This window comes from Adiantum capillus-veneris, chromosome 3 (genome assembly GCF_014529385.1).
Source record: "Adiantum capillus-veneris isolate H3 chromosome 3, ASM1452938v2, whole genome shotgun sequence".
NCBI classification, from domain to species: Eukaryota; Viridiplantae; Streptophyta; class Polypodiopsida; order Polypodiales; family Pteridaceae; genus Adiantum; species Adiantum capillus-veneris.
In genome coordinates, this window is record NC_140933.1 from 73,108,707 (window position 1) to 73,252,885 (window position 144,179).

The 144,179-nt window shown below is 43.3% G+C and overlaps 1 protein-coding gene and 1 non-coding gene across 4 annotated transcripts; one reads left to right on the top strand and one right to left on the bottom strand.

The window, feature by feature from the left end:
• The first annotated feature begins 2,333 nt into the window (after positions 1-2,333).
• ALG3 (asparagine-linked glycosylation 3) lies at positions 2,334-98,670 on the top strand. 3 transcript variants are annotated; one of them, XM_086508724.1, is made up of 14 exons: positions 2,338-2,761; positions 2,856-2,890; positions 2,967-3,104; positions 80,897-80,965; positions 81,918-82,075; positions 82,198-82,264; positions 82,368-82,421; positions 95,105-95,193; positions 95,783-95,899; positions 96,384-96,508; positions 96,584-96,662; positions 96,734-96,790; positions 97,928-98,117; positions 98,206-98,670. In XM_086508724.1, the coding sequence occupies exons 1-13, from the start codon at positions 2,614-2,616 to the stop codon at positions 98,088-98,090; spliced, it is 1,299 nt and encodes a 432-aa protein (XP_086364850.1). In that variant the 5' UTR covers positions 2,338-2,613; the 3' UTR covers positions 98,091-98,117; positions 98,206-98,670. The 3 variants fall into 3 exon arrangements, with proteins under 3 accessions (XP_086364852.1, XP_086364853.1, XP_086364850.1); XM_086508726.1 differs by lacking the exon at positions 98,206-98,670 and having other exon boundaries at positions 2,334-2,761; positions 97,861-98,116; XM_086508727.1 differs by lacking the exons at positions 97,928-98,117; positions 98,206-98,670 and adding an exon at positions 96,891-97,836 and having other exon boundaries at positions 2,334-2,761.
• A 33,542-nt stretch (positions 98,671-132,212) lies between these two features.
• On the bottom strand, positions 132,213-132,313 carry LOC147461102 (U6 spliceosomal RNA). The gene has a single exon (XR_015187709.1). It is a non-coding gene; the product is annotated as a U6 spliceosomal RNA (small nuclear RNA).
• Between the last annotated feature and the right edge of the window lie 11,866 nt (positions 132,314-144,179).

Sequence of the window (144,179 nt, forward strand, 5' to 3'; positions counted from 1 at the left end):
TTTTTTTTAAAGGAACCTATTTTAGGTGCCAAGTATTTGAGTCCCTTGTTTACACTTTAGTCCATGAGTGGTGGCTATCCCTTCTTGCATGACCCTTTATAGGGTGAGTTCTAACTAGATACATACAATAAAATCATATTGGCAAAATAAATTAAAACATCGTGAAAATATAAATGTTCAAGAGATATTATTTGGCGCCTTCTCCTCAGTTTCCAAAATTCCAATCTATATAGCATCAATCTCATTATTAGTAAAAATAAAAAGACATCATCGCAATTAACCATTACATGCCAGCTATCGCAATTGTAATGCTAAATACATAGAACAGGAGGGTGCCCAAACTCGTCACATCCCTCCTACTAGAGATAGCAATTGTCCTCAGTTTCTCAATAGAGAATCAACTGGACTATGATTGATGAAAAGTGTGGAGAAGACCTGGAAACTTTTTAAAAAAAAATTCAGGCATCCATTTAGCATCTTCTCTAGGATGGCCTTTAAAAGTCAAAAGGTAGTGGTTATAAACCTTGCAAGTTCCTGTGGTGGTGGTCTCGTGATGATCAACTATTTGGTAAGGGATGAGTTGCTCTTCTTGATTTACAAGTAAAGGTGGATCCTCAAACATGTGATATGTAGGTAGGGGTCCTTGAAAGGGTCATAATAGACTAATGTGAAATGCATTGTGAATATGCTAGTATGAAATTAATTCTAAACGAAATGAAACATCATTTATTATAGAAAAAATCTTGAATGGACCAAAAAAACGAGGAGCATGCTTTACAAATATATTTGTATCAATACTTTTGATTCTTCTTTTTTCAATTCGAAGCATAATATAATCACCTTCCTTAAACTCATATGCCTTGCATTGCTTAATAGAATGCTTAGTGTAAAGTTCTTATGAATGCTTAATAGCAGAATCTATACTTGCATAAATGTCATGAAAATTTCCATTAAAAGTATCTGCAACAAACACATTGCTAGAAAAACATGAATGAGTAGGAAGAGAGTGACCATACACAATCTCAAATGTAGATTTACCCGTAGTAGAGTGAGTGGTATTGTTATAAGACCTACATCACCTTCTGCTCCTAATCATGTTCTGTTGTTCTGGACCTTGCCTTCTTACGGCCTTGTGCATAGATTTTTAGCCATTTGATTCAATCAATAGTGCTGACTTTGGTCTCTCTAGCTTCAAGAAACCACGGTCTCAAGGCAAGTTCAAGATCAGTAGTGTCTCAAGACTTCGAGTAATTGTGGGAGATCAAGACAATAACATGAATTAAGTTTGAGGTGACAACAAATCAAGAAGTGACATGTGGCGATGCCAGGCTGGGCCGCTACCTGCCATCGTGGGCTTTCTCAAACAAAGAAGCCTCTCAGATGAAGCTCATCTTCTTTCACTTGCGGTTCTCTTTCTCTACATACTGGACTAAAATGGGTTTTGTTGACTTTTGCTATAGATTTCAATTTGCAGTCGAGGCTACAAACGCTGCTCTTAACTCATGCAATCTCGACTGTTATTGCAAAATGCTTTTAAAATTATGGCAAGCTGTAGGGAATTAAAAACTGCAAGGAATGTTCTCATTTGAATTTGCAATGGGTTAAGGAGTTGCTATGAAGGCGCCTTTGGTGGACATGAGTGCTTAAGAGCTGCAAGCCTTTCCTTTTGACTTTTAGTTAGCTGATTTTAGTTCTTGTATATATTTTTTTCATCATCTTAGCACTCTTTCTAGCATTACCTTTGTTCGACATAAACAATGATCACACCAAGCCCCTTATTGGAGATAGATGTTCATCACAAAAAGATGGTGTCCCTTGCTGTTATGACGCAACCCCTACAACTTGTCCCTCGCCTTGTTCATTCAAATTGGGATAGCGACATAGTGTCGATGCGTGAGCGAGCTTTGTTCCATGGCTTGAAGTCGTGTGTGCAAGTAAAAGTAATCATCCCACTCCTGCTACATCCAGGTTTAGCATGACAATGTTCTCTCTTGTCAAGTTTAGTCCCCTTCTCACTCTCGAATTCTAAAGCCATTGTAAGACCTTCCCCCCACATGAGGTGTTGGAAGTGTCATGTTGAAATTGTTGTGTGTCTCAAGACCATTAGAAACCTATATAAAAATGTCCATCTTTTTCCCTCCTAAGGAGGGAGGTGTGTTGCGTAGATGATGATGTAGGATAATTAGAGGTGCCCACTTGTGGAGTGGGACACACTCATTTTCCCCTAAGGGGGGAGGGGTGTGACCCCACCCAGACATGCTATGATGATGTAGGATAAATAGAGGTGCCCACTCGTGGAGTGGGACACACTCATTCTTGGTCTCTATCTGTGCACCTGTGCACACCACAACATCAATCTTGTTTGTGAGTTACATCTGCAAAGAAATGATACTACAAAGTTCTGTATATATCTTTTAGAGAAAATTTTCCAACGCAGTCATTGAGATCACGACCTCCTCGACGTCCTGGAAGGAGAAGTGCGCGCGAATTGCATTACGAGCGGCTGTTTCTTCGAAGTCGGATTCCAGACTACGGTCTGATTAAACGCAGGATCGGAAGCTGGCAATTGCAGATAGTGGGATTGGGGTATTTGATGTATCGTTGATTACATCCATGGCGCGACTTCGTCCTTCAGCTAAGCCATCATTGGGTGCAAAGCTTCATGCTACATTTGGGCCGGAGCTCATTACCATCATCACCATAAGTGTGCTGCTTCTCGTTGACTCACTCCTTACCGCACTCATTGTCTACAGAGTGCCATGTATATGTCTCGCATTCTTATAACTGCCATCTTTCTGGCATTTCTTCTCACCTGTATTATTTCTTACTTGGGTGAGCTTGATGTGATAATGCAGATACCAAAATCGACTGGGATGCCTACATGTCTCAGGTAACTTCATTTTCTATCACATATTTGACACTTGACTTGCCTACACAGGCTGTAATATTGTACATCTGAATATTAGGTGGATGGTTTTTTAGGAGGAGAGCGGAATTATAGCAACCTTCGAGGAGACACTGGTCCGTTGGTTTACCCTGCTGGGTTTCTCTATGTCTACACTGCTATCCAGTACATCACTGGTGGTATCGTATCAAATGCTCAGGTAGGCTCTGTTGTTTTTGAGGTCAATCGTCTCTGGTGGTCATTGCACATACATACACGCACATGCCCCTAAACATGGGAAATTTGCATTTTACATATGAAAGAAAGTGCTAAATTCTAATGCAAACTAGTGTCAGCCAGTAACTTCCTGGACCAAATCATTAAATGGTAGACAGTCATTCCTTGTGACAAGGATAGAGTTTTGATGGAAGAATTGGAGCAGTGTCCCCTTCTTGGCTGGGTGTGAAACAAAAGCTTGCTATCTATGCCAAAATTGAAGCCTGTGCTTAGATACATTGAGCTTATGGACAGATCATTACGGGGGACCGAGGGTTCTTTTTTGAGTCTGAAAACCTTGTTTGTTGCTTAGTTTGTAAGGTGACTTGAACCAGGTCATGGACCTCTCTGGCTTTGGAGAGAATGTCACAAAGCTACAAAAGAGTGGTTTCTTGAGTTTGCGGCACATGCACTTTAGATTGAGACAAATCTTGGACATCTGTTGGCAGCTAACATTATGGTCATGTCCAAAGCTGACCACATTATTGTGCCAAGCCTAGAATTTGTCATTGTTGTCCAATCCTCTAGTTATAGTCCTCTTTCAGATATACATAGACGAAACTTTGCTCCATGGGTATTCTTTATTGTTCCACCGTTTTCGTTTGTGGTTAGAGAGGTTGCCTAGCAACTTTCCTTAGAAGAGGGTATCCGCGGGTCCGAGTAAGGCAGCAGCTGAGTAGGTACAGATGGTTTGTGACGGGACTTGGAATCAATCTTCAAGTACAATTCTCACTCTACTAGTGGCAAAGCTCCCTTTGACATCATTGAGGGAGCTCACAAAATTGTATCTGTTCTTGTAAAAGGCAGATTTTTTAGGCCACTTTGGATATTTGCTCATCCCGAAGTCAAGGAGGCTTCACAAAAGTTAGGACAAGCAAAAAGGCATTGTAGACAAACATCAACAACAGATCGATATCAACATTGGAGGTTGGATTTTTCTTCATTTTGAGAAAGCAAGACTATAGAAGATGAAAGAAAGAAATGACTTTAGCTGAAGCTGAGCAACTGCTTCTCTTGTTAGAATTTCATGTCCTGTCTGGTGGTGGCTTTGATATCTCCTAGGAGTAGATCAGGGAGTGAGGGTTGTTTTGTGGCTAAGCCCCATTGTATGCGTGTCACAAACGGTAGCTCACGAACGTGACCGAGAATAAGAAGGGAGAAGATCGACACAGTGTTGGGGACTACAAGATGGGCTGGTCCCCCCCCACCCCTCCTTAAAGAGAATCTTGTTACAAGCACAAGATCTCTAGGAGTAGAGAGGGGGCCCCTTCGGAGGGGGTTTAGGACCCCATTTGGTGTTAGTCTTCTTCCTCTCTCTCTCTCTCTCTCTCTCTCTCTCACACACACACACACACACACACACTCACAAAACCTTCACTCACAATATCTCTCTCTCCTTTCTCTCTTTGTCTATTGCACAATCCTTAGAACTAAAAGGAACGTTGTATATGTACTGAGCACTCATCTTGAGTTTTCACCATATATTACTTCAATTGCACATTACAATTTCAGCATAGAGATAGAGAAAATTGAAATGCACATGAGTACAAGTATGCCCATTAAGAAATGCTTTTCAAGACAATTCTTCTCCGCTCAAGTTAAGAATTATGAGGACAAAATAGTTTGTCGTTAGTTATAGACTCCTTGACATAATTCATTTACGCAAAAATAGAATTCTTTGTTTACTTATGAAAAGTTTATTTAGATACAACTGCAAATTCTATTACCGACTTTGTTCCAGGCGAACCTCCTCCTCGAGGAGGAGAAGACCATAGGATTGTGCTTTTTTTTTTGGAATCTCTCCTCCTAACAAACCACCTCACCAAGTCTTTTATGCACAATAAGAAGAGATCATGACACAAGTCAATGAATTATTGGATAAGGATATGATTAGGTCAAGTTCATCTCCTTTTTGTTATTCGGTGCTTTTACTGCAAAAGAAGGATTGTTCATATCGAACGTGTGCAGACTATCTTGCAATAAACAAAGTCATTGTGAAAAATGGATGTTCAGTTCCAAAGGTTGAGATTTTGTTTGATAAACTACAAGGCTTATCCCACTTTAGTAGGATTGCCTTGCCATTCAAAGTGGTTATCAACAAATTGGTAAGTGTGTGGCTCTTCGACTTGTAAATCTGACTTGGATCTGACGGGTGCGGGGCGCCTAGCTAAGGGTGCAATGCTTCTGAGAGTGGAACTCCGCCACTCCATGTCTCTTGTCTAATGTGTGGTGTTCTCTCTCTTTCAAGTTCAAGTCTTTGTTGTTTCTTGATATCGTTGTAAGATTTACCGCCTTGCTAGGGGCTTGCCGGCTATAGGACCTCTCAACTTAAAGACTCTCTCCCACACACATGGGTTGGATAAGGAGCAAGACATCATTGTATAAAAATGTTGAAGGAAATGAAATTTTTATCTTTTTCTTTGTTTATTGTCTTTATTTTGTACAATGACATTAGTATGCATACACCATTTACACGCCCGCGGCAAGTTCATACTTCTTAAGCATCGAACATTTATGTCAGGTGCAGCGGAAGTGTTTAAGGATTTAGCTCGGATCTAGTACTCCGCACAAACACAAGGGTTACTTAACTTGAAAGAATTGAACTGAATTGAACAGAGAGAGAGAGAGAGAGAGAGAGAGAGAGAGAGAGAGAGAGAGAGAGACGACACGGCATGTCGGGTCTCAACCACCCTCAAGGGCCCCTTTGCTCTATTGCCAAAGCAAGTACTTGCTTTATTACTTGCACAATGTTGATACAATGAATGCTAAATGCTGAGATGCTAATGGGTACTGGGTGCTTGATACTGCAGGTATTGAAGGTTCTTAGTGCTGCGGTGCTCTCTAATGGGGGTGCTCCTCAGTGCAATATGGTGAGACCTCTCCCCAATAGAAAGTAAAACACCACATAGCAGTGGAACAACAACTCAAAGCACAACAACGGACTCGGAACTCGATGGAACTTGACAAACTCATAGAACCATACAAATTCTGGCTGGCAGCACACTCAGCTCCAAGCCCAGGTTCACAGGTATAATGGGGTTGCTGAGGCTTCAATGTGGAGGAAGGGTGCGGATGTGCGGTGCAGTGTGCTAGACCCAAGACTCAAGACTCCAGACGCTAGACCATAGAAAGTAGATGATGTCCACGACGACTAGAACGGTATAACCAACCACACATATATACAATTATAAATAGCCACTAACGGCTAGCAAAATATCCCAGTCCAGCTACGTCTATCTCCAAACTGTGGTGATGGTTATCTGGCCATGGGGTCCACTAGACCACAACCCTGCTGAGGTGCTAATGGGTACTGCTGGAGATGCTTGGGGCGATGATGACGATGATGACGACAAGGCTGTGGGCTGATCTGCTATCTCCAAGGACAACGATGGCTGAAAGTTGAAAGCGCACAAGATATAAGGCTGAAAACTGAAAACACTGATGGAGTTGCGGCGAGGACTACGACCGCGACGAGGCTAGGGCTGTATGTTGAAAATGCTGAGGTAGGTGGCTGAAAACGCTGAGGCTGATGGCTGAAAAACGCCAGGGCTGCTTGGTACTGCTGAGAAGAGGCCGCTGCGGGTACTGCTTCTTACTCTACCTCTTCTGACTTCTCTAGCGCCCAAAGGGCTGCTTTAGCCTTTTATAGGTCTTTTAGCCATTTTCCCTACCTACTTCTAATAAATGTCATGTCAAAGTCACTATTAATAAATGACTTAAGTGACTGTTCATATGCCTATATGCTTAAATGACTTAATTGTGCAAGCGAGGGTATGCAACTATGAATTGCTTGATCATGCACGTCCTTCTAGAGGCTCACAAAGTGCCAGGCTAGGTCCTATGCTAGACTACGACTTACGCTAGACTTTAACAAAAGCTTCTCGACGTGGCGCAAGTGAAGTGCGCACGTGACAATTTAACATGCTATGGCGATATTGGGTAGGGCTACTACATGTTTCATAACACGTTGGAGGCAGAATAATTCTCTCCAACGCCAGTTAATATAGCCGATTATTTTAAAATGGTGTTTCGTGCAATCTAGTTAGACTTACTATGTGGTGCTTCACATAGGTCTACAACATACTTGTACGGCTAGTGTGCCTTTGGATTGGCCACCCTTTGCATATGCATATAGGCTACATTGTCCGGCCACCCACTTCTGGGCTGGCCGCTTGCCTTTTGTCCAGGCGCCGTGCACATACTTTTTTATGCTGGGTCATGGAGCATCCTCTTGCACTGCTCGACCTCCCCCTTGGGCATCTATATATGGGGCCAGGGGGGGTACCCACTTCATAGTCATAGATCACATACGATTGTACTGGTCTCTTGTTTTGGTAGTCATGGGGGGCTGATTGCCCCCTCTTCCGTATACCAGCGTTCTCTCTCTCTCTCTCTCTCTCTCTCTCTCTCTCTCTCTCTCTCTCTCGCTTTTGCACACGTTGTCAGGCATTTTTTGGATGAGTACAAAAGCAATAAATGATGCCAAAAAAATTTGCTAACCACCCTCATGTATATATGTGCATAGTGCTTTCAGCTTTGAGAGTGTCCGTGTAAAAAAACCCTGTACAAAGGCTTGTTGGTTTTGGTCAAGCGGTTGGTTGAGTTTTGGGTTGGTCGAGCTTTCAAAAAATAGTTTTCAATGAGCATTTCTAGTCGTGCTTGATAGCTTGCAAATCGGACTCCGACATTGTGAGTTACATGCACTCGAAGTGGAGGTTGTTTCACTTAAAAAGTGGCGACGGATGCACGTGGGAAGACGGCAAGTGGGCCGACTTGATGGTTTTTTTTAGCAATGGCATGTTTAAAAATTTCTGGAGTTAGTCGAGGTAATAAGTTCCAAGCCGTGCTTTACTGCGTTATATTTGAAGGTCGGGGTCACCCGCTACGCCTCCGAGAAAATGGCTCAGTTTGGGGGAAAAACAGAAAATTCAGGTTTGGGCATGGGGAAGATGGGGAAGTTGGGGAGAGCATGCCATGTGGCAATGGACTAAACCCACATGTGGGGGGTTGAGGGGAAAGTGGAGGGTATATATACTACAGGAGGACTAGTCTATGGTGTACCAAATGGTAAAGGAATGCACTCAAGGCCTTGCAAGGGGGGCTCGTGGGCATTTTGGGGAGCTTGGGGCGCCATCTTGAGTTCCCACCAGCCTGGCCAGGCGCCTGGACAAAATTTTTGGTCCCCTGGACACTTTCCCCACCTCCCCCCTGTTCAAAATCACCGACATGGAGCTTTCCTTTCCCAAAAAAGGCCAAAAATAGCCCAATTAAAAGGGGAAATGAGAGAGAAAGATGACGGCTGAGAAAAGGAAGAAGACTCCACTTCAATAAAGTGGAAAATGCCCCCATTATTTTAGCTGTATTTTCCTGCACGTCCCTTTTTGCTTACAGAGACTTGTTTTTTGGAGCTTTTGAGAGACCTTCCATCTTCAAAAGCTTGTAGCTCTGTCGTCGGTTATCAGAATCAAGCATATGGATGCTCTACGGAGATCCTCATGACACAAGCTTCGTCTTCATGGTCTCGGTTTTCTTAAATTTTAGCCTTGGTTTGAGTTAGAGCTGTTTCTCGCCCATCTTCATCGGTGTTCGACTTTGGTGTTTTTTACCGTCATACAGGTTTTCTTTCCAACGGTGTGACTCGTGCAGAGCTATTGAGGCACTTGTTTTCCTTGTCGTTTGCACGCTAACAACGTGCACTCAGCTTTCCATGGTCTCGAGACCAGGCGCTTCTTCTGCATCAGGTTCTCCCTCCCAAGAACAAGATCAGCTAGCGTTTTGCAGCAGCCAGGCAAGCGAGATGGGATATGCTGAGTTTTCGTCGCGGAGAAACCCTTCTCAACCTGTGTTTTACTCTTCCACATGGCGATCAACCTCCTGGCAGCCAGCGCCAGCCTCTTCAGGCATTTTTGTCGCCGGAAAACCCTCTCTACCACCTGCATTTTCAGCCAGCATTTGCATTATGGGCAGACCTGCGTTTTCAGGGCTGAAATGCTTGCGTTTTTGGACAGCAGGGCTGCGTTTTCAGAGAGGGGGCAGCGCTAGCCACACCCACTTGGTCTTGCGGCTTGCCTTCACATCACCGATTTGGCATCAGGTGCCTTACCGGCCCCTAATCCTCTCCATATACCACTGTTTACAGCCATACTTCCCTGCTGTTTTCTCTGTTTTCAGCCTATCAGAGGCTGACATTGATCAACCACCCTCCCTACACCCTCTTTACCTCTCCGGTCCATTCCGGGAGCGTATGAGTGTAACAAACTGCTGACGAGTCAAAGCCCTGAAGAAGGGGGCCAACTTGCAGATGTTGGCCAAGGGGCCTAAACCCTAAGAAGAACAAGTAAAAGAAGAAGAAGTCCTACCAACTTATGGAGACCCCGTCCGATGGGGCCCCAAGTGACATAAAGGATTAAAATAAAGCAGGACCCGCACACACACAAAAACTGATGACATGGCAAATTTCGAAAATCACGCTGGCTGATGACGTGGCATGCTGTATGTATTTCCATGTTTTGCGTTGGTTGATGACGTGGCAGGCTGTACGGATTTCCGTGATTTACGCTGACAGCTTTTGGCATTGCTTTTTGGACCAGAAGCTTTTGAGTTTGAAGGCTTTTATGTGAACTGCTTTTCACGCCAAGGGCCTTTAAATATGAGGTTAGGGCTCATTCTTTGGCATGCTTCCTGGAGAAGGTGCAGAGTCTGGAGTACCGGCTTGTACAAGGTTTGGGGCCAATACTCTCTAGGGTGGAATTCCGTCACTCCGTGTTGCGTGTCGTCTCTCTTTCAGTTCAGTTGTTATTGAAGTGCTAAAAGTCTGTTCAGTCTGTTCTTTTATATTGGCACGTGGTGCTCGTCTTGTGACAGTGGTATCAGAGCATCAAGCGTGTGCTGTTCTGAAAGCACACTGGTCCTACAAAAGAGCAGACAGAGCTGTTGGAATTTTATTCGAGGTATCTTCGCCCTCCAATCCGGACTTATTAGCCACTCCCACCCTTACTACATCGCGCATCGGGCGCGCTCCCGTCTTCACCGCTCATGTCTTACAGGGCATAAGCCATTAAGATCACTTGCAAGAGAAGGATCCAAGATTTGTTTCGAGCTGCTGTTTTTCTCAGAGACAGTACCACGCAGATGTCTATAGCTACCAAGACACACACTTCCAAGGACTTGGCAAGCTTTCAAGAAAATTTTTTGCCCGAAGTTACATGGTTTCTGACATCTTTCTTCGGAGTACAACTTCTAGCAGAGTGGGGTGTCCTAAAATGCTTGCCATGGAAACCCTAGCAAATTATAACTTGAAATTTCTCAACATCTCTCAGTAGATGTCTCTTCACGATCAGATGACCTTGGAGGTCCAGTGCGATTGCTATCTTGGGACTACCATCGCTGCCAAAGAAACACTGTTTCTCCAAGAGCTGATGGACCATGCTGTGCTCGGCTACGACCCTATGGAATGAACCTAACCCAAATTTTTGGTGCAGGTTTCAGGATGGAAAGTCAGTCGAATTTTCGAGCTCGACTGATGTCGAGATTGCTTTTTAAGTTTGAAATCTGTTTGAGAACTTGTTTGGTGATCCTGTTTGAAATTTGTTTGAAATGGATGGTATCTGTTTTGAACCCGTTTTGGTGCCAATTTGAAACGTTTGACTCTGGTTTTAATACTGGTTTTGTTGCTAATTGGACTATTTTCTTATTTTTAATGATTAATTTCTTTTTTAGGATATTTTATTATGTGCACTAAGAACTGTTAAAAGATTGTAGCTACATGAACTGCCATCAGGAACGGACAACTTTGATGTGTCATTTGATGGGTGATGGTAAACATCGCGAAGGAGTTTCCGTATGTTCGGTGGAAAGGGCCGGGTTACGAGTGCCCCTGATGCGTCACATGATGGGTGACGGGTGCATCAGTAAGGGGGCATCCCGTAGGCTAAGGAGGAAATCCGAACTGAGTTAGAAAATACGCGTAAGAACGTAAGCACAAGAATAAAGATGGGTTCAATGAAGCTTTTTACGAAAAGCAGGAACAATCGTGGGGAGGCAGACGCTTTCCCGCGAGGAATCTATGTTTGCATTACATTCGTGCATGTGGTTGCATCCAGGGACGCCTGGGAAGTGTTGTTAAATGCATTGGTTTTAACTTATAAGGTTTTATTGAGTTTTTGGGCAGGTTCAGACCAATTTTAAAATATGCCGGTCGCCCACTTAATAAGTGGGCAGCCACTTAGAACATAAAGCAACAAAACCAGCCAGCGAATTCTCTCTCCCTATTTCGGGTAGAACAGCGCAAAAAAAAAAAAAAAAAAAAAACCAGCCGCAATCTCTACGCGAGCAGTTATTCGTGCCGTGGCCAGGGAGCTATAAAAGCACCACATGTCCTCACTCAGGGGAGGTACCAACATCAGCAAGAGAAGACTCTGCTGCAAGAGATCGCGAGACTACGAAGCACGGAAGTCGCTTTTCCCGCGCAAGAACGACAGGTATCTATTGTGGATTCGCCATACGAATTGTTGTCGCGTGTTTGTGTGGTTTGTTTTGCAGGAATCTCCCGTCTTACGGGAAGGCCCTTCACGGGAAGTACGGCTTCACGCCTAAGTCCCTTACGGGAAAGTATGGCTTCGCGCCTAAGTCCCTTACGGGAAGGAACGGCCTTGTGTCCAAGCCCTTTACGGGAAAGCACTACCTTCGGGTCTAAGATTACAGAACTGAGGGGTTTGCTCGGGTTCTCGTGCTTGTATACGAATTCTCCCTGAATAAAAGAATACTCTTAACGGGGGGGGGGGACCAGCCCATCTTCTGGTCCCCAATACTGTGTCGATCTTCTCCCTTCTCTCACATTTGCAAAGTATTTTAATTTTCAGATTTTCAAGTGCTCGTGTACGCTCCCGTTTTGTGACAGGTTTCATTGATCGGTGATTTTACTCCCGGGTAGAGTAGTGAGAAATGATGTTTGAGAATGCTTTCATACTCATGGCCCGGACCCTTGTGGTTATTTGCGGGGGGAGTATTGAATGATTGAAAAGTGTTGTTTTAACTCATGGCCTGGACCCTTGTGGTTATTTGCGGGGGGGGGGTGGGGGGGGGGGTATTGAATGATTGAAAAGTGTTGTTTTTTTACTCATGGCCTGGACCTTTGTGGCTATTTACGGGGGGCGTATTGTTGTTGTGACTCCCGGTCCGGACCTGGATGGTTATTCGGGAGGAGTATTAAGAAGTCTGAGTAGTGGTTACTCTCAGCACCTCCAAACGACGCAGGCTACAGTCTGGGGGACGTTTGGTTGTAAAAGGCCTCTATATCTCCCGGCCCGGACCTTTTTAGGTTATGCGGGAGGAGTGATGAGGAAGTCGTTGAATATCTCTCGGCTTGGACCTTGTTAGGTTATGCGGGAGGAGTGTTCATCGGCGACTTTATGTTTCTATGTCTTGTAACATGCATATGTAAGCATTTGTGTTGCATTGTGATGTGCCAATTACTGAATATTCCTAATTGGATGAGATTGCCTGGATATGTAATTTTAATGCATCAAGACACCCGTGGAAGATCAGTACGGTTTGGGTGTGATGGCTAATTTTACTACGCCGGAATATCAAGAGTTCCGATCTGGAAGAAAGGAGAAGCTAACTCCTTGATCAAAACAGTCGAAAGGAGAAGCTAACTCCTTGATCGAAAGAGCAGAAAGGAGAAGCTAACTCCGTAATAAAAAGAGCAAACTGATTGTCCCTCGGAAATTTTTGAGCTAATTTGAGTTGTTTTGCAGATGTAATCGTGGACGATTACTCTCTTTCAAGAAGGGGAGGTGTAACAAACTGCTGACGTGTCAAAGCCCTGAAGAAGGGGGCCAACTTGCAGATGTTGGCCGAGGGGCCTAAACCCTAAGAAGAACAAGTAACAGAAGAAGAAGTCCTACCAACTTATGGAGACCTCGTTTGATGGGGCCTCAAGTGACATAAAGGATTAATATAAAGCAGGACCCGCACACACACAAAAACTAATGACGTGGTAGATTTTCGAAAATCACGCTGGCTGATGACGTGGCATGGTGTACGGATTTCCGCGTTTTGCGTTGGATGATGACATGGCAGGTTGTACGGATTTCCGTGATTTACGTTGGCAGCTTTTGGCATTGCTTTTTGGACCAGAAGCTTTTGAGTTTGAATGCTTTTCATGTAAACTGCTTTTCAGGCCAAGGGCCTTTATATATGAGGTTAGGGCTCATTCTCTGGCATGCTTCCTAGAGAAGGTGCAGAGTCTGGAGTACTGGCTTGTACTGTGTTGATGCAATATAAAGAAATACCGAAAGGGGCACCAAGGTTTGGGGCCAATACTCTCTGGGGTGGAATTCCGCCACTCCGTGTTGCGTGTCGTCTCTCTTTCAGTTAAGTTGTTATTGAAGTGCTAAAAGTCTGTTCAGTCTGTTCTTTTATATTGGCACGTGGTGCCCGTCTTGTGACAACGAGCACGCTGAAACTCGTTGGACAGCAGCGTTTTCATCACCTCGTAGTTGTGTTTTTGGGTGGACAGCAGCCTCTTGGTTTGTGTTTTTCATGGATGATGGAGTTACCTCCTGCTAGGACACCATCCGGTGGTGGTCCATGCGGTCTCTTAGTGACTGCTGCAGTACACGGTATCTTCTACATCGGCTTGATCATCTACGAGCATACAATCCTTGGGAGATCCATTCATTTCATCCATCGTTCAGCGGCTGTGCACTCCAGAGGGGGTGGTGACTTGTGGTTTTCTATGGACACACCTATGCACTCATCAGAGGAGTTCACACGAGATATGGCCATACGCATGGCATATGGGATTCCGACTTTCCCAGAAAAGACACCGCCATCTTGGGTGGACACACTTACCACTTGACCTCGACACGTCTCACTTGCTTATACAGGAGCATCTACATGGACTCAGGGAGAGGATCTTGGATCTCTTCTTGGACAGGTTCATTGCTTGGATCTCCAGACTGGAGTAGGACTTCAGTGCTTTGGACTCTCTTGGAGAGTTTACCCGCGAGATGTGGGAGATCAAGCATCATAACGCGACTACATCAGGAGTCACCCAAAGCTTGGCTTGGATGGTAGTGCAGTTGCTCTTCTACACTCTTGATCATTTGGATTGCTACCTTCGGAGTTGCTTACACTCACCCTCAGTAACCTTACAACAGACTTATCCCCCGACCTGGGCAATAGGCCACTCCCAGCTCATTCACATTGAGAGCCACACCGACGGGGGTTTGGTGGCGTTGTTGGCAGACACATCTCAGAGGTTCTTCACAGCGCAGACTTCTCAGTCTAGCTTCCCTACTTTATACAGGATGATTACATTGCAGATAGCTTGGTCTGGCCACACCTCTTCTCAGAGGCCCTTCACAACGCAGACTGTTGAGTCTGGCTTTCCCCTCATCTTGGATTACTCTACCTATTGACAGGACACCATCCGGTGGTGGTCCGTGCGGTATCTCGGTGACTATTGCAGCTTACGGAAGCTTTTATAGTGCAGACTGTTTAGTCTGGCTTTCCTTGTTTTGGAGGACGATTACGCGGCATATTGCTACATCTGGCCTTCCTGGAGTTTTACATAGCTTAGCCACCTTGCCACTTTGGGTTGCAGGTTCATGCATTGATAGGCTTCCGATCATTCTCATGACGGTTCCTGGGCTTCCCCATTTTCTCCAGACGGTTTGACTACAGACACCATTGATCCTATTGGGCAGGACACTTACAGGTCTATTGGCACTCCTTTCATGACAAGGAGTTGTTTTCACACTCAGTTCGAGACCTTCACGCAGTATCTTCACCTTGTATCGGCAGAGTACAACAATTTGCTACACTGCTCGTGACGGTACTTTACCATGGAGATCTCTCGGCGGTTGAGACACCGCAGACTGCTGCTACACTCATGGAGTATTGTCCTTCAGTGGACATTGCAGTAGACATCTTCATCATTTGCCTCACATCTTCGGCTTCATGCGGTTTGTTCAACATCAGGTGTTGAGAGGGGGTGTTACTTGTACAGCTTGTGTGCCTCTGGGCTGGCCACCCTCTACATATGCATATAGGCTACATTGTCCGGCCGCCCAACTTCTGGGCATTCCGCTTGCCTTTTGTCTTGGCGCCCTACACATACTTTTTTTATGCTGGGCCGTGGAGCATCCTCTTGCACTGCTCGACTTCTCCCTTGGGCACCTATCTATGGGGCCAGGGGGGTACCCACTTCATAGTCAGATCACATACGATTGTACCGGTCTCTTGTTCTGGTAGTCATGGAGGGCTGATGCCCCCTCTTCCCTACATCATCGTTCTCTCTCTCTCTCTCTCTCTCTCTTCTGCACACGTGTACTCTCACAAATCTGTACATTCTTTTCCTTAGTACTGTCACGTGACACATCCAACCCTATGTGTCCGTGGACAAGCTACAGCATGACCAAGGTTCAGTCAGTCAAGTCAGTCTAGAATAGAAAGTGATCTGCCACTGTTGTGAGTCTGTTCGCAGACCGTGCATGCCCAGACACTTAGATTAGATGCATATCCTCCGGTTGCACACAGCATGATCATCAGCAGATTCCATCAGGATCATTTTACAAAGCAGAAAACCTATTTTTCCTATTTTTGACACTTTTCACTTATTATTTTTAAGTGACTTTTGTTGGGAACTGGGTAGGGCAATTTTGCTAAGATAATATATAAGCAAACCTAGTGCTAGGCTTATCTGGCAGAAGGGAGGCAGGGCACAGGCAAGGAATTGCAGCAGGTATCTACCTCTCTCTCCCCCAAGCAAGACCAACCCAAGAACCCTAGAACCCTGGCGTTTTCTCTCATGAGCAAAGCCAGCGTTTTCAGCACTTAGACTCAGCGTTTTTCAGCCCCTACACTTGGCATTTTGCAGCCATGGTAACAGCGTTTCTCAACCCTGCTACCGCAGCGAATTCAGCCCCATGACCAGTGTTTTGAACAGCCATAGATCAACGTTTTGGACACCAGCAGACCTGCGTTTTTCAGCCATAGAAAACCAGCGTTTTTGACAGCAAGAAGCATCGTTTTCAGCATTCAAAGCCACAGCAACAGATAGAAGTTCGTTGTCGTCGAAGCACTCTGTTTCAGCCATAGTCTCGTCATCGTCGGCACCACCATCGGCCTCGACATAGCACCACTTAGATTTGCATCAGCATCTTGTACCAGATTGTGCAATCAATAGTAGACTACTCTCGCCATCGAGAGTGGGGCCCTTGGAGGAGGGTTTGACAACTTCCCGGTGGCGTATTCTTTTCTTTCTCTATCTCTCAGTCTCATGAACCTTCATTCACAGTGATCACCACTTTGTTTGTGTCCATTGCACCCTCTCACTAAAGGAACGGAAGGCTCTCCCTTCCGTAAGTAAAAGGAACCTTGAGCAAAGTTCGGAGCACTCATCTTGAGCAAAGTTCAACAATTCACTTCCGTTGCACCTTACATTGGTATCAGAGCTTTGGCAGTGTTCTGTATCACTCAAGGAAAGAACCACATTTTTTTTTTTGCTTGTTGCGGTCGCACGTAACCCAAGACCTCTTGGGCGTGTTGATTCCTAATCGTGTTTTGAAGAGTGACAAGAAACCCAAAAAAGAAGGGCTTGTCCAGTCTCCCCTTGTTTCTCTTTTCATTCATTGAGAGCGGACCGTGAACTTAGCGGTTGGCCAATCGACGTGAGGTGGGAAAAAGCAACCTTGGTGTGAGCGCAAGGCCACTAAGGGGTGCGCCCGCAGGAAAGAGGAGAGCTCGGGTGAAGAGAAGATCCTTCTCTAACACAGATTGCAAGCGAAAGAAGAACCTCAAGAAACTCAAGACTCAAGAACCTCAAGACCCTCAAGAACCCAAGAACCAAGACCCACAAGAACCCAAGTTCCTCGTGAACTTAAGAACCCAAGACTTCAATGGATGGTCATCACCCGAAGCGGAATGGATACTTCGCATGAAGGTGGTGAGCATGGGAGTGGCGAAGAAGAGTTTTCCCCACCAGGAGGTTTTTCCGACCCTCCCCCTTCCCCATCTACGCCAAGGATTGCACTAACTCCTATGGAGGCTTTCGACATGTAAGGTGCAACGGAATGAATGTTGTATTTTCTCAAGATGAGTGATCCATATTTGCTCAAGGTTCCTTTTAGTTCTTATGGAAGGGAGAGCTTTATGGAGAGTGCTATGATCACGAACAAAGTAAGTGGATATTGTGCGTGCAAGTGTATGAGATTGAGAGAAAGAGAGAAGAGAGATACGACACCAGAGACGTTGTAAAACCCTCCTCCGAAGGCCCCACTGTCGTTGGCGAGAGTGGTCTACGATTGATTGCACAAAGTGGTACAATGATGATGCATGGAAACTGATGCAACTTGGGACTATGTCGGTGACGACGACGGGGACGACGACGATGACTTAGGGGCTGAAATCTGCCAAAACTTTGGGGCTGTTTTGTGCGGCTGAAAACGCAGGTTTGGCTGCGTTTCAGGGCTGAAAAACACTGCTGTATTGGTCTCTGAAAACGCTGATTTGTTGCTGCGACTGAAGGCTGAAAACGCTGCTCATCTGCAGCCTTGATGGCGACAGATGAAAACTCTAGATGCTTGGTGATGTTGCGGTACAACCGAGGCTGAAAACGCAAGTTGATTTGCAGCTCTGGGGGCGATCTGGAAAACGCTAGGTGTAGGGACTGCTGCGATGAGATGCTTGTTGAAAAACGCCAAGGTGCAGGTGAGGTTGGCGCTAAGCAAAAATGCTAGGTTGTAGGAAATGATGGGCTCGCCAAGGGGCTTGGAGAGGTCTTGCTGAGAGAGGGGAGTACCTGTTGCCTGGGGCCTGTTGTGCTCCTTGCTCATCTGCCAAAGAGTGCTAGCTTTGGTTTGCTTATATATTTTCTTACCCAATTTGCCCTACCTACTTTTGTTGGAAAGTCACTTAAATTAATAAGTGAAAAATGTAAAAAATAGGGAAAATAGGCTAAATGCACTAGAAAAATTCTCTAACCGATTCTAATGGATTCTGATGGGAATACTGATGATCATGCTGTGTGCAACCAGAGGATATGCATCTATGGTAAGTGATTGGGCATGCACGATCTACGAATAGACTCACAAAAGTGCCAGATCACTTCTAATCTAGACTGACTGGACTTGACGGAAACCCTGTTATGGTGTAGCTTGTCCACGGACACATAGGGTTGGATGTGTCACGTGACATCCCCTCCTTTTTAAAGTGAGGTACTGGTACCGAGCTGCATGGCTTCCTTGTAGTCTGCCAACAACTCTGGATAATCGGTGAAGAACTCTTCGTCTACCCACACCGCTTCATGGGTTCCTCGATCCTTGAACTTCAAAAAATATTGTCGCACTTGCTTCTTCGAACCATGGTGAAACCGATGCAACAACACTTGCTCCGGCTCGATGACTTCAGCTTCATCGATGATCTCCGGTTCTTCTTCTTCCGAAATGTCCTTTGGAGGTGCTCCGTGAAACACTTTCAACCAAGAAACATGGAAAACGTTCTGCATTGACCATGAGTTAGGCAACTGCAATTTCATTGAAACCTCATTTATCTTTTTAATGACTGGAAATGGACCATACATACGAAAAGACAACTTAGGACATTTCTTTCCAACTTGCTTAAGACGTTGTTTCATGATTCGTAGATAAACCCAATCTCCTTCCTGGATTGAGACCTCCTGACGATGCTTGTTAGCCTGCCGAGAATAAGATTCCTGAGCCTTGCTTAGCCAAAGCTTCACACTCTCAGAAATCTCATCCAATGATTGACTTTCAGCATTGGCATTAGACATTTGACTGACCGATCGAGTCAAAAGTGACTGGAAAGGACGGCCAAAAGCTGCCTCATACGGAGTTTGACCAATAGCAGAAGAAAAGGAGTCATTCAAAATAGCCTGTACCAATGGAAGATAGAGCTTCCATTGAGACTGCTGATCATGCACATATGACTTTAAAACATCAAAAGCCAACTGATTGTAAATTTCTATTTGACCATCTGACTGTGGATGAAAAGCCGATGAAAAATTCAACTTAGTGCCAAAATTTTCAAAGAGTGCGCGCAAAAAATTGGACGTAAACTTAACATCCCTATCTGAAACAATTGACTTTGGCAAACCACAGAGGGGGTACCAATGCTTAATGAACAACCATGCTACATCTTGTGTAGTAACTGTGGCTTTACAAGGAATCAACATGCAAAATTTGCTGAAACGATCAACAATTGTTAAACATTGAGTGTTCCTTGAATGCAAACTTGGTGGTAGGTTAGTCACAAAATCCATAGAAATATCTTGAAAAGGTCCATCGGGAATAGGCAGCGGGAGCAAGAGGCCTTGCTGCTTACATCGAGGAGCTTTTACTTTTTGACATATAGTGCACTGTGTGACATAACGAAACACATCTTTTCGCATTTTAGGCCAATAAAAAAATCGTTCAATTTTTTCCAATGTGGTGTTCATTCCCCTGAGCCCACCCGTGAGAGAATCATGTGCATCATGCAATATGGTTGGCCTGAGAGAGGGCAACACACATAAACGTTGACGAAAAAATAACAATATATCACGAATGAGATAGTTGCTGGGCCCTTGGGAAGCAAGAGCCTGCAACCAATACATACCAAACTCGGAATCCGCATACTGATTCTTCATGCTATCAAAAGACTCACCCTGAATAGTAAATGTGGTTCTTGACTGGAGAGCCAAAATCTGTCCTTTGCGACTCAACACATCTGCAACAGGGTTAGCTTTTCCAGGCACATACTCAATCAAACCTCCAAATTGCTCAAAAAATTGTGTTGAGTGCGCGGCGGTGTGTGCAAGTGAAAGAGCACGCGAGGAAGTGCAGTGTGTGTGCAGAGAGGGGTGGCGAAAGCCAGCAGGAGAGGAAGCGCTAGCAGAAGAAGAGGGAGAGAGAGAGAGCTCACGTTTTTGGGGAAAACTCAATAAGTGAGTTTTGGGTTTTCCCACTTTTATTATAAGTGACCTTTAAAAAATGTGTCCAGATATTGAACCTAGACAAAGTATAAAAATGTACAAAAAGGGGTTATTTAGGCCTTTAACCCAACAACCTCCCACTTAAAGGCAAATGACGCCTTTAAGTTAACCAACTCCCACCAGTTGTATGCAATGCTCATGTTGAGCTTTAGCAAGACTCTTGGTGAGAACATCTGCAGGGTTATCCTGTGTGTGAATCTTAGTCAAGGTGACTAGACCATCCTCCAATACCTGTCGTATGAAGTGGTATCGCACATCAATGTGCTTTGTCCATGCATGAAACATGGCATTCTTGGCCAAATAGACAGCACTTTGGCTATCACATCCCAAGACAGGAGTACTAGCAGGCATACCAAGCTCTTTGACAAGTCTGCCCAACCATATGGCCTCTTTAGAAGCCTTAGTGGCTGAAATATATTCAGCCTCAGTAGTACTCAATGCCACAATTTTCTGTAGTCGTGAACACCAAGAGACAACACCACCAGCAATAGCAAACACATAGCCACTAGTGGACTTCCTGGTATCCAAGTCACCTGCCGTATTTGCATCACAATAGCCCTGCAACTTCAGGTCACTTTTGCCATAGCATATACACCTAGATTGTGTACCTGACAGTATCTCATAATGCATTTCACAGCTTCCCAATGTGCTTTGCCGGGATTGGACATGTATCTACTAACAACTCCCACCGCATGGGCAATGTCAGGACGAGTGGCAACCATAGCATACGTAAGAGAACCACAAGCTGATGCATAAGGGATTCCCTTCATAGCATTCACTGCCACGTCATCCTTTGGGCAATTGGCTTTGCTAAGTTTTGTGTGTGGAGGTAAAGGTACTCGAAGTGACTTAGCTTCAGCCATGTTTAACCTATCAAGTACTTTAGCAATGTACTTTTCTTGAGATAAGAAGAGCAATTTCGGCTTGCTATCTCTCTTGATTCTCATGCCCAAGATGTGCTCAGCATCACCTAAATCCTTCATTGCAAAAGCTGAATTCAGCTGACGTTTAAGAGCATCAATGGTAGACTTATGCTTCCCAGCAATCAACATATCATCTACATATAGCACAAGGATTATAGGACTTCCATCATTATCCTTCTTTGTATACAAACAATGGTCTGAATGGCTGCGTTTAAAGCCTTGAGACAGCATAAAAGTATCAAACTTTTTGTACCACTGACGTGATGACTGCGTCAAACCATACAGTGCCCTTCTTAGTTTGCATACAAGTTCCTTTCTATCAGGAACTACAAAACCCTTAGGTTGCTTCATGTAGATATCTTCATCAATGTCACCATGAAGAAAAGCTGTTTTTACATCCATTTGATTCAATTCTAAGTCAAGCACTGCAGCGAGAGCAAAAAGGACACGCAATGTCGTAAGCTTTACAACAGGAGAAAAGATCTCTTGAAAGTCAATCCCCTCTTTCTGTGCATACCCTTTGGCAACTAACCTTGCTTTATACTTGGGCTTTCCATCAACACATTTGACCTTGTAAACCCATTTGTTAGGAAGAGCCTTTCTTCCTTTAGGCAATGGCACAAGATCCCAAGTATTGTTTGCATTCAAAGATTTGATTTCCTCTTGCATCGCAAGCTCCCACTTATTGCTTAACTCACATGATTTTGCCTCTTTATATGTAAGAGGCTCTCCCTCATCTGTCAACATAACATGATGCAAAGAGGGGTCAAAGCGCTGTATCAACCTTCTGACACGAGTAGACCTGCGTACCCAATGATCTACATTCTCAGGCACAGGTTTCTACATCAGGAGGCAACTCATTTTCAGCATGCTCATGCTGCTAAAAATCATTTTCAGCCATGATAGGTGGCTGTCCATTCTCATTTGGAGCATCTAAATCATGTCCTACCTCTTCTGGCTCAAGGTTAACCGGCTGATTATCAATTTCAGCTTGCGGTAATGCATCCTGAGGCTCTTTTTCAACATCAATAGGTGGCAAGAGAGGCTGAAATTTGACCGATTTCTTGTCAATTTCAGAAGATGTAGCATTTTTCAGCAATTTAGCCTCATTGAACACTACATCTCGGCTGCGTACTACCCTCTTAAACTGAGGCAACCATATCCTGTAGCCCATTTCACCCTCTTCCCCATAACCTAGGAAGAGTCCTTGGATGGACTTGGCATCTAGCTTTGTCCTCAAGTCATTACGAACATGGACAAAAGCCTCGCAGCCAAACACTCTCAAATGATCATAAGAGGCAGGTTTGCCAGACCAAAATCTCCTCTGGAATGTCATTTTTCAGCGTACTGTTAGGAGAGCGATTGCATACATGAACTGCAGTTTTCAAAGCCTCCCCAAAACCCATGAGGGAGATTAGCCGTGGACAACATGCAACGCACGCTCTCACATAAAGTACGGTTATACCTCTCAGCCACACCATTAGAAGATGGATTATAAGGGGCTGTCAACTTCCTTTTAATCCCATATTCTTCGCAATAACGCTGAAATTCAGCAGACGTGTACTCCCCCCCATTGTCAGATCTCAAACATTTAAGCTTACTACCCTTTTGCGTGTTCACAAAAAGCATGAAACCTCTTAAATGCATTAAATGTCTCACTCTTATTCTTTAACAAATATGCCCAGCCTTTCCTAGTGCAATCATCAATGAATGTAACAAAGTATGATGCACCACCAAAAGACTTAACAGGCATTGAACATACATCGGAGTGAATTAAATCAAGAGTATTAGCTTTGCGCGAGACACCAGAATAATAAGAAGACTTCTTTTGTTTACCATACAAACAGTCATCACAAAAATCTAACTTGGTGCCCTTTACATCAACCCTCTTCAAAGAGGAGAGCACATCAAGTCCCTTCTGGCTCATATGGCCAAGTCTTTTGTGCCACAAATTCTGGCAAAGTCATCAACAAAAATATGGCTTTCAACTTGTCATCAAAAGGTTGAAGCCCAGTATCCTGTAGCTGACTCATAACACTGGTGAAAGCACTTAAGTGCTCAGAAGCCGACTTGGCTTCGTCAAGCATCATGTTCACCAGTTTGCGCATCAAATGCACTTGATTCACAGGGGTGGCATTCTCATAAGTGGCCTTCAACTTATGCCAAATTGCATGTGCACTGTCCAAGCCCTTTATGTCCACCAAAATGTCATCGGTCACAACCATTTTGATGTAGGCCTTTGTCCTCTTGTTGAGCTTGGCCCAATCCTCATCCGGCATATCCTCAGGCTTTACAGCCAAAAGGGCGTCCTCACAATCCTTGAGGAACAAAATCCTCTGCATCCTGTCCTGCCATAGGTCGAAACCTGTACCGTCAAATCGCTTGATTTCCATCAAGCTCTTGGCATCAGACGACGAGGAAGTAGAGGCCATTTGCACGGATAAAAAATGCAGCAGAAAGTGTCTACACAAAATCTGAAAATTTCCAGTGATCACAATGTACCGCACGTTGCATACAATGTGCTGAAAATTTCAGCAATTAACAAGTATCCCCAATGCGTACTTGCATAAACCCACAAAAGGCGTACATAAACCTCAATTTATGTACATAAAAACAGTCCAATTCTGATTTTTTTGCAAATTTGCTGTTTTGGCGCATCAATTTACATCAAATGGACCTGTTTTGAGTGGGAAAAGCTAGGGGCATTCTCGGGAATCGATTTAGAACACCTGCGTTTTGCTGTTTTGACCTGTAATTTTCTAGTTTTTACCTGTTTTGACCTAATTTCAGCCTGTTTTAGGCTGTTTTGGGAACCCTAATCACCCTAAGTGACACCGGAAGCAAGGGGCTTCGCGATGAAAGCGGAAATTTGACGCGAGAGAAGCCTTTTGCCTGCTGTCCAGCCACCTGCGCCGCAAAGCTTCTGAAACCCTAATCTGGTTTTGATACCAGTTGTTGAGCGGGCGGCGGTGTGTGCAAGTGAAAGAGCACGCGAGGAAGTGCAGTGTGTGTGCAGAGAGGGGTGGCGAAAGCTAGCAGGAGAGGAAGCGCTAGCAGAAGAAGAGGGAGAGAGAGAGAGCTCACGTTTTTTGAAACTCAATAAGTGAGTTTTGGGTTTTACTTTTATTATAAGTGACCTTTAAAAAATGTGTCGAGGTTCACAAAGTAAAAAAATGTACAAAAAGGGGTTATTTAGGCCTTTAACCCAACAAATTGTGACCACCGCGCTTGGCGATCACTCCAATGTGCACTAGGCATAGACTAGAGCCATTTGAGGGCTTTATGATCTATGCGGACTGTAAACTCTCTACCATACAAAAAATGCTTCCAATGCTTAAGAGAGTGAATGACAGACAAAAGTTCTTTATCATAAACTGAATAATTCTTTTCCGCACTATTGAGCTTCCGGCTAAGGAAAGCTACAAGACGACCATTCTGCTGAAGCACAACACCTATAGCAACATTGCTTGCATCCGTCCATACTTCAAAGGGATCATCCCAAGAGGCAAGGATAAGACACGGTGCTTCTGTCATCACCGCAACCTTGAGAGCTGCGAAAGCCTCAATGGCTGCCTCGGGCAAGTCTACGCGTTGACGGCGAGTCTTTACCCCTTTCAAAACATCAGTCATAGGTGCAACAATGCGTGCAAAATTCTCTATGTGCGAACTATATGCTTGACATAAACCAAGAAAAGAACGCACATCATATGTAGTTTTGGGCAAATCCCAATTACGAACCTGTTCCACCTTCGCGGAATCTAGCTTGACGCCTTCTGTAGAAATGATATAACCCGGATAAGTGACTTCAGTAAGAAAAAATTCAGACTTCTTAGCTGCAATGTACAACTGACACTCATCCAAACGAGTTAGTACCCTTTCAACATCTCTTTCATGTTGTTCCCACGATGCAAAAAAAAAGAGAATATCATCTAAAAAGATAAACACACATACACCGACCATATCGCCGAAACGACCTACCATGAGACGATTGAACGTACCCACGACACTTGTCAATCCAAAAGGCATAACAATATACTTCCATTGCCCTCGCTCGGTGCGAAAAGCGGTCTTGAAAATGTCGCCTTTGAATACCCGTACTTGATGGTATCCACTTTTGAGATCGACCTTGCTGAAAACCTTTGCCTCATTGAGCCTATAAGGATATACTCAATGCGAGGCATCGGAAACTTGTTCTTGATGGTCATCTTGTTTAATGCCCTGTAATTAACACAAACGAGACGAACCATCCTTCTTGCGAACAAACAAAATAGGGGCAGCAAAAGGACTTACACTAGGACGTATGAATCCTCTAGCCACCAACTCCGTGAGTTGTCGCTCTAACTCTTCCTCCTATGACTTGTTCAAACGGTAGGGAGCCTTACTGACAGGGTGTGCTCCCTCCATAAGCTCAATGCGATGGTCCTCCGGCCGCTCGGATGGGAGACGAGGTGGAAGATCATCCTGCAAAAAGAGATGTTTAAACTTCGTAAACAACTCTGAATACTTAGCTGAAGCCTGAATGCTCTGGGAAACTGGAGCAGCATAGATGAATGCCGTTTGTGCTCTTTGTTGTAATTCACGCTTTACCTGCACATGAGAGATGAGAGGCAAAGAATGCAAGCCCTCCTCAGCACGAATGATGAGGGGGGAATCAGTTTTGACATGTAGAGTGAGAGTGTTAGCCTCAAATCAATGAGAGCATTGAGTTCACGAAACCATCTAATGCCCAAAATCATATCACATCCTCAGAGAGGAGACACAAGAAATTTCCTACTGAAAGAAGCTTGTTGAACGGTAAATATCACATCAAGGCACTCCTTCGTGATGAGAGAGTCCATACCAGGAGCGAAGCCAGAAACCTCGAGAGGAGATTTCTGACTAACCTCAAGGCGGGCTCTCTCAACAAGAGGGGGACTAATCACATCATGCATACTGTTTGGATCAAACAATATGATAAAACGTTGCCCCTTTACATGACCATAACACTTCATGAGAGAGTCATCAATGTGTGTGTCAGAGTTAGGAGAAGATGCAGGTTGGTTTGTGATAGTGCTTATGGTTGCTGTGGGTGCCTTTTGTTCTTTAGGTGGGATTGTCTTAGGACAGGCCTTCTTAATGTGACCCTTGACGTGACATTGAAAACATCTACCTTCTTTAGCATAAATCACTTGTTCTTCAGCCGTGATGTATCCTCCTACAATTCCTTGTGAAGCTTTTTCATCAGAGGTTAGCTTAGGTTTTGCAGGTGCTTTAGCTTTACCCTTAGATTCATTGTTAGAGTTCTTTTCCGAAGAATTAAAGAAAGAAGGGCTAGAAGAATTACCATTCTGCTCATCAGCGGCCTAGCTCTTTGGTTCATCTGGCGGGCCCGTTGTTTCCGCATCTTTGAGGCTCGCCCTGTACCACCAGCAGAGACTGTTCGTGACTGTTGGCTAGAGCTGATCCATACTCTTAGAGGACAGCTTGAGGGACTACAGGGCAGCTCCGACCGCATGCGGGAGCGCCGCGAGGCTTTCCTTCGACTCTGGCGCCCTGGGCCTTTCTACACCATGGTCCAGGGGGTGCTCAGATGGTATTGCTGTCCACCTGTGTGGCTCTTCCCTCCTCCCATTTCTTGATTTAGCCCCATTGTATATATGCTGTTTTTTCATTGGGAGAGTCTCCCCATCATGCGTGTTGTAGCCCTCTCTTGCAGAGGTGGATGTAGCCCTATGGGCAGTTTTCATTAACTAATAGAAGGATCTTTTTCTTGGAAAAAAAAAAGAATTACCATTCTTACCGTTCTTACCATTCTGTGTGTTTTGAGAATTCTGCGGGGTTTCTTGAGAAGTCTTGTTTTCCTCAGGCTTTCCTTTGTTGTGCTTCATCTCGTGTGCGAGAGTAATCGCTACCGCTTTGTTGAGATCGATTGGATCTAGTACCTTGACATCATACTTGATATACTCATCCAATCCGTAAAGAAATGCCTTCTTGCGCTCCGAATCCGATTTGCGTAATTGAGTGCCGAGCTACAAAACATGATTAGAGAAAGACATAAACGGCATACCATTTTGCTTGAGAGCGCGCCAATCGTCCTTCAATCGTGCAAGGTACTGAGGTGGCATAAACCGCGCCTTGAGCTTGCCTTGGAAATCAGCCTAACTAAAAGAGAAGCGTGAATTCGTCGGCTTCCTCTAGGTGCGCGGCTAGCTGTGCCTCTTGCCATGCGTGGTACCAATTTATGGCATCACCGGCAAGGTACATAGCTGCCGTCAAAACTTTGCTATTTCCTGTTTTCTTAATTGTCGCAAAATAAGCATTAAATTGATGCAACCAAGAATGAATAACCGTAGCATCCATCTTACCGTCATACTTATTGAAAGTCAACTTCTTTGTGACCGGGTTGTTGGAGTCCGTATCGTGGCTTGCGCCACTTGATGAACTCCCATGATCCTTGGGTGGTTCGGATTTTGAGGCAAGTACCTGTCGCACCAATTCTTGAGTTCTTTGTTCTCTTTGAGCCTCTCGCTCGATCTCCAAGGCCGCGCTTTGTGCTGCCGCTTCCTCCTTTCTTAGTTCTTTTCTTTCTTTTCGTGCGTCGTGTTCGCGTTCTAAAGCAATGCGATTTTCTTCTTGTTGTGCGGCAATTCTTGCGTTTCTTTCGTCGCGCTCGCGGTCTAAAGCAATGCGATTTTCTTCCTGTTGAGCGGCAATTCTTGCGTTTCTTTCGTCGCGCTCGCAGTCCTTAGTTTCTTGTTGTGCGGCAATTCTTGTGTTTCTTTCGTCGTGCTTGCGGTCCTTTGTTAGGTGCAGCGGAATGAATGTTTGCGCTTTGCTCAAGATGAGTGCTCCGAACTGTGCTCAAGGTTTCTTTTGTTCTTATGGAAGGGAGAGCCTTCCGTTCTTAATGAGAGAGTGCTATGATCACAAACAAAGTGAATGGACACTGTGCGTGCAAGTGAATGAGACTGAGAGATAGAGAGAGAAGAGAGATACGACACCAGAGACGACGTAAAACCCTCCTCCGAAGGCCCCACTCTCGTCGGCGAGAGTGGTCTACTTATTGATTGCACAAAGTGGTACAATGACGATGCAATGGACTGATGCAACCTGGGACTATGCCGATGACGACGACGGTGATGATGAAGTCGACCCAAGGGCTGAAATCTGCAATCTTTCTTCTGCTATCCAAAATCGCTATGGCTTGAAATCTGCTAATCTTCTATCTGCTGAATTCTTACTCTATGTCGATGACGATGTCGATGACGACGATGCGACGATGACGCGCTGAAAACGCAGGTGCTGAAATATGCGTTTTCCGGGCTGAAACTGTAAACCTTGCGGAAACTGACCGTGCGGCGAGGAACCGCTGCGGGAAGGTGAGATCTGCGAGGTTCGGGACTTGATCTGCGATGTCTGACTGCTGAAAACTGAAAACGCTGATCCTAGGGCTGATTCTGCTGAATTCTTACTCTATGTCGATGACGATGTCGATGACGACGATGCGACGACGCCGCGCTGAAAACGCAGATGCTGAAATATGCGTTTTCCGGGCTGAAACTGTAAACCTTGCGGAAACTGACCGTGCGGCGAGGAACTGCTGCGGGAAGGTGAGATCTGCGAGGTTCGGGACTTGATCTGCGATGTCTGACTGCTGAAAACTGAAAACGCTGATCCTAGGGCTGATTCTGTCGCGATAGATCTGCAAAACGCTGAGGTTGCTGGTAGATGCAAAAACGCTAGGGCTGAAAATGGAGTTTCTGTCGCCGGGATTCTGCAGATGCAAAAACGCTAGGCTGATCTGCTGTGGTCTTGTCGCCGTGGCTCTACAAATGCAAAACGCTAGCTAATCTGCGGTGTCTTGTCCAAAAACGCTAGCCAAGATGCTGTGGAGCAAAAACAGTAGAAGCCTTTGGGGTCCTGCTGAGAAGGTGCCTGTTGAGCGGTGCTCCTGCTGCCTCTTCTGCGATTTAGTGCTAACTTGGGTTTGCCTATATACAAACTTAGCAAAGATGCCCTACCTACTTTTGTTGGGAAGTCACTTAAAAATAATAAGTGAAAACTGTCAAAAATAGGGAAAATAGGCTAAATGCACTGGAAAATTCCCCTAACTGATTCTAATGGATTCTGATAATCATGCTGTGTGCAACCGGAGGATATGCCTTGACACTAAGTGACTGGGTATGCACGGTCTACGAATAGACTCACAAAAGTGCCATATCACTTTTAATCTAGACTTGACTGGACTGACTGAACCCTGATCATGCTGTAGCTTGTCCACGGACACATAGGGTTGGATGCGTCACGTGACATCCCCTCCTTTTCAAAGTGAGGTACTGGTACCGAACTATATGGCGTTGAGGGAGATCGCCAATAGCATCCGGAATCTTGGAAGGGACTCTTCGTCGGCCCACTCTTATGTGTGGGTCGTGCGGTACTTGAACTTCATAAAGGTCTGCAATGCTTGCTTCTTTGGGCCGCGCCGAAAGTGACACAAAGTCTTCTGTGGCTCCTTCCTTGCTTCAACTTCGTCTAGAGACCTGCTTCTTTTGTCTTCAAGAATCTCCATGGCTGAAAATTCCTGAAACCACTTCCAACACAAAAACATGAACATACCTATTCCATGTAAAGTGAATGGAAAAAATCTTGTCTTTGCTAAAGACTGTGTATGCAATGTAGATGAACATAGAGACGGAGTGACAACCCGTTCATCAGACACATGCAAACAATGAGATCGAATCTTTCTCTTATGATCTAGAGCAATCAACTGTGGCAATTCACAACGGAAATGCCCATGCTTGGTGCTCATACTTTCATGTGCTCGTTCTACGAATGTGTCATGCCAAGGAAGAGATAGGGAATGTGACTTCCTTACATACATACTTTTCAGCTTTTCATGAAAAATCCGCATACATTCGTGCTCATCCATGAGAGAAACGTGCTCAACGTACAATATGTCATGCCTAGAGAAAGGGATCACATAAAGATGCTGACTAAAATATAGGAAACGATCACGAATGAAACACTCGAACAATGCGTGCGTATCAATCATGCGAACACATAATACTTCCTGTAATGGTCCTTTGGACCTAGGCTCGAGAGCCAAGATCGCTTCTTCTAAAGTGATCGAATCGTCCTGTGGGGGTTCTTCGGACCTCGACTCGAAAGCCAAGATCGGATCTTCGTGATTGATCGAGTCTACAACGAGGTTAGCTTCGCTAGAAAAAGCATCCAATAACACATCATCCCTGTGAACAATCACATCATCTTCATGCAACTCATCATGCTTGTGAGAAATCACATCTTGATCATGCAAATCATCATGCTCGTGAGAAATCACATCTTGATCATGCAAATCATCATGCTTAGCAATATCATTCAAATCATCATGCTTATCTTTGTCATCCAAATCATCATGCTTGTCATTCAAATCATCATGCAAATCATTGTGCTTATCATTGTCAATCAAAACATCATGCAAGTCATTGTCAATCAAATCATCATCATGCTTCACACAATCATGCAAATCTTGTGTGTCATGCTTTGGAGAAGAAGAGACTGAGAGAGTCTCCGTCTCCTGAATCTCTTGCACTGTGTCAGCATGGGAGACAAGAGTCGCAAGAACTCTTGCATGTGTCGGTCGCGCCGTTCTTGTCTTGCCTTTCTTTCGGCTTCTCTTTCTGCTTTGTCTTCTACTTGTCTGCGTTTCATTTCTGCCATTCTTTCTGCATCTCTTGCTTCGCGTTCTAAATTTTGTTAGAGAAACAATTGCTCCAAAGCCTCCATAGGAGTTAGTGCACTCCTTGACGTAGATGGGGAAAGGTCAGAAAAACCTCCTGGTGGGAAAAATTCTTCTTCGCCTCTCTCATGCTCATCACCTCCAAGCGAAGTATCCATTCCGCTTCGAGTGATGACCATTCTGAAGTCGTGGGTTCTTGTGGGTTCTTGTGGTCTTGGGTTCTTAAGTTCACGAGGAACTTGGATTCTTGCGGGTCTTGAGTTCTTGAGGTTCTTGAGGTTCTTCTTTCGCTTGCAAACCGTGTTTGAGAAGGATCTTCTCTTCACCCGAGTTCTACTCCTTTCCGCGGACGCACCCTTGGCGGCCTTGTGCTCACACCAAAGTTGCTTTTTCCCACCTCACGTCGATTGGCCGGCCGCTAAGTGCACGGTCCGCTCTCAATGAGTGAAAAGAGACACAAGGGGAGGCTGGACAAGCCCTTCTTTCCTGGGATTCCTGTCACTCTTCAAAAACACGATTAGGAATCGACACGCACAAGCGAACTTGGGTTTGTGCGACCGCAACAAGCAAAAAAAATTCTTGTGGTTCTTGTGGTTCTTTCCTTGAGTGATACAAAACACTTCCAAAGCTCTGATACCAATGTTAGGTGCAGCGGAATGAATGTTTGCGCTTTGCTCAAGATGAGTGCTTCGAACTGTGCTCAAGGTTTCTTTTGTTCTTATGGAAGGGAGAGCCTTCCGTTCTTAATGAGAGAGTGCTATGATCACAAACAAAGTGAATGGAGACTGTGCGTGCAAGTGAATGAGACTGAGAGATAGAGAGAGAAGAGAGATACGACACCAGAGACGTTGTAAAACCCTCCTCCGAAGGCCCCACTCTCGTCGGTGAGAGTGGTCTACTTATTGATTGCACAAAGTGGTGCAATGACGATGCAATGGACTGATGCAACCTGGGACTATGCCGATGACGACGACGGTGATGACGAAGTCGACCTAAGGGCTGAAATCTGCAATCTTTCTACTGCTGTCCAAAATCGCTATGGGCTGAAATCTGCTAATCTTCTATCTGCTGAATTTTGACTCTATGTCGGTGACGATGATGCGACGACGACGCGCTGAAAACGCAGATGCTGAAATCTGCGTTTTCCGGGCTGAAACTGTAAACCTTGCGGAAACTGACCGTGCGGCGAGGAACTGCTGCGGGAAGGTGAGATTTGCGAGGTTCGGGACTATGTCTGACTGCTGAAAACTGAAAACGCTGATCCTAGGGCTGATTCTGTCGCGATAGATCCGCAAAACGCTGAGGTTGCTGGCAGATGCAAAAATGCTAGGGCTGAAAATGGAGTTTCTGTCATCCGGATTCTGCAGATGCAAAAATGCTAGGCTGATCTGTTGTGGTCTTGTCGCCGTGGCTCTGCAAATGCAAAACGCTGGCTAATCTGCGGTGTCTTGTCCAAAAACGCTAGCCAAGATGCTATGGAGCAAAAACGCTAGAAGCCTTTGGGGTCCTGCTGAGAAGGTGCCTGTTGAGCGGTGCTCCTGCTGCCTCTTCTGCGATTTAGTGCTAACTTGGGTTGCTTATATACAAACTTAGCAAAATTGCCCTACCTATTTTTGTTGGGAAGTTCACTTAAAAATAATAAGTGAAAAATGTCAAAAATAGGGAAAGTAGGCTAAATGCATTGGAAAATTCCCCTAACTGATTCTAATGGATTCTGATGGGAATTCTGATGATCATGCTGTGTGCAACCGGAGGATATGCCTCTACACTAAGTGACCGGGCATGCACGGTCTACGAATAGACTCACAAAAGTGCCATATCACTTCTAATCTAGACTTGACTGGACTGACTGAACCCTGATCATGCTGTAGCTTGTCCACGGACACATAGGGTTGGATGTGTCACATGACATCCTTAGCTTCTTGTTGTTTTGCTTTGCTTGCGAGTTGTGCCAACGCAACTCGATTCGTTTCTTGTTGTTGTGCCATCATGTCCAACATCGACTTGACAATCGCCTCCATAGACGTGGGTCCAACTCGTGGCGTAGATGGCGAAGGGGGAGGGTTGGAAAAATCTCCTGGTGGGGAGAATCCTTCGTCGCCTCTCTCATGCACATCACTTGTATGCGAAGTATCCATTCCGCCTCGGGTGACGACCATGTACTATGATCTTTGGTTCTTAAGTTCACGAGGAACTTGGGTTCTTGAGGGTCTTGAGATTCTTGAGGTTCTTGAGGTTTTCTTTTGCTTGCAAGTCGCGTTTGAGAAGGATCTTCTCTTCACCCGAGTTCTACTCTTTTCCGCGGGCGCACCCCTTGGCGGCCTTGCGCTCACACCAAGGTTGCTTTTTCCTACCTTACGTCGATTGGCTAGCCGCTAAGTGCACGGTCCACTCTCAATGAGTGAAAAGAGACACAAGGGGAGGCTGGACAAGCCCTTCTTGCTTGGGATTCCTGTCACTCTTCAAAAACAGGATTAGGAATCGACACGCCCAAGCGAACTTGGGTTCTTGCGACCGCAACAAGCAGAAAAATTTCTTGTGGTTCTTTCCTTGAGTGATACAGAACACTTTCAAAGCTCTGATACCAATGTAAGGTGCAGCGGAATGAATGTTGTATTTTCTCAAGATGAGTGATCCATATTTGCTCAAGGTTCCTTTTAGTTCTTATGGAAGGGAGAGCCTTCCGTTCTTTATGGAGAGTGCTCTGATCACGAACAAAGCAAGTGGATATTGTGCGTGCAAGTGTATGAGACTGAGAGAAAGAGGGAAGAGAGATACGACACCAGAGACGTTGTAAAACCCTCCTCCGAAGGCCCCATTGTCGTTGGCGAGAGTGGTCTACGATTGATTGCACAAAGTGGTACAATGATGATGCATGGAAACTGATGCAACTTGGGACTATGTCGGTGACGACGACAATGACTTAGGGGCTGAAATCTGCCAAAACTTTGGGGCTGTTTCGTGCGGCTGAAAACGCAGGTTTGGCTGCGTTTTCAGGGCTGAAAAACACTGCTGTATTGGTCTCTGAAAACGCTGATTTGTTGCTGCGACTGAAGGCTGAAAACGCTGCTCATCTGCAGCCTTGATGGCGACAGATGAAAACGCTAGATGCTTGGTGATGTTGCGGTACAACCGAGGCTGAAAACACAAGTTGATTTGCAGCTTTGGGGGCGATTTGGAAAACGCTAGGTGTAGGGACTGCTGCGATGAGATGCTTGTTGAAAAACACCAAGGTGCAGGAGAGGTTGGCGCTAAGCAAAAACGCTAGGCTGTAGGAAATGATGGGCTCGCCAAGGGGCTTGGAGAGGTCTTGCTGAGAGAGGGGAGTACCTGTTGCCTTGCGTGGGGCCTGTTGTGCTCCTTGCTTATCTGCCAAAGAGTGCTAGCTTTGGTTTGCTTATATATTTTCTTACCCAATTTGCCCTACCTACTTTTGTTGGGAAGTCACTTAAATTAATAAGTGAAAAATGTAAAAAATAGGGAAAATAGGCTAAATGCACTGGAAAAATCCCCTAACTGATTCTAATGGATTCTGATGGGAATACTGATGATCATGGTGTGTGCAATTAGAGGGTATGCATCTATGCTAAGTGACTAGGCATGCACGGTCTACGAATAGACTCACAAAAGTGCCAGATCACTTCTAATTTAGACTGACTGGACTTGACGGAAACCCTGTTATGGTGTAGCTTGTCCACGGACACATAGGGTTGGATATGTCACGTGACACGACAAGAGGATGATGGACAGGAAGTTAGCAAGCGAAGAAAGAATATTAGCTATAGAGCGTAAGTACCAAGAAAGAATGGCAGCAATGAAACGCCGCGATGATTTGAATGATAATGACAAGCATGATGATTTGCATGAAGATGATGTGATTGTTCACAAGGAGGATGTGTTAGTTGATACTTTTTCTAGCGAAGCTAAGCTCGTTGCAGATTCGATCAATCACGAAGAATCGATCTTTGCTCTCGAGTCGAGGTCTAAAGAACCCCCACAGGAAGATTCAATTTATTATGACGAACCGATCTTGGCTCTCGCGCCTTGGTCCCAAGAACCCCCACAAGAAGTATTATGTGTTCGAATGATTAGTCAGCACATTGTTTGAGTGTTTCATTCGTGAGGCTTTCCTGTATTTTAATCACCGTCCTTATGTGATTCCTTTTCATAGGCATGCCATATTGTACATTGAGCACGATTCACTCATTAATGAGCACGTATGTATGCGGATTTCTCATGAAAAGCTGAAAAGTATGCATTCAAGGAAGTCATATTCCATGTTTCTTCCTTGGCACGACCCAGTCGTAGAAAGAGCACACGAAGGATTGAGCATCAAGCATCGGCATTTCCATTACGATTTGCCACAGTTGATTGATTTAGATCAAAAAGAAAAAATTTGATCTCATTGTTTGCATGTGTTAAATGAATGGTTTGGTACTCCGTATCTATGTTCATCTACATTGCATGCACAATCTTTAGGGAAGGCTAGCTTTTCCAATCACTTTACATGGAATGGGTATGTTCATGTTTTTGTGTTGGAAGTGGTTTCATGAATTTTCATCCTCGGAGATTCTTGAAGAAGGTAGACGCCTGACTATAGACGAAGTTGAAGCATCAAAGGAGCCACATATGACTTTGTGTCGCGTTGCGTTGCAGACCTTTATGAAGTTCAAGTACCGCATGACCCACGCATCAGTGGGCCGACGAAGAGCCCTTTCCAGGATTCCAGACGCTGTTGGCGATCTCCCTCGATGCCATACAGTTCGGTACCAGTACCTCACTTTGAAAAGGAGGGGATGTCACGTGACACATCCAACCCAATGTGTCCGTGGACAAGCTACAACACGACCAAGGTTCAGTCAGTCAAGTCAGTCTAGAATAGGAAGTGATCTGGCACTTCTGTGAGTCTGTTCGCAGACCATGCATGCCCAGACACTTAGATTAGATGCATATCCTCCGGTTGCACACATCATGATTATCAACATTCCCATCAGATTCCATCAGGATCATTTTACAGAGCAGAAAACCTATTTTCCCTATTTTTGACATTTTTTCACTTATTATTTTTAAGTGACTTTTGTTGGGAACTAGGTAGGGCAATTTTGCTAAGATAATATATAAGCAAATCTAGTGCTAGGCTCATCTGGCAGAAGGGAGGCAGGGTGAAACCGGCGTGTACTTCCAAAAGGGCGGTAGACTTTACTTCAAACCTTGATTTAGCTTTCACCCATTATTAGTCGTCTATTCTACCTGTACTTTTAAGACACAACACGGGGGAAAGGGATACACGTTGCTAGAATGCACATGTATGAGAAGACCGACACCAGATTGGCCCCTAACTTAGTCGCCCCTTTCGGTATTTATTTATTGTTTAAAAGAGGGAATAAACGCTGTGGTTCCCTACAAGCTGCCCCGCACAAACTTGGCTGAATTTCAACTGTTCCGGCCCGATTTCAGTACCATAACTGTACTAGGACCCTTCACAGTCAGTATTCCCACGCATTGAATGACCTTCCCGACGCATACGGGCACTTTGCAAAACCTGGCGAGAATCTGCAGCACGCTGAATTCTCTGTTTTCAGCCCCGAAAATGCGCTAGATCACCTGTACAGCGGTCCCCTCCGTCCTCGAACCTCCTGGGGGTATTAGGGACCGTTTAGGGCCAAAACCCTAAACCTGCAAAAATACACAGCAGGCTGTAATTCCCTGTGTTGGGCTCCGTTTTGCGTGCCGGTCGCATCTGTAGCAAGACCTCGAGCTCCCGCACCTGTAGGGCTACTTGCCCTTTTAATCGGACAAGATTTCGGGCGTGAAACCTCTCCGAATTCACTTGTACCTGCGGGGGATTAGCCGCTAGCTAATCCAGTACCTGTGCAAGAGGCTCTTGCCTCGGCAATCGCACATGAACCCACACAACTGTACATTGGTGAAATGAAAAGCCCACTAGAGGGGCATAACATACTGCCATAGGGGAGAGAGAGAGAGAGCAGTGCGTAGCGTGCAGGGCATCACTCTTGGCACCGCACTGTACATAAGAGGGAAAGGAAGCACTCCATAGCTCTTAATCTGTGACAGACTCTCAAAGAAGCATCCTCCCAGCATAAATCAAGCGCCCCCTCTTCTGCCCTTAACCTGTAATGCATCTGTGAACAAATAGATGCAAAAAGGGGAAGATTTTCATGGCTGCCAAAACCTGCGTATCGCTGAAAACGCAGCAAAACAGCCCTGTAAACACGCATCTGATGCCTTCCAATGCTGAAAATGAGCTCCTTGGTCCTAGGTAAAGTCATGGGAAGCTCAAAAATGGAGAGAAATGGCTGAAAATCACAGTTATCAGCCTCCAAAATTGCTCCAGAAAGTCAGTTACGGATTCTCCTCTCCCAAACTTGGTAAATTGACCAAAAAGTACCACTTGGCACTCATACATGCAATTTCCCCGCATTGGACTTCCTGCTTAAAAATCTCTCAATTGGTGCATCAATTGACTTTGCGGCAGAGTGATAAAATGTTCCCCTGGTCATTCCATATGTAATGACGCAGATACATTTTTAGGTCACAAGATAGCAGTTCCCTAAATTTTAGGAGATGCTGCCATTGTATCTTGCTAGGTCATCCGACCCCCTTTGTACACTGCAGCCACACCCATAACTGAAATGTAGCCTCTGTAGCAAAGGATTCCACTTTGGCTAGTCAATGACCCCACTTTGGCTAACCATAGTCCTTGTCCAACCTTAGTGCTCTCTTGCCCTCAGGCCTGGACTCCCTTTGGACAATTCCACACTAGCTATGCAATGCAGGGCAATTAGATTTCCCGAGGGGTGTTTCCAAAAAGTGAAAGTAAATAAATAATAAGAAAGAAATCAACAAAAAGGATAGATAGTAGTCACACGCTGGTGACATACCCCTCTCTTGAAATCTCAAACGTCCTCGTTTGCATCTATGTCGTACATGCTCACAGTCAACACTGATGTATTCAACACCTGTCGACACATGTACTACACATACATGCTCATTGTCAACTTCGTGTATTCAACACCTCGTCGACACATGTATTGCCTGCGTGTGAACCCTGTCCCGATGACATAGTGGTAGCTTCGCACTGTGCCATTGCTTTGAGTCACTAACTTTCCAATGACAAAATGGTAGGCACACATTTTGCCACTGTCTTATAGTACACGTTGGGCCCAGTAACACTTTCGAGCATACCCAAACCGACAGTTTAAGAATGCAGTTACACATGTACCCTTTAATAGAAGCAATTACTGTATCCTTGACAAACTGACAAGAAATACTCACTTCTATGGCACTAACCAAACTTTTGGACATTCCATAAGAGCAATTGCCAAACTGACAATCTGTACAGCTCTAACATTTATGTAATAGGTATTTCATTTGAGCTCACTTTAAATACCATGCACATCATTTGTTTCAGAAGCCATTGTCACACTGACAATCCATGTAGCTTTGAAACTCAAGGGGTCAAGGTAGGTTGCAAATCAAAGGCTTCAAGGTAAAGTGATAACACAGGTGGTGACTCTGCAAGTTCACCTTCTTCCATCCACTTAGCATCCATTGGTGGATAGTTTCTGAACTTTACCAAGTAACGCCTAGCAACCTTGCCTTTCACTTTTCTTTCTTTATGTTCCAAAATTTGTTCCGGGACCAAGATCTCGTCAAGTTTCTCGACTTCCGGCTGATCTTCAGCTAGCATATCTTCTGGCACATCACCCACATAGGGTCTGAGAAGACTCACATGAAACGCATTGTGAATCTTCCAACTGTCAGGCAATTTCAGCCTATATGCAACATCACTGATTATGTCGCACACTTGAAAAGGCCCATAGTAACGCATGCTGAGCTTTGGAAACAGTCTTTCCTTGCTCTTCATCTTCTTTAACCTTGCCTTTTCAAAGCGTAAAAGCACCCAATCACCAAGTGAATATACTACTTCACGACGGTGACGATCAGCTGCTTTCTTTTGCTTTGCCTGAGTCTTTTCCAAGGCCACTTTGACCTTCTTGTACATTTCATCCATGTCCTGAACATACTTATCTGCTTCAAATATCTTGTCCTTTGTATGCAGTATGGGAGGAACTTTCTTGCCACCTTCAACTATCTCAAAAGGTGCCTTGCCAGTTGATGAATGCACTGTATTATTGTATGCATACTCCACCAATGGCAAATACTGCTCCCACTTTCCTTTATGCTCTGACACATAGCACTTCAGCAGATCTAGGACAGTAGAATTTGCCTCTTCTGACTGCCCATCTGTTTGAGGATGAAATGACGAAGAAAATTTGAGCGTGGTGCCCATATTCTCAAACAAGCCTCTCCAGAACAAACTTGTCATGCGTGGATCACGGTCGCTAACAATCGACTGTGGCATGCCATGATACTTGAAAATATTGCTCATAAACAAGCGTGCCATCTGATCTGGCTTTATCTTCTTCCTGACAGGAATAAAATGAGCCTGCTTGCTGAATCTGCAAATGATGGTCCAAATACCATCATTTCCTGTCTGCGTTCTCGGAAGATCAAAGATAAAATCCATAGCAATACTTTCCCATGGTTTATCTGGAATAGGTAGTGTTTGCAATAACCCTGGTGCCTTTTGCCTGACAAACTTGACCTTCTGGCATATTAGGCATTCTTGCACAAAGGCATCCACATCTCTTCTCATTGTAGGCCAATAGAAGAATGTCTCAACCGCTTTAACTGTAGCATCGATACCACGATGCCCTGCATACGGTGGGACATGACTCTCTTCCATAACTTTGCGTCGCAATGGCTTTGTGACACACAATTTGCCATGCATCATCATGAACCCGTCTTTAAGAAGATAGTGTTCATGACGTTGTCCATCCATTAGCTGCTCGAAGACCCTTGCAAAATCTTCATCATTTGCATACTGTTCTCTCATATCATCAAGTTCATTATGATAAGGAATTGACACAGCTGAAATTTGTGGCTTACTTGACAAGGCATCAGCCACAACGTTCTTCTTGCCTTCCACATGCACAATCTGAAAATGGAACATGGACAAGATATTTGCCCATCGCATATGCTTCTCAGATAACTTTGTCTGTGTCAAGAAGTATCGCAAGGTCTGATGGTCGGTTTGAACAACGAAATCTGCACCTAGCAGGTAGTGTTTCCAACTTAAGAGCGCATGAATCACAACCAGTAATTCTTTCTCATAGACCTGCATGGTCATCTCTGGCCCTTGCAAAATTCTGCTCTCATAGGCTACTACCCTGCCATCTTGCATTAGCACTGCACCAATGCTACTACCACAGGCGTCACACTGGACCACAAATGACTTCCTAAGATCTGGCAACACAATGACTAGATCTGAAGTCATCTTTTCCTTTAAGAGATTAAAAGCTGAAATCTCTTTCTGTGTCCATCTAAAGGTGACTGCCTTCTTTTGAAGAGCATGTAAAGGTGAAGCAATCTCAACGAAATTTCGGATAAACCTTCTGTAATAGGAGCATAGTCCCAAGAAACTTCGGACATCGTGCACCGTCTTCAAATATGACCTCAGGACCTTCTTTTGTTCTTCCGACTTGCGAGGAAAACGTCTTTTCCATTTCTTTGCTGGTCCCTTTTCTGATTCAGCCGTAGCTTTGTCTTTCCCTGCGTTGGCTGGCTCCTGAGTCACTTTAGGAACCTCCTTGGGAACATACTTCTTCGCTGAATTTTTCTTGGCTGATCCTTCCTTGACGCCAGTATTGAATTCACAATCTTCTCCCTTGAGCAAACCATTACCAGTGTTTGCTACCTCGATGAGCTGCGTCAAAGTATTGACTTTAGTCTTCGTACAGTACTTTCTCAATCCTTTGGGTAGGCCACAACAATATTTTTTAATCTGTTCTGTCAAAGGCACAAACCTATAGGAAGTTACTGGAGGTAGAGCTTTCCAAAACTTCCGATTGTAGTCATCTAGATTCTTGCAAGTGGCAGCATTAAGCTGGTGCCATTCTGTCATGACATCTGCTTCAAAGTCATCAGATAACCATGCTGCTGCAAAAATCTGCTTGAAGTAAATCCATGTGGACGGAGCTTGCCCTTGAAGCAATAAAGTTGTCCACCATTGTCCCGCATTCCTTGTCAAGAAAGTGGCTGCCTTGCGGACCTTTGAAGCCTCTGTAAAGTTCCCCCCTGCATAGGCCTTGTCAAACTGTTGGAGGAATGAGAGAGCCTTCTTCCTGTCATCAAACCCTGTAAAGGTCGTGAATGTCACACCTTTGCCACCTTCTTTGTATGGAGTTGGCCTCTCTAGCGGCGTTAAATTGTCTTATGGAAGTGACTGAAACATGGGAACACTGTTAGGGTTCATTTGTGTTCCCTGACCGCAATTAAGTTGACCTGGAAATGCCATATTTGGCTGCTGATTTGTAATTCCAGCCATAGCAAAATTTGCTTGTGGCATCCCAAATTGGCCCTGAGTGCTTGGAAACCCTGGTAGCATGCCCGTGACACCATACATGGGGTTAGGCATCATCGTTTGAGCACCCCCGAACACTATTCCTGGCGTGCAAAACTGATTTCCAGGTGCATGATCAGCCATGCTTTGGAATACCGATCCACCTCCAAAATAGCTAGGGTGTACTGAAGGTGGTGGGAAGACCTGTTGCATAGCCTGTAGGTTGCTTCCCTGCCCATTAGAACCAGCTATAGGTTGCTGAAAGGTGGCTGGCTGAACTGGTACAACTTGAAAGACTGGCATCTCAGCCACCTGTTCTTGCACCTTAGGCACAGGTTGTGGAGATTGCATGTTCTCCTTCAAGTGTACAGGTGTTTCCATTGACTTTGCAGTATGAATCACCTGTGCTTGAGCCTTAACAGGCTTTTGAATATGATCCAGTGACCCAACTTGCTGAGACGGAACAGGAGGTTGCAGAAAGGCTAAAAACCTCGGGTTCTGCATTACTTGTGTAAACATAGCCACAGCAGTAGCCAACTGGGTCCTGAATATATCATCATCCGTCTGGGATGGTCTTGAAGACTCACCCACTTCATGTGTCTGTTGACCCTGTGAAGAGGAAACCTCTTCAGTCACATCATCTAGTTTGTTAGCCATAATTGCAATTCCTTGTGTCTGGTCTATGTTCCCTGTGTCTTCAAGCCCAAACTGACCAAGGCTCACTTCTATGGGAAAACGTGATTTAATCCCGGGGATGGAACCATGCAACCGGCCTGTTAACTTCAAAAAGGGCGGTAGACTTTACTTCAAACCTTGATTTAACTTTCACCCATTATTAGTCGTCTATTCTACCTGTACTTTCAAGACACAACACGGGGGAAAGGGATATAGGCTGCTAGAATGCACCTGTATGAGAAGACCGACACCAGATTGGCCCCTAACTTGGGCGCCCCTTTCGGTATTTATTTATTGTTTAAAAGAGGGAATAAACGCTGTGGTTCCCTACAAGCTGCCCCGCACAAACTTGTCTGAATTTCGACTGTTCCGGCCCGATTTCGGTACCATAACTGTACTAGGACCCTTCACAATCAGTATTCCCACGCATTGAATGACCTTCCCGACGCATACGGGCACTTTGCAAAACCTGGCGAGAATCTGCAGCACGCTGAATTCTCTATTTTCAGCCCCGAAAATGCGCCAGATCTCTTGTACAGCAGTCCTCTTGCGTCCCCGAACCTCCTGGGGGTATTAGGGACCGTTTAGGGCCAAAACCCTAAACCTGCAAAAATACACAACAGGCTGTAATTCCCTGTTTTGGGCTCCGTTTTGCGTGCCGGTCGCATCTGTAGCAAGACCTCGAGCTCCCGCACCTGTAGGGCTACTTGCCCTTTTAATCGGACAAGATTTCGGGCGTGAAACCTCTCCGAATTCTCCTGTACCTGCGGGGGATTAGCCGCTAGCTAATCCAGTACCTGTGCAAGAGGCTCTTGCCTCGGCAATCGCGCATGAACCCACACAACTGTACATTGGTCAAATGAAAAGCCCACTAGAGGGGCATAACATACTGCCATAGGGGAGAGAGAGAGAGAGAGCAGTGCGTAGCGTGCAGGGCATCACTCTTGGCACCGCACTGTACATAAGAGGGAAAGGAAGCACTCCATAGCTCTTAATCTGTGACAGACTCTCAAAGAAGCATCCTCCCAGCATAAATCAAGCGCCCCCTCTTTTGCCCTTAACCTGTAATGCATCTGTGAACAAATAGATGCAAAAAGAGGAAGATTTTCACAGCTGCCAAAACCTGCGTATCGCTGAAAACGCAGCAAAACAGCCCTGTAAACACGCATCTGATGCCTTCCAATGCTGCAAATGAGTTCCTTGGTCCTAGGTAAAGTCATGGGAAGCTCAAAAATGGAGAGAAATGGCTGAAAATCATAGTTATCAGCCTCCAAAATTGCTTCAAAATGTCAGTTACGGATTCTCTTCTCCCAAATTTGGTAAATTGACCAAAAAGTGCCACTTGGCACTCATACATGCAATTTCCCCGCATTGGACTTCCTGCTTAAAAATCTCTCAATTGGTGCATCAATTGACTTTGCAGCAGAGTGATAAAATGTTCCTCTGGTCATTCCGGATGTAATGACGCGGACACATTTTCAGGTCCCAAAATAGCAGTTCCCTAAATTTTAGGAGATGCTGCCATTGTATCTTGCTAGGTCATCCGACCCCCTTTGTACACTGCAGCCACACCCAGAACTGAAATGTAGCCTCTGTAGCAAAGGATTCCACTTTGGCTAGTCAATGACCCCACTTTGGCTAACCATAATCCTTGTCCAACCTTAGTGCTCTCTTGCCCTCAGGCCTGGACTCCCTCTGGACAGTTCCACACTAGCTATGCAATGCAGAGCAGTTAGATTTCCCGAGGGGTGTTTCCAAAAAGTGAAAGTAAATAAATAATAAGAAAGAAATCAACAAAAAGGATAGATAGTAGTCACACGCTGGTGACACAGGGCATAGGCAAGGAATTGTAGCAGGCATCTACCTCTCTCTCTCAAGCAAGACCAACCCAAGAACCCTGGCGTTTTCTTTCATGAGAAAAGCCAGCGTTTTCAGCACTTAGACTCAGCGTTTTTCAGCCCCTGCACTTGGCGTTTTGCAGCCATGGTAACAACGTTTCTCAGCCCTGCTACCGCAGCGAATTCAGCCCCATGACCAGTGTTTTTGGACAGCCATAGATCAGCGTTTTGGACACGAGCAGACCTGCGTTTTTCAGCAATAGAAAACCAGCGTTTTCCATCAGCAAGCAAGTGTTTTTGATAGCAAGAAGAAGCAGCGTTTTCAGCATTCAAAGCCAAAGCAACAGATAGAAGTTCGTCGTCGTCCTCTTCGAAGCACTCAGTTTCAGCCATAGTCTAGTCATCGTTGGCACCACCGTCGGCCTCGACATAGCACCACTTAGATTTGCAATAGCATCTTTACCAGATTGTGCAATCAATAGTAGACCACTCTCGCCATCGAGAGTGGGGCTCTTGGAGGAGTGTTTGACAACTTCCCTGTGGCGTATTCTTTTCTCTCTCTATCTCTCAGTCTCATGCACCTTCATTCATAGTGATCACCACTTTGTTTGTGTCCATTGCACCCTCTCAATAAAGGAACGGAAGGCTCTCCCTTCCGTAAGTAAAAGGAACCTTGAGCTCAGTTCGGAGCACTCATCTTGAGCAAAGTTCAACAATTCACTTCCGCTGCACCTTACAAGTACACTCGAAGTCGAGGAAGGAGAGATGCATGCTCATTATGAGAAAAGGTAGAGGAAGAGGGCAAAAGGAAGTAGAATTGCCAAAAAGAGATCTAGTAAGGGTATTTATATTTCACAATAAATGGCTCTATGAAAATGGTTCATGTGCTTGATCAAAAAGTTTGAAATGAATAGTTCTGTAACAGATTTGGACACTCCCAAGTCGAGAATCTACCACGACACCACAAATAATCACTTCAAACAGTTCACAGTTCACAATTGATTTGACACCGGCCCGGCAGAGTTCTCTTTCTAGAGAGACTGGCGCCCCTTTCGGTTTTTCTTTTTGTATTAATCTGTGTTCAAAGTACAAGAGTGCGGGCAGGCGCTCACACTCAGACTCTGCGTCCAGATGCTCTTAAGTTGTGAGAGGCTATAGTATTCTAAACATCAAGGCATCTGTTGACAAAGGAGCGGAGTAACTCCCCTGTTGTGCAAACGACTGTGTTACAAGACGGGCACCACGTGCCCACAGAAAAGAACAGACTGAATAGACTTTTAGCACTTCAATAACAACTGAACTAGAAGAGAGAGACGACACGCGACACGGAGTGACGGAATTCCACCCCAGAGAGTATTGGCCCCAAACCTTGGCGCCCCTTTCGGTATTTCTTTATATTGCATCAACACAGTACAAACCTTGGCGCCCCTTTCGCTATTTCTTTATATTGCATCAACACAGTACAAGCCGGTATTCGAGACTCTACACCTTCTCCAGGAAGCATGTCAGAGAATGAGCCCTAACCTCATATTTAAAGGCCCTTGGCTTGAAAAGTAGTTACAGTTGAAAGCCTTCAAACCTCAAAAGCTTCTGGTCCAAAAAGCAATGCCAAAAGCTGCCAGCGTAAATCACGGAGATCCGTACAGCTGCCACGTCATCAGCCAACGCAAAACGTGGAAATCCGTAAAGCCTGCCACGTTATCATGCCAGCGCAATTTTTGGAAATCTGCCACGTCATCAATATTTGTGTGTGTGTGGGTCCTGCTTTATTTTAATCCTTTCTGTCATTTGGGGCCCCATCGGATGGGGTCCCCATAAGTTGGGAGGACTTCTTTTGTTACTTGTTCTTCTTAGGGTTTAGGCCCCTCGGCCGGCATCTGTAAGTTGGCTCCATTCTTTAGGCTTTGACACGTCAGCAGTTTGTTACACACTGCACCAGATCTCTGGCCAAGCTCAATTCTGGGTTCCATCTGGAATAGGCTATGCTAAACCAAAAGCTTCAAGGTAAAGTTTCACAATCTGAGGAGTATCTGCTAGGTCCTCCTCCTCCATCCACTTCGCATCCAATGCAGGATAGTTCTTGAATTTAACCAAGAACCGCCTTCGTACTTTACCCTTAAATCTTTCTGTCCTTATGTGCCAAAATCTGTTCAAGAAGAAGGATCTCCTCGTTTTCCTCCACTTCGGATTGCTCACGGGCTCCCTATCTTCGGGCACATCACCTTTAAAAGGTTTCAAGAGCCTCACATGAAATGCATTGTGAATCCTCCAAGTGTCAGGCAGTTTCAGTCGGAAGGAGACATCATTGATCTTTTTCGGAGATCTGGAAAGGTCCGTAGTATCTCATACTAAGCTTTGGAAAAAGCCTCTCCTTTCCCTTCTTCTTTCTCAGGTGTGCCTTCTCAAACGTAGGAGCACCCAATCATCGTCCTTCAATATCAAATCGCGACGATGGCGATCCGTTGCCTTTTTCTGTCGTTCTTGAGATTTCTGCAAAGCCTCGTGGACCTTGGCAAAAGTCGTGTCTAAGTCGCGCGTATACTCATCAGCTTCAAAAATCTTATCTTTCGTGCTTAGGAAGGATGGAACCTTCGGAGCACCTTCAATAATCTCAAATGGCGCCTTCCCCGTGGTAGAGTGTATCGTGTTGTTGTAGGCAAATTCCACCAAAGGTAGATACTTTTCTCATTGAGTCTTTTGATCCGAGATATAAGACTTCAATAAATCTAAAACCATTGAATTGGCAATCCCAAATTGCCTGTCAGTCTGCGGATGGAAAGATGACGAGAAGTGCAATCGCGTGCCAATGTTCTCCCAAATTGCCTTCCAAATAAACTCGTAAATCTGGGGTCTCTGTCGGAGACAATCGTCTGAGGCATGCCATGTAATCTGAAAATCTAGGCCACAAACAGTCTCGCTAAGTGATTCGGCTTGACTGTTTTCTTCACTGGAATGAAATGAGCGTGCTTGCTAAATCTGTCAATAACAGTCCAGATACCATCATAAGCACTCTGCGTTCTCGGGAGATCAAAATAATGAAATCCATTGCAATACTTTCTCATGGGCGGGTGGGTATGGGCAAAGGCTATAACAATCCCTGTGCTTTATGCCTGTCAAACTTGACCTTCTGATACCAGGCAACTGCGCACAAACTCGTCCACATCCTTCTTGAGTATCGGCCAAAAGAAGTATCTCTCTACCCCTTTCATGGTGGTAGCAATGCTGCGGTGACCCGTAAAAGGTAGACAGTGGCATTCAATCATAACCTTTTTCCTCAACGGCTGTGTAACGCACAACATGGTTTTCCTCATCAAGTAGCCATCCCGAATGGAATATCGCGCTATTGTCTCCCCATCCAGTATCCGTGTGAAAACGTCTGCAAAATCCGTATCTGTGGCATATTGGTTGACCATATCCTCGAAGCTCCTATGATGTATTGCGGAAATAGTCAGAACCATGTTGGAATTAGGGTTGCAGAGAAACACACACAGCTTGGAGAAGACGAAGGAAGCTCAAGGCACACAATAGAGAGTGTGTGACTTAGTGTGCAATGGAAAGATAGATAGCCCTAGAGTGATGGGCGTATATACAATGCTCAGGGGAAAAAACCTCCTAAAGAGGGAAAAAATGCCCCGTTGGTCCTAGTGTGTTTACACACATCACTACCACATGTATATGGTAACAAATCCCCCTTGGAGTGATGCAGTGAACGAGAGCTGGCACATGAGTAAAGGGAAGTGCCATGCCCTTAGGACATGATCAATCCACAAAGGGCCGTAAGCCCAAAGCTTTGCGAAAAGCTTCAAGCTTCTCACGAGACAATTCCTTTGTGAAAAGATCTGCAAGGTTGTCCTGTGTTGGCACATAAGCCAAGCTGATCTCTCCTGCTGAGAGCCTCTCCCTGACATAGTGGTAATGCACCTCAATGTGCTTTGCGCGAGCATGAAAAACTGGGTTCCTCGCAACTGCCAATGCGCTCTGACTGTCAGTATAGATAGTGTTGGCAGTGTCCTGTATAACACCCAAATCAGCCATAAGGCGTCTGAGCCATACACACTCAACCGTAGCTGTAAAGACTGCCCTGTACTCAGCCTCACAACTCGAAGTGGACAGTAGGTTGCTTCTTGCTCAACCATGATATACATGGACTGCCAAGCATGAAACAAAAACCACTTGTGGACACTCGTGTCAAAACAACCGGCCCAATCTGAGTCCGAAAAAGCATGTAAGTCTGGTGGCAATGATTCCCCCTTGGGATAAAACAAGCCAAGATGTAAAGTGCCACTAAGGTAGCGAAAAATCCTCTTGACAGCCTGCCAATGCTTAGACCCTAGGCTATGCATAAATCTGCAGACCTGTGAGATTGCAAACTGAATATCTGGCCTCGTGTTGCATACATAAATGAGGCAGCCAACAACAGTTTGGTAAAGAGTGACATCAGCACGATCGCCAGCATCATGTAGATTCAACTTCAAACTTGTTTCCATGGGAGTGGCAATAGGTTTGCAATCCTCAAGTCCAAACTTACATAGCAATGTCTCTATGTAACTTTTCTGACACAAGGTAATACCACCATCACACTGCTTAAACTGTATGCCCACGTAATGATGCAACAGCCCCAAATCTTTCATCTTGAAAGTAGCATTCAAATCAGCCTTAAATTCAGCAATGTGTCTCTCATTTGGTCCAGTGATCAACAAATCATCGACATAAAGAACCACAATGAGAAGTACATCACTCTCACGCTTTACATACAATGTGCTTTCTGTTGGACTGTTACGAAAGCCTCCTTTGACCAAATGAGTGTCAGCTTTCTCATACGAAGCACGAGGAGATTGCTTCAACCCATACAAAGCCTTCTTACATTTGCAGACTTTGTCCTCTTGTCCTTTTATGACAAAACCGCGAGGCTGCGTTACATAAACTTCCTCAAATATGTCACCATTCAAGAAAGCAGTAACAATGTCTGATTGATGTACATCCCAACCAAAATGAGCTGCCAATGCACATAGAAAACGCACAGTAGTCATACGACAAGTGGGAGCAAAAGTCTCTTCATAATCTATGCCTTTTTGCTGTGCATAACCCTTTGCAACAAGTCGAGCCTTATGGTGATCGATCTCACCATCCGGCTTGCGTTTCAACTTGTAAACCCACTTCGTACCAATGGCCTTTTTGCCAGGAGGCAAATTCCACAAACACTACATCCCGTGAAACTAGAATACGTTTTGTTTGCGGATGATACAACCTGTAACCTTTGCTTTCAGCACTATAACCAACAAAAAGACATTTGACAGCCTTATCATCTAATTTTGTGCGCTGTGTTTGTGGCACCAAAGCATATGCCAAACAACCAAAAACACGCATTCTATGCCGTGCTTCATATGGAGTAATAGACCGCAAAGATTTCGTAGGACACCTGTTTAGTACATAAGTGGCACACATATGGCCTCAAGCCAAACAGAATGCGGCAAAGCTTGACTTTTGACCATACATCGTGCCATTTCCGTAAGTGACCTGTTTTTTCTCTCAGCAACACCATTTTGCGCAGGTGTATAAGGCACTGTACATTGGTGTTTCATCCCACGACTAGCCAGAAATGCATTAAACTCATGGACATATACTCCCCCCTCGATCGGAACAGAGGGTGCCCATAGTATATTTCGAGACATTTTCAGCCATAGCCAGAAATTGTTTGAAGCACATAAAAACTTCGGACTTCGCTTAATCGGAAATACCCATGCATGCCTGGGGTAATCATCAATGAAAGTCACGAAGTAAAGGTAATTGCCCAAGGACGGAGTTTGCATAGGCCCACAAACATCACTATACACAAGCTGCAACCTGCATGTGGCCCGAACTGAACATCCTTTGGAAACTTAGAACGCTGCATCTTACCCAAAATACAGCCTTCACAAACATGTTTGACAGATGCTTCAAGAGGCGGCAAAGAAGCAACCATATCAGATTTCTGCAAACGCAGCAAACTGGCAAAATTCAGATGACCAAAACGTGCATGCCAAAGTTTTTCCCTTGAATCTGTAACAACATTTGCAAAATTTTGTCCACACTTGTCATACAAATGTACAGTCGCAGTAGAACCATAAGAAGTGGCTGCATTGCTGTTACCACCCTTTCTTTGAGAAGCAATAAAAGCCTATTCAACTGCACGCTGTCTAGTCCTGTTTTATCTGGAAAGTGACTCTTGCAACATCAATGTGCATAATGCAATAAACTTGACAACTTCTGGATTTCCTTGGGTCATAAGTCTCCAAGTACTAGCAAAAGTCTGATAAGAATCTGGTAAGGCATCAAGAACAGTCTGCACAAGGGAACTGTCTGAAATGACTTCACCTGCAGAAATAAGTTGCTCATTGATATCCTTGATACTAGCAAGGAAAGTGTCCATATCATCTTCCTCATGCATAATCTTCGACTCCAGCTCTTTACGCAGCAAAGCAATTTTAGCCTCATTGCGGCTTGCATAAAGACCTGCTAGAATATCCCAAGCCTGTTTTGCAGATTTTGCTGAACGAATGTGAGGAACAATGGTGAGCTTCACAGACAACACAATCAATGCATGAGCCTGCGCATCCTTTACATCCCAACGAGCTTGTTCTGCCGTAGGCAAAACAACTCTAATAGCAGCAATCCTTGAAGCAAGACCTGCAACATCCTCAACATCGCCTACATTCTCAGAACTAGGACGTACATCAATGCATTGCACAATGTTCCAGACGCCCTTTGACACAAGAACATGTTGCATCATATAAGCCCACATAGGGTAGTTGTCCCCATCCAACCTGTCCTCAACAGCAAACATCTTGAACACATCTATGTTGTTGTCAGCCATGGTAAATGCTGCACCTGATGTGAAAACTGCCCGAAAATAGGAGAAACGGAGCGGGAACAACACGTGCTATATAGCACAAACCGTAGAAGACTATGAGGCACCTGTTATGCAGAAAACGGCACTGATAGAAATTCTGCACAAAATGACGCAATAGCCTGTGCAGTACTACCTGTAGTTCAAACGGAGGCCGAAATGAGCCCGAATCAAAAATCTGAGCAGACTGAGCTCTACGAGAATGCCTGAAATTTTTGTCGACCTGGGAATGCTTGCCAAAGCATAGTTACATGGGACGACGGGTCGGGGTCGGGAACGGGGTCGGGACGGCAAAAGTCAGGAAACGGGGACGGGGGTCGGAACGGCAAAAAAAAAGAGAGTTTTTTCGGCATTTTTTGACCTACACACATGCCACACACATAGAGCATCACTTTGACCATAAATTTACACTAAATAGACCAAAGAACACGAGTCATATAGGCTGAAATGTGCTAATAAAACATCGATGATCGATGGATACAAAATGAGAAGTGCATGCCACAAGGGCTCAAGAGTCAAAAAGCCTAAAGGACTTTAGGACAAGCCTGAGGCCTCAAGGATAACAAAAAGTACAAAGGGCTATGTAGTAGGTAGAGTCGTAGACTCAAGAGTCTAGACTCGAGAGTCGAGTGATCAATGATCATCAAACTCAAGAAGTGCTCGCCTGCTGAATCTCCACATCGTCGTCGTAGTCGAGGTCGTCAGCAACGTATGAGGGCTCCGGCTCGGGAGGCTCGCATTGAGGCTCGAAATCCTCCTCTAGCTCCTCCAAAAGAGTATCGGCCATAGATGGATTCTCTTGTGCCATCTCCCACTCAGTGAAAGGATCTGCCTTGTGTGTGATGCTCTTGGCAAGCATGCGCAAGTTAGCGCTCACAAACACCAAATCATTGGCCCTCTGAACGCCAAGGCGATTCCTCTTCTTAGAGGCAATGTGGCTGTACACACTCCATAGTTGCTCCAAGCAACTAGTGGTACATGCTTGGCTAAGGACACGAACAGCCAAGCGCTGCAAATGTGGGCCATCTCCTCCATAGTCCTCCCACCACAAAACCGAGCCAATCTTGTTGCGATCAAGCTGTGCATCTACACATCCATAGGAGCCCTTCTTTTGCCTGTAGTTGAGTAGCTCGTCTCTAATCTTGCGCCTAATGTCACTGCTAGGCTCAAGGCGCTCCAATGCAAGCCGCCATCCTTTGCTCACCTCCTTGTCGGTCTCTTGACGCCTTCCTTGAAACTCAGGGTCAAGCACATAAGCTGCCGCATGAAGTGGAGAGTAGTATCCATTCCACCTCGACTCACACAAGCCATGAATCTCCGCATACTGAACAGGGTCAGGCACAAGCTTCTCAAGTGCCTCTATCATCCGATCCATGGCTTCGTAGACTTTGCCAATGCATGGCTGCAAGCCATCCACCACTCGAAGTAGGTGTAGAATAGGCTTGACCATGGCGTCAAGAGTCTTCACCTCCTCCCACCAAGCGGCGTCGTCGGCCCATTCTCGGCATTTCAATCCTACTGCTGATGTAGACTCCGGCATGGCCTGGAACTCATCACTGAGAAAGAGGCCCCTTAAGGCTCCGCCACATGTAGACAAGCGGCCTAGCATAAGCCAATTGAATGCAAATCTTGTCTTTGAATATTTGAGCAAAGACAACTGGCTCCTCTTTGAGAATTCATGGCGCACTTTTTGATGGTTGAGCACAAAGGAGACAATTCGAGAGGCGTCACCAATGGTGGGTGAAATCCATGACAAGTTCCCTATGTCCTTGAGGAGGTTATTGAGGCAATGCGCCATGCAAAATGTGACATGGATGCTGGGATACATGCCCTCAATGATAGCTCCGGCTGCCCTATTTGACGCCTCTCCATCTGCAACCATACAAAGGACATTCTCCAGGCCGGTGATCTCTATGGTGCTTGTCCACTCCGCAGCAAGCATCTCGGCGGCCTTGCCACTATCGGATGCATCATGTGACTCCACAAAGTACATCTCCCCCCGAGAGTAGGCCACCACCCCGTGGATGGACCGCTTGCGGGTGTCGCTCCATCCATCTACAAGAAGAGAGACGCCATTGGTCTCCCACAAATCCTTTGTTGCTTGGGCCGCTTGCTCCACGGCAAGCTTCTCTTTGTCAAGAAGGGTGGTGCGAAGCCTCTCCGATGAAGGTGGCACATAAGAGGAGCCATATTCCCCTATTTTCGTAACCATGGTTCGAAAGTATGGAGACCTATCCACACAAAATAGAGCATGTTGCGTTAGTATGGAGAGTCCAGAAATTATAACCCATTATGAATACAAAATGGAAGATTGCAATGTGCATATGCCAAGGGAAACTCACCGCGAAGCATGGAAGGCAATGTGGTCGTGGAAGAAGAATCGGGCAACCGACCTATCTACCTCTTCCTTCAATTTAGGATTCCAATTTTCGTTGAGAGTGGTTTGGAAATGCGGAAGGGAAGAGGACGGTGTAGATCCATGGCTCTTGAAGGTTCGAGAGATGTCGTCAAGGTTGGCTTCCCTTTGCTCTCGCGGTGTCGCCGTGGCGGAGGGATCAACGGCAACAAAACGGCCCCTCTTGGCCGCTTCCGCAACCTCATACACCGTGAGTTTCTCAAGAAGATCCAACCTCTTCTCGGGAGCTACATGAGGGCAAAACTTCACCTCGTGACCGGGTTCATGAAGAAGATGGGCTCGCACTTTGTTTGAACCACCCGATCTCTTGTATGGACATAGCTTGCACGTCCATGGTCTTGCATCGCCACCTTTGCCACGCGAGCTAAAGTCGACTTCATCCCACCACGACCACGTTTGCACGGCGGGCCTCCTTCGAGAAGAAGCGGCTTGAGAAGTGGAGTTGGCTTGAGATGACATGATGGTGGAGAGACTCGAGAGAGTAGAGCTTAGAAGTTAGAAGGGTTAGAGGAGAGCTTGTGTGGAGAGAGAGTAAAGGAGAGCTTCAAAGTGGGTAGAAGAGGGAGAGGAGAGCTTCAAAGTTCAAACTTGAGCCTTGAGCTTGAGAGAAATGGAATGAGCATTGAGCATTGAGACTATGAGTATTAAGAGGCCCAAGGGAGCCTTTTATAGCCTCCCAAGGGCCAAGGCTTAAAAAATATGGCAGTTGGGGTTGCACAGAGCCGTTGCAAACGGTCAAAAACGGTCACTTTTTTGAATCCGACCCCTGCCGTCCCCGTCCGGTCCGTCCGACCCCGGTCCGGCCCCGGCTGTCCCCCCTGCGACCCGCCCGTCCGGCCCGTTTTCCGTCCGTCCCTCGGCGTTCCCAGTCGTTCCCGGCCCGATTACGGCCGTTCCCCGGCCCTAGGGCCCGTCCCCCCCGTCCCCTGTAACTATGTGCCAAAGCTCACTGAAATCGGAGAAAGTGAGTAGGAGTGTGTTGGAGCAGCTGGCGACTAAGCCCGAGAGGACGCAACCTGCTCTGATACCAATTGTTGGAATTAGGGTTGCAAAGAAACACACACAGCTTGGAGAAGACGAAGGAAGCTCAAGGCACACAATAGAGAGTGTGTTACTTAGTGTTGAATGGAAAGATAGATAGCCCTAGAGTGATGGGCATTGTCAAGAAGTGCGCAGTGCGACTAGGAAAGCGCCGGGCCTCTGACTATGAGGATTCGTAGCAAAATCAAGCAAGGCGTAGACGATTTGAAGCCAAAAACACACTAAAAAAGAACAAAACTCGAGCAATGAAAGCTCCACTTTGAAAAAGAACCAATACTAACTCAAAACTCTTGTGTGTGTGAAGATTAGGTGTAGCCTCGCTCCCGATTGCACAGATGCAGTGCTCATTCGACGTGTTAAAAACCCTAAATTTACGCTTCGATTCTTCGTCGTGACCATTTCATGGAGGCTTGAGTACTTCATTGGAGAAGCCCAAGTAGTTATTTGAGGAGGGGAAACCCTAATTGGAGGCCTCACAGCCTCAACCATGTAGTGAAAGCAGCACGGGACTGCACTAGCACCCTGTAAAGGAATGGCTGTATCTCCTTGCTCATGTGCCCAAATGAGCTCATTCTTGGCTCTAAAAATTCCCACACAACTTGAGCAACAATGGCAGCGCCGTTGATGTGGCATTTTGAGCTATTTTGAGCATTTTTAAGGATATTTTTAACCATTTTTAGCCCAAAAATGTCACTTGTTGTCTGTAAAAAGCCAAAACGAGCTGGGAAAAATCCCTAAAATTATGGAAAAATCCCATTGGGCTCAAATTTCACGTTGAACCTCATTTTCCCACTTGGTAAGCACTTTAGACACTTCTTTTACGCTAGCACACGAAACCTGCTATTTTTGGCTGAGATTGCCCGCATTGAACTTTCTTGGCAAAACGAGCGTGCCACCTCGAAACACTTGACATTTGTACATTCCTAAAGCAAATTAGGCATATATTCATGTGAAAAAGCATTCCATGGCGCCACGTGTAGGGCCTCGCCCGCCCGGCAAGGTATGTACACGACTGCAACCATGACATTCATTTTCGCATATATCACACTATATACATTGTAGCATTTGGTCCCACACATCATAAACATTAAGAGTGAGGTAGATATTTTAATTTCACATTATGAACGTGCCATGGCACGACATCCACCCCCTCTAAACCTGCACATCCTCCGGCATGTGCCACAGATATCTTTTGCAAGTTCAGTCTTCATTTAAGTCAACATACATGTCGATTTCATCATCGCTTGCAACAAAATCTAACGCATCATCCTCTTGTTCTTCATCCACATCCATACCATTTTCATCAGAGCCTTCATTCTGACCTTCCTGTGAATCAAAGGGATCTGTATCACCTCTTCTTTTGAATAACTTGATTCTTTTCCCTGCAATGGGAATCTTCATTTTTGTCCCATCTAATTCATGCAAGGTATAAGTTGCATTCCCATGTACATGCTGAACCACATAAGGACCAAATCATCTCTTTGAAAGCTTTCTTATTGTTGAATGTTGGTTGTCAAGACTGTTGTCATACACCAACACCCAATCACCTTCCGCAATAGCTTTAGGTCTGAGCCTATGCCTCTTATCAAATCTGTCCTTATTCTTTAACCTTGCATCTTTCAATCGTGCTACTGCAATCTCAATATCTTGGGGCCTTCTTTCTAGCTGTTGTATGCGCAAAGCAAGAAGGTATTCCCTACTCATTCCATCTTCCCAAGGCAATGCATTCCATGTGGGAATTACATCCTCAATTGGCATTATAGGTTTCTAAACGTACATCAACTCAAAAGGCATATAACCAGTAACTGAGCTATGAGTTGTACGATCAGTCCATAAAGCATAAGGCAATAACCTAGGCCACTCTCCCATTTTACCTTTGTAGGCCTTAGCCAAAGCTTTAATGATAGGAGGATGCCCATGCTCCGATTTACCATTTCCCTCAGGATTATATGCAGTAGTGAGAGTAAGTTTAATGCCCAACCTAGAGAAAAAATCCCTTGCTTTGTCAGCATCGAACTCACCCCTGTCCGCTGTTATTTTCCCAACACAACCATAACGGCTAATTACATCATTCAAGAGGAACTTACATACCCCTTCTGTGCTTTTTGTTCTTAGAGCACGACCTTCAACTTGGTTGGTTAAATCTTCCCGTGCAAGCACTATGTATCTCATTTGCCATAAGCCCAATGGCATTGTAACCAGATCTACTACCCATTTGTAATGCATGGCCAATGGGTAAGTAGGGTGCAACCCATCACGATGACGTACATTTGAATACATTTGACAGGTTTCACAGGACTCCCCAAAGTGAGATACATCTTTATACATACCTTTCCACCAATATCTCTCTTTCATTTTAGTAAAGGTGGCCCATACACCTCTATGTCCAACATAAATACTCTCATGAAACTTTTTCATAAGCTCATTTTGAGTGTCCTTATCATTCACGACTCTCATTGGCATTCCATTTCTTTGTTTTTGATGCCTCCATAAGTACCCATCTTTCAAAAAGTATCCATAGGCCTTTCTCCGTATTCTTTTGAACTCTTGATCAGTCCACCCTTCTTGCCTTGCCAAAGTGCTCAGATAGCGTCCAATGAGCAACCAATCACCTCGATATAGGTCCTCTGTAAATGACTCAAGTGCATTTGACAAACAAACATGATCACCCTTGGCATGAGAGATACTATAGAACTGTGTGCCTACATCATCGCCCTCGACAACCATCTCTTCTTCTTTTTCATACCTTGCTCTTGAAGCATATCTGCAACTGGATTCTCTTTCCCTGCAATATGCTTAAATTCTGGATTCAAGGACTTTATGTAGGCAATCCATCTCAACATAGCAATGTCGGGAGTTGAGCAACTTGTGATCATTCCAAGAAGGGGTAGACAATCAGTCTCCACTATTACATTTGCTCCTATAAAGTACTCTTTGTCACATTTCAAAGTTGTGACTACTCCCCATAATTCTCTTTCTACCTGTGGATAGTTGCGTTGACGAGCACTTAGGACTTTTGCTCCAAACCTCACCACATATCGCTTGCCATCATTATCATCTTGCCCAATCGCCCATCCAATTCCTGTGGGGCTAGTATCCACTGTCACAATTACATATCTTCCACATTCATAGTTTGCTTTCCTCAAAGTTGGAGACATAAGCAGCAACTTCTTTAATTTCCTCATGGCATGTGTATGCACTTCTTCCCATTGAAACTTTTGGTTCTTTCTCAAAAGCTGATACAAAGGGTCTGCTACATGTGCATAATGCAGAATCCAGATAACATAAAAAACGCATGCACCCAAGAACCTTCGAACGTCAGTGACATTTATACATTTCTCTTTCATTCTCTGGATTACATCAATCTTTGCAGGACAAGGCCTTCTACCATATGGCCCGCACATATGTCCCATAATAAGAACTTCATTCACACCAAACACTGACATTTGGCCAGACAAGGTAAGGTTCACCACTTCCAACCTTGACAAGATATTATCACAATCGTTGATATGGTTTGCCACATACTTTCGGCACCCCCTCGAGTCTAGAGCCACATCTTTATCACTTACATCACATCCTTTGATTGGCACATCATCAAGGAAAGGCATTGTAGTTTGCGGTATGAAGTCACGTAGGACTTTGTTCATACCATTCATCATGTGTGCAACTGAATTCGTTGCCCCCTGAGGTAAGGTGCACATCCTTTGTCACAAAGTGATGACGTGGCGGATAGCAAAAACCCTAATTTCTGCCAGAAACCCTAATTTTCGAAAATCGTGGAGGCTATTAAAAAAAAAATATATATTTTTGAAAATGATGAGCGACGCAAATTTTGCTTTTTCTCTACAATATGAGAAAGAGAGAGAATGCTTTTGCTTTCAAGTTTTGACTCTCTGTGAGAGAGAGAGAGAGCAATTGCTTTTGATTTGAAGCTTTTGGGGCTTTGCTTTTGGGCATCCCTTGTAACCTTTAAATTAGTGGTGAGGGCCTCACTTCTTAGAGCATTTGGATGCAGAGTCTAAGAATGAAACCCTAGCCACTCTCTTGTACTTTGAACTGATTAATATAAAAAGAAATACCGAAAGGGGCGCCAGTCTTTGGGGCCAATATCTCTAGGCACGGAACTCCACCGAGCCAGTGCAAATCTATTGTGATCTGTGAATTGTTTTGAAGTGGTTATTTGGTGCTGTCGCGATTGATTTTTGACTTGGAGTGTCCAAGTCTGTTACAGTGGTATCAGAGCACGGCTGATTTCTCTTCTACGGGAAATCCGATCCCCAAATTTTTTTTCTGCAGCACCTATGGCTTCAGGCAATGATCAGTCGACTCCCTCTGCATCTGGAGATGTGGGCAGGGATCACAACGAAGATTCCGGCACGGAGTATGGCCCGCCTAGGCCTACTCAGGCGGAGCAGCAAGAGATGGAGCGTCGTCAATTGATTGGCGATGCAACAAAGATGATGCTCAATTTTGTCAAGGACCCGAAGATGGGAAAATATATGAACCAGACCTCTTTGGAAGAGGTACAGATGGAGTGGCAGAGAACCACAACACCACTCCCAAAACCCGCTCTCAAGAAACCTTCTACTTCCAAGAAAATATACGGAGAAGGAACTGGAGAACGTGGTTGATGCACGGATTGCTCAGCTTTTTGACGCGCAAAAGAAAGCCAAAAAGCACGGCAAAAAGCAGAAGAAAAGCACTGACTTTCCAGGTTATTTGGGTCGTCAATCGACTTTTGGCAAGGCAAAGAAACAGAAGAAGCGTGTTCGATTTGAAGGAGTACCCAGTTCTTCTTCTTCTTCTTCTTCTTCTGATAGTTCTTCTAGCTCCTCGGATTCGAGCGAAGAAGACAGAAAAGGTAAAAAGCGAAGCAAGAAACAAAGCTTTGGAAAGGGCAAGAAAAAGGTAAAGAAGGCTACATCTCGCCCAGAGACTGACAGTTCTACTGAGGACTCGTCTACAGACAGCTCAGATTCCGATGACGGAAAGTTTTATGCGAACAAGAAGAATTTTTAAAAAGCCAACCAGTATGACTTTCTCGAAGATAAAAGCAAGAAAGTCCGAGAGTTTAAGGAAGGTGGCCACTCGATCAAGTTTGATACTTTTCAGGATACTCAAATGCTTCGAAAGCTTTGTCTTTTATACAGCAGTTTGACATCGCTTTCGCGGGAGGACGCTATTCAGAGCACTCCAAGATTCGGAGAGCTACCTCTTACCTTAAGGGGAATGCTCGTACTTGGTGGTCCACGCTTCTTTTAACAAGAGTGCGCCAATTAAATGGCTGAAGTTTAAGAAGATTTTTATTTCTTCTTGGTTGACGCAAGAATATGAACGAGATGTACGAGCTGCTTGGAACCATCTTCGGATGACCAAGAAAGATACAATCATTGAAGAAGATACAATTCTAGAGCTCTTTTCTACCCGCCTCTTCATTCAAGAAGATCTCGTTCAAAGAACAGATTGAGCGGTTTACCTTGGGTCTACCTATAGAGATCCGAGATCACTGCTTGGAACAAAAGTTAGCTTCTATTCAGGAGTTGATGAGTCATGCAAAGCGGGGTTTTGCCATTCACTCTGGCAGTCTGACCTACCCCACAGATGAGGCCATGACACAACGAGCCGAACAGACTTCTGGGAATGAAAGTAGAAAGAAAAAGAGCAACCCCGAGAAAAATGATGCACGACCTAAGCTTACTCCTGAGGAGAGAGCTCGCTTCATCAGAGAGGGGAAGTGCTTTGGATGCGGGGAACATGTACATATCGCCGCGAAGTGCCCTATAAAGGCACAGAAAGAACAGAATGATAAAGACGACAATAGGCCTGAGAGTTCGAGAGCAGCTGAGAAACGTGGTAGAAAAGGCAGATAGAAAAGCAGAACTGGTACCACATGGCGTGGGACCTGCACCGAATCAAATGAATGAAAGTACAAACTTTGCCGCTTTTGGGGCAAAGTGAAGGATCAGGAAGCTCTTTTGAAGGAGCCAAGCCTTCTTTTCACTTGGAATTGGCGGCTCGATTTGGAATTACGCCCGACAGATTGACGCCACAGGCAGAGGTAGTTCGACTGTCACCCGGATGGGATGTTGCCATTACACCTAGCATTGGCAAACTTTGTTTGCAATGACAGGGGTGTTGAGGGCACGCGAGTGACGTTCTACTCAGGATCCCTTGGTACCACAAGAACTACGCCGTGGTTGACTACCGGGCCGAGAAAGCGACTTTGATAAATGAAGGGCTTAGAGATTGTACTTGATGAACTTCAGTTTCTTACTCATTCTTTTGGGAGAGAACTGAATGCTGGATAAAGGTTGAATATGTTTTGACCTGATCAAAAGAACGCCAAGATTTTTCTCCACACTCATGCCGATTGCTTTTCAGAGGGCCTGAAGCTCAAACCATTGATCTGATACCTGGAAGCACGCCACCGAATCGGCCAGCTTATCGTGTGAGCCGAGTACAGAATGAAAAGATTATGAACCCAGTGAAAGACCTCTTGGAAAAGGGTCTTGTCCAGCCGAGTACTTCACCGTATTGCTCTTCAGTGTTGTTGGTTTTGAAGAAAGACGGATCTTGGAGAATGTGCATCGATTATAGCACTCTCAACGAAATCACCATCAAGAACAGATTTCTGATTCCTAGGATTGATGATTTACTCGACAGGTTACAGGGATCCTCGTGCTTTAGCAGGATTGACTTGAAGAGTGGATATCATCAGATCAGGATAGCGCTAGGAGATGTCTACAAGACAGCTTTTTGGACGACTTTTGGGTTATTTTAGTTTTTGGTGATGCCTTTTGGCTTAACCAATGCTCGTGCGACATTTAACCGGATGATGGATAGGATTTTTCGAGAGTACAGGCTATTTGTTGGCACTTTCTTTGATGACATCATTGTTTTCTCCAAGAATGAGGCAGAACACAGAGATCATCTGCTTCAAGTCTTTCACGCATTACGATATCACACGTTAGTGATTAATGCAAAGAAAGGTGAATTTTTCCTACCAGAGATACACTTTTTGGGACACATTGTGTCAGCACAGGAGGAGTGCAAATGGACCCGGCCAAGATAGAGACTATCTGTGATTGGCCCGATTTGAGGAATGTTCATGAAGTTAGAAGCTTCGTGGGACTGTGTTCGTACTACAGACGGTTCATACGAAAGTTTGCAGAGGTTGCTTCCCCTTTGCATACCTTGACACAGAAAGGAGTACCTTTTTTGTGGGGACCCACAGAGGTGATTGCCTTTCGGACATTGAAAGAGAAATTGACTACAAGACCTATTTTGACTTTGCCGGACTTGCAAAAGTCATTTGAAGTATATTGTGATGCTTGTGGTCGTAGTCTGGGTGCGGTCTTGATGCAAGAAGGCCATATCATAGCTTACGAGAGCCGTTTGTTCTCTAGGCCGGAGATGACAGCACAGATCTATGAGAAAGAGCTATTGGCGGTTATCCATGCTCTTACTGAGTGGCAGCATTACCTACTCGGAGCGGATTTTACTGTCTTTACAGACCATCAGAGTTTGCGCTACTTCTTGTCACAGAAGCAGCTTTCGGAAAAGCAGATGCGGTGGGCGAACATCTTGTCACAGTTCCACTTCCAGATTGTCCATGTGCAGGGACAAAAGAATGTGGTGGGAGATGCCTTGTCTCGGAAACCGTTGGTTCTGGCTGTTTCCGCGATACGTCATAGGAGCTTCGAGGATATGGTTGATCAGTATGCCACAGATACAGATTTTGCAGATATTTTCACACGGATACGGGATGGGGAGACAGTAGCTGGATACTCCCTTCGGGAAGGCTACATGATGAAAAAGACTATGTTGTGCGTTACACAGCCGTTGAGGGATAAGGTTATGACTGAATGCCACTGTCCACCTTTTACGGGTCACCGCGGCATTGCTACCACCATGAAAGGGGTAGAGAGATACTTCTTTTGGCCGTGACTCAAAAAGGACGTGGAAGAGTTTGTGCGCAGTTGCTTGGTATGCCAGAAGGTCAAGTTTGACAAGCATAAGGCACAGGGATTGTTACAGCCTTTATCCATACCCACCCACTCCTGGGAAAGTATTGCAATGGATTTAATTTTTATCTCCCAAGAACACAGAATGATCACGATGATTTTCCGATTACATGGCACGTCTGAGACCATTGTCTCCGACAGAGACCCCAGATTTATGAGTTTGTTTTGGAAGGCAATTTGGGAGAACATTGGCACATAGTTGCAGTTCTCGTCATCGTTCCACTTGCAGACTGACGGGCAATTTGAGATTGCCAATTCAGTGATTTTAGATTTATTGAAGTCTTGTATCTCGGATCAGAAGACTCAATGGAAAAAGAACTTACCTTTGGTGGAATTTGCCTACAATAACACGATACACTCTTCGACGGGGAAGACGCCATGTGAGATTGTTGAAAGTGCTGCGAAGGTTCCATCCTTCCTGAGCACGAAAGATTAGATATTTGAAGCGGATGAATATTCGTGAGATTTGGATACGGCTGTTGCCAAGGTTCGCGAGACTTTGCAGGAGTCTCAAGAACGACAGAAAAAGGTAGCAGATCGCCATCGTTGCAATTTGAAATTGAAGGAGAATGATTGGGTGCTCTTACGTTTTGAGAAGGCACATCTACGAAAGAAAAAAGGGAAAGGAGAGGCTTTTTCCAAAGCTTAGTATGTGATACTACGGACCTTTCCAGATCACTGACAAGATAAATGATGTCTCCTTCCGATTGAAACTGCCAGATACTTGGAGGATTCATAATGCATTGCATGTGAGTCTCTTGAACCCTGTTAAGGGTGATGTGCCTGATGATGGGGAGCCTGATGAGCAACCCGAAGTGGAAGAAAACGAGGAGATCCTTGTTCCTGAAGAGATTTTGGCACATAACGATACGAAGAAAGGTAAAGTCCGAAGGCGGTTCTTGGTTAAATTCAAGAACTTTCCTGCATTTGATGCGATGTGGATGGAGGACCTAGCAGATACTCCTCGGATTGTGAAACTTTACCTCGATGTTTTGGTTTAGCATAGTCTACTCCAAACGGAACCCAGAATTCAGCTTGGCCGGAGATCTGGTGCAGTGGGATGCACAAGAGGGGAGTCACTCCGCTCCTTTGTGAACTGATGCCTCGATTTTGATACTAAAGTCACTGATGTCTCTTTGAGCTTTAAGGATACTGAGAGCTGACAGTATTCTGCTGGATGACTTTATGAAATGGAATTCCTGATAATGATACTGATTTGTTCTTGACTTCTTGTGAGTGCAGGAACTGATAGCCGAAATGACTGCAGCATTTTGGTCTGATTGATCTCGAATAGACATGGTTGCAATAGGGGTTAGTCAATCGGACATCGATGCGGTCCCGATTGGACTTAGATGTGATTGCTAGCTACATTGCCGATAAATCATGGTCTAAGATCCGAATGAATGTTGAATGTCATGTGATGTCTGGTGATGTCCTGTGATGTCGTGTGATGTGACTGTCGATTTTGTACATGCGCTAGATGTGTGTTCCTAGTACGTAGGTACTAACAGTCAGTGTCTGCTAAGACGGTTTATGGCTTTTGTCGGTTTTGCAGGCGTAATCGCGATCGATTACAATGCTTTTAAGAGGGGGGTATGTCACAAAGTGATGACGTGGCGGATAGCAGAAACCCTAAAATTCCTGCAAACCCTAATTTTCTGCCAAAAACCCTAATTTGTGGAAATCCCAAGGCTATTTTTTTTTTTTGAAAATGATGAGCGACGCAAATTTTGCTTTTTCTCTACAATATGAGAAAGAGAGAGAGAATGCTTTTGCTTTCAAGTTTTGACTCTGTGAGAGAGAGAGAGAGCAATTGCTTTTGATTTGAAGCTTTTGGGGCTCTGCTTTTGGGCATCCCTTGTAATCTTCAAATTAGTGGTGAGGGCCTCACTTCTCAGAGCATCTGGACGCAGAGTCTGAGAGTGAAACCCTAGCCACTCTCTTGTACTTTGAACTGATTAATATAAAAAGAAATACCGAAAGGGGCGCCAGTCTTTGGGGCCAATATCTCTAGGCACGGAACTCCGCCGGGCCAGTGCAAATCTATTGTGATATGTGAATTGTTTTGAAGTGGTTATTTGGTGCTGTCGCGATTGATTTTTGACTTGGAGTGTCCAAGTCTGTTACATCCTTACTAAACCCAAGGGTGTCCTCATGGTAGTCAAGTCCCTGCTTTCCATTGCTAGTTGGAACTGACCATACCCTGAGTACAAATCTCCCATAGAATATATTGCCCTTCCTGCAAATGCCTCTGCAAACTCATCGACAATTGGCCCTATACCCACATTTCTGATTGTCACCTTATTTACAGGTTGCATATCCTAAATAAAGCGTAAAGAACCATTTTTCTTTGGAACTATGAACCACCTGTTTGAATACGGAGCACAAGAAGGCTCCAAGATACCCATCTTGATCTTTTCATTAAGCAACTCAATGAGTTTTGGCAAATGAGCCTTTGGAACAGGAATAGGTCTCAAGTTCCAAGGTACATGAGGGATAGTGAAGATCACCATAGGAGCAACAATGGATGGATCAACACACCCTATCTCATAAGGCTCAAATGCAAAAGCTTTTCCGTGTTTGGCAAGCATGTCTTCAAAGCATATCTTTTCAGCTTTTGTCAAACTATCCTCGCAACCAACCTTTAACTCTTTCAAAGAATCCTTTGTGAACTTGTGTCCAATCTTGCTTGGATTACGAAGGCTAGGTTGCAAAGCAGCTTGCTCCATCTTATTTGTGCAATCTTTTGGTAGAGGTAATGCCACTGGTTTCACTTTCTTTGCCACGGACTTATACTTAGTCTCCACTCGTACATCAACACCTTGAGCATTTTTGAAATCCTCAATGACCTTGTACATTTCTATTGAGCATACTTTCACAACCTCACTTCCCATATGCAAATTGCAATCCATTAAAGACTCCAAATCTTGCATAGTATCCACAAACGAACACTCATCAAAAACACCTGCAATGCATTCATCATCTTCTAGCAAACCATCCATCTTCAAACCTCTTTGTACACTATTTACATGTTGTTCACCCCGCTTTAAGTCCTTACACTCTGTAAAAGCAATAGATCCTAGTCTGATAATCCTACAAAACTTGTAGAAAATGTATCCTTTGCATATACATCATGCGAGAACCTTTCTTTTCTTGTACCACTACAATCCCGCTCTACAATGGTACATGGCCAAAACCCCTCATATCCCTGTAGTCCTTGAACTCTTTGTTTGTCTTTGGCAAGGGTTGCTCTCTAAGACTTTCACGGTTCCTTTCATGGTCTACATAAACAGTAAGGAACTGTACTGCACGCTTCCCATCCCTGCTCCTTATTCTTGCATAAGCTGACCCATCATCCATCACCTTGGTTTCCATGTGAGTAGCAGTGATGTATGGTTGCCCAAGGATAAGAGGATATGTAGATATCTCTTGAACAAAGAAATTTTGGTCATCTTTCACATCCCATATAGTCACCTTAACGTTTGGACAAGCTCCGTACAACTCCCCTGATGAGTTGTTTGCTGCACGAATCATCCATCCATGATTTATATCAATTAGCCATTTTCCTTTTTGATAAAGACTCTTTGACATGAGGTTAATTTCTGACCCATGATCTATCAACGCAATGTATGGCTTTTCCAAGTCTCCTACTTTTACCAGCGTCTCAATAGTTGCTCTTGCTCAGTGACTATTCAAGTAGTAGCTCTTGTGAGTGGTCTCTACTTCATCTTCATAATCCAAGAAGTGAACGTGTTTTACTCCTCCCCTAGACTTGTAGCATCCAACAATAGTTTCATCACCTTGTTTGCCATAGACCTGTACACCCTGTGCATTTAAAGCCTCTTCTTCACCCTGTACATGGATAGATTCAGTAAGCGATTGCCGCTTCCTCTTTATGATATCAATTATTTCTTCGTGGAATTCCCGCTTTGCTATACCAAGGACCTCACCCAAGGTAAATTCCACCTTACTGTTTAGAATCCTCTCTTTCAAAACCTTTTTGAGATCCGTTGCTGCCTCTATATCGGATTGGAGTTTGTAGGCCGGACCCTTTGCTTTGGATTTTGTTGCATCCTTCTTCTTGTCTTTAGAGGCTTCTTGCATAGGCACTGTTGGGAGAAGAGGGGGAGACCCACCGCTTAAAATATTCAACACAAGCTTCCAAGCAATCACCATCAACCTGTCCACCTCTTCTTCCAATTTCCAAGCACGCACACTCACTTAGACTATGACACACACACACACACACACACACACACACACACACACACAGTAAACATAGAATTGACATAGACATGCTTGTAAGAGATGTGTAAGAGATGGAGATTAGATTAGAGAGTACACAGCAAATAACCATAGCTTAAGAGAGTAGAGAAGAGAATCTGCAAGAGAAAGGCCTAAATCTAGCCCCAAACTCCACGGCACCTCTCTTGTGGAGTTGGTATTTAATATATTATTTTGAGTTTAAGGTGCCAAAAATTGAGGCCCTTCTTTTTACAACCACTTTACTTTTGCAAATGAGTGAAGCTCATTAGTTCTTGCATGACCCATAAAGGGGAGTTCCCACTACAACTATTTACAGAGCCATAGTGGCATATTGAAATGATGTTCTAAGATACTGTGCAAATATAAAATGGCCAAGAGTAATTGCCGTCGCCTCTTCATCAACTCCCCGTATTCCACTCTACAAAATCATCATCAACTCAATTAGTAAAATAAATAGACAACACATAATTAACCATTACGCCCAGCTATCCCAATTGCAGCTAACCACTACAACAGGAGGGTGCCCAGTCTCGTAACATCCCTCCCACCAAGGATAGCAACTGTCCTTAGTTGCTCAATAGAGAAATCAACTTGACCGTGAGTGATGGAAAGTGTGGAGAAGGTCGGGAAAGTTGCGAAAAAACTTTTCAGGCATCCATTTGGCATCCTCTCTAGGGTGGCCCTTGAAAGTCAAAAGGTAACGGTTATAAACCATCCCAGTGCGTGTAGTGGTGGTCTCATGGTCATCTATTTTATCAGGGATGAGTTGTTCTTCTTGGTCTATAAGTGAAGGTGGGTCTTCATAAATGTGGTGGGTAGGTAGAGGTCCTCGGAATGGGTGTAAAAGACTAATGTGAAAGGCGTTGTGAATGTGCCAATGTGCAGGTAGTTCTAAACGGAAAGAAACATCATTAATGACAGCTGAAATTTTGAAAGGTCCATAAAAACGAGGAGCAAGCTTAACAAAGACATTAGTATCAACGCTTTTGATCCTGCGTTTTTCGATGCGAAGTAAAACACGATCATCTTCTTTGAATTGGTGTGCCTTGCGGTGCTTGTTAGCATGCTTGGTGTAAAGTTCTTGTGAGTGTTGAATGGAAAAATCACACTTGCATAAATATCATGAAAGTCAGTAGTGAAATCATCAGCGGCAGGCACAACATTAGAAAGACGTGAAGCAGGAGTAGGAAGTGAGTGACCATATACAATTTCAAATGGAGACTTACTCGTGGCAGTGTGAGTGGTATTGTTGTAGGCAAATTGCAAAATATGAAGGTAGTCATCCCATTTCTTAGGTTGAGAAGAAACATAAGCCTTTAACAAGTCAATAATAGTGCGGTTGGTGACTTCGGTTTGACCATTAGATTCAGGATGAAATGCAGAAGTGAAGTCAAGTGTGGTGCCAAGATTTTCAAACACAGTAGTCCAAAAAGAACTACAAAATTTTGAGTCTCGATCAGAAATAATCACTTTAGGCAAACCATGATGTGGGAAAACAGTCTTAAGAAACAAAAGTGCAGCTTGATGTGCTGTGAGTGTTTTCTTACACGGAACAAAATACGCTTGTTTAGAGAAACAATCAATAATAGTCCATATCATGTCATGTTTGTGCATTGTGAGTGGGAAACCAGTAACAAAATCCATTGAAATATGTCTTTCAGGAATGGGGAGAGGGTGTAAAAGTCCCAATTTCTTACCTGTAGTAGCTACTTTGATTTTTTGACAAATCAAACAAGTTGAAACATATTGTTTAACATCCATTCTCGTAGTAGGCCAATAGAAATCACGACATAAATTTTGAAAAGTTGCAGTGAATCCTCTGTGTCCAACATAAGGTGGTTTGTGCAATTCTTCAATAATTAATGTACGGAAGGGTTTAGTCACACACAATTTTTGTTTGAAATAAAGGAAGTTTTCTTGAATAGTATATTCGAGAAATGTGTGTACAGAATTATCAAGCATGTGCAACCATGTCGTTTTGAAGTCATCATCATGTGAATAAGTGTCAGGCATAGTGTCAAATGAAGTTCCCGTAATGGTTGATAGATGATTAAGTGAGGGTCTTCTACTCAAAGCATTAGCTACAACGTTTTCTTTACCAGGTTGGTATTGAATGTTGGGCTGAAAACTTTGAATAAAAGCGGCCCACTTAATATGTCTATCGTCTATTAAGGGCTGAGAAAGTAAATATTTGATACTTTGTTGATCAGTTTTAATGATCAAGTCAGTACCCATTACAGAGTGTTTCCAAATTTTCAATGCATGTACCACAACAGTCAACTCTTTATCATAAGTACTGAACTTTGGTTCAGACGGTTTGAATTTACGACTTTCGAAAGCAATTGGATGGTTATCTTGTATAAGGACTGCACCGATACCTTTTCCACTAGCATCAGTGACTACCACAAAGAATGGTCTTTCAAAATCAGGCAATTGCAATACAGGTGCATTAGTCAAAGCATGTTTAAGTGCATTAAATGAGCTTTCTTGCAAATCAGTCCATTCATAAGGCGTATTTTTCTTCATCAAAAGCGTCAAATAATGTGATTTGTAAGCAAAATTACGAACAAATTTCTTGTAATAGCTACAAAGACCAATAAAAGATCGTAGCTCATGCAAGTTTTTGGGTCTAGGCCATGATTGAATGGCTTCAATTTTCTTTGGATCGACATGTATTCCCTTACCCGATACAATGTGTCCCTAATATTCAATTTCAGATTGGAAAAATGAACTCTTTTCAAGATTCAAATACAAGTGATTTTGTGCAAGTAGATCGAATACACGTGTTAAATGTTGTTTATGCTCTTCTTTAGATTTACTGAATACCAAAATGTGATAAAAAAATACAATCACAAAATTTTGATGGTCAATGAAAATTCTATTTATCATGCGTGTGAATGTAGCTGGTGCATTTGTCAAACCAAATGGCATGACAAGAAATTCATAGTGTCCAGTTTGTGTTCTGAAAGTAGTTTTGTAGACATCATATTCAAATATTTTGACTTGGTGATACTCCGATTTAAGGTCAATTTTGCTAAAGATGTTTGCCCCTTTCAGTTTGTCTAATAGATCATCCACTCTAGGAATAGGAAACCTATTCTTAATGGTGATCTTGTTTAAAGCCCTGTAGTCGATACACATACGAAAGGTTCCATTTTTCTTCTTGACAAGAAGTACTGGAGCTCCGTATGGTTAACTACTAGGTCGGATTAGGCCTTGGTCAAGTAAATCAGTGATTTGAGTTTGTATTTTCCTATGTGCGGTAGGATTTACACGATAAGGTGCTCTACAAGGAGGTTCACTACTCGGTATGATGTCAATTTTGTGGTCTTCTGGGCGTGATGGTGGAATTCCAGGTGGCAGATCATGCATGAAACAATCTTTAAACTGTGAGAGAAATTCATCATGGGTGGAGTTATGTGAAGTTTCTGTTTCTGTGGAAATTTGATTTACCAAGACTAGGTATGTTTTCCCCTGTTTTCGAATTGCTCGTTTGGCTTGAGTGTGAGAGAGGAGTGGAAATTTTTGATGTGCCAGTGTTGCTTGGATGGAGAAAATTTTATTATTATGAGTGAGAGACATTGTACGTGTTTTATAATTAATCAACGGGTCAAATTCATGACGAAATGGCATTCCCAAAATCATATCAAGACCATGCAATGGTGCTACCAAAAATGTACGTGCTTGTGTGAATTCACCAATGCAAATTTCAACAGTGACTTGAGTTTTACAATTAAAACGCTGATTATTAAAAACAGTTTTGACCTTGTGAGGTGACGAAATTTCAGAGAGTGATAGTTGCTGTGCCAATCGTGTGGAAATGAAATCATGGCTACTACCATCATCTAGCAGAATGGTGACATTTTCACCCTTAACAGTGTCTTGCACTTTAAACAAAGTGTGAGGAGATATAGGAGTACCTGAGGATGGGTTGTCATCGTTATCATAATCAGGATCATATCCCTCACCGTAGTTAACTTCCACTTCATTGTCGTCGGGTGTAGCATCTTCGATGAGGTTAAGAGTAGCTCCGTTGGGGCGGTTGTTGTTGAAGGGTTTCTGATTTGAATTCCTGTTGATTCCATTTGAATGGCCATTGGATTGACCATTGCCCTTAGCATGACCATTTGGGCACTTATCTGCATAGTGACCATACTGAAAGCATTCAAAACACTTCACCTTTTTGTTACCATTAGAATTTGGAGGAGAACGCTGGTTGGAAGGATGTTGGTTGCCTCGTTGCTGAGTGTTGTTGTTGTTGTTGCTCGTATGAGGTTGAGCAGTTGTAGGAGGATGGTCAAATCTTCGACTTTTGAAATAAGTACGGCTTTGGTGTTTGCTTCTGTCAAAGTTAGGAGAGAAAGGAGGTCTCTTGTTGCGGTTAGTGTTAGCAGGTTGATCAGTGTGAGAGGAATGTCCACCTTTTTTCTTTTCTGCGTTGAGAGCCAAATTAATGGCCTTTGACAGAGAATCTGGTTCGAACATATCTACCTCAGCACTAATTTGTAGTGCCAAGCCTGATATCAATTGAATTAGACAATTCCAAAAACGGTCAGTGTAACCGTGTACATCTTCATTTCTACCCTGTCGAATTAAATCCCATTGACGTCGTGCTTTAGCTTTGTACTGTGTGGGTAAAAATTGGGGTAAAAACACTTTTTTAAATGCATTCCAGGTGCGTGGTCTTCTTCCATGTTGTTTGGTGGTGTTCCACCACAATGCAGCGCTGCTAGTGAGATGATTGGATGCACACTTTACCATTTCACGCTCGGGAAAATCTTCATCATGAAAATAGTCATCTAGCTGACTAACCCATGCTAGAACCGTGCTAGCATCTTTAGTGCCATCAAAATCTTTGAAAGTGAAGGCTTTTCTGCTAATTTTGTTTTTCTTGGGTGCTGGTGCAGATTCGGTGCGTGCAGAATGCAATAATTTATCTTCAAGTTCTTGCCTTCGCATGTGTTCATATGTGAGTGACTGCTGCAAATTTTGAAGTTGTTCTGCAATCGTGGGTGCTTGAGGAAGGTGTGCCATGATTGCGTGATTTTTTTAAATTTTTTTTATAAAAAATAAATACTTAAATGATAATGCTGAAAAAGGCTATTTGATAATATTCACAGATGCAATATGCGGAATAAAATAAAATAAGTAACAAAAATGTAATGTACTTAGCTGAGAAATAGCGGTGGCGTCCAGTCCGGAATGGCGATGCGCTAGGAAATTGCCAGAGAGTAGACGGTTCGACGGTGTGTCACCGAGCCAGTTGAATTTTGTAGCGTCCGGTCTCCCGTAGTCCCAAAATTAATAGCAGTCAGTTGGTAATGTAAAGTAAGGTTTACCGTAGCTTGAATGAGTAGAACCGGCTTCCGTGAAAGGAAAAGCCAAAGGTCATCGAACTGTTATTTTGATTGGTACCTGTACGTCGATTGAAGAAGTCGCCCTTTTGGAATTATAACTGTGAGCGTTGAAAGGGCAAAGAGTGGGCGGACGGCCCTCAGCTTTGAGCTTGATTTAACAAGGCATTGAAGGTCTGCAGTGGGGAAGTGAAAAGCCTTTGAAGGTAAGAAAAAAAAATTTGTAGCTATAATGGGCGGTCCTGGTTATCTATTGGGTAATCAATTGCATGCATGCCCTTTACTTTAGGGGAAAAAAAAACAAAGTGTGAAAAGCTGCCCTTGGCGCTGCAGACAGCGAGGACGACAGCGCGCCGAAGAGGATGGAGACCTGCAGGCCGATGTGGTCCTCCATTGAGTATGTGCAGGAGGCAAAATCGCTCCCACAGGCAAGGCGTTCCCGTTGATGCCAATTTCGGCCGTTTTCGAGCAGGTTGACAAAGTAGCCTTTCGACTACAAGCGTTGCTTCCCACGCAGTCTCGACAGTTGCTAGAAGCCAATGAAATTTTGTTCGAAAGTTAGTCTTGCCCGCTTGCCCAACTGCCCTTCTTTCTTTCCTCCCTATGTATGCTTTACGATACCGTGCTCCATAACAACCAGATTGAATTCTTCCGACCCTTCAAGCTTTTTCTTTCTTCTTGCCGATTAACCGTCGATTCACCCGCAATTGAAAGCTGCTTGCCAATTAGTCCTTGATTCACCGCCAATTAGCGACCAAGCCAGATTTGTTTCGACAATTTGACCTACTTAGCTTTGAATTTCCACAATTCCTTGAGTCTTTGTATTGCAATTTTGATAAATTGCAATTTTCGAGATTGTCGATTCGAAAATCTGCTTTCTTCCAATTGAAATGTGTTGCCAATTACTTCGAACCTGTTGGCTCTGATACCACTGTTGGGAGAAGAGGGGGAGACCCACCGCTTAAAATATTCAACACAAGCTTCCAAGCAATCACCATCAACCTGTCCACCTCTTCTTCCAATTTCCAAGCACACACACTCACTTAGACTATGACACACACACACACACACACACACAGAGTAAACATAGAATTGACATAGACATGCTTGTAAGAGATGTGTAAGAGATGGAGACTAGATTAGAGAGTACACAGCAAATAACCATAGCTTAAGAGAGTAGAGAAGAGAATCTGCAAGAGAAAGGCCTAAATCTAGTCCCAAACTCCACGGCACCTCTCTTGTGGAGTTGGTATTTAATATATTATTTTGAGTTTAAGGTGCCAAAAATTGAGGCCCCTCTTTTTACAACCACTTTACTCTTGCAAATGAGTGAAGCTCATTAGTTCTTGCATGACCCATAAGGGGAGTTCCCACTACAACTATTTACAGAGCCATAGTGGCTTATTGAAATGATGTTCTAAGATACTGTGCAAATATAAAATGGCCAAGGGTAATTGCCGTCGCCTCTTCATCAAGTCCCCGCATTCCACTCTACAAAATCATCATCAACTCAATTAATAAAATAAATAGACAACACATAATTAACCATTACGCCCAGCTATCCCAATTGCAGCTAACCACTACAACAGGAGGGTGCCCAGTCTTGTAACAGGCACTTCGGGGACAGGCATTTGTTGCGGGGAAGGTGATCTAGGAGGCACTGTGTCATTTCTACCTCCACTCCTCGTTGCCCGCTTTGAAGGCCCTCAATCCCCATTCTCGCGCCTACGTTTCTCTTTAACAATGGCCTCATTTGCTTGACATTTGGCAATATATGCGTCCACTGACAAAGAGTCCACAGGGTCATTCCAACCTGTTTCAAGCCGAATGCAATCTCCAGCTTCATGTAAAACCTCTGTAGTCATTTTACCCTTCATAGCAGACTCTATAGCGCATGGCCATAGCTCTCCAATACCATTAGATTCCTCTTTTCCAACCTTGACTGATCCCTTTTTCTTAATAGTATCCACCTTCAACCCATAGGCGGCTGCCTCAACCATCGAGATGGCATGGCTAGTAGTCTTCTCTGGTTTGCGGTCGTTGCCCTGTAGATTGACCTAATGGTTGCCCCTTTTCTTCTAGCCTTGTAAGCTTTAACTTGAGCTCTTGCATTCCTTTGACAATATCATCTAGGATGGTTTTGTCACTCTTTGGAACCACAATCACAGGCTTTATTGGACTCTCGGAAACACTTGGGGATTGAGTAGGGTTGACTATCATCTTGTCTCTTCGTCGTTGTCGCTTAGCTAGCAGTGAAATGGCGTCTTTGACCTCATTCCAATCAGTCTTCAAACCTTGTTCCGCATCCTTATCCTCAAGTAGTAGCTCTAACTTCTCTTGAATCTCTTTACCTGCGGTTTGCAAAAAGAGCTTTGTCTTCTCCGAGTTTAGAGTAGCCTTTTCAGTTCTTGACAGTTGATCATAACGGCGTTCAAATTCCCTTAAGAGTTCGGTAGGCGAGAGCCTCTCTTTTGGCCGAACTACCCACTCTAAGAAAGTCCTCTTTGTTACCCTTTCGGAGTCCTCCATGAAATACTCTTCCTTCAAGGCTAATTTGAATGCTTCCCAAGTTGCCCCATGCTCATTTCTAATTCCCCTTACATGCTCTCTGATCTCGGGAACCACAGCAAGTTCAAAACTTTGCACCATCTTTGCTTCGGGCACTCGATGAAGCTCCATCTCCTTTACATATGCACAAAGATACTTTGTTACATCTTTACCTTTAAATTGGTCCAATTTCTTCACCACAGATTGAAGCGCTTTGGTTGAGGAGAGCTCCCGCTCCCTCCTTTCTGCAGCTTGCTGCTGCTGCTGCATAAACACTGCAAAAGCTTGAAACATTTGCATTGTGACTGGATCAAACGGAACCCCCTATTGCTCTTGCTGCTCCATAGCTTTAAACCTTTCTTTTGAGACCTTCAATGAAGCTTTTGAACCCTCACCCTAGCCTACTTCGCGTCGGGTTCACCAAAAAACGTGTCAAAAAGTGCGCAGTGCGACTAGGAAAGCGCCGGGCCTCTGACTGTGAGGATTCGTAGCAAAATCAAGCAAGGCGTAGACGATTTGAAGCCAAAAACACACTAAAAAAGAACAAAACTCGAGCCATGAAAGCTCCACTTTGAAAAAGAACCAATACTAACTCAAAACTCTTGTGTGTGTGAAGATTAGGTGTATCCTCGCTCCCGATTGCACAGATGCAGTGCCCATTCGACGTGTTAAAAACCCTAAATTTACGCTTCGATTCTTCGTCGTGACCATTTCATGGAGGCTTGAGTACTTCATTGGAGAAGCCCAAGTAGTTATTTGAGGAGGGGAAACCCTAATTGGAGGCCTCACAGCCTCAACCATGTAGTGAAAGCAGCACGGGACTGCACTAGCACCCTGTAAAGGAATGGCTGTATCTCCTTGCTCATGTGCCCAAATGAGCTCATTCTTGGCTCTAAAATTTCCCACACAACTTGAGCAACAATGGCAGCGCCGTTGATGTGGCATTTTGAGCTATTTTGAGCATTTTTAAGGATATTTTTAACCATTTTTAGCCCAAAAATGTCACTTGTTGTTCGTAAAAAGCCAAAACGAGCTGGGAAAAATCCCTAAAATTATGGAAAAATCCCATTGGGCTCAAATTTCACGTTGAACCTCATTTTCCCACTAGGTAAGCACTTTAGACACTTCTTTTACGCTAGCACACGAAACCTGCTATTTTTGGCTGAGATTGCCCGCATTGAACTTTCTTGGCAAAACGAGCGTGCCACCTCGAAACACTTGACATTTGTACATTCCTAAAGCAAATTAGGCATATATTCATGTGAAAAAGCATTCCATGGCGCCACGTGTAGGGCCTCGCCCGCCCGGCAAGGTATGTACACGATTGCAACCATGACATTCATTTTCGCATATATCACACTATGTACATTGTAGCATTTGGTCCCACACATCATAAACATTAAGAGTGAGGTAGATATTTTAATTTCACATTATGAACGTGCCATGGCACGACAGTGTATATACAATGCTCGGGGGAAAAACCTCCTAAAGAGGGAAAAAATGCCCCGGCGGTCCTAGTGTGTTCACACACATCGCTACCACATGTATATGGTAACAAACCAACGGCTTCCGAGACAAAGGATCTGCCACCAAATTCTTCTGTCCCTGCACATGGACAATCTGGAAGTGAAATTGTGACAAGATGTTCGCCCACCGCATCTTCTTTTTCGATGGCTGCTTCTGTCACAGGAAATAGCGTAAACTCCGATGGTCTGTGAAGACAGTAAAATCCGCTCCGAGTAGGTAGTGCCGCCACTGAGTAAGAGCATGGATAACTGCCAAAAGCTCTTTCTCATAAATCTGTGCTGTCAATTTCGGCCTTGAGAACAATCGGCTCTCGTAAGCAATGACATGGCCTTCTTGCATTAAGACCGCACCCAGACTACGACCACAAGTATCACAATATACTTCAAATGACTTCTGCAAGTCCGGCAAAGTCAAAACTGGTCCCGTAGTCAATTTCTCTTTCAAAGTCTGAAAGGCAGTCACCTCTGTGGATCTTTACGAGAAAGGGACTCCTTTTTGTGTCAAGATATGCAAAGGGGAAGCAACCTCTGCAAACTTTCGAATAAACCCCGCCTATAGTATGAACACAATCCCAAGAAGCTTCTAACTTCATGGACATTCTTCAAATCGGGCCAATCACGGATAGTCTCTATCTTGCCCGGATCCATCTGCACTTGTGCTGCTAACACAATGTGTCCCAAAAAGTGTATCTGGTAGGAAAAATTCACTTTTCTTTGCATTAATCACTAACTTGTGATCTCGTAATGCCTAAAAGACTTGAAGAAGATGATCTCTATGTTCTGCCTCATCCTTGGAGAAAACAATGATATCGTCAAAGAAAGTGCCAACAAATAGCCTGTACTCTCAAAAAATCCTGTCCATCATCCGGTTAAATGTCGCAGGAGCATTGGTTAGGCCAAAAGGCATCACCAAAAACTCAAATAACCCAAAAGTTGTCCGAAAGGCTGTCTTGTAGACATCTTCCGGCACAATTCGGATTTGATGATATCCACTTTTCAAGTCGATCCTGCTAAAGCACGAGGATTCCTGCAGTTTGTCAAGTATATCTTCGATTCTAGGAATCGGAAATCTGTTCTTGATGGTGATTTTGTTGAGAGCTCTATAATCGATGCACATTCTCCAAGATCCGTCTTTCTTCAAAACCAACAACATTGGAGAGCAATATGGTGAAGTACTAGGTTGGACAAGACTCTTTTCCAAGAGGTCTTTCACGCGGTTCATAATCTCTTCGTTCTCGGCTCGGCTCACACGGTAAGATGGCCGGTTCGGTGGTGTGCTTCCAGGTATCAAATCAATAGTATGATCTTTAGGACGAGCGGGTGGTAACTCGCCTGGCAGGCCTTTTGAGAAGTAATCGGCATGAGAGTGGAGAAAATCTTGGCGTTCTTTATCAAGTTTCCTATCCTCATCACTCAACTCTTTCAAAAAGATTGAGTAAACAAACAGATTCGATTTCATTAACTTTGAAATGGCCGAAGCCGATACAATAGGGACAGACTCGCCCTTAATTTTAATATCAAGTACAACCATCTTTGTGGTCAATGTTGCTTTCCTCGCCTGATAGTCGACCACGGCGTTGTTCTTGTGGTACCAGAGAATTCCCAAGAGGACATCACAACCTTCCAAAGGCATTATGTAAAAGTTCTCATGCCCCAAATACCCCTGACAGTGCAACCGAAGTTTGCCAATGACAGGTGTAATGGCTACGTCCTTGCCGGGTGCCGCTAGAACTGCCTTCGCAAGTGGTCCCATCCGATCGGGAGTGATCTCGAGCCGCGCCGCCAATTCCGGTGAAATGAAGTTGGCCTTGGCTTCTCTATCAAAGAAGATCAGGGCTTCTTGGTCTTTCACTTTGCCCCAAGCTCGGCAAAGTTCTGTACTCTCGTCCAATGTGCTGGGATCAGTACCCACGCAATCTGGAACGAGTCCTGTTTTCATCTTGCCTTTTCTTCCACGTTCCTCAGCTGCTCTCGAACTGCTCTCGTCGTCCTTGTCGTTCTATGCCTTTTTAGGGCACTTCGCAGAGATATGTCCAGTTCCTCGCATCCAAAGCACTTCCCTTCCCTGATGTAGCGAGCTCTCTCCTGAGGAGTGAGTTTGGGTAGTGCATCTTTCTTTTTTGGATTGCTCTTCCTCTTTCTACTTTCATTTATCGAAGTCTATTCGGCTCTTTGTGTCATGATCTCATCAGTGGGGTAGGTCAAACTGCAAGAGTGAATGGCAAAACCCCGTTTCGCATGACTCATCAACTCCTGAATGGAAGCTGAATTTTGTTCTAAGCAGTGATCTCGGATCTCTGTAGGAAGACCCAAGGTATACCGCTCAATCTGTTTCTTGAACGAGATCTTCTTAAATGAAGAGGCAGGTAGAAAAGAGCTCCAGAATCTCTCGCAATAAGCGTTCACTGTATCCTTCTTGGTCATCCGAAGATGGTTCCAAGTAGTTTGTATATCGCGTTCATACTCTCGAGTCAGCCATGAAGAAATAAAAAGCCTCTTGAATTTCAGCCATTTAACTGGCGCAGTCTTGTTTAATAGAAGCGTGGACCACCAAGTTCGAGCATTCCCCTTAAAGTAAGAGGCAGCTCTCTAAATCTTAGAGTGCTTTGAGTAATGCCCTCCCGCGAAAGCAATGCCAAACTGCTGTACAAAAGACAAAGCCTTCGAAGCATCTCTATAACTAGAAAATGGGTCAAATTTAATTGACTATCCACCTTTCTTAAACTCTCGGACTTTCCCTTTCCAAAGCGTTGCTTTTTGCTTCTCTTTTTGCCTTTTTTGTCTTCTTCGCTCGAGTCAAATGAGCTAGAAGAACTGTCAGAAGAAGAAGAAGAAGAACTGGGTACTCCTTCAAATTGAGCACGCTTCTTCTACTTTCTTGCCTTTTCAAAAGTAGACTGACTACCCAAATAACCCGGGAAGTCAATGCCTTTCTTTTGCTTTATGTCATGCTTTTTAACTTTGTTCTACGCGTCAAAAAGCTGAGCAATTCGTGCATCAACCACCTCTACTAATTCTTTGTCTGTATACTTCCTGAGGGTAGGAGGTTTCTTGAGAGCGGGTTCGGGGGGTGGTTTTGTGTTCTTCTGCCACTGCGTGTGCACCTCATCGAAAGAGGTCTCGCTCATATATTTTGCAAATTTTGGATCCTTCGCAAAATCGAGCATCATCTTTGTTGCGTCGCCGATCAATCGTTGACGCTCCATCTCTCGACGCTCCGCCAGAGTAGGCCGAGGCGGGCCGTACTCCTTGCCCGAATCTTTGTTGTGATCCTGTCAGCAGAGGGAGTCGACTGATCTTTGCCTAAAGTCGTAAGTGCCGCAGAAAAAAAAAGGGATCAGATTTCCCGTAGAAGAGAAATCGGCCGTGCTTTGATACCACTGTAACAGACTTGGACACTCCAAGTCGAGAATCTACCACGACACCACAAATAATCACTTCAAACAGTTCACAATTGATTCGACACCGGCCTGGCGGAGTTTCGTGCCTAGAGATATTGGCCCCAAAGATTGGCGCCCCTTCAGGTATTTCTTTTTGTATTAATCTGTGTTCAAAGTACAAGAGTGCGGGCAGGCGCTCACACTCAGACTCTGTGTGCAGATGCTCTGAGTTGTGAGAGGCCTGCTCACATATTTAGAGGGATGCTAAAAGTAGAGCCCAAAAGCTGTTTAACTTAAAAGCTTTGATAAATAAAGCCCTCATAAAATAAAGCAAAGGCTCTTTCTCTCTCAAGCTCTCTTGAGCCCCAAAATAAAGCAAACTGTTTTGCGTAGCTGAAAAGCTGCCCCAAAGCGCTGCCACGTCAGCAGTACGGACGCCCGCAATCTGTGCCGGATTTTACGAACTGCCATGTCAGCAGCAGGTTTCCGGGTTTCGCGGGTCTGCAGTGCCACGTCAGCAGGGTCCAAATTCAGCCAGTCTCATCATCATTTCCAGCTTTGTGCAGGGTGTGTGTGTACACATGGGCAGCCACGTCATCACATTTGTGACAAGTTCTTTTGTGGTCAATGTTTTTTCTTCTGAAGGCCGTAAGAGGTAAACTACTGCTTTAGAGCAAGGTAGCTGTGCTGCTCTCTCTACAGTAGTTAATCACATATTCCTTGCTCCAAAGAACAACTTGGGATCTCTATGTACTTAGTATGGTTTCTACAGACATGAGTTGCGATTATACGTATCATATATTTGTCATCATGCTATACTGCGAGGACCTTTGCTCCCTACCTACCTATGCATGCCATACTACACGTCAAGTTTGCTACCTGATGGAGCTATCTAGTCTTCTGCATATCATGGTTGTACTCCCCTACACGTGGTTTCACATCCATTAGATGTAGAGTGCCATCCCCCTCATCCCTCCTACACAGGTATAGACACCAACACCCCCTTGGTAGTCTCTTTTATTTTGTAGCATGTTTTTTTTCAATACTTTTGTCCTTTTTTTTGGATACCCAGAGGATGCACACATTTGCATCATTCTGTCTCATAGTCCGAGTTTGGCCACTAGAAGACGTTATCAACGCTTTATTTCTTTCTCGCTCTCCGAAGGCTACCCAATTTGTGTAATTGGATGTGAGGCTAGGATAGCAAGTACATTTCCGGAAAAATCGAGCTTTCAATTATGCGATTTGTTAAGTTCTAAGCCGTCACAGTTGGTAGTAATTATCAAGGAGCTCTACAAACTCAATTTCTTGATGCATGCAATCATAAGCTAAGTTATGATGAAAGATTCCTTCCGAGGGCGGCCTGGCGTCAAATCCGACCCTCTATGTTGTGTGATATACAAAGTCTCATGCTTTATGTGTATGAATTTCGATTAATTCACAGAAGTAATTAATTACAATTGTCCAAAAAGAAATTGTACATAAGTCTATTAAGGTTACAAGTCCTCTTACAATCTTTCTTGGTGTGGTTTCTTTGTCTTCTAGTGAGTCTGTGTGTCCTCTAGGCTCGCAAATATTCAGATGAGTCGTGGTCCTTAAGATTAAAAGCTGAGGAGTCCTTTTATGTTCTGATTTAGGGAAGATGTGGGTTTGTTTAATTGAAGCGCTATCATGTAGTTGTGTCTCACTGTCACAACCCTGTCAAACTTGGTTTCAGGTTGTTTTTGGCTTTTTGTATATTTTCAACTTGGTCATCGTGCTGGCAATCTATTGGCAAGCCAAAGTGGTGAGTTCTTTTGGTTTTTGTATTTTGAACTTGGGCATCAAGCTTGTTATCTGGTGTCAAGCTACAGTGGTAAAGTTTTTGTGAGAGTTATTTTCTGGTTTGTGTGTATCTGCTTTTCATCCGCAGACAGTCTTAAAGCTTCTATCAAGGTATGCAATAGTGTATTAGCAAGCTGTTTTTAATTGCATGTATGGGAGATGTAAAGTTTTTAGCGTAAAGGAAGCTAAGAGTTTAGACACTTGTCAATGGCTGGCATGGTAGGTACATCAGCCCTCTCTTTGAAGTTTGGGAATGGCACATTAGCCCTCACTCCTTGAATAGTCTTCTCAGAAAGATAAGTATTTGTGTTATTTGAGGGTAAATGTAGTATTTGTTCCCCGCTGCCTGCTAAGGATGAACGAACTATGCCTGCACTCATTCTTCAACAAAGATTCAGGCTATCATCATCATCATCATCATCATCATCATCAGAATGTAACAAGATGGTGGTAGATTCTTTGGGTGCAGTTGGGACATCAAAATTTAGTGTGATACTGTCATCTTGTCATCTTGAGGTGCTATTTGACTGTTTTTTAGTGATGTGGGCAAATTAAGCTATACTGAAGGCAACACTCGTTCATGAAGTGAGTGCCAACATATTATATCAGCATAGGCATATGAAAATTCTAGGAAATGTTTCTGGTTTCCCCAATTGCCATTGACTTAACTCTTGAGAGTGTCTTTACCACAGGCTTGCATGCTTGCATGCAGAGCCCCTCAACAAAGGCACCTGATAAGACGTGCAATATGACATGAACAGTAGAGATCTTAACCTTCGGCATAATTATTTTCTCAGTCAGTAGTCTAGAAATAATTACTTTTATCTGGACAGAGTAGTCTTAAAGCTTAAGTTGGTAAATTCCAACATTAAAATGTATGAACTGATTGCATCGCTGATGTTTGTGTGCTCCAGTTGCCATGGTGGGCTTTTTTCTTACTTTGCCTCTCAAAACGAGTTCATTCTATCTTTGTTCTGAGGTTGTTCAACGATTGCATTGCTATCACTTTGGCACACTGCTCTATTCTTCTTTTTCAGAAGAACAGATGGAAGCCTGGAATGGTTGTTTTCAGGTATTGACAATGAATTCTTAATGTCATGAAATTGTTGAAAAGTAAGAGCAGTGTTTGGTTCATTATCAAATCATTTTAGTTCTGCAATAATATGGACATTATTTATTTGCAATGGTTTGCAGTGTTGCTGTATCAGTTAAGATGAATGTGCTGCTATATGCACCGCCTCTTCTACTGCTGATGTTCAAGGTACAGATAAAATGTCTTTGTGCCACCATGAACTTCTTTAGTATTACCATGAAATTTTGTTAATGTGAAAATAAAAGTTGTCTGAACTTTTTAACTGATGTAGGGATCGAGCCTTGTAAACATTGCTGCGGCTCTTTTGATGGCAGCAATTGTACAGGTATGCTAAACAGCTTTTCTGTTTGTGCAGCTATTCGCTGATAAAATACCATTTCTACAACTTTTATGGAGGTATTCTTGGAAAACCAAGCACTATGTCCTGAGTAAAGATCACAGAGATCTATCTATTAAATAGTAATTCCCTGCTTATCCAGGAGCTCCACGAATGGAGTAATTTGTGTAGAGGGCTGTAACCGTTTGATTAAGGAAAATCTGGGAACACCTTTATTGCTCCTCGGTCCGTCCTACATAATGACTTAGTCTGCCCATTCTTAGATTCCGGGCTATTCCTCTGTTTTGTGTCTTTCTTAAGAACTTCATTAGTATCTCAATTCTCATAATGTTATACATCCCAGTCAGATGGATAGATCAACCAAGTCTGGATTTATGCAGCTTTTCTGTTGACACATCCTTGTAATACGATGTTATGCGTAACACCCCTTGCTCTGAGGGTGCCATGGGGAAGGTAGCAAACAGTCTCATGACATGTAAAGTATTTTCTGTGAAGAGATCACTCTCTGATACTCTTACAATTTCATCTTTACAACACGGTTGATTCATAAGATTGGCATAGACTCACACAAAGTCTCGGGCAATTGGAGATAGTTTGGAAACTGCTTTCCGCTAGTGCTGCTTATGTACCTTCCTTATACAAGCTCGTGTAGATTTTTTCTCTGGATGCTACTTGAAACGATCTCCCGGCTACATGGACCGCCTATGGACATGTGTCGGACGAACCACCCTACCATAGCCACCATCCGGGAGTACCCCCTTGCAAGGGCCAGCTTCGGAGGACGGAGGCGTGCACTTGTAAGACCGGGCGTTCCATACCACCCGGCCTCACCTCCTCGAGGTGACCTCTCGAACTCCTAGCCTCACGAGCTAACCACTGGTACTCTGCCATTGGGTGTCGATAATTGGAAATGAGTCCTTGGCCTCCTTTTATAAAAGTGACCGGCCACACTGGCCGGGTTCACACTGCGTCTGCTGGGACACTGGATACCCATCCCGATGGTGTCATAGATTAGATCTCCTCTCCAGTAAGCGGGACATAACATACTTGCCCCTTTAAGAACCATTGATGTATCAATGAAGTGGGGATATTGAGCTTTTAAAGCTCCAAGTTCTAACCGATTCCCAAGTAGCAAACTTTTCAGACTGACCTTTCCATTTAATTAAATACTCATCATAAGCAGATCTATGCGAATGATGGTTACGGTGATCTAAAACAGCTTGAATCTTTGGGTATCTTCAAATAGACCCATTGTCCCACATCTAGAGTCCTTGGAGATCTCTTTTTGACATAGTCACAAGGGACACATTCCGGGACGGGGGACGGGGGACGGGGCTGAAATGGATTTTTAGTGTAAAAAAGAGAGCGGGACGGAAAAGTGGGGACGGGAAGCCCGAAAAAGGGCGTCCCCTGTTACTATGCTTTTTGATAAGCATAAGTAGTAACTCGATCACGAGCTGTCTTTATACCATCTTAATTTGAGCATTTCTTACATATCATACAAGAAATCCCGAGCTTGGTGATCTTTGATATAGCAATAGGGGGATTTAGGCTCAAATCTATTACCATACATATGTGGTAGTGATGTGTGTGAACACACTTAGGACGGCCGGGGCATTTTTTCCCTTACTGGGAGTTTTTCCCCCCTGTGCAGTGTATATACACCCATCACTCTAGGGCTAACTTATCTTTTCATCGCACACTAAGTAATACTAATCTCTGTTGTGTGCCTTGTGCTTCTTCATCTTCTCCACGCTGTGTGTGTTTCCCTGTAACCTTATTTCCAACAATTGGTATTAGAGCAGGTTGCGTCCTCACAGGCATAGTCGCCAGTATCACCAGCATACGCCTGCTCACTTTCTCCGATTTGGGTGAGCTTTGGTGAGCGTCAGCAGGACGACAAATATTTTGGGAGAGCTCGTAGAATTTCCATTTGGGCTCATTTCGGCCTCCGTTTCCACTACAGGCAGTATTGCGCAGGCAATTTCGTCCTTTTGTGCAAAATTTTTGTGAGTGCCATTTTTTGCATAACAGGTGCCTTATAGTCTTCTTCGGGTTGTGCTATATAGCACGTGCTGGTCTTGCTTCGTTTCTCCTGAGTCCTCATTTCGGGCAGTTTTCACATCAGGTGCAGACACTCGCCATGGCTGACAACAACACAAATGTGTTCAAGATGTTTGCTGCTGAGGATAACTTGGATGAAGACAATTACCCAATGTGGGCTTACATGATGCAACATGTTCTTGTGTTATAGGGCGTTAGGAATGTTGTGCAGGGGATTGATGTACACCTTGGTTCTGAGGATACAGGTGATGTTGAGGATGTTGGAGGTTTTGGTAGTAGGGTTGTTGCTGCCAAAGCTGAAGACGACCCTTGGTACCTAGTAGAAGTCCATCAACCTCATCACCCATACCTCCACATACGGCATCACCCATTTCTCCAGCTCAGTGGGATGTTAGAGATGCGCTGACTCATGCATTGGTTTCCTTATTAGCGAAGTGCACCATTACTCCTCACAAAAATCTGCAAAACAGGCTTGGGATGGTCTTTATGCAAGCTGCAATGAGGCTAAAATTGCATTGTTGCGTCGTAAGGAGCTGGAATGAAGATTATGCATGAGGAAGATGAAATGGACACTTTCCTTGTTGGTATCAAGGATATCAATGAGCAACTTTTTTCTGCAGGCAAAGTCATTTCTGACAGTTCCCTTGTGTAGACTGTTCTTGATGCTTTGCTAGATTCTTACCAGACTTTTTCTTGTACTTCGAGACTTATGACCCAAGGAAATCTTGATGTTGTCAAGTTTGATACATTATGCACATAATAGCACATTGTTGTTGCAACTTGCAAGAGTCGCTTTTAAGAAAAAACAGAGCTAAGCAATGTGCAGTTGAACATGCCTTTATTGCTACTGAAAAAAAAGTGATAATAACAATGTAGCCACTTCTCATGGTTCTTCTGCGGGGGGTAAATCATCTGTTTCTAATGCTTCTGCTGTCAGCACTTCGTTTGGGAATCCTGGTGAAAAGGGCAAAAAGAAGATGCACCGTCCTTATTGTAAAGCTAATGATCACTTGATCCAGCAGTGTCCGAAATTGAAGGTAAAAGAGGCTGGTTCCACTACAAGTGCAGACATTGTAGAATCTTTTGTGAAAGGATATTGTGATACTGATGTAGACGCAAAATGGGCTTTTAGTGCAGAGTCCACTTATGATCCTTGTGTCCATGACGCATGTAAGCTGCAGCGGCAGTGAATGTTGAACTTTGCTCAAGATGAGTGCTCCAAATTGTACTCAAGGTTCCTTTTACTTACGGAAGAGAGCCTTCCGTTCCTTTAGTGAGAGAGTGCAAGTGATCACAATTAAAGTGGTAAACACTGTGAATGAAGGTGCTGAGACTGAGAGATAGAGAGAGAAGAATATGACACCAGAATGTTGTCAAACCCTCCTCCGAAGGCTCCACTCACTATGGCGAGAGCGGTCTACTATTGATTGCACAAATCTCTACAATGCTTGGACTTGCCAACGATGTCAACGACGATGAGGACAACGACGAGATGGGCTGAAATCTGCAAATCTTTATTTGTTGAATTCTAACTCTTATGTCGGTGACGATGTCGATGGCGACGATGCGACGACGACGCGCTGAAAACGCAGATGCTGAAATCTGCGTTTTCCTGGCTAAAACTGCAAACTACGCTGGATCTGACCGTGCGGCGAGGATCTGCTCCGAGAAGGTGAGATCTACGAGGTTCGGGACTCTTACTGCGGTGTCTGACTGCTGAAAACTGAAAACGCTGATGCTATTTGGGGTCTTGTCGCGATGAATCTGCAAAACACTGGTAGGTCATGCTGATGCAAAAATGTTAGGGCTGAATTTCGTCTTGATGCAAAAACGCTAGGGTGCTGGTCCTGCTATCGCTAGGCTGCTGCAATGCAAACACGCTGGCTTGGGAATGGCTGAAAAATGCTAGGTCTGCAGTGTGCAACACGCTAGGGTTTGCTGGGGGGATCTTGCTAAGAAGGTGCTTGTTGAACAAGGGTGTTCGTGCTGCCTCTTCTGCCAAAAAGTGCTAGTGTTAGGTTTCTTATGTACTTGCTTATCAAAATTGCCCTACCCAGTTCCCAACAAAAGTCACTTAAAAATAATAAGTGAAAAAATGTCAAAAATAGGGAAAATAGGTCTATGCATTGTAAAAATGCTCCTGATGGGTTCTGATGGAAATCTGATGATCATGCTGTGTGCAACAAGAGGATATGCATCTACTCGAAGTGCCTAGACATGCACGGTCTGCGAACAGACTCACAAAAGTGCTAGAACACTTCCTAAGCTAGGCTTACTGAACTGAACTGAACCGAACCCATGTCATGAAGTAGCTTGTCCACATACACACAGGGTTAGATGTGCACGTGACATCTCCTCCTTTTCAAAGTGAGGTATTGGTACCGAACTGTATGGCGTCGAGGGAGATTGCCAACAGCGGCTGGAATCCTTGAAAGGACTCTTCGCCCGCCCACTCTGAAGCGTGGGTCGTGGGATACTTGAACTTCATAAAGGTCTGCAACACTTGCTTCTTTGGGCCGCGCCGAAAGCGACAAAGTCATCTGTGGCTCCTTCAATGCTTCAACTTCGTCGATAGTCATGCGTCTACCTTCTTCAAGGATCTTCGAGGATGAAAATTCGTGAAACCACTTCCAACACAAAAACATGAACATACCCATTCCATGTAAAGTGACTGGAAAAATACTATTTCTTCGAAAAAACTGTGCATGCAATGCAGATGAACAAAGTGAAGGAGTGCCAAACCGTTCATCAAACCACACAAACAACAGGGTCGAATCTTGACTTTCTGATCTAAATCAATCAACTGTGGCAAAACACAATGGAAATGCCGATGCTTGATGCTCAATCCTTCTTGTGCTCTTTCGGAAACTGTGTCATGCAAAGGAAGAGACATAGAATCTGAATTCCTTGGGTGCAAACATTTCATCTTTTCATGAGTAATCCGCATACATCCGTGCTCATTCATGAGTGAATCGTGCTCATCGTACAATATGTCATGCCTATGAAAAGGGATCACATAAGGACGGTGACTAAAATACAAGAAAGCATTACGGATGAAACAATCGAACAATGCATGCTGACTAATCATTGGTACACATAATACTTCCTGTGGGGGTTCTTTGGACCTCGACTCGAGAGCCAAGATCCGGTTCTTCGTGATCTATCGAATCTGCAATGAGGTTAGCTTCACTAGACAAAGTATCAACTAAACCATCATCCGTGTGAACAATCACATCTTTATCATGCAAATCATCATGCTCGTGAATAATTACATCTTGATCATGCAAATCATCATGCTCGTGAATAATTACATATTGATCATCCAAATCATCATGCTTATCATTATCATGCAAATCATGTGTGTCATGCTTTAGAAAAGAAGAGACTGAGAGAGTCTCGTTCTCCGGATTCTTGTCAATCTGCGCCTGCACACTAGAAAAGAGTCGGAACAACTCTTGCATGTGTTGGGCTCTCTGTTCTTCACGCTCTTTGCGCTTGTGATCCAATTCTGCAATTCTTTCTTCAGCCGCTAAGCATGCTTGCTCGCGCTCACGCTCTATGATTGTCATTCTTTCTTTGTATTTACGCTCTATGGCTGCCATGCTTTCTGCTTGTCTTGCTTCGCACTCGCGCTCCAAGGCGCCGCGTTGCGCTTCTTGTTGTAACTTTTCCTTGTCCATCATCGTCTTGACCAAGCCTCCATAGGATTTGGTGCAATCCTTGGCGTAGATGGGGAAGGGGGAGGGTCAAGAAAACCTCCTGGTGGGGAAAATTCTTCTTCGCCACTGCCATGCTCATCACCTCCATGCGAAGTATCTATTCCGCTTCGTGTGATGACCATACAGTGAAGTCTTGGGTTCTTAAGTTCATGAGGAACTTGGGTTCTTGTGGGTCTTGGGTTCTTGGGTTCTTGAGGTTCTTGAGTTCTTGAGGTTCTTGAGGTTCTTCTTTAGCTTGCAATCTGTGCTAGAGAAGGATCTTCTCTTTACCCGAGCTCTTCTCTTTCTCGCGGGCGCACCCCTTGGCGGCCTTGCGCTCACACCAAGGTTGCTTTTTCCCACCTCACGTCGATTGGCTGGCCGCTAAGTGCACGGTCCGCTCTCAATGAGTGAAAAGAGAGACAAGGGGAGGCTGGACAAGCCCTTCTTTCTTGGGTTTCCTGTCACTCTTCAAAAACACGATTAGGAATCAGCACGCCCAAGTGGACTTGGGTTACATGCGACCGCAACAAGCAAAAAAAAATCTTGTGGTTCTTGTGGTTCTTTCCTTCAAGGATACAGAACACTACCAAAGCTCTGATACCAATGTAAGGTGCAGAGGAAGTGAATGTTGAACTTTGCTCAAGATGAGTGCTCCGAACTGTGCTCAAGGTTCCTTTTACTTACGGAAGCGAGAGCCTTCCGTTCCTTTAGTGAGAGAGTGCAAGTGATTACAAACAAAGTGGTAAACACTGTGAATGAAGGTGCTGAGACTGAGAGACAGAGAGAGAAGAATACGACACCAGAATGTTGTCAAACCCTCCTCCGAAGGCTCCACTCTCTATGGTGAGAGCGGTCTACTATTGATTGCACAAATCTCTACAATGCTTGGACTTGCCGACAACGTTGACAACCATGAGGATGATGACGAGACAGGCTGAAATCTGAAAACGCTAGTGGCTGAAATCTGCAAATCTTTATTTGCTGAATTCTGACTCTATGTCGGTGATGATGTCGATGGCGACGATGCGACGACGATGCACTGAAAATGCAGATGTTGAAATCTGCCTTTTCCTGGCTGAAACTGCAAACTACGCTAGGTCTGACCATGTGGCGAGGATCTGCTGCGGGAAGGTGAGATCTGCAAGGTTCAGGACTCTGACTGCGGTGTCTGACTGCTGAAAACTGAAAAAACTGATGATATTCGGGGTCTTATCGCGATGAATCTGCAAAACGCTGGTAGGTCATGCTGATACAAAAACGCTAGCGCTGAATTTCGTCTTGATGCAAAAACGCTAGGGGATTTGCTGGTCCTGCTGTCGCCAAGCTGCTGCATTGCAAACACGCTGGCTTGGGAATGGCTGAAAAATGCTAGGTCTGCAGTGTGCAAAACTCTAGGATTTGCTGGGCGGGATCTTGCTGAGAAGGTGCCTGTTGAACAAGGGTGTTCCTGCTGCCTCTTCTGCTAGAAAGTGCTAGCGCTAGGTTTCTTATGTACTTGCTTATCAAAATTGCCCTACCCAGTTCCCAACAAAAGTCACTTAAAAATAATAAGTGAAAAATGGCTAAAATAGGGAAAATAGGTCTATTCACTTAAAAAATGCTCTTGATGGGTTCTGATAGAAATCTGATGATCATGCTGTGTGCAACCAGAGGATATGCATCTACTCTAATTGCCTAGACATGCACGGTCTGCGAACAGACTCACAAAAATGCGAGAACAGTTCTTTAGCTAGGCTAATTGAACTGAAGTGAACTGAACCCATGTCATGAAGTAGCTTGTCCACGTACACATAGGGTTAGATATGGACGTGACAACGCATGTATGTCAGTTGCTACTGATTCTCATGTGGTACTTTGATAGTGGTGCTACAAAGCACATTACCTCTCATCGTGAGTTGTTTACCTCCTTTGAGGATGTCCTTCATGGAAATACAATCACTTGTGCCAACAATGCCTCTTATCCGGTCAAGGGAGTTGGAAAGATTGTGCCGACTGTTGCGAATGGCAGTTGTTTCACACTTGTTGATGCACTATATATACCCCAGATCAAGAAGAACCTTTTGTCTATATCTACGCTAGCTACACTTTGGTCTTGTTGTGAAATTGGTGGATGACAGATGTACAGTTCATTAAGCTCACTTTGTATGACAAGTGTATGAAGAATTTTGCAAATGCAGTTGTGGATTCAAAGTTTCTGATGCAAAGCTTTGGCATGCACGTTTTGGGTATATGAATTTTGTCAATTTGCTACCTTTGGAGAAATCTGATATGGTTGCTTCTTTGCCGCCTATTGAAGCATTTGTGAAGCATGTTTGTGAAGGCTGTATTTTGGGTAAAACGTTCGAAGTTTCCAAAGGATGGTTCAGTAAGGGCTACATACAGGTTGCAGTTTGTGCATAGTGATGTTTGTGGACCCATGCAACTCCGTCCTTGGGTAATTACCGTTTCTTCGTGACTTTCATTGATGATTACTCCAGGTATGCATGGGTGTATCCGCTTAAAGCTAAGTCCGAAGTGTTCATGTGCTTCAAGCAATTTCTAGCTATGGTTGAAAATGTCTCTAAATGTACTATGGGCACCCTCTGTTTAGACCGAGGGGGGGAGTTTATGTCTCATGAGTTTAATGCATTTCTCGCTAGTCATGGGATAAAACACCAATATACAATGCCGTATACACCTCAACAAAATTTTGTTGCTGAAAGGAAAAGCAGATCGCTTAGGGAGATGGAACGATGTATGATCAAGAGTCAAGCTTTGCCACATTCGTTTTGGCTTGAGGCCATCATGTGTGCTACATATGTATTTAATAGGTGTCCTACGACAGCTTTGCAGTCTATGACTCCATGTGAACCATGGCATGACAGAAAGCCATCTATTAATCACATGCGTGTTTGGTTGTTTGGCTTATGCGTTGGTGCCACAAACTTAGCGCAAAAAATTGGATGATAAGGCTATCAAATGCATTTTTGTTGGTTATAGTATTGCGAGCAAAGGTTACAGGTTATACCATCCACAAACGAAGCGTATCTTGGTTTCACATGATGTTGTGTTTGTGGAAGATTCTGTTCAGCCTTTGCTCTCACATAGTGGAGACAATAATGTAAGCTCACAGGACATTTATGACAGTTTGTTGCCTCTTTTCAGTGGTGGAAACTTGAATGTAAATTTCAATGTATCGGGGTTTCTGAAAACCACCCAAGTCACAGATGTGGTCACTGGCGTAGAAGCGATCTATCCGAGATAGATTCGCTCCTCCCTCTCTGCGGTCCGAGGGAGAAAAGGCCAAGTTTTCTGGGAGCCTCACAAAGCCAGAGTGCTGCCAAACATCTGAAACCGTTATACAAAGCCTCTCCCAAGCTATCAACTCAGCCCCGTGCACAGGAGCATGGCTACCTCCAATCTTGTCAGAGGGTCCTCCAGCATGTTGAAGTCACCCCCAATGCACCATTGCTCTGCATGCGGCAAAGACTCTACAATGTGAGACTAAAACTTTGCACGTGCACTTGCCACATTGGGCGCAAAGATGTTCAGGAAGCAGGCAGCCCTGAACCTGCATAGTAATCCACTGAGCCCTGCCAGGCACAATAATACCTTTGTCCACAGTGGCCTGCTGCCAAGAGTCCGCAATAGTCATACATATCCCTCCCTGGATACCACTAGGTCCAAATGCAGCTGACCAAAAGGGCTCATATCTACCACACAAAAGCTGACCACATCGTCTAATGCGGCTCTCACAAAGATGATCTTGCAACATAAGAAGATCAATCTCTCCGCCCACAAGGCATCGCTGAAGCTCCTGATGCAATCGACCCCGTTGACGCTGAAACTAGGGCCCATGCAATCCCTGCACATTCCATGAGACAATCCTCATGGAGAACAAGAAAGAACCGATGCTGCAATATCAACTAACTGCTCTATCTTCGAGGCTGGCTTCGATGGGCAATAATCCGCATCCGAGCGTCCTCGAGATAGGCGTGACTGCAAAGACTGTCTAGCCCAAGCCGAGGAAGAGCATGCAGTACGCAGGGCAACCTCCTCTGTCCAGGAGTCCTCATGTATGTATACATAGCATGGTAGGCTTTGTGTGTCAGTAAAGAAATGTACCAAAATGTGTCTACATCTTGCGGAGTCTGGAGGTGTCACTAAGAACTTGGCCAACTGCCACAAAGTCTGTATTAGGTCTGTAACCCCTAGGTCTCCCGTGTGTTGAGAGAACTTGAGAGCTTGTGCCTGCAGCCAATCCATCATTGAATCTAGAGTCCACTCAGAGTGGTCCTTGTCACATAAGGGAAAAGAAAAGCCAACCGCTGTGTCCATGGCCTCTATCCCTCTAGCTGTAAGGAAGAGTACATGAACTCTGAAACAAGCTGCTTCCAAGTGTGGTGAAGAGTCGTCGAGAAATCGTGTAAAGTCGTAGGCAAAAAAGTCCCACCTACGACGAATGTTGAAGCTCGTAGCAGTCCACGAGGAACTACTGAAAAGGGAGACGTCTGCACCAAAAGGGGGGATTGCCCAGGCCAGGAAGAGCATGCCGTACGTTGGGCAACCTCCTCTGTCCAGGAGTCCTCATGTATGTATACATAGCGTGGTAGGCTCTGTGTGTCAATAAAGAAATGTACCACAATGTGTCTACATCTTGCCGAGTCTGGAGGTGTCACTAAGAACTTGGCCAACTGCCACAAAGTCTGTATTAGGTCTGTAACCCCTAGGTCTCCTGTGTGGTGAGAGAACTTAAGGGTTTGTGCCTGCAGCCAATCCATCATTGCATCTAGAGTCCACTCAGACTGGTCCTTGCCACATAAGGGAAAAGAAAAGCCAACTGTTGTGTCCATGGCCTCTCTGTAAGGAAGAGTACATGAAATTTGAAACAAGCTGCTTCCAAGTCTGGCGAAGAGTCATCGAGAAATCATGTGAAGTCGTAGGCAAAAAAGTCCCACCTACGACGAATGTCGAAGCTCGTAGCAGTCCAGGAGGAACTGCTGAAAAGGGAGACGTCTGCACCAAAAGGGGGGATCGCAAGAAAGGCTGTCCCTCTCTCGCCAAGCGACTCTTGGCAAAAGCGTTGCCAAGAGATCTCCTAGTAGTCGAGGAAGATCTTGCCGCATGGGTCGGCAGCGGGGTAGGAGCAGGAGGAGAAGTGGAAGTAGTGGGGCTAGTGGGTGGGGAAGGAGGAGGAGGGGGGGGGGGGGGGGAGGGGGGTGTGTGCTGGTGGGATGGGAGTAGGAGGGGAGGAGGATGGAGGTGGGGGAGGGGAGGAGGGATTGTCAGTGGTGAGGCTGAGGTGGAGGGTGGAACTAGGGCCTCGTCCTGTTGAAGAGGATCAAAACGGTTCCCTATGGGAACCCACTGCTGCTGGCTTGGAGCTTGGCGACCACCTGGAGCGCCACGCTGACGTGGTGTCAGCCCTCTTGTGCCTGGACCCTAGGTTCTGAGGGTGTCAGCCCTCCGGTGCCTGGACCCTGTGTCTCTGCCTGCTAATGCTGGCCACCCTTAGGAGGCTGGGCTGAGTTTGAGGGGAAGGTCGGGGCCTCCTCCGCGGACAGGTCTTCGCAAGATGGCCCATCTGTCGACAAAGAAGCACTGATTCGGGAGGCCCGAATACTCCACACTCTGGCGGAGCCAACCACCACTCACCTGAGGTAGTAGAATGACCTTCAGGAGGGTGTGGGTGTCCCGAACCAGAACGTGTACTGAGGGTATGCCAGCTGCCTTGGCAGCTATAGAGGCTGCCGTATGAGTTGTCTCCAGGACAATCCCAATCTCTGAGCCAATCCTGCATAGAAGCGGAAGGTACTCTCCTCAGGCCGGGTAAGCAAACTGAGATGGGAAGGTCTACCTCCTCGACAAGAATATCGGTGGCTGGGTCGAAACCATGGCGCCAGTGTCGAAAATGAGTTCGAGCTGCTCGGATGGCCAGAGGGGACACCATCTCGGGGGTCTCAAACTCTATCTGGCAATAGCCACGGCCGAGAAGCTGAACGTCGAGGATCTTGCCCACCTCTGCTAAAAGGCAGGCCTGGAGGAGATCACACATCTCTCCTCTGCTAGGTCGGGTGCCGATGATCTTGCAGGTGACGGAAGTCGCCTGGAGGCGCTCCACCTCTACTGCGAGGCTCGCTTGCTCGGTCAGCGAAAGAGCAAGTCGGATGGTGGGCTCTGAGAAACTCCGGCGAGTAGAGTCCCAAAAAACACCACTGACGAGGCTAAATAGAGCGAGGCCTGAAGAGAGGGGGGGGGGCAATGGAAGGTGCACAAAGGGGGGTGGAGGGGACGGCGGGCTGAGGAGCTAAGGGGAGGCGGGCTGGGGGAAGCAGCGCTGAGGTAGGAAGCAGCGGGGCAGGGCAGCGCGGGCTGTGGGGAGGGCAGTGCGAAGAGGGTGAGGGTGGGTGAGCACAGCAGGCAGCGAGCGCTGGTTAACCAAATATCAGTTCTGTATTCCTATTTCTCACTTGTTCAAGTTTTAGTCAAGTAAGCTGCTTTAACATATTTTGCTTATGCCTTTTCTAAAAGCAATTTTAAGAGTATAATTGTTTATTTTATCTAGTTTTGTTTAGTAGCAAATAAAGTGCCTCTTTTCTTGTTTTCTTACGTCCCTTGCTTTTGTATTTTTGTGTGTGTTTTATCCCCTCTTTTAATTCACAAGTTCAGACTAATCTGACCTTCTGAAGGTATATATATAGAATATCGTGCTGAAATAGAAGTTGTTAACAAATTAAAGTGGCTGAATCGCTATTGTTTAGGATTTTTTTATGTATGCTGCAGAGAAATTCTTATGTTATCAATGTATATATATACCATTCACTATTGAGAGCAGGTCTTTAAAGGGTTTTTTGTTTTCTTATATGTTTTCTCTTGCACACTAGGCCTGTAATTTTGAACCTTGTAAGATTGTGAGAAAATTTGCAGGTACTTTTAGGAATGCCATTTTTGTGGCTTTATCCTTGGGATTACTTGTCAAAGGCATTTGATCTTGGTCGTGTCTTCATACACTTCTGGTGAGTATATTTCTCTTATGTAGCTTAATGATTGCATGAGGTATTCTATGTCTTATTGATTTTTTCTGTCTAAGTTCCCAATTAGGAAGACACAAACTCAATGATCGATGCCTAGACTTTTCTATTCAAGAAGTGTCAGGCATTGTCTTTCATCCACCTATTTTCTCAGAACAATTGTAGGCATTGCCTTTCATGTAGCTATCTTTCTGAAACATTTGTAGTGCTGGATGTTATTACTTGAATGCTTGTCCCTTGTGAAAAATCAGCAATCAAAACATCTCATGGATGTTTCGATGCTCTTGTGCGAAACCAAGCATATTTGGGGCTGCACAGACATTGTGTAAGCATGCGTTGATTTTGTTGATTCAAAAAGCTGCACTTCAAATGCCAACTTCTGCATACTTTCCTCATAAATGGATCACTATACTTTCTGGTTATTGTGAAACCAAAGGAAAATGTAATTGAATGCTGAACACACTGCACATGAATAAATTACCATTTGAAGAATGCATGCATATATATATGTATGTTATGGTGGCTATGTGAATGAAATTTGTTCAGTTGTTTTAGAAGCTGTTTTCTTATGCAGGTCTGTTAACTTCAAATTTGTTCCAGAGGCTATTTTTGTCTCGAAGGGTTTTGCTCTAGTGTTATTGGTCGTCCATTTAAGTTTGCTAGTGCTGTTTGCGCATTGCAAATGGTGCAAGTAAGTGCCTTTTACCTTCCATATTTATAATCTTTCCTAATTATGAGTGGTTTTGATAGTGAAAAGGATATGCTCTTTTTTCCGGTTGGTGCACATTTTCACCTTAGTATAGGGGCGCCTTAGTAAATGTTCTCTATTTCTTTGATTGCCACGGCACAAGCTTGTCAAATGATCTTTTGAGTGTAATCCGAGTGTAAGATGAGACAAACCTACTTTTCTTTAAGTGGTGGGGCGAGAGTCTTTATGCACTTTTCATTTGTCCTTGTTTGGCCTAGACCCACAACACCTACATGGAGGCTTTTGCTCACTGTAAACTCTACTTCTACTGTAGTGAGATAGATGAAATGTTTAATAGATTATTGTTTTCTTCAGAGCTTTTCACTGCCTGTTTGTGTCAAGCAGTGTGCATAGGTTTTGTCACCATATAGGTCTTTTTACAAGACCAAATGCTCAAGTATTTAAGCTGTGGCATGGTTGCTCCCAGACAGGAACATGGTCTCCTTCCTGCTCTTAACTTGAGGTCAAAACTCCAGCAAATTGCCGGATTATTAAGTTCTACTCCCAGAAAGCTTTTTGAAAAGGACACTGAAGTTATCTTAGAACCTAGACGTGAGTATCCTTCATTTTTACACTGTAGAAAATATTGTTAAGGATGCTGATAATCTTCTGCTAATATGGTCATAGATGTCACAACTGTTCTTTTCACGGGAAATTTTATTGGCATTTCATGTGCTCGCTCTCTCCACTATCAGTTTTATTCTTGGTAAGGTCGTGATCCCTTTTGCACTTAAATATTCTTATAAATTGTCCTTGACCTTTTCTTTTCTATGCTAGGTATTTTTACTCGCTGCCTTACCTGCTATGGAGGACACCTTTTCCAACTTTCTTCAGGTATGTCTCTGAAACGAAACGCTTTTATTAAAAACACGTTATTTAGTTGACATACTGAAGAAATCCATTTACTGAATATTGATCCTGAGAAATGCAAAAGTCGTCAGTCTACGAGACGTAAGGATTGCTCTATGATAATCACTTTGATCTTCAGTCAAAGGCTCACATGTTCTTAGGAACATTGAAACTTGAAATTCTGCTCGTTTCTCCACAAATTCGTAGAAATGTAAACAAACTTGAATGGAACATTTAATCACTATGTGTTCACTTTTTTTCGTGTGCTAATCTTCAATTAAGTAAGCTAAAAAGTGTAGAAATGTAAACAAACTTGAATGGAATATTTAATTATCAAGTGCTCCCTTTCTTTTGTGTGCTAATCTTCAATTAAGTAAGCTAATTATGTAGTGTACTTACTCATGATGAACAGAGAAGTTTTCCCTATCCTCCATAGTTGCAAATCTCTTCATGGCTATGGTCATGAGTTTTCCTCATTGACATGCTAAGGTTCCTCTATATTGTCGAGGCACAATGATGGATATTGCCATGTAACCATTGCAAATGCAACTAAAAGCAGATGTCGACTTTTTATGACGTTGTGCAGTTGCTTAGTGCAGGGCCGTTCAATGTAGAGAGTGAGATGCCAGGCTTATGTGCGGTTTACTTAAAACCTTAGTATGTAGTTAGTATGCCCACTGCTTGAAAACATCAGTAAACACTGGAGAAAATAACGGGCTGAATGATGCTTAATGACGGTTTAGCACCTCAATTTGAGCAAAGCTGCTAGCCTCTTTTTGGTCTACATCAGGCCTTAGTAAATCATGGAACACTTGGGAGTAATTGTGGACTGTTGAGATATAGGCAAGTCGATATTGGCAAACTTTCTTTCGCCCTATTTCTTATAAGAGAGGAATTGATTAAGCGTTCCCTTTTGTATATGTAGGCCATAATTGGGAGTTTTTTTTCCCTATTCTTATAAAGAGGGACATTGAGTAGTGTGTCACACGCTCTTTGTCATCCTCTTATGTAGGCCATCGTGACTTTTCACCTTGTTCATCTGTGGCTACTTGCAGTATAAAAATGTCTGATGGGCGCTTTCTATTATCCATCCTTTCTGAAGTCTTATCTTGGTATGCACAGACTGATAATATTTGCGGTCATCGAAGCCTGTTGGAACATCTTTCCATCCAATAAAACCTCATCACTTGTACTCCTTGCATGTCACCTGACACTTCTGTTGGGTCTTTGGTGGGGACCATGCGAAAACCCTCATGCGACAGCACCTGTCAAGAAGTCCGAGTAGTTTCGTTCAAAACTGCCAATAGTTCATGTAAGGTCGCCAATCAAAAGTCGAATTTTGAGTGAATTCATCCTATTTTGTACTCTTCTTATGGTGCTTCTATATTCTTACGGTGTAGTGTTGCAACAATCGAAAAGGAGTGCATGAATGCCGTGCAATAGAATCGCATTTACTTGATTCATTCTATCAGATGAGCGCAAGAGTACTTTCAAAATGCAAGGCCACGTGAGCTTCAATCTTCTCACAAGTCGAATAGCTTCGATAAAAGAGACCTCAAAGTCTCATGCAATTTATGATGGTCAAACTTGGTTTTGGCCATGGTTTCAAGCATACCATAGATGTTTAGTCTCTTGTACTAGAATATCAACACAATATGGAAGCTGCTGGCATTTTTTACAAGCATGGCTTCCTGCAAAAAGAGAGGTTTATTAACGTGTAGTTGATTCAAGCACACATGTAAATGAAAGATATTTCAAGAAAGGGTGCTTATATTGCATTAAACACGGAATGGATTTTATTCTGTGTGTGTGTGTGTGTGTGTGTGTGTGTGTGTGTGTGTGTGTGGGGATAGTTTCCTATGACGTTAAAATTCTCTCCTTCTTCTCTCTCTCTCTCTCTCTCTCTCTCTCTCTCTCTCTTCCCCATGCCATGAGTTGCCATAGTGAGGATGGTGTAGGCTCTTGCAAGAGAACCATGGTGTACCAAGAATAACGGACTTGGCTGTCCAATCAAAGATTTTACCTTTGTACTCAGAATTTGTAAATTAAAATGAAAGTGAAATGTACCATCACATTGTTAACCAAGGATAAAAGCTCTAAGTGTCTACATTGCACAAAGTTTTAAGGAGCATGTGCTAAGATTTGGAAGTAAGTCAACCCAAAGAGAATCTGTGTTGTGTTTTACAATTGTGAACATGTGATATTATTTGAATACTCAGATATTTTCCTTTGAAGAATGCGGACGGCCAAGTGGATCCCCATGTAATAGATGCTTTCATAATTTGTGAATGCTATGTTATTGTAAGGTAGTCATAATACAAGTTCAAGGATCAACTTGTATTATCTTGCATCTAAGGGAGGATGAGGGATATAAAATCCCTCAATGTGCGAGGAGCCACTACCAAGCGAAATCACTCTCCTACCTTGGGTAGCAAATTACATGGGAGGTATCTTATAATGTTCTTCTCTCATACACGTGTGTGCGCACACACACACACACACACACACACACACACACACACACACACACACACACACACACACACACTCAAACATCCTTTGATTTTACATATTCCAATGGAGCCTCGAGAGAGGGCAACAAAGCAAGTATATTATTTCTACAAACGTTGCAAACACAACAATTGGCAAAATTTAGATGACCAAAATATGTATACAAAAATTTGCATCTGAAAAAAAGAAGCCTTTGAATCAAAAACCGTGTATGCAAAATCTTCCATACATTTCTTGCTTTGAGCTTATACAAACTACAAAACTAAGTATTAAATGCTACAATATCATCACCAAAACTAAGATGATGCACAATATATTTGTCATCCACAAACTTGTCCACAAGACCAAGTTCTGGAAGTGCATATACAAACAAAAGGTTTTTCTTGATCCCAAGTACATACAAAGAGACCTAAAAGTGTGATAGAGATAACACCTACTCCAGTAAGTACAATCTCCTCAATCACCTTAACTAGAGAAGAGGCATTATTGGCACACTTGATAGTAATCCTTGTTAGAGGCAATCTCAAGAGAAACGATCGGATCACAATTTGACGTAGTTTGCTTAGTTGCACCATTGTCTAGTACTATACATGATCCACATATTCGCAATACATATATGATGAACAAATGGATTATATTGATATTAGACACTAAAAGCCCATTCTGCATCCTGCACAACATTTTCCGAATTTACATTGAAAGAAGCATCTGCAATGGCTACATTTACCTCCTATTTCCAAGCCTCTTTAGTCTTAAATTTAGGAAATTGTTTGATGAAATGATAAGAGTTTTGCCCTTTAGTAAGGAAATTTTAACTTCTTCTTGCATTTATCACTAGACTTCTCAGACATATTGTTGTTTGAAGAAGCAGAAGCTGTGGAACATGCTTGCTACCTGCAAAAGAATTGGAGGTGGCAACATTTTGGATTGGGCCTCTTGTAGCAATAGAAAGATAAGGCCATCAAACTTCCCATCATCGGGTGTACCATCTATCACAAGTCTAAAGGTGGAGACAAAAGTCTGATAATAAGAAGCTACTTTATCCCACTATTATTTATGCTAAACGAGTATGTGGAGTAATGGAACACTTAACACAAAGTGCAATCAATATATGGGCATGCACATGTTAAGCATCCACATGTCTACTTAGTAGTAGGCAAAACAACCTTAACAACACAATTGCTAGAACTTGCACCATCATTCTCAAAATCTGTATCCACAGAACTTTAGTCTTACATCATAACGTGCACAATGTTTCAAATGCCTTTTGCAACAAGGACATGTTGCGTTGTGTATGCCCAACGTAGGTAGTTGTCCCCATTCAAATTGTCCTCAATAAACGACATGTAAAAAACATCGTTGTAGTTATGGCTTGTAAATTCACGTGATGCAAAAGTTTACGTGGAGGAAAACTAATATGTGCTATTGCACAAACTATAATAGACTACAAAATGAATGTTTTGCATAATTTTGCAAAATCTATACAAAAGGATCAAATTGCATGAATAGTATTGTTGGTAGTGGAAGCAAAGGTCAAAATGAGCCTCAATCGTATCTTTGACAACCGTGTAAAATCTCACCAAAAATCACCTCAATCAGAGAGCCTGAGCTGAAAAGGTATTGGCGACTCAAAGATTTGTTTTATTCCAATTGTTTTGAATACAACTATAAGAATGCATGCAATGATTAAGAAGATGGAGGAGCTCAAGTGTATAACAGAGGAAGGAGTATTATTGAGTGTGCTAATACAAAGGTAAGGCTTGGACTAGAGTGATGGCCATATATACGGTTGGGAAAAAAAACCTCCTAATGTGAGAAAAAAGTGCCCCAATGATCCTAATACATCACTACCATAATATGGTAACATCAATTTGGGCAAGAAGATGCACTTGTTTCAAAATTTCTTCCGAATTTTGAGCATTATGCAGCAGATCTAGGGTAGAAGGCTTTATAACGCCACTTTGGATGGGTGCGCTTAGATTGATTGTTGATTTAATGGCCAGAATTTCCCATGAAAATTTGGACATTCTTTTCAAGATTGAGGTAATGAGGAGCATGGCATGCATGCAAACTTTGTCAATCTTAAAGAATTGAGGTGATTGATGAAAATTTTGATAAGTGTGCATAATTCTAAAAGCATGAAAATTCCTCTAAAAAAAATCGAAGCTCTTTACAAGGTTTGGATTTGTAAATTCAATTCATGAACACTTGTTGGTTAGCAGCACATATAAGTGTCTTAGGGCATAAAAGTGTCTTATTACAAATCTAGTGTTAAAGCTAGGAATCAATCATGTATGTTTTGGTAGGTGCCATGTTCTCTTGATAGCTAGAACTAAATTGGATGCTACTAGTTCTAAAATAGCATGTTCAAAGTTTAGGGTTGTAGCTACTAGTTCAAACTTGGTACCTTCTAGTGGTATTTCAAAAGTTATCAAAATTATCCCATAGTTGCAAACAACTAGGTTGGTAGAAACTTGTCGTAACATGTAAGATATTAGTGCTAGCTTGGTAGCTATTAGTTGTTTAGTGGTATTTTTGCGAAGATAGTTGAGTAGGGTTATCCGGTGCGGTTTACTTCAGATGTGGGTCTAAGGGGGCCTCTTTATTTGCCATGGGATTAAAAAGGAGATTATGGAAGGGGTAAATGGGTGGATGCCATGTGGACTAAAATAGTGGGTATGGTAGGGCCTAAAAGTAAGTGGTCAAACTTGTACTCTTTTATAAAATATAATGAGAAAACCTCTTATAAATTCAGAAAACTAAACTTTTCTCTAAATAGTTGAGTAAAAACCAATCGTTTCTCTAGTGGCTGCTAGTTTCTCCCCCCTTATCCTCTAAAAGGGGGTCCCTCCACAAACGTGTTGATCATTCCCTCTCTCTCTCTCTCTCTCTCTCTCTCTCTCTCTCTACTATACCATTTGTCACTTCTCTTCACTTCACCTTGCAAGTTGCTTCTCTTTCCTTCCTTTCAGTTTTCCCTCCCAAAAGCTCTGTAGTAGAAGTTTGAACTTCCTTTCCCTCCTCAAGTTACTGTATTCTTGAGGGGCATTCTCCTCAAGCTGAAGTTCTCCATTTCTCCATGGGCCTCACTAAACACCTCTAGCTAAAGCTGAAGATATGCAGCATATCCTTCTGCTAGATCATCCCTCTTTCTTTCCACAACAGGTTTTCTGCTCCTTCTCCATTGAGCTCTCTAGAGAGGATCTACATCCCTCTCAAGCTTTGCAACATTATCTTTTCCATTAAGCCAACAAGCCAATGGAGCAGTATAGCAGTAAGTGACATCCTTCACCTTTGTGTACTATCAAGAATCTTGCTCTTTATACAACTGAGAACATAGATGTGCAATATCTAATCATAAGTGTTTGTCTGCAGGTTGTGCCACTATTCCCCATGACATCATCAACAGGTACTTGACAACCTAGGAGTGTTATTGACTCCATTTCATGCAGCAATGTATAAGACAACAATGGATATTGGGTGACGATGGAGTTCAAACGAATGATGTGGGTGACAATGCAACCCAACTCAAGAGCTACACACAAGGTCTCAAGGAGACACATGGATTCTCGAGCACACCATTGGAAGGGAAGAATCATGGAGTTCAAGAAAACACAAGACGGCAAGAGGATTGCGAAGGTGCATCATGTGTATATTGCTTCACAATTGAAGCTAGAGACGACAGTGGCTCCATCCAGGTTTCCTGCAAATTGCAATTTACTCCTCTTTCAAGTTTTTCGGTCGCCTATTTGTATTTTTTCCTTGTGTGTTGCTTTTGATTCCTATAAGATTTCCATTGCTTGTTCATGTTTGCAGATGTTTTTCCATCCGATTTTGTAGAGTGGGAGCCAATAGAGTCCTTCATAGGAACTTTTGAGGCCATCCACACTGAGCTTGGCAAGTTGCTCTATGCTGGTTTTCCATCCTCTGAGCTTGCCTCACGTGACATTTTTTTTAATAATCATACTTATGTCATACCTAGGCAAAATGGGTATGGTAATCTTTCTCCGGTTCACTCGCCAACCTCAGAGAGTTTGGAATGGCCTAAGCCAGACAATGCCTTGATCGCAACAATTAAAAGGAGAATCGAGGTGGATGTGCAAGCAGCAATGAAGTGCACCTATTGTTCCCACAAAGCCACGGTAACATGGTTTATGTCTCTTCATGTGTTTGTGTTTATATTTCGACTTTAGAGTGTTCACAAAACACCAACAATGTGGACTTGCAAAAGGGGAGGTGCGATCAACGGATTCCTTGCAGTTGGATGGGAAAGTAAGGTGGTCAACCACTAGGGAGAGAATCAAGTGCTCTATAGTTGCTGACAATGTGGTGTTCAGATACCATATTGCGAAGCAAAGCTTGTCGATGGTCTTTCCCTATAGAAGATGGAAGCTGACGATGGGAGAATGGGAGGTACTAGACTCTGATGTTGCTGCTAGAGAATCATTTGACCTGCAAATACGCCTCCATGACGATGCAATGCACCACATTACAATGAATAATGACTGCACCTCAATCAGCTTCGTGAGTATCTTAATCTCAAATATTCCTTGCTCAAGCAATATCTCTTTGTAATCAATGAAAAGGTTGTTCGCTCCAAAAAAGAGAAGAGCTTTCTGTGTGAGAACGTTCGGTTTTCGTGATGTATTTTTGTAAAAGCTTGTAACTGACAAGGATTTGGCTCCCATTAATACATATAGTGTTTTGAATCTCGCTTCTGCGCATACTTGTTTATTCTCAACTTGTTCAAGTTTTCGACTGAAACATGCAATTTCCTTGATGTGGAGCACAAATGTTTTCAATGTTGGTGTCTTTCAATGCTTTGTCGTGTGATTTTGCTTAAATTTATAGTTTAAGCTATTTTGACATTAGTTTTAAGTGCTTTTTAAAAAGTGACTTTGGGTATATAAGTGACTTTCTAAGTTTTAAACTTCATTTCTCACATTCACAAAACTCTAGCTCTAAGCTCTTTTCGCATCTTCTTCGTGAACGAACCCATGGCAACGTCTACTGATGCAGTTCTCACAGAATTAGAAAAGGTAGGACTTGTAGATCAAGCACATGAACTACTTAGTGTGTTCGAGGGGACAATTGACATGCAGGCCACTGCCAACCTTCATGCAGAGGCATTCAAAAGCTTTCTTGACTACATAGCGTAGCACATGGAAGAATATGCCATAATCTTTAAGGGATCTGACACGATGTGGTTGCCAGTGGATTTCCTCAAGCATCTCTATGCGGCTGACAAAAAATTTCTCTTTCACTTGTTGAGGTTTATTAAAGGCCTCATGGAACGGGACTACAGGACGGTGGATGAAGATGATCTCATAGATTTGACCATGGGGTGTGTAGGCACCCAATTCATTTCTTGGGACATGGTTCTGGCCTTACTTGTGCTTGAGGGCATGAATAAGGGAAAATCAAAGAAGTCGACCAAAGACCACCTGTGTCCATTGTGGAGGAATCAAATGAAGTTATCAAAGAGATCGATGAGAGCATCTATGACACTCGTCCTCTTGCAAGATCCCAGCTCCACTGAGGAGGAAGATCGGATGATAGATGGAGATGAGGTGTTGGAGGAGGTCCTAGACCTCCAAATTCTCACTTTTCATGCAGTGGTGGTGGATGATCGTCACTTTATGTTCCTTGAAGACATTGCCAAAACATTAGGACTCAGAGAAGATGAGTCGCTCGCCGTGCTTGCTCTCTATGCGGGCATGAAGGATCCCAGTGGAAAGGAAGAGAAAGTCAATTTGTTAATTGACTTTGAAGACCAAGGTCTCCCAGCAAGCCTCTTTTTCCTCCCCAATGAAAACGAACAGAAGTTGGTGCAAACACTAGCAAGTACACTTGTGGAAATCAAATCATGTGCCTCTTTTTACGAACCCGTACCGAAAAGCACTTTTCATCCACACAGAATACTGATCGCGATTGGTAGAGATGATTGATCTAGCATCTATGTTACAAAGAAAAATCTTGAAGAGAAGGATGACGAAACTGAGGTAAACAAATCTTAACCTGGTAGATTGTTTGTTTTTCCTTACTAAAAGTGTTAAAAGTCATTTAAAATGCTTGCAGACGGAATACCATGTTGATAAGCGTACCAGAGGTTCACGCAACATGCCCATGAGTAGGGATAGCTCGCTTTGGCACTCCGTGAGCCACCTCGGGCCATCGATTCTTAGAGTTTCTCACGCAGAGTTCTCCAAGAATGGTTTTGCAAAGTTGCTAAAGTGCAAAGCATTAAGTGTCATGCTCGCTGAAGATTCCCTCACCCTAAATGCTCACAAATGTATATTGGTGGACCGAGAGGCAGCATTGTACGCCTTTACAGGCAAGCACCCAGGCTCAGTCCTCTCCCACTGTGCCTTGAGCCTAGGTCAAGGGTTGACAAACCCAGAGGAAATTGTAAAAGCCCTTGGCATCAAGTCAGTCATTCGCCCCATACCCACATATGTAATTTGTAGTAAAACTAATCGATTATGATGTAATATCCAAATCAATACAAAATAATTGTTTTTGTCAACGATTTCTGTCAACATTCGATACTTTTTTTTTTGATTTAAATTGTCCAATAAATTTCATTTCTGCAACACATGCACAAAACCTCGAACATGTAGCCACTCGTCGACCAAGGGGCACATCTCGGTGATTCTTTTGCGAAACGGGACAACGATAGAGGCGTACGAGGAATTCGACGTTTGATATTATATGAAAAGATTACAAATCTCATCAAGAGAGAGTACATGGGATAATTTTTTTGATAAAATCATCCTTCATTTCGTAAATTTATTGCTAAAGCTAAATTTGTATTTTTCAATGTTACATGCTTAGCATACACCATAAAGGAAACACCATCCTGAAACTACTGCACCAAAATGTTGTCAGCGACATCCTATAGGGCCAGTAAAGCTGCGTGTTGTATACATGTAATAGAGTCACTACATTCGTCCATTATCTCTCTCACCACCCGAGAGAAGGCCGCTTTGGGTATGATTGGCTCAGTGCTCTTTTGATATTTTCTAATCTCCCGCAATGCAATTGTGTCTGGTTTCCATCTGCTCTTTTTTTGTGTTGTTGGTGGTGGTGGAGGAGCCGCCTATCCCATTGAGGATCATCTTTATACTTTTTCCTCCTCTCCTCTTGGGCCTGATGTTCTTCAGGCATCACCTTGTCCTTTTTCTCTTTGCACATTGCTTAGCTCTTTGAGGTATTTTTGAAGACCTTGAGCTTCCAGCCTTTGCTTGTTGGGTGGCTTGAGCTCTATCTTCTGCCGCCTTTCTCTATGCCTCTACTCATGCTTGTAAGTTTGCCAAATGAGCTCTCTTTGCCTCGTCTCTCTGCCATTCCTCTTGCTCTCTCTGTCTTCTTTGCTCTTCTTGTACTCTTTGTGCTTTCTTCTCAGTTGCCTCTTTCTTTTCCATCTCCCTCATTCTTTTCCTCTTGGCCTCTCCTGCTTTAGAAATCGGGTCGCCTGGTATTACCTTGATTACTCTTTGTTCGATTTGCGGTGTAAATTTTCGCGGCGTGATGTTTGCGGTGACCTGAGCAACAATTGCTGTGACAGCAGGCGAGGGCTCCGGATTTTGAAGTAGACATCAATATTCTTCTTTTGTTGCTCTTGTTTCTTGCGTGGCTCTGTGTAGAGATGAGATTGGTGGAAGATTTGGCAGAGGTGTGCGGTTGGCATGGTTTAATGGTCCGAGATCTTCAAAAATTTGGATTCAATGGTTGGGGAGGCTGTTGGGTGTCTGGAGCGGGTTAGGGTGCTAGGTTATCCACTTGTGGTTGGAGATCTGGATTTAAAGCCGTAGATTTAGCATGGGGCTTTGGCTTCGGATTTTTTGTGGTGTGAGTGGCTGTGGTGGTATTGATGTGCGTAGTTCCAATCTGCTCGTGTAAATTGGCCATGTGATGCAAGATATAAGTGCGTGCACGTTCATGCTTGAGAGAATCTTCTAGACTGTGCAAACAAGAAATGAACTTCAAGTTGTGAGTTAAAAACTTAAAAACTCAATAATACTAATAAAAAATTAAAAAACTCCAAAATAGACAAAATTTGATCTATGGAACCACTGATTGGGACGTCAACAAATCACGTGGCATTACAATGCATGTTTACAATAGAAGTAGTTGGTGTAAAAAATTTATTGATTTTCCACCCAATGTCTTCCATTTTGTCGCCTTGTCTCCAACCATCGTCGGAATCGATCTTTTGCACTAGAAGCATGATATGATTGTGATCGCCTCAGGCTAACCACTTTCTCTATTCTACATTTCAAACTTCTTTGCACTCTAGTCTTCTTCTTTTCTCTCCTCGCTAAAAATCTATAGAACCAATTGAACATTTCGTGTCTAGGGCATTGCTCTTTTTTCTCCCACCTCCATGCCATGTATTTTTAAAATACACTGCTTTTGCTTGATAGTGTGAGCGCTCCATTCCTTGGCTGCTCCAGATACCCAAGGAATAGAATGTGCTGAGAGAAATTGAGCTCTGAGCAAAAAGAGTGTGCTCAAATGATAATAAAACTTTAGCTCAAACACTGATGTTTTTTTACTATAAAGACAAAGTGTCCAACCCACCATGTAATGTGTTATGTGAGTCTCCCCCCAGGCATCCACCATTGTGCGCTATGAAACTATTGATTAAACTTTAAGGTGGATATCTCAGCACAAGTTAGCTTTGCCTTTTCAAGCAAACAAAAAATATCATTTACAGACTATCACACACGAGCACGCTTAATTCCTAGGAATGCTTCGTTACCTCTATAGGTGGTAATGTCACACACCTTTTTCCACAATTGAAACTCATTGGGACTCGATCCTGTGTACTTCCAGATGCCTTCTTATCCTTTGATAACTCTACTGCACCTCGATGTAGGCTGTTAAGTATGGAGCCTGATTTACCCTTGTAATTTTCTGTGGTAAAAGCGCACATTTGTAAGGCCCCCATTATGAGGAGAAGCCATCGTGCGTGAAGGAAAATCACTCGTTGGAAACCAAAATTGTCACGGCCAAAGATCAGGGGCAACTTTAGGGGCCTCGGGGGCGGAAGCCCCCAAGACTTTTTTTTTCCTCGCCGGAATATTCCTTTTCGCGGAATATTATGGCCAGACGGTGGCCGGAAAGTGGTAGGAAAACAACCGTCGGTTAGCCGGTTGCCGGTGGTCGGAAGTCAATGGCCGGTGGTCGGTGGCCAAATTCAAAAGCAGACTTGTCTTCTCAAGGGCGACCACACATGGGCGGATTGAAGGGTCCGATTTGGACTTATCTACACAAGGGCGGCTACACATGGCTGCCTCTCATGAGAGAGGGCAGCCCTTTTGGCCTATAAAAGGAGGCCATTTCTACACACATTTCAGAACGTGAAGTTGATGCAACAAGGTGAGGGTGAGGTGGTGAGAGTGAAGCAAGGCGGGAGCTCCATTAAGGGTATAATCCCTTTGTAAACTACTTCTTGTTTTGAAGTACTAAAGCCATTGAGTGGCTGCTTTCCCGTGGACGTAGCCCACATTGGGTGAACCAAGTATATCGTGTGTACTCTCTCTCTCTCTCTCTACTCTATAATCTCGTGTATGTAAATCTGTCTCTCTCCATTAAGTAATCTACTCAATTATCTATTTAGCTACGTCTTATTTCCTAACAACTGGTATCAGAGCAAGGTTTGCTCGTAACTAAGTTATTTCAAGGAAAGGATTCCTTGAATTGAGTGGGAGTTATGGCGGAGGAAGGGAAGCTCAAGATTGAGAAGTTCAACGGCAAAAACTACCAACATTGAAAGATGCAGATTGAAGACTATCTCTACTAGAAGGACCTTTATTTGCCACTAGGCGGTCTTGCGAAGAAGCCCGCGACAATGGCAGATGAAGCATGGATTGTCCTTGATCGAAAGGCCCTGGGAACAATCCGGTTAAGCTTGGCGTCAACAGTGGCCTTCAATGTTTCGAAGATGAAGACCACGGAGGACTTGATGAAGTCACTTGACGACTTCTACGAGAAACCATCGGCATCCAATAAGGTATTTCTTATGAAGCGCTTGTTCAATCTAAAGATGGCAGAGAATGGTTCAGTTGTAGAACACCTAAACAACTTTAACACAAACATAAGTCAACTTCGATTGGTGAAAATCAATTTCGATGACGAAGTGCGAGCTCTCCTTATACTATCATCTCTACCAGATAGTTGGGAAAGCCTTGTGATGGTTGTAAGTAATTCTATTTCTGGCACAAATACTCTTAAGTTTGATGATGTTGTGGGTGTTCTCCTAAGCGAGGAAATACGAAGGAGAAGCACAGGAGAATCATCAAGTGCTGCATTGTCAGTGGAAACAAGAGGAAGGCCTAAGGAGAGGTTCAAAAACCAAAAGGGTCGTGATCGCTCAAGACGGAGCAAGTCATGCACAAAGTCAATTCTTGAATGTTGGAACTGTGGCAAGAAGGGCCACGTCAAGAAGGATTGAAGAAGAAGAAGGAGACAGAATCTCAAGACAACATTGGAGGCCAATGTGGCAGGTAAAGTAGAGCAAGATGCTCTAATTCTCTCATTAGACAATGTGTCTAATTCCTGGATAGTAGATTCCAGGGCTTCATTCCATGCGACACCACACAAGCAACATTTCCAAGACTACACCAAAGGTAATTTTGGGTATGTATACTTGGGAGATGATGAATCTTGTGAGATTATCGTCAAAGGTACAGTTTTTGTCAAAACTGCTAATGGAAATGAATGGAAGCTTAAAGATGTTAGGCATGTTCCTTCTCTTCGGAAAAATTTGATCTCTATAGGACAATTGGACGATGAAGGTCACAACATTGCATTCGGAAACAAACGGTGGAAGATCTCAAAGGGATATTTGGTGGTTGCCAAGGGAGAAAAGGTTGGTACACTTTACTTGTGTACTGTTAGCACACAACCTTCAGCATGTGCAGCAACTACAGAAGTTGACAGTGCGGTGTGGCACTACCGGCTTGGGCATATGAGTGCCAAAAGAATGCAAATCCTTCAAACAAAGAAGCTTCTACCAGGTTTGAAAGAAGTGGACTTAGAGTTCTGTGAAGATTGTGTTTATGGTGAACAAAAGAGGGTAAAATTTCAAAAATTAGGAAATGAAAGAAAAAATAAAAAACTTGAGTTGGTTCATTCTGATGTTTGGGGTCCTGCAAGTACACCATCACTTGGTGGCTCATTGTATTATGTAACATTCATAGACGATGCGACTAGAAAAACATGGGTTTATGTCATGAAGAATAAGTCCGATGTATTTTCCATATTTCAAAGGTGGAAAGCCTTTGTGGAGAATGAAACAGGTACCAAGGTTAAATGCCTCAGATCCGATAATGGAGGTGAATATTGTAGCCAAGCTTTTGAAAGCTTTTGTGCTAGCAATGGCATTCCGAGGCAAAGGACAACCCCAAGGACACCTCAACAAAATGGGATTTCGGAAAGGATGAACAGGACAATTATGGAGCGAGAACGAAGCATGCGGCTACATGCAGGCCTACCGCTTGAGCTTTGGGCGGAAGCTATAAGTACGTCTGTGTACTTAATCAATCGGTCACCCTCAACGGCATTGGATGGGGGAGTTCCAGAAGAGGCATGGACAGGTAAACCGGTGAATTATGCATTTCTCAAAGTGTTTGGGTGTGAGGCTTTCATGCACATAGATAGAAGCCTAAGAACAAAGCTAGATGCAAAGTCCAAAAAGTGTTTCTTCATTGGCTATGGAGAAGCTGACTTTGGATATCGCCTATGGAATCCTGAAGATGGTAAAATCTTAAGGAGTAGGGATGTAATTTTTAACGAAAAAAATATGTACAAAGATTACTTGGAAAGAAAACAAACAAAAGAAACAGGTGATGAGTACATGGAGCTTGAGGACGGTGAAGACTCAAGGACTGCAAACGGTGACAATGTGCAACAACGTCAACCAAATGAGGATCCTCAACCTATTCCCCGAAGATCTACAAGAGCAAGTAGACCTCCAGAAAGGTTTGTTCCTTCCTTCAACCATCTCTTGATCTCAGATTCTGGAGAGCCAGAATCATACGAAGAAGCTATACAACATGAATCCAAAGAAGAATGGATGAAGAGCATGCAAGTGGAGATGGACTCACTACATTGCAACCAAACATGGGAGTTGGTTGAGTTGCCTAAAGGTAAGAGGGCACTTCAAAACAAATGGGTGTACAAGGTGAAGGAAGAAGAAGGTGGGAAGAAAAGGTACAAGTCTAGGCTTGTGGTAAAAGGTTTTTCTCAAAAGAAAGGTATTGACTTCAATGAAATATTTTCTCCTGTTGTAAAAATGAACTCAATTAGGCTTGTCTTAAGCCTTGTGGCTGTTCATGATCTAAATCTCGAGAAAATGGATGTAAATACGACATTCCCTCACGGTGACTTAGAGGAGGAAATCTACATGCTTCAACCAAAGGGGTATGAAGTAAAAGGTAAGGAGAAAATGGTTTGCAGATTAAAGAAGAGCTTGTATGGTTTAAAGAAAGCATCAAGACAATGGTACTTGAAGTTTGATCGATGGATGTTGGATCATGGATTCACAAGATGCAACTCGGATCACTACGTCTACAAGAAGAATTTGGGAGATGGGAAATTCATCATCCTAATGTTATATGTTGATGACATGTTGATTGCAAGTACTAACATGCAGGACATCAAAGACCTAAAAGAGGAGCTGTCTAAATCTTTTTCAATGAAAGATTTAGGTGCTGCAAAGAGGATACTTGGTATAAAAATATCAAGGGACAGGACGAAGAAGACAATAAAGCTATCTCAAGAAGATTACATCAAGAAGGTACTAGAAAGGTTTGCAATGCAAAATGCAAAACTAGTTTCTACACCTTTGGCTGGTCATTTTAAACTAACGAAGGATATGTGTCCAAAGACACAAGAGGAGATAGCCTATATGTCTAAAGTTCCATATGCTGCAGCGGTAGGTTCTCTAATGTATGCTATGGTCTGGACAAGGCCAAACATTGCACATGCAGTGGGAGTTGTGAGTAGGTTCATGGACAACCCAGGTAAAGAGCATTGGCATTGGCAAGCTGTGAAGTGGATACTTAGGTATCTAAAAGGGACAACAACAAATGCTTTGTATTTTGGAGGAACTGATATTTTTCTAGAAGGGTATGCTGATGCAGATATGGCAGGTGACAAAGATACTCGAAGGAACACTACTGGCTATGTGTTCACGGTTGGAGGCATAGCAGTAAGATGGGCTTCAAAGCTGCAGAAAGTGGTTTCACTTTCTACCACGAAAGCAGAGTATGTAGCAGTGACAGAGGCAAGCAAAGAAATTCTGTGGCTTCACAGATTCTTAGAAGAGCTTGGATACAAACAAGACAATTGTGTCTTGTACAGTGATAGCCAAAGCGCTATCCATCTTGTGAAAAACTCAGCCTTTTATTCAAGGACAAAGCACATTGAGGTGAGATATCACTTCATACGCACTCTTTTGGAAGAGGGACAACTAAAGATAGGAAAGGTGCATACAAGTGAAAATCCTGCAGACATGTTTACAAAGGTGGTCAACAAGGAGAAGTTCAGCTTTTGCTCATCTTCAATCGGCATTCAAGGATAAGAAGCCAGAATGGAAAGCAGTCACAGGTTTGGTTTGGAGATCATTCTCCAAGTGGGAGATTTTTAAGTATGGAGCCTGATTTACCCTTGTAATTTTCTGTGGTAAAAGCGCACATTTGTAAGGCCTCCATTATGAGGAGAAGCCATCGTGCGTGAAGGAAAATCACTCGTTGGAAACCAAAATTGTCACGGCCAAAGATCAGGGGCAACTTTAGGGGCCTCGGGGGCAGAAGCCCCCCGATACTTTTTTTTCCCCTCGTCGGAATATTCCTTTTCGCCGGAATATTATGGCCGGACGGCGGCCGGAAAGTGGTAGGAAAACAACCGTCGGTTGGCCGGTGGCCGGTAGTCAATGGCTGGTGGCCGGTGGTGGGAAGTCAATGGCCAGTGGCCAAATTCAAAAGCGGACTTGTCTTCTCAAGGGCGACCACACATGGGCGGATTGAAGGGTCCGATTTGGACTTATTTACACAAGGGCGGCTACACATGGCTGCCTCTCATGAGAGAGGGCAGCCCTTTTGGCCTATAAAAGGGGGCCATTTCCACACACATTTCAGACTGTGAAGTTGATGCAACAAGGTGAGGGTGAGGTGGTGAGAGTGAAGCAAGGCGGGAGCTCCATTAAGGGTATAATCCCTTTGTTAACTACTTCTTGTTTTGAAGTACTAAAGCCATTGAGTGGCTGCTTTCCCGTGGACGTAGCCCACATTGGGTGAACCATGTATATCGTGTGTACTCTCTTTCTCTCTCTCTCTCTCTCTCTCTCTCTCTCTCTCTCTCTCTACTCTATAATCTCGTGTATGTAAATCTGTCTCTCTCCATTAAGTAATCTACTCAATTATCTATTTAGCTACGTCTTATTTCCTACCATAGGCGAACACTTGATAGAATAGATTTGAGTTATCTGATACACTCTTCTCTTCTTTCTGCAGGCGCCATATTCCAAGCATAATTATTATGGAGCATAAACAACTTGTCAAGAATTCATAGATGGGCATGAAGAGTGCACACATGCACATTTATCAGAGGAATCGGTAGAATAGGGTCACAATTTTGATCGTCCATGTTTCGATTAGGGGGTATACTCTGGTTACAACTGAGGATACCTTGAAACCATTGTTGTAGTGCTTTACCCACTGTTTGTGTAGTGGGACACCTTTTGCAAAGTTGCATGCAGCTTTGCCACCCTTACCCTTACCGCACTTTGACTTGCTGGTCTTTGAACCCTTGCCCTCAGTTCCTAATGAGACTTTACTGTGGCAGCAATAAATGCAGGGTAATTTCTCTCAACTGAAGCTGGAGAGGGAGAAGCATGAGAGAGAGAGAGAGAGAGAGAGAGAGAGAGAGAGAGAGAGAGAGAGAGAGAGAGAGAGAGAGTGGGGAGTGGGAGATAGAAAGACAGTAAAGGAAGAGAGAGTGAGGGGAGATCTGCAACCTAGGAGGATCTGCACTCTCTTAGAAAGAGGCAGCAAATAACGTTCCTTAATGATTGGGAGGGGATCTGACAAGAGAGAAAAGAGGGGAAAACAAAGAGAGAGAGTTGGCTCACGTCTTAGAGAGAGAATGCAGTGAGAGAATGTGGAAAATCTGCTTTTCTGGCAAGGGGGACTGAAAAGTGCCTCCTTTAATGAGTTCTAAGTGAGAGAGAGTGTTTTATATATTAGAGATAGAAGAGGGGTGGGAAAATGACATTTAAAAATTGATTTACCCACCTCTCTTTTGGGTTACTAAATAGACTATTTTCAAATACAAAATACGAAAATGGCTTTTTTAAAAATCTCAGCATAGGCCTTTTTGCCCTCTCTTTTAGGCTTGGTCAAACTTGGTTTAAGATTTAAGCATTCCCTTAAACTGCCAAATAAAGAGACTCTCCTATACCCCATTCACTTCCTAATGTTGTTTGTCTCAAATGAAAATAAGGATAGGTTGTTTGCATAGGGAAATAAAGTGGGCAGAATGTTTACTTTGGATGTAAATCTACCCGAGGTGAATGGTGCCATGTTTGCACAAGGTGAAGAATTTGTTGTAGGTATTGAGATTTGACACAAATGCATTGGTCACATAAATTTGCAAGGCTGAAGATAATGCAAACTAAAGAGATGGTTATAGGTTTGGCAATTTTTAGAGTTCTTGAAATGCAAAAATTTTGTGAAGCCTATCAATTTGGGAAACAAGCAAAAATATCATTCCCTCATGACAAGTATGTAAGTAGGAATATAATGGAGCTAGTACATACTGATGAATGGGTTCTGACAAAGACTATGTCTATGGGTGGATGCAATTACTATGTGAGCTTCATCGATGACCATACAAGGAAGATATGGGTCTATTTCCTGAAGCAGCAAAAGTGAGGTGATCAAAACATATAATGGAAAACATGTAAAGTTCCCAAGTCAAATGGCGGGGGAGAATACTTTTCCAATGAGTTTAGTGCTTTTTGAAAAAATAATGAAATTGAAAGACAGTTTTCATGTAGGTATATTCTACATCAAAATGATGTTGTAGAGCGGGAGAACATGCACATAGCAAAAGTTTCTAGATCTATGATGAATAAAAAGAACATGCCTTATTGTTATTGGGTTGATGTTGTTGCTGCAAGTGTTTACATTATGAACAAAATCCCTCTTGCTGTAGTACATGATATGATATCGGAAGAGAAGTTTTGTGGTGAAAAATTGGGTGTGTTAGATTTAAAAGTGTTCAGATGTATTGCTTATGTGCATGTGCTGGGACCCCAAAAGAATAAAAATTTGTGTGCATTGGATATTCCCTTGAAAAAAAGGCTATAAAGAAAACCAAAAGGCTTTGTATTATAGGTTTCCCCCATCAAGAGAGACATTTTACAATACAATTCTTTGTGTTCCTTCAATAAATGGTACAATCATGTCATAGGTAAGGTCAAGGTGATCAAAGATATTGTATTTGATGAGATGAAAAGTCGGTATGCTGATGTAAAGAATGATTTAGGGGTTGATTTAAGAGATAATGTGGACACAAAAAATACAAATGTGCATTCAGAGGTTTTGAGTGGGCCACAAAGGTCACCTAGTGCAAGGTCTTGCTAACTCGTCAAATGTATCAAGGAAAGGAAAAAATTGATAATGTCCCTAAATTGTGGGCCATGATGATGGTGATAATAGTGGTTCAAAGCAAAGTTTAGACGAGGAGTTTGACATACCCTTTGTGAAGACTTCGGGTGCAAGAAGGATGCCATCAAGGAATACAGTACCTCGCATTGATCATGGACCACACAGATCTGAGAAAATAAGAAATCATGTGTAGAGATTGACTTATGATAGTTATGTGGCTCGCCATTGTGCATATATGGCAAATATTACAAAGGAGATATAACCCATTTGTTTTGAGGATGTTTTAAAAGATGCAAAATGGTGCCAAGTTATGGATGAGCAGATCAATGCCCTTGATGCAAATGGAACATGAGAATTGGTGCCATTACTAGAGGGAAAGAAGGCTTGTGTCGTGACGTTGTGCATCCCAAGGGAGAAAATAAGAGAAGATATCGCTTCCTGGGTGTTATTAGCCTTCAGACAGATTTTTGGCAGTTGCTATTGGACTACTGTGGTTGATATGTATGTCATTTGCTGAGAATTCATGCCAAATATGGTGTACTTTAGAGGGCAAAAAGTGCTTGACGAGCATCTTATCTGAAATGTCATCTCTTGTAGTGCATTGATAGCGGGATACGCTGGTAGACTTGTGCTTGATACTACCGTGGTCGAGATATATGCCTAAAGAAGTGATTTGGCAAAGCTACGCTGGAGCTTGGCGGAAATGCTTTGGTGGATATGTACGCCAAGTTGATATCTATACAACTTTGATGCACTTCATAGAGCACACTAAGTGCTAGAGGAGCTTCCCATCCTGGGTGTCATCACTTGAAATATGTTGATTGTGGAAGTGACGACATGGCCATATGAGATGATGTTGTGCTTGACAATGCTGTGGTAGATATGTATGCCAAATGAGGTACACATTAGGTTCTTGGAAATGCTTTGTCTGATATGTATGTCTACTATGGTGCTTTAGCATTGACTTGCTCGATATGTAATCAAATGGTACCCTTACGAAAGCGCATAAAATTTTTGATGAGATTTCAATTCAAAAAGTCATCTCTTGGAGCACATTGGTTGTGGGAAATGCCCAACATGGTTGTGGTAAGGAATCTGCACGCAATTTTATACAAAGTGAGGGACTCTCTCCAAATGCTATCACTGGTGCTTCCACCTTGAAGCCTTTCGATGGCTGCCCATATGAGCCAATGGGTGCTGCCCAAGCAAGGTTTTTTAAGTGTGAAGAAGGGGGGGGGGGGGGGGGGGGGGGGGGGGGGTAATGTGAGGGGAACATTAAGCATGGAAGTGGAAAAGGGGCACATGTAGCAAACAATGCTAAACAAGCACAGATATTGACTCGCTGCACCCGCTACGGGCCTCAAAAGATGGTGACCAAGAAGATAAAGATGTTCGACGTGCAAGGGCGCGACTTTTTGGTCCTCCTCCCGATGGATTTCATGCAGGCGCAAGCTAGGCGGCCATGTCATCAGACACGTTCATGTTCCACATCAGTCATGGCGCTGTGACTGATGGACAGGAGAAAAAAAGAGGGAAAAGGGGAGATGAGGGATATATTGGATGTGAAGGGGATACGAACCAAGGCGTAATGAAGAAGGGAGGAGAAGAAGAGGAGAGAATACGGAGGGGAAGCGGGGGAAGGTCACTCTCTTTCTCTCGACTAAGCTCGAAAGGACTCTCTTTATCTCACTCAACCTCATCAAGGCTTTAATCTCTCTCTCTCTCTCTCTCTCTCTCTCTCTCTCTCTCTCTCTCTCTCTCTCTCTCTCTCTCTCTCTCAAGCTTGGAGGGAAGGAGGATACTAAGGAGGAGAGAGTAGTGGATAGGAAATAAGGGGAGGGGATGCAAAGGGAAGAAAAAGAAGGAAAGGTATAATCTCGGATAGAGAAGCAATGGCTCTCTCGCTCTCAACCTTGGTACAGAGGAAGACGACAGAGGGAAGGGAAGCAATAACTTCTCTCTCTCTCTCTCTCTCTCTCTCTCTCTCTCTCTCTCTCTCTCTCTCTCTCTCTCTCTCTCTCTCTCTCTCTCTCTCTCTCTCTCTCTCTCTCTCTCTCTCTCTCGTCAGTCAAGTTGAAGAGGAGAAGCAAAGAAGAGGATTTAAGCTAAGGTTGGACGTTCAAAGAAGCAAAAGGTTTGAAGAGCAATTTTAATGTTGAGGGGTGTACGAATGCTAAAGACATATATTGAAAGAGAGGCTTTGGGAAAGCAAGGGTGAGCTCAACAACATATAATAGTTACCGATGTTTGGAGTAATGGCTAGTTTACGACCATTGAGGGGATCAAGTGCATGCGGCTATGAGGGCTTGGACATGCATCAATAAGACTCCAATATAATTGTCAATTGGGAGCCAAACAGTGGCTTTGATTGACTGTGAAGGCTGGAGCTATTGATTAAGCTTTACTCAGAGTCTTTATTACCATCATGATGATTGCTAGAGATCGTTTAGACTACATCTTGTACAGTTTATTCAAGTTTTAATGATGTACCACTCTTGTTGGGTTCCTTCTGGAATTGGTCTATTTGTGTCTATTTTCTCTCTCTTCCACCTCTCATAGCCAAAGGTCCCTTGCCTTCCTGACTCACCTTGCGAAGACATATCCCCCAACATCTTTGGTGAACCCGACGTGAAGCGCACCAAGGTGATGAAGAATTCAGAGCAAATGATGAAGCTTATGGAAACATTAACTTCCAAATGATTTGATGAAAATTTGGTAGCTCGCTATTTTATAAAGATGCTTGAATCGGTCTGAGGATGTCTGCTCAATGTGGAATCCATGAAGATGAAAGAGTAGATTGATGATGTAGTGGAGATGGCACTTGATGTTGTATGTGAATATTGTGGTGGTTTTCAAGGGCACGATCTAGAAGATTTCCTTGCATGCTATGAAGAAGAGATGAAGAGTCGAGGGGTTCTAGAATATTGAATGGTTGCATCTTTTGATGAAGTTGTAGTTTTTGAGTTTAGAGATCAAGTTCAGGAGCTAGAAGAAACATATTCCACACAGTGGGATGATTTTGTAGATGGTTTCATTTGGGCAAGCTCAAGGATTATGGACTTGGGAATGAAGTCAGCCTTAAATTCATCAATATGTGTCTCATTGGGTCCATTGATCAACAAATCATCAACATAAAGAGCAAAGATGAGAAGTACATCACCCTCATGCTTTACATACAAAGTCCTTTCTGTTGGACTTCTTCAAAAGTCTCGTTTAACCAAATGAGTGTCAGCTTTCTCATACCAAGCACAAGGAGATTGCTTCAACCCATACAATCTTTCTTACATTTGCACACTTTATCTTCCTGCCCTTTAATGATACTTTTGGTAGCTCACTGATTTTTTGAGTTGTGAATGTGTCAACTTTAAAAGTAATCAAATCTTAGAAAATGACATGCAAGAGTTGTATTATTGTAAAAGTGCACAAATTTAGTTTCTATTTATTTTCTCTACCAAAAACTAGTTTAAGATTCAATTTTAAGTGCTTTAATGTTCTTTTAATACATGGAGACACACATATTTGAATATGCAATTGTTTCAAGGGACTTACACCATATGTTTGTCGATTGATTTTTTAAGTAGTACAAGGAGGCATACATCTCTGAATATGCAATTGTTTTAAGAGACTTGCACCATATGTTTATCGATTGATTTTCTAAAGCATATGTACAAATTTAATAAGAAATTTTCATATTGCATGTTTTGATTTTTCAAAGGGCTTGCTAAGAGGGACAACAAGGTAGAGAATCAGGATGACCTCATCAAATTGGGCATGGGGTATATAGGTACCCAATTCCTAATTGGGACATGATCATAGCTTTGTTGGTTCTTGAAGACATGGAGAGGCGTAAGCACAAAGAAAAAATCGACCAAGAAGCACTCATAATCCTTGTTAAGGAGAGAGCATTAAGGGGCCTCAATGAAACATTTGCTCCAGAAGATTTTGGCCTAGTAAACGACATAGATTGCATACTAGATGGATATGAGGTGATACATAAGGTTTCAGACTTCCATCTACTCACTTTGCATGGAATGGTGATATAGCATCATCAATTCCTTTTTCTCAATGACATTTGAGAGCATAGAAAATTTCTAATTATTTCACGCTTTAGTCTTTAGTCTTTCACGCTTTAGTCTTTAGAATAGAGCTTTGGGAATTTTGGGATTTGTGCCCTTTCAATATTTTTTAATATCATGCAAGGCCACTATGCTAGCTCTCTATTTCTTGTTCTTCTTATTCATTGGCGGTGGGGGAGGAAGTGGTTTCCGTTTCCATGCAAGGAGATTGTTCTTATCCTTTTTTCTTCACTCTTCTTAGGCTATAAGATCTATTGTGGTTGTCAGAATCACCCCTTATACATCATACGTGTATGATGTCTGCTGATGAATGCTTTGTCAGAATTCATTCACAGGCATCCCCAAGTGTCAGAATTCATTCACAGAATTCATTCACAGGCATCCCCAAGTGTCTAGCACTGGTTTTCAAGCACTTCTACCAATTTTCATGCAAAAATGTGCTCAAAATCTCAAGTTTTCCTTTTTTCCGTTTTCGACACTCCGTCTTTTGTCTTTTGGGTGTCAAGAGTTGGTCAAAACTCTAGTTTCAATGTGTACTTAGGGTAAAACCCCCCTTTTGAACACTCTGGTGTAGTCAAGTTTTTGAAATTTGGTCTCCAGGTGCCCCTTGAGACTTTATACACGTTTAAAGTCTAAGTTTATAGAATTGTAGTTTTTGTTCACAAAACCCTTGCACATGCTCTCTTATATACTCAACACCAATCAACCACGCAAAACTGTCAACAGAACTCTTTTTATTGCCTTTTTCCATCAAAAGCAGACTTATTAGAGATTTCAAATGCAAACAAGAACTTTAGCAAATAAAGCACTGGTGGATAGCTCTAGATCAGAATCAGATCACTTACCTAAACCTCCTCCTACAAATCATATGGGGTTTTGCATCTATGAGTAGAAAAATGCTTCAATGCCACACAAGGACTAGCAAACGCTTTTATCACCTAACATACCACTCAACCACCAACAACTACTCTAATCTACAAATCCTAACTAAATTTACCTAGTCGCAGACCCTCGGCAAGACACACACTTCCTAGCTCACTTGATCTCAAAATAACCTCTTCCAGATCCACTTCAGAAAAATGCTTTCTTTAGCCGAAACTAAAGCAAGCAACCATCACACGAGTGTTAGTAGGAATACCTACCTAAGTCCTTGTCTCCCCGGCAACGACGCCAATGTTGCAGGAGCGAATCACACCACCCATAAAGTGTATGCAACGCAACCTAGATCAATATAATGTCAATCGAGGACACATATGACACGAGAGGCACACAGAGGAAATCTCTTTAGCTTGTTAAGCTGAGACCATCCTACACATACAACACTCTGGAAGGCCAACTAAACCAGAATCTAGAATCTCACTACTCTCAATTACACCACCTACCCACATACACCCAAACGGAAGGAAACCCATCAAATCATGCAAGAATTGTACGAAACTCAAGGAACACCATCCCCTCACTAGGATACACTTGTCCCAAAGCCTCTACACTCAAAACCCTGGCTCTAAACCCATCTGCAAAAAACGTGTATAAAGACAGAGCCGGAATTCAAAAGTGTCTGAAACTAACAGACATGATTTAATATACTTACGGCCACGAGTAGCTTGTAGATGCGCAAGCATGTATGCTCTGTTCCACAAGGAATGCTTGGAGTTGTCTCGTAGCTCTTACCGAGGCTAGCATGATGGTGAAGTTGGATCTACAATGTGATGAGCAAGCGGGGAGTAGCACCAGGATAAAGCTCACGCTCTCTTCTTCCTCTCTCACACACAGTTGACGGTAGCTTAAAACTTATGATTATGAAAAAAGTTCCCTTTACAAAATGACCTAGGTACCTTATATACTAAGGCTACCTTAGGGTAACCAAACTAGAGTTCAAAGGGTCAAATGGCTTTGTATTCACAATCTGGAAGTGCCATTGCACCCCGGTTTCTGCAACTAAATTACGTACTTATTACAAATGATGTTTATGACCATAATGCACACCATTCTATAACTCTCAAAAGATAAGACTTTAGTATGGAAATTGAGTTATGTCGTGATGTTGACCCAACGTCAACATTCCCCCACTCCGCATTTATGTCGTCCTTGACATGACCTGGTTGTCGATGTCGGTGCGATCTTTGTTGTCTTTTTGCTGATGTAAAGAAAGTATAGGTTATACTTTTGCACAAGCTCGTCTTGTTTGTCCAATCCGATGTACATAGTATTCACATGATTCAGGAAAATCATAATTGATACGAACTTTATGTCCTTCATTGCCAAGCCTTGAGCTGCAACATCATATGCTGTCTTTATAGGGCTATTGCCAGATTTAACCCAATCTTGCTCGGCATGACTCTTATCATCATGGATAGAGAAAGCTCCATCCATCACTTGCTCCAGCAAATCTGTCAATTTTGAGTATTTGTGATTCTCATAAACAACTTCTACAATCTGTAGAATTGAGTGATTGGCCTTTAGATCTTGTGAACCAATAACAGCTTTGTAAGGATTCTGTAGAAATTGTCTCGCTAAACCTTCAACTTCTTTAGGCCAAGTTGTACTCAAACCCTTGTCTCTGCTCTTCGTCATTGGTGACTCCTTTGTTCCTGTATCAAAGTGATCAAAGCCACAGTTTCCATTGTTAGCTTTTGTGTGCTGTATAAATCATTATATTGCTTCTACTTGATACGTGACTTAATTAAAGCCCACAAACCACAGTTAATTGGTGACTGCTCTTCGTCATTGGTGACTCCTTTGTTCCTGTATCAAAGTGATCAAAGCCACAGTTTCCATTGTTAGCTTTTGTGTGCTGTATAAATCATTATATTGCTTCTACTTGATACGTGACTTAATTAAAGCCCACAAACCACAGTTAATTTCCCAAGTTAGTAATTTGCATCAAAAGGGCTTTATTTGACATCCTTTGTGATAGATGATCATCTATGAGATATCATGGTCCATTTGTCCCCAAAGCTCATATGCATGATGTACAATGTATATAGGTGGCTATCATGGCTTTAGATTTTGAAAAAATTGCATCTTTGGCTAGCTAGGTTTTTTTCTTTTTGTTTGAAACCCTTAGTTTCTCATCTCTATTTGTAGCCTCCTCACAAAGTTTAGCTTGATTTGAACTTGAATTTGGCTTTACAATCTAACGTTTTGAATTTCAGTCTCGAAAATGACTGATGGGCATCTCTGGCACCTTATGTTCTTGTCAGTACTATTAGTCCCTTTTGTTTGTTAGGCTTCATTAAGTCACATACAAAATAGAAGAGATATAGTATAAAGATCTACTCCCTGTATACGGCCTTGTAGTCGCATGGATTGTTTGATAGGCAACTTTACACTTCGTGGATGCTTTTTTTAGTCGCATCACCAACTTCCTTTGTCCTTGAAGTCCATCCTGGATTTTTTTGACCAAAAATCTCAATCATGTTTGAGCGCATATTGTTGTCGAAGGCTGATCAACATTCTGTTCTTACCTCTAACATTACCCATTGTGTGTATGTCTTTTGAGACACGCTTCATGAAGTGTTGTCATTTTCTTGGACCCTCTTTGCTTTGTACGGCCCGACATCTCTTCAGTCTTTTCTTCATCTGGATTATGGATTCATTTTTTTGTATTTTTCTCAAGAAAATTTCAAAAAATGACTAAATAAAACAAAAAATCAACTCAATTAAAAAAGAAAATCATTCTAATAGAATTCTAAATGCTATGTACAGTGGACACATGTCTCTAGGGGCTCATATATGGCTTTTGTCTGCGTACTCCTCTTGTAACTCTACTATGAGGGCATATACTCTGAATTTTGTCACAAAATTATCACAATCAAACACAAAAATTCAATACAAATGACAAAACATTTCCCTTTAATATTTATATATTAGGTCCCCATTTAGAATGCCTCCCCCCCTCCTATTTGGAGTCCTCCTTGATGACAGGGTATCACCAAGGGTATGTGTTGTGCTTGGGCAATAAAACATTGTGCCTATGCAGGCCTTGTAACATAGCCCTATTATGCATACACAATCAATGCATTGAAAAGATTTATGTTGTGCAAGAAGTGGGTATAAGCAATTTTCTTATTGGCATTTGCTGGCAAGGTTTCGTATTCTAAGCAATGTGATGATCTTTGAAGCTCATGTGATGTTTGCTTGATGAAAGGTTGTAGAGATTTTTTGAAGGCTTACTTATCTGTTTGATCCTTCTTTGGAATCCATTTTATCCTTGTGGTTGGTTTTCATAATAAGCATTGTTCCTCAGAGTGGGTTCTCTTCTAACTGTATTATAACCGTAGGAGGATTTGAAAGAATCCAAGCGGCGGTGCAATGACAGTAGGTTTATTGGTTCCCTTTGGGACCCAGTTCTTTGTGATTACTGGTTGTTTTGTTGATGCTACTCGTTTGGGAATCCATACTTGTCCCTACTTCATTTTTGTTTGAAGAGACTTCCTTTTGGGATCCACCTTGTCTTTGTGTGAGTCTTCAACGCTCTTTGCTTCAACTCCTGTACGCTTGGTTGAGGACTGGATTTAGACTTTGGGAGTTGATTAATTAACCATTTTGGAATCCAAATGAACTCTCGCCTCTTTGTGCTTGAATCAACTTCTTTGCAACCCAAATTTGAGTTTTGGAAGCTTACAACTTTGTGATTTTCTTAGATGTTCTTGTAGGCTTTGATTGTTTTTCTGCTGCCATTGGATCTTGCCATTTTTCATCGGAGATCTTTGTCTTCTTGATCCATACCTGTTTTTGACCAGTCTGGCTCTCTGGTATCCAGATTTATCAAACTTTTAGGTTCTGACTTGTTGTTTGTTGCTTTTGGCCTTCCTTGGTTGTTACTGAAGCTGCTAGTGATTGTGATGATCTGAGTTGTTGGTAGGGGATGTCATAAGAATCATCATTGTTGTTACTATCCTCAGCAAGATTACATTCTAGCACTTTCCCTTTGTGGTTTGTCTGGTTATGAAAAGATATTGTCTGTTTGCTCTTAGATTGTTGTTTTTGGGATGACTTTGGTATCCACTTGATGAGAGCGTTGGTAGCTCGTTGACATGCATGTGTTCTTCTTGTTGGCTGAGTCTTTTCTTCATGTACGGAAGCCACGTATGAGGGTGCTTGTTTTAGTTTCTTTTTCACCGTCAATTTTGGAATTCACTTCTGATGCACCTTATTTGTGTAGCAGTGACATTGGTTCCTAGGTTTTTGATTTGGACAATTGTAAAACCGCGCCTTTGTTAAAGTGTTTTTCACGTCACCTGTTGGGTCATCCGAATTTCCATTGTCGGCATTTTCTTGAAGCTCCAAGTGTTCTACAGAGTCATAGAACTCATCTTCTTCTTCGTCTTCATTTTCTTGGATCACAATCACTACAAAATAAGGAACAACATCATAGCCATTTTCATCACAAAACTTTGTTGCTGGATCCTCTTGAATAGCGCACACATCGAGAGTAGCCAAGATGTGTTGACATTCAAGTGGCTCTAATTCTTCCTCAGGAAAGGATTCTAGGATGTAATCTATATCTTCAATTGCCATTTCTAGGATTCCTTCCTCTTGCTTTAAGCTTCCGCATTGTGAAGCTCCACATATCCACAATTCTTTAGGCTTACCCAACCATGCTGGAAGTTCTGATCCTGCTATAGTAGTGGAATCAAACTCCTCCACAGGTGTTCTCGTCACATCCCTGTAACTAGGGTCCTTCAAGTTTATCTTTGCGGTGGTTTCCATATGTCTCAAGTAGGTATGGTCATAACCCCAATCTTGGACCATTTTCAGTTGTCTCATGAATGGTCTTCCTAGAATGATTTCATAGTTGTTCTTCTTGTCAAAATCAACAATAGCAAAAGTTTGCTCATATTCAATGCCACACAAAGTAACAACTACTTTTTCTAGCAGTCCTATGGACCTTTCCATGTGTCCGTATGCAAGCTACAGTTTCATCCTTTTAGCCCTCACTACTGGTTTTTCCCATTTTTTCCAGACCTCTTTTGTTGCGATGGAAACACCGGCTCCACTATCAAGGATTGCCATGGTTTTTACACCTTAAAATTCCACGAGAAGAGTGTTGTTCCCATTTTCTCCCTCATAATACTCTCTGAACTTGTTCAACGGCATTGTTCTAGTATTCATTTGAGGCATTTCAAGCTCTTTGATCCCTTCCTCGATTGAGTCATTGGTTTTTTAACACCAAATTTCTCTAGGCATTTTCCCAGAGTAGCCCACATGTTTGGTCATATTCTGAGCAACTCGGCCAACGTTATCATATAGGTGACTGGGGTAGACAAAATGTCTATCAGCCTTTTCAAATCTATGACCTTGTTTGGAAACAGTCTTTGTGATGGGACTGCAACAACCTTTGACTTGGCCTCGTACTCTCCCGTATAGGATGGTAGTGTTCTTGGCAAATGGGGTTGATTGTCCATAAACTGTACAGATCCTTTGTCTCCCCAATACAATTCCACTTCTAGATTCATTTGATATCCAATCTCAATTTCCTCTATTGGTGGAAGAGACACTCCTCTTCCATCACCCAATTGGTTTACTCGTCTGCTTAGATCACTCGCTCATTGGCCTCTCTGACTTGTTTCCACAATTCCTCAAGACCATCTATTTATTTACGACTCTCATGTATAGCTATGTGAAATCCCTCGGAAGAGTTATCCATGGTATTCAGCACTATCCTTGGCTCTAATGTAAGGTCTTTGAGCATTTGTCCGTGCTTGTGACTGGAATCTAGCTCATATTTTTCCTTGCTTGGTGGGATTACTGGTGTAGGTGGGACAGGATCACACCCTCAGGTTTTTCAACTTGTGGTTCCAGTAAAGCTTGGGCTTTTTGAATCATTTTTTTGCACATTTCAAGAATGTCCTTTTCTAGTTTCGCTTATGGATATGTCATCCACTTCTGTTCTTGGGTTTGGTTGTTTTTGAGTCGTGTTTCATAGCCTTTTAGGAGGTCGTCTAAATGCTCAGTAACCTTCTCGACCAACATTGATCCTCCTGAGCGAGCACTTTTTGGCTCACTTTTCATTGATGGTTCTCTTGGAGGTTGAGATACCTTCGCAAGAGAAGATGTAACCATTTCCTGATGTTGCCTTATCTTCTCTTCAGCTTCAATAAGCTTCTCAGCTAGGGATTTTTTCTCTCATTCCCTACATGATTTCATCCTAGTCTTTCTAGCTTTCCAGCTATTCCGTTTGCTCTTGGTTTTTTTACCAGGTGCGTCGGTCTTTGGTTCACCTGTCTCTAGACTCGCATCAGTTTCCGTTTTCTCTATCTCTGGGTTCTCAACAGCTTCCTTTTGAGCTCGTGCTCTCGTAACTACTTGAATTGGTACAACGTTTTCATTTTTTGAGCTATTGGGTAGCTGAAAAATTCCTGAGACACTTGTTGTCATCTTGCTGACTTAGTTTGGGTTTTTAGGACAGTTGGGGATCAAGTGAATGACACAACAGTCTAAACAATAGGCATTCACTTGAGTGATCTCCTTCTGAGGACATTGTTTGATCAAGTGGTTGCCACAGCTTTTGTGACAATCTGCCTCTGGTTGAGGAGCTTCTTCTTCCAATTTCTCTTGGCTATAAATAGACTCTGACCTTGCTAGGCCTCTATTAGCAATGAACCGCAATGTCCTTTTGTCCATCTCGTATCTTCTTTCTTCAGGTCGAAATGCAAGAGGTGGAGGCTGTACCGGCCTCACCACTCCATGCGTTTCCCTCATCTTTGCTTTGAAGGGCAGTACCCACTTTGGTTGTTATAATACATTGTATTTGGTACTAGTGCTTGTTTGTTGGATGGTTCCATCATCCGTGTATATCTCATGTCTACAGGTATTCCAGTGTAGGTTGTTGTCCAAAGACAAGCTGTGGTCTTGCAAATCCTACTGGTCCTGGCACATTCCCCATAGCGTATCTGGGTGGAGTAGGTGCTACTAGAATAGGTTGTACATACCTCTCCCTAGCATATTCCATGCCATAGTAACACTCTTCTCTTGTATGGTTTGTCCATTTTCTCTCAATTTCGCACCATAGAGGTTCTTGGAGGTCACATTTAACTAGAGGATCAAGTCTCTGAGCTAATCCTTTTATGAGCTTCATTTTCTCACTAGATACCTCTGGCTTTAATGTGGGTTTGGTTCTTGGTGAATCACTCCTCTGAGAAGATGTGTCACTCTCACTCTCAGTATCATGTCTTCTCAAGGTTCTGCTCTGATTTGGATAGGAGTAAGTTATAGGTGTTATATATGGTCCTATTGTGACCGTAATTCCACGTCTATAAAAGTCATGTTCTATGGTTGAATTTGGGTACAACCATGGTCCATTAGGCAGATTCACTTGAGGAGGCATGCTTGCCATCTCTGTGATCATTTCTTCTCTCATTATCGCTCTATAAGGGAATCCAGGTGGCTCCCTTTTTGGAATTCTTGTAGGAATTCTCATGTTTGGTGGAGATATATGTGGTCCTTCACTGACCAAATTTTCACCTCTTTCTAGTGCATTGTGTGGGTTTGTGTCAAAATGTGGATAGCTTGGCGTTTCAGCACTTCTAGCTTGGCTTGCCATACCTCTGGTCATATCTACAAAAGGATTGGTAGATTGGCTTTCATCCTAGTGATCTTAGCTTTCTTAATGCCAGGCCCACTCTCTACTTTGATAGTCCTTAAAATGCACCTTTGGCCCTTGATCAGGTCTCTCAGAAGTCAGGAATTTGTGACTCTCTTGGTCTCTGAAAACTAGTTCTAGGTACCCTAAAAGTTTGGATTTAGGAAACCTGGGGAAAATTCTGGTGTGTCCTATTGCTGGCAAGATTTTCTCATGCCTATACCTGAATCAATTTGGAGTTGTCTATCAAAAGTTAGAGCAGTTTTGATGAGCTGCACTTGAAACAACACTCAAAACAGTTTCAAGACCAAGGATTTTTGCTTGTATCTTGACCAGTTGTGACCCAAATTTATTGAAACTTGGTCACTAGGCTTACTTTATGCTGGCAAACACTTCTGTGAGCTTAGATGTAACTTTTGACCTCTAATTTGGCACTTGAGACATTATACACGTATAAAGTCTATGTGCTCAAAATTTGGTATGTGAGCTCCCCTTCATGTCCTCTACCCACTGCAAGTTTCAGTTTGTGAATTTGACCTTTATTTTGACACTTGAGACATTATACGCGTATAAATTCTTTTGTGGCAGAATGAGGTGACTTTTGTTCCACTGATTCTTTATCACTCAAGCAACTCTCAGCAAATTTCAGAATTCAATTTGGACATTTTTTTAGCAAGTTAAGACCATTACAAGCCTGAATCTGCAGTTTTCTGTCTTTTGCTCTTTGCAGACCCAAATGAGCTCCAAATTCTATGAAATTTTGGCTAGGGACTTCTTTTATGCTCTAGGACACTGAGGTATACTCAAATGTCTGATTTGACCCATATTGGGCCTATGAGGCATCATACGTATATAAAGTCTTTTGGCTCAGAATTCACTTATATTTCTACCCAAGGTACTCCTTGATGCATACACAAGAATATGTGATTACAACAAATTTTGGATGTCAAAATTGCTCAAAATCAGCACTTTTTCACCTTTACCGTCTTGTATCTGCAAATTCTCTTTAATTGCAAAAGTATGTGTCCAAATGAGATGAAATTTTGCAAGCAATCTTAACACATCATTTCCCAACCCTATGTGGTCAAAAGTGAAATATAACTTTCAAATCTAGCCTTGAGACATTACACGCGTATAAAGTCTATGTGCTCAGATTTTGACAAAATTTGGTCTAAGAGCTTGTCTTGTTGTGCTCAACACCCTGGTATGCTCAGATTTCAATTTTGGTCTCTAAAAGTGCCCTTTACACATCATACGCGTATGATGTCTAGCTGGTCAAAATGAAGTGAATTTCAGTCTAGAGGTTCCTCTCTATACTGGCAACTCACGACAAGTTTCAGAATTGAGTTTTGACACTTTTTGTGCAAGTTATGGCCACTACAAGCATGAATCGGTCCAGATCTGTCTTTTGGTCTTTGCAAGCCCAAAAGTGATCCAAATTTGATGAAATTTGGCCTATATGCACCCTAAATGCTGTAGATCACAAGGGTACACACATATGTAACTTTTGACCCCACATTTGGCCTCTAAGACTTTATATGCGTATAAATTCTTTTGCTCAGATTTTAGTTATGCTTCTACCCAAGGTGTCCCTTAGTGTGTAGATCAAGAATATGTGCTCACAACAAATTTGGATGTCAAAATTGCACAAAATCATAATTTTACAAGGAAATCCTCTGAAGAGTAAAATCCCCTTAACTCTCAATCTATATGTCCAAATGACATGAGATTTGGTGGGTGTGCTCAACACAACATGGTGAAGATGGGTATCATGTCAAAACTTCATTTTGGCTCCCAGAATCACCCGTTAGACATCATACGTGTACGATGTTTGTTGATGGATTTTTTGTCAGAATTCATTCACAAGCATCCCTAAGTGTCTAGCACTGGTTTTCAAGCACTTTTACCAATTTTCATGCAAAAATGTGCTCAAAATCTCAATTTTTCCTTTTTTCCGTTTTCGACACTCCGTCTTTTGTCTTTTGGGTGTCAAGAGTTGGTCAAAACTCTAGTTTCAATGTGTACTTAGGGTAAAACCCCCCTTCTGAGCACTCTGGTGCAGTCAAACTTTTGAAATTTGGTCTCTAGATGCCCCTTGAGACTTTATACGCGTATAAAGTCTAAGTTTACAGAATTGCAGTTTTTGTTCACAGAACCCTTGCACATGCTCTCTTATATACTCAACACCAATCAGCCATGCAAAAATGTCAACAGAACTCTTTTTATTGCATTTTTTCCTCAAAAGCGGACTTTTCACAGATTTTAAATGTAAACAAGCACTTTAGCAGATAAATCAATGGTGAATAGCTCTAGATCGGAATTAGATCACTTACCTAAAGCTTCTCCTACAAATCATATGGGGTTTTGCATCTATGAGTAGAAAAACGCTTCAATGACACACACAGACTAGCAAACGCTTTTATCACCTCACAAACCACTCAACCACCAACAACTACTTTAATCTACAAATCCTAACTAAATCTACCTAGTCGCAGACCCTCGGCAAGACACACGCTTCCTGGCTATTGAGTTGATCTTGGAATAATCTCTTCTGGATCCACTTAAGAAAAATGCTTTTATTTAGCCAAAACTAAAGCAAGGAACCATCACACGAGTGTTAGTAGGAATATCTACCTAAGTCCTTGTCTCCTTGGCAACGGTGCCAATGTTGCAAGAGCGAATCACACCACCCATAAAGTGCATGAAACGCAACCTAGATCAACATAATGTCAATCAAGGACACAGATGACATGATAGCTTGTCAGGCTGAGACCATCCTACACATACAACACTCTGAAAGGCCAACTAAACCACAATCTAGAATCTCACTACTCTCAACTACACCACCTACCCACATATACACAAACGGAAGGAAACCCATCAAATCATGCCAGAATCGTACGAAGCTTAAGGAACACCATCCCCTCACTAGGATACACTTGTCCCAAAGCCTCTACACTCAAAACCCTAGCTCTAAACCCATCTGCAGAAAACCCATATAAAGATAGAGCCGAATTCTGAAAGTGTTCAAAATTGAAATCTATGAGTACCTATGCGTAGCTTATGTTGCTACAATTCTAACGACTACTTGCAGGCAAAAAACAGACATCGTTTGATATACTTACAGCCATGAGTAGCTCGCAGATGCACGAGTGCGTATGCTCTGTTCATGTAGCTCTTGCCGAGGCTAGCACGATGGTGAATTCGGATCTACAATGTGATGAGCTAGTGGGGAGTAGTGCCACGATAAAGTTCACGCTCTCTCTCTCTCTCTTCCTCTCTCACACACAGTCGACGGTAGCTTAAAACTTATGATTATGAAAAAAGTTCCCTTTATAAAATGACCTAGGCACCTTATATACTAAGGCTACCTTAGGCTAACCAATCTGGAAGTGCCATTGCACCCCAGCTTCTGCAACTAAACTACCTACTTATTACAGATGCTGTTTATGACCATAATTCGCAGCATTTTATAACTCTCAGAAGATAAGACTTTGGTACAAAAATTGAGTTAGGTCGTGATGTTGACCCAACGTCAACACAAGGCTCCCCAAAACAAGTTGAACCATTTCTCGACGTGTGTGTCATCCTTGCGTAGGGACCATGCTAATCTTCTCTATATCGTTCCAATTTTATTAGATGTCACTAAAGGGACAAGAAATAAATTGCAATTTAATGCATAAACTTCTATTTTTAAAAAATTCCTTCTTCTGAATCTGTTGAAATCAAATATAAGTCTTATCATTCTTTTCACATATTAAATATACAAAAAGTTATGATCAAATTATTAAAATCTACCATAAGCTACATGCTTGGCTACGTGGACTAACATGCCTAACCTGATCCAAGGTACTTTTTGTGCATATGGAGCCTAAGGTCCACCACTAACTTGGCCTAAAGGACTTTTATACATACATCCTAAGATTGGTGTTAACACACCCCACCATTCTAGTCTTTGGTCAGAGATTGATTAAGTACTTCCTTGAACTGCCAAATAAAGAGGTCCTCCTATATCCCATTCTCTTCCTAATTTCTATGAAGGTTGATTGTACTATTATCAACTACATGTTTCATGTCCACATGCTAATTTAGATGTCTTTTATCTACAAATATGAATAATGAGCTTTCCTTTGTTTTATGGTTCCTTGTGACTATCCTTTCACTAGCCACTATTGATATTTAGTTATGTACATGAACGTGTCAACTACAAGAGTTCTTGGTTTTCCTGAGTCTTGACACAAATTTTTGTGGGACTTAGAAAATTGGGAAAACTTTAGAATTTCCAGACAAGTGCACTAAATTAACCACTAATTGAATGAACAAAATTTACTTCAAAACAATGACAAAGGGCAGTGCAAGTAAAGAGATAACATTGTAAGATGGTGAAGATTGTATTGCATTGATCAAGTACATGAGCATGTACATGGGAAATGAAGCTAGGTTCTGAGATCTCTCTCCCACGACCATGATGGAGGGTACCTCCCTTTTCTTCTATTGATCTATCTTTTTGGCCCCTTCGTCTTGCCTTTCATTTGCGGCACTTTTCTTTTGCTATAACTTCATCACACACCTTCAATTGATTCTTGGTTGTTGAGGTTTGGTTCCACAATTGAATGTGCACCTTGGCTTGGTTGGTTCTTGGTCTGCAACTAAGCCACTGAGTGATTGATTATATCTCCCTAGGACTTGAGTATTCAAATATTGCAGGCATGAAATTCCACGTTATTAACTTTTGTGATACAACTTCTACAAATGAAGCATAAACACAAAGATATACAATATCAAAATATAAATACAATGTGAGCTAAAAGAAGAGATGATAAATAAATAATCCTTCTAATTTCAAAACAAAATATCCAACAAGTCATTCAAGGGAAACATACACTAGCCACACATGCTTTGCAGCAGAAACTGACACTTACCTAAGTCATTTGATGGAAAGCTCCAATGAGTCATTCAAGGGAGAAGTACACTAACCACACATGCTTTGCAAAAATTGGCACTTACTTAAGGATCATTTGCCAACATTAAAAATGTGTGACCCTTGATACACCTTACATTCCATTGTGTTGGTACCATGTATCATTAGAAGATTTTGGAGGTCATTTGGAGGGTCTTCTAAGACATTCTATTTCTTTCTCTACAAAATTTTCTTAAGATGCCTTTGCACTTATTGAGTACATCCAAATATACAACTAGATACACTAAAAAGTGAACCTAACTTTTTGGCGTTCCTTGAAAACGATCATCTTTTCATTAAATGTGATTGTCTTTTTCATGAGGTCGGTGTCCCTCATTCAATATGGATTTCGTCATCATTGAAATGACAAAAAATCTCAAAATTTGTTAACTAGTGTCAGAATTTGAAGATTTTGACACTGCCAATGCATTCGAAATGCCCAAAAAAAACTAAAAATGGAATATCTATTTGCTCTTTTCTGACACGGAGAGAGGGAGAAAATGCCAAAAACTCCCTAGACATGGTTTTTTGCCAAATGGCACTGACCGGAGCAAAGCAAACCCCGAACCCCGACGGACTCTAAAACACCGGGGACTGAATGGCACGCCTCAAGCCTGTCACGATAAAGTGAACAGGGGGCACCACCTAGCTTTGAGCGGCTAGGACGCAAACAACACACCACCATAACAAAGTTTTCATCCAAGAGAGATGGATGCTTGGGAGTAATGGTGAAGAGGAAGGGGAATGAGATCAAGTTAGAGAGAGAGAGAGAGAGAGTATAGCAGCTTAGTACTTAGGCACCATAGAAGGATGGCGAATCCGCACACCCTTCACACATACACAAGCTCACTCCAAACACAAGACTAGGTGGCGATTCCGCACACCTCACATAGGGCCAAACATTGCAAGAAACATACAAAACCTCAAGATTTATTTAGAGAATAAGGCGATGAAATGGGGAGCATAGGGTAGGGGAAAGAGAAGGGAGAGAGTGGTAGATCACATGGCGGATAGGTGGGAGCTGATGGTGAAGACTCGCACAAGGGTTATGGCCATCATCCTTCATTTAGCTACCCTTCATCTTCCATAGCCCAAGGGTGTAGAGGTCATGCTCAAGTCGAGCATGGTGACTGCGGTGATGGTGATGGTGTGGGTGTGTGTGTGTGTGCGCTAGGCACACACATTGCATAGTGTACTCTCTGGTGATGTTGTGTGTGTTCTTAGTGTGATGGTGACCCCTCTTTATATAGGGGAGGAGGGGGAGGATTTCTAGAATTTTAGAAATCAAGAAATTATTTTTCTCCAAAAAGAGGATGCACTATTTGTAAAAAATTGTACCAAATTGGGAATGAGGTCTTCATTCTTGCATTCTATCAGCCTTTTGTCTATCCATGGCTCCTCAGCTCTTATCTCCATGATGATCTTATCTCTATATGTTATAGCGGCTAGCCATAGCCATAGGTATGATGCATCCCATGCAAACACAATGCTGTGTTGTGGAGGAGTTTGGAACATCCTTAAAATATTGGCAATATATTGATCATCAAACTTACTCTGAACACCCTCACATAAACTGGAGGCATTACCCATCTCCAAGTTTATAACACCCTTCAGTAGACTAGAGGCATTACCCATCTCTAAGTCTATAACATTACACAATAAAGTCTTGCTCGGCTGCCAAGCCTCTGGAGCAATATCCAACTCCAAACCTTCAGTCATACTTACCTCTTCATTATGGTCCTCTAGTGAAACTTCCTTGATGCAAGATTCCTTTAGCTTGCTACACTGTCTTGGGTCCATGTTGGTGCACAGGCTTCCGTTTTCAAAGCCCTCCCCTTTGCTTGATATGTTGTCCATCTTCTGCAAAGCCTTGCTAGCATGTTGGTCTTCCTCTTCTCTTGTATCTTTCATGACCTTTGCATTCCTCTTACTTTGAAGAGGCCTAATCAACACTTTACGCCTTCTTACCCTTACTGCCCAATGCTGTCGATTGATCGCTTTGGTGCCTATTTCATTCAATGTTAAAGATGTACTCACATTTGTAACACAATTTTCTTGACTTACCTCACCCACTGGGGTAGCATCTTTTGATTCTTTAACCTCTTGTTCCACTACTTCAGTTCTTTGAATAGTCTTCTTACTTGATCCTTCTTCTGTTACACTCATCTTGACCTCTTCTGCAAGACCAATGATACTTGGTGTGAGGGTACCAATTGGTGGTGGGTGTAGGATGATTGTAAGTGGTGATTGTGGTGGTGGTTGCATTGGTGACTGGCGTTGAACTGGTGTGGCTAGCTGTGGTTGCACCGCTGGTGGTGGGATTCGAACAGGTGGAATTGGTTGCCTGGGTGGTGTCTGGGGTGGACGTAGAATTTGTGTTGGTGGGGCTGGTGCTCGGGGTGGGGGTGTTCTTTCTCTAGGGGTGACAATTCGTTCCTCCTACCTCCTCTATTATAGTTTTTTCGCGGTTTGGGACAGTAGTACATACCGTGACCGTCTTCTCCGTAGTTGTAGCAGTGATACTCCCTGTTTTGTCGTCATGCTCTTCCAGGGTCTTGATCTCTTTCTTGACTCCTCCCTTGCTGTATTAAGTGGACAGACAAATTCTGCAGTTGGTTAGTAATATGGGCCAACATATCTTGTTGGTCATCTCTTACCCCAAGAGCCGGTGGTGGTGGTGGAATGGTGGTTGTCGTAGTTGCTGGTCGACGCGATGTTCCTGCTTCTGTTGACTCGGTTTCTTTGGCTTTCATTCGCAGCTTCTTGTCCTTAAGGCGAGCAATCTCAACGACTAACTTGTACGTAGCCGGGAATCTACCTTTCACCTTCTCCTTGAGAAGCGGCCATAAGCCATGCGTAAACCAATCTTTTTTTAGGAAATCGGGTGCAGCTTCCCCCCCTTGCCAGTGACTCAACCCACCGTTCCCACAAATCCACAAATTTGGACTCATAGGTGGCATATTCTAAAAGACCCTCCTGCTTCAAGACTCTCAACTTGTCCCACAACTTTTCTGAAGTGGTACCTCCCCCAAAGCGCCTCTTAAAAGCGGTTTTTAAGGTCTCCCAGTCATCCTTGGTTGCTTGTGGAAGTGCATTGTACCATGATCTAGCTTCTAGCTTCTAGCTTCATGAGATGCTTCATGAGTGCATTGTACCATGATCTAGCTTCTAGCTTCATGAGATGCTTAAAGATTCTAACCCGAGATTCATCCGTATCTTTGTTGCTCACTACACATGCTACTTCAAAGTCATCTAGGAAGTCTGTTACCAAATCCTCCCCCTTCTTTCCTTTAAATGTTGGAAATGCTACACTTGCCATGATTACTGAGAGAGAGCTAGAAAGACACACTGTTTAACTTGCAAAAGTTTTTTTCTTCTTTACAAGGAGGCATGTATACCCTCTTATACTAGGACATAGATTAAAACTTCAAACGGTACATTGCCTTGTACCAAAGGTAAGACAAATGGCTAATCTGATGCCAGAACCTCAAAAAAATGCTCCCCACCCAGCATGGTGTCGATGACGTGCTGGTAGTGAGCCTTCAAGTCCAGTATTACCTTGATTGAGCGTACACGTGTTGGTATGTGTGATCTGTCTTGAGGTAGGTTGTACTGATTCATGTGAAGCTTAGAGGTGCTTAGTCACTGTCCAAGCTTGTGGGAGAGGGTGGTGTTCTTTCCTGAAACAAACTCAGTAGATCCCTAGTTTCTCTAGTGAGAGGGTGAGCCAATGCTTCCGTTATCTGTGCTGCAGCATCAGGTGCGACTTGGAAACTGACTGTGATAATTACCTCGGTGACTTGAGTTTCCCGATTCTCAAAGTAGAATAGTGTTGATTCTCTATTGTGTAGAGCTCCTTCCATCTTGTTATTGTGGGTTGGTTGTAGGTTGCGGACATGGTTTCGACCTTCTCCTTCTTCTTCTTGGCGCTCGGCCTATGTATATCCACTGGGTTTGGCGTGTTGGTTGACTCTCCCACTGCAAATCGATTACCGTTACGCCTGGCACTCGAGCTTCGATGGAGATGCGGAGTTCGTCTAGTTATGCTTGGAGCTCTTCTTCTTCTGTCGTCCAGTTAGCAAATCCTGCTAGCCATTCATCCATTCACAATAGTTTAGGGGTTTCAGTCTTGTAAACTGAAGTGTTTCATGAAAATAACCTCAGTGGGGACAGCAAATGATGGGAGCAAAGTGAACCCCGAACCCCGACGGCCTCTAAAACACCGGGGACCAAATGGCGCGCCTCGAGCCTGTCACGGTAAAGCGAACAGGGGGCACCACCTAGCTTTGAGCGGCTAGGACACAAACAACACACCACCATAATAAAGTTTTCATCCAAGAGAGATGGATGCTTGGGAGTAATGGTGGTGAAGAGGAAGGGGAATGAGATCAAGTTAGAGAGAGAGAGAGAGAGAGAGAGAGAGTATAGAGGCTTAGTATTTAGGCACCACAGAAGGATGGTGAATCTGCACACCCTTCACACATACACAAGCTCACTCCAAACACAAGACTAGGTGGCGATTCCGCACACCTCACATAGGCAAAACATTGCAAGAAACATACTCACAAAACTCAAGCTTTATTTAGAGAATAAGGCGATGAAATGGGGAGCATAGGGTAGGGGAAAGAGAAGGGAGAGAGTGGTAGAGCACATGGCGGATAGGTGGGACCTGATGGCGAAGACTCGCACAAGGGTTATGTCCATCATCCTTCATTTAGCTGCCCTTCATCTTCCATAGCCCAAGGGTGTAGAGGTCATGCTCAAGTCGAGCATGGTGACTGCGGTGATGGTGATGGTGTGGGTGTGTGTGTGTGTGCGCGCTAGGCACACACAGTGCATAGTGTACTCTCTGGTGATGTTGTGTGTGTTCTTAGTGTGATGGTGACCCCTCTTTATATAGGGGAGGAGGGGGAGGATTTCTAGAATTTTAAAAATCAAGAAATTATTATATGCACCGGCCATGTGACTGTGGGCCCCACTTGTCTGGCTGTGTGTATATGCGCCAGAACAGCAGTCTCATGAGAGAGAGACTAAGAGAGAGACATGGGTTGATGAAAAAAGTGAGTGAGATGGAAAATAAGTAATTACAAGAGGGAAGAGAGAGGAGTGTGTACAGAAGTAAATCTGTGTACACTAGAAAATCCGGTAACCATCATGTAAAGGTGGGTCTGTGGGCACCTTTTTCAGTAGAACTGAGTGTGTGCGTGAGTGTGGGGGAGGCCATCTGGCTGCAAGACAAGAGATATTTCGAATTAGAGAGAGAGGGGGGTATTTGGATCATGGGAGAGTGTAGGAGAGAGAAAAAAGGGGGTGGGGTATGCTATTTTGGAAGATAGGAGAGGTGGCATGTGACAAAGAACGTATTATTGGTGAGGACAGGGGTGGGGTAGCTTGAGGGGAGAGAGAAAGGAGAAAGGACAAGGGGAAGAGAGAGGGGGTTGACCTTTCGAGTGGAGGAGAAGAAAAGGGACACACGGTGGGGCAACAGTGAAGAAAAAAGAGGCAGGGTGGGGATGGGCTGCCCCGCAGGCACGAGGTGGCCTATTTTACCTTTCTTACTTATTTACATACTCATACTTTATTTTTTTCTTACTTTTCCAATGCCTTTTATCACTCCCTCCCTAAGAGGGGGTTTCCATGGGGTGGGGAAGAGAGAAGAGGGGTATGGGAGCCTGGCTTGTGAAATACCCCCATCAGCGCATGAGGGGCAATCCATTTTTTTTGTAGAATGGCTGCTACATGCCTTTAGGCAAAATCCCCTTTTTAAGGGTTTTTTGGCATTTTTTTCTCTCTCCCGATGTCAGAACAGGGCAAGTAGACATTTGATTTTTAGGTTTTTTGGCATTTGGTACGCATTGGCAGTGTCAAAATCTTCTTTTTTTGATACTCAATAACTATAGTGAGATTTGTTTTCATTTCAATGGATGACGAAAGCCCTAGTGAATGAGCGGCCCCTACCTCATGGAAAAGACATTTGCAGTTAATGAAAAGGTGACCATTTTCAAGGACCGTTGGATCATTGAATGAGTTGGTGATATCTTTTTTGTATTTTTTGTAATATTAGCCTATTTTTCTATGTAACGTTGGTTCTTCTGTCATTGGAGGATCTCTTTTTCCTATCTCTTCTAAAAGGCTCCAAAATACCTCCGAGATTTACTTATGAGTAGATCTTTACTCCATTGTAATCCTTTCGTAGCTATGAGCAAGCACACTCCTGCTAGAAATTACTTGCACACTGCATAGTTCTCACGGAGAGAGAGAGAGAGAGAGAGAGAGAGAGAGAGAGAGAGAGAGAAGAGATAGTGCAGAAACTAGGGAAAGAGATAATGCACTAAGGAAGTTGAGATGTGGCTATAGAGGAAGAGGTTGCAAATCTAGAAGGAAATGTTGATGAGCTAAAACGATGTGTAGTAGGCTACTTTACAAAAAGGTGCCTTAGCATAAGATATGTCAGGGAATTTTAGAGAGAGGGTGAGAACAAAGATTGCGGATCTGAAAAGTCCAACTAAAAGGAGAAAAAGAGAGATTGGGACACTTTTGGAGGGGAGAAAGAAGAAGAGAGAGAAGACAGAGGGAATAAGAGAGGAAATTCTCTAATATTTTAAAAATTGTAAAAGTACTTTCGGAGAGAAGAGTACCTCCAACCAGACCTAGAAAAATTTGCTTATACTTTTTAAGAAAAAAATCAAAGGTATTTTTATATAGACATGTCTAAACTATCTACCCCACCATTCTAACATTTGGTCAAAGCAGCTTGATTAAGTTTTAAGTATCTCCTTAAACTGCCAAATAAAGAGGCCCTCATATATCCCATTTTCTTTCTAATGTTCAAAGAAAGGGCCCATTCATAAACTAAAAATTTGGAAAAATTCATACACATGTCTCCTTGTTCTCCAAGGCCTGTCTTAACATGCAAAAATACATAATTACACTCATGATGCACAATGTTTTTTATAAACACTTTACTTTGGTTCCCATAGGAAATAAGTTTGTCCACTAATGGGCCATCATGGCATAAAAGCCCTTCCCCATTTTCAATGAACGGCCTTTTCTCCATTGGAGAGTCCTCCAAACGCTTAGCTAGTGTCCATTACTCCATCCATGATCCGGTTATTCAAGAAAGTGAAGAAAAGTAGACACATTGGATACCTAAAATTGTAGGTTGATAAGGCGGTTCATTTTTGTGGGGAGTGGTTGAGGCACCCCCTATCTAAAAGTTAGCATTCACCACAAAATTGTAGGATGAGGGCTCTTCAACAAAAAGAAAGAGTATGGGGCACTTTTGGAGGGTCCTTATGTGCACCTTTAAATGGCCTATGGGGAGCCCTCTAATACATACTAGAAAAACGGCGCCGCCTTTGGCGGCGGCATGGCCTCTTTTACCCTCAAGATTTTTGCTCTTGGCAAATTTCATAAAAACAGATGAAGCAAATTACTCTCTCTCTCTCTCTCTCTCTCTCTCTCTCTCTCTCTCTCTCTCGCACGCGCACGCGCGCGCACAGTCATCAGGGCTATAGGACACACTAAATTTTGTAGGTTGTTCCTCCTTCAAATTTAAAATTTAGAGGTAAATCTCAAAATTTGTAGGTGGGATTACACTAAACCTTGGTCTACATACTGGGTGGCATTTTCCTTTGTATACATACTGAGTGGATTCCCTCTCTCTCTCTCTCTCTCTCTCTCTCTCTCTCTCTCTCTCTCTCTCTCTCTCTCTCTCTCTCTCTCTCTCTCTTTGTGTCTCGCTAAAGAGAGAGAGAGAGAGAGAGAGAGAGGAAAGGAGAGAGAGAGAGAGAGAGAGAGAGAGATAGCTTTGTCTCTCTCTCCATCCCTCTGTCTCTCTCTCTGCACTCTTTTCTTGTGTCAATGTACTGGGCTCTCTCTCTGTCTCTAGCCCTCTCTGCACTCTTTTCCTTTGTCCATGTAGTGGGCTCTCTCTCTGTCTCTCGCTCTCTCTACACTCTTTTCCTTTGCTCTCTCTCTGTCTCTGGCTCTCTCTGCACTCTTTTCCTTTGCTCTCTCTCTCTCTCTCTCTCTCTCTCTCTCTCTCTCTCTCTCTCTCTCTCTGGCTAGAGAGTACATGGACAAAGGAAAAGAGTGCAGAGAGGGCTAGAGACAGAGAGAGAGCCCAGTACATGGACAAAGGAAAAGAGTGCAGAGAGGGCTAGAGACAGAGAGAGAGCCCAGTACATGGACAAAGGAAAAGAGTGCAGAGAGAGAGAGACAAAGGGATGGAGAGAGAGACACAACTCTCTCTCTACTTTCCTCTCTCTCTTTAGCGAGACACAAAGACAGAGAGAGAGAGAGAGCGGTATTGTATGTGTTGGAAATTTATAAGAAGAATATTTAATTTAAGAAGAAGAAGCATTTGAGGAGACAACATTTGAATATTTGCAAGTTCACATGAAGACCTTTATGCAACAACCTAAACAAAAGTCTTCACAACATATTTTTAGACTACCTTTGCACTAACATATAGAGTAAGTGATATTTCTCATGTCAAAAAATATAACATGCGTAGAGACTTAAGCTTTCTATGCTCAAAAGTGTAGCCTACGACATGCCGTACTGCAGTATCGAACCACCCATGGTCCACGATGTAAAACACATCTACCAATCACTGGGCGAAGAGATCCTAACACAAAAACACGTAGGAGCCAAGCACCGAGACTAAGAGTCTGAGCAAACATAGCATTGATTGGACGGGTTTTGCCTAACTTTGCAATGGTGACACGTGTTCTGAATCCTCTATGAATAGCAACTTGAATGTAGCATAGCAAGCTTGGATCATATGAAGCATGATATATACCCACCATCAAGAATTGTGGGTAATATTGTAATCTATAGCCAAACAAAAAGATATTAATATGGATAGATATTTTGATACACAAAAGCTATTACTTTACTATATCAACATCAACATTGTTACCTTGCTACATCCAAGTCCTCGAGTATGAATCAGGGCTGTGATTGGACCCCTCCATAATGGTGAATCTAATACATAATTGTTGACTGTGAGATTTAAATTCTTTAAAGTATCAAAATGTCACAAACACACATATATAATATTATACCTCGGACGTGTCGAGGTCGTCTTCCTAGTGTGTAAGTCACAGAGGCGTTAGGATCCATCTTCATTCATACATAAAGGATTAGAAATTCATGAAAAAGCACAGGAAGCATAAATCTAACAGCACTAATAAATCTTAGTCCTTTGCTTCTCAGCAAATATACCTTGCTTGAGGCTACACCATGTTTCATCTATAATTCATAAGAAGATACTAAGCTTATAAATGACAAAGAAATAGTCGCTCTATCACTTCTTGCGAGACTCACCCTGCTTTTTTATTGGATGGAACATTAAGGCCCATGGCAAGGGAGTGGTAGGGGGCAATGGATTGTTGTTATCAATGCACTTAGCTTCATAAGTTCAATTGCAACACCTCTTTGTAGATAATGTTAGAAGTGTATGTTCTTTGATCTCCATGTCTACTAACGCTTGTTAAGTGACTATCACCAACCACAACCTTGATGGCAGAAGAGGATCTCATGTGAGACATTGCCACATACAATTGGCCATGGGTAAAAATAGGTGTTGGGAGATACAATCCAAGAACTCCCAATGTTTGGCCTTGTGCCTTGTTGATTGTCATCCCAAAAGCACAGCGTAGGGGAAATTGGCAGTAGTGTTTCAAATGATCCCATGAGAAAATCAATTCTTGGAATGAACACTGCATTTCCTGCACGTGACCCTGTAATGATTTCTGCTTCAATCACTTTGATGTGGAATTGCTTACAAATCAAGTGTGTCCCATTACAAAGACCACTTCTTGGATCCAAATTGTGAAGCAACATAACTGGAGCATTCTGTTTCAATTGTAAAACATGCGGTGGAAACCTCCCCCAAGATCTAAACTATTTACAAACTCACTTGTGAATAAAAAGCTATCACAATTTGATTCACACACTAAGTCTGCACTGACATATCACTTATAAGTACCAGGAAATTGCTGCAAGCCCAAATTGTTTATAGCATCCACCTCCTTGTTCCGTGGAGCCAAAATTACTCTATCCTTGAAAAAGGTTGCATGGCAAGAGAGTGCCTCAAGGTCTCCATATATGCAAGCAATCAATGCTTGCAAATTATTTTGTGGTAGCATCATGCGGCCGGCAAAGCCACATTATCAAGTATGTCCCCATCACAAACATCACCATTACCAATATCAAGTGTCCATCGCACAAACTCTCTTTCAATAACATTACTGAAACAATTGACCACTCGCATATTCTGTGTTAGATGCATGATTTCTGTACTTTGCCAAATGTATGAGTGGCACAAAGATGTATTAACAATGTCTGCTCTTCCTCCTTTACGCACAACAGGTAATATCTGTTTGAAATCAGCACCAAGGAGGAGAACCATTCCACCAAACAACATGTTATTTTGCATGACATCCCTTAGTGTCTTATCAACAGCCTCAAAAGTATGTCTATGAGCCATGGGGGCTTCATCCCATATGATCAGTGAACTCATTTGCAAAAGCCATCTTGATGTTACATGTGG

Bases quoted from the DNA above. Each gene is read 5' to 3' on its own strand.
- ALG3 (XM_086508724.1), top strand. From the start codon at position 2,614: ATGGCGCGACTTCGTCCTTCAGCTAAGCCATCATTGGGTGCAAAGCTT. The intron at 2,891-2,966 runs GTAACTTCATTT...TCTGAATATTAG, and splicing joins GGGATGCCTACATGTCTCAG to GTGGATGGTTTTTTAGGAGG. The intron at 82,076-82,197 runs GTATTGACAATG...AATGGTTTGCAG, and splicing joins CCTGGAATGGTTGTTTTCAG to TGTTGCTGTATCAGTTAAGA.